At 40.9% G+C, this 122,751-nt stretch overlaps 3 protein-coding genes across 4 annotated transcripts; all 3 read right to left on the bottom strand.

Moving 5' to 3' along the window:
• Window positions 1-10,181: 10,181 nt before the first annotated feature.
• LOC122672783 (histone deacetylase 5) lies at window positions 10,182-84,228 on the bottom strand. Of its 2 annotated transcripts, XM_043870274.1 has the most exons (14): window positions 84,005-84,228; window positions 78,296-78,497; window positions 77,614-77,760; window positions 77,290-77,402; window positions 65,885-66,096; window positions 65,297-65,361; window positions 19,808-19,978; window positions 19,626-19,712; window positions 13,563-13,698; window positions 13,353-13,474; window positions 11,968-12,161; window positions 11,467-11,596; window positions 10,655-10,719; window positions 10,182-10,542 (listed from the first exon to the last, which is right to left on the bottom strand). In XM_043870274.1, the coding sequence occupies exons 1-14, from the start codon at window positions 84,166-84,168 to the stop codon at window positions 10,374-10,376; spliced, it is 1,977 nt and encodes a 658-aa protein (XP_043726209.1). In that variant the 5' UTR covers window positions 84,169-84,228; the 3' UTR covers window positions 10,182-10,373. The 2 variants fall into 2 exon arrangements, with proteins under 2 accessions (XP_043726209.1, XP_043726210.1); XM_043870275.1 differs by lacking the exons at window positions 10,182-10,542; window positions 10,655-10,719 and adding an exon at window positions 11,220-11,252 and having other exon boundaries at window positions 11,419-11,596.
• A 16,036-nt stretch (window positions 84,229-100,264) lies between these two features.
• Window positions 100,265-103,612, bottom strand: LOC122670773 (protein JINGUBANG-like). The gene is made up of 2 exons (XM_043867753.1): window positions 102,852-103,612; window positions 100,265-101,016 (listed from the first exon to the last, which is right to left on the bottom strand). The coding sequence occupies exons 1-2, from the start codon at window positions 103,602-103,604 to the stop codon at window positions 100,270-100,272; spliced, it is 1,500 nt and encodes a 499-aa protein (XP_043723688.1). The 5' UTR covers window positions 103,605-103,612; the 3' UTR covers window positions 100,265-100,269.
• A 15,283-nt stretch (window positions 103,613-118,895) lies between these two features.
• On the bottom strand, window positions 118,896-122,014 carry LOC122672113 (aldehyde oxidase GLOX1-like). The gene is made up of 2 exons (XM_043869610.1): window positions 121,583-122,014; window positions 118,896-120,237 (listed from the first exon to the last, which is right to left on the bottom strand). The coding sequence occupies exons 1-2, from the start codon at window positions 122,012-122,014 to the stop codon at window positions 118,900-118,902; spliced, it is 1,770 nt and encodes a 589-aa protein (XP_043725545.1). The 3' UTR covers window positions 118,896-118,899.
• Window positions 122,015-122,751: the final 737 nt, after the last annotated feature.

Here is a 122,751-nt window from a genome sequence, read left to right as displayed (position 1 = left end):
ACATACTAATATACTCAACATACAATGTTCCTCTCTACAAATGGTCAACAAGGTTTCCACTTCCCGAATAAGAGAACATATTGAGAGTTGTCTGATTGTGATTGGCTGAATTTCGGTATCAATGGAAATTTTTTGGTCATCAGATAGATCAGCTTTTTTGGTTGTGTTCATTTCCATATTCGTAAATCTGTTATGTGATGTTATTAAGTGGAGAGACCAAAACATAATAAAAGATTCAATTGAGAATTGTTGGTATTTTTCAATATACATTAGTAGTAGATTTTCCCTGGAAATATCTTTTCCCAGTATCAACATTTGATTGTTATCTATGTGGCATGGTTTATTAATTATGAGAGAGCGAGAGAATAATTAATAAAAGCTCTTAGTTATTGAGTTTAAATTAATTGATTAGATTAATTGAGCAGATAATTATATAAATATAAAGTGAATAGTGAAGGAGAGGAAGTTTCCTTATTGGTCATCATGTTTGAAAGATTGTATAGGCAACCCATGAGGGGTGAATTGGGTAATGTGGAATCTTATCCCAAATTTATTTATTTTTTTCAAACTAGCTCACAAGTCACAACTCCAACAATTGTTAGTAAGAATAATCATGTCCTAAACGTCTCGTGGCTTAGATCAGTGTTGCACAAACTTTCTCTAGGGGTGTATTTGACTTTGTAGTCAACAAACTTCTTACACAAGTAGTAGAATATTGCTCCCATGGCTGTGTCTGATACAAACAAGTAGACTCACAAGGGTTTGCTTAATATTGGTGATACCAATACTGGTGGGCTCAACAAGTATTATTTGATTTTCTCAAAGGCCTTTTGACAATGATCATTCCATTCCTTCGGTTTGTTTTTCTTGATCAATTTGAATATCGGCTCACACATCATTTTTAATCGAGCAATGAACCAATTGATGTACGGGGTCCTAAGTAGGAATCCTCTGATGTCTTTCTCAGTTTTTGGTGGCGTCATCTCCATGACCACCTTTATCTTTGTGGGGTTTATTTCTATTCCCCGATGACTGACTATGAACCCTAAGAGCTTTCCCGTAATTGTTCCAAATATACACTTTTGGGGATTCAATCTCAACTTGTTCTCTTTTATCCTTTCAAAGAATTTCCTTAAAGCTTTGACATGACCCAAATAGAGACTTCCAAACCCCTATTTGCCAGAGGTTTTCATCCCCAAAGGAACTGGTAATTGTTGACCCTAACCTTTTTTAAACACGATTAGAATCAAATGGTTCTACTTGAAAGCAATTTCTCTTCCAATATCTATAGAATGGAATTAAAAGTAAGACAATGTTTTTTTGGTTTCTTGGTTGAAAACCATTGTCATACTAAGTTTGGGGTTATAAAGGATAGCATTGAAACTGACGCGACAACAGTTCATTACACTACTAAATAAGATTTGATAAAGACATGATAATGAATTCCATTTTATTTCCAACATTTGTATAATGGAATTAAATGTAAAAGTGAAAAAAAAGAATTATGGTTTCTTAGTTGAAAGCCATTGTCACACAATTTGGGATCATAAAGGATGGACTTGATGTTGGAAGTGAGTCCATCAAATATATATTTTATATCTTCTAATTCAAATTAATTTGCATAATACAATGGGTCTTGGTTGTTCTTAAGTTTTAACCTAAAAAAAGTACATGACTAGGGATGGGACTGGGCACTCTGTTCATATGGTTGTCGCACTATGTGTTCTTAGGAATGGAGATTCTATGACGCAAGTATGAGTGTATATATTATGCGTACATTAAATCGGATCATACGAGAAATTTGCATGTGTTATGTTGGTCGTCATAGTCGACTTAGGACGAAATTGTTGTTAGTAGTATACATTTAGTCCCTTCACCTAAGGAGTCCTAATCCATGCAGCCACGCATTGTGAACTTAGGGGCACCAATAGTTGATGTCAATGACTAAATGTTGGTGTGCTGATTGGCAAAGTTTGACCATAGTCAAATGATATGCCCTTAAATGGAATCCGTTACCTTATGGGATAATATCAAGTAGAGAGAGAATGTCTTTCGTTGATTGGACACAAATTCGGATCCGATGACATTCTCACAAATTGTGTACAAAGGTTTTTTTTAATTAAAATTATTTATTGATAATTTTTTTATTAAATATTTTTTGAAAATATTTTATTGGTCCAGTCATAATTACAGAATCTCTGAACTAGTAATTTCAGTAGATTGGGTCTGACAGTAATTAATTACATGGGCTATAGTCTATTATGTGATATTAGAATATGAAGGAACTATTTTGTAATAACTGCTACTTTGGGAATTATTTGTTATAATTATGTAGAAGTGTTTGTTTTGATAAAATTATTCTATTAGGACCCTACCTCTTCCCATAATTTTTGTTAGCTGAGGAATATTGTTTTTGATTCACAAATTTATTTGGTATGATTTCAATGTGATTGAAATCACACTATAATGAGATAAGATTTCATTGACCTAATTGGTATATTCAATGTGATTAAAATCATATCCAATTATAAATGTGAAGAAGTTGTTTCATGGAACAAATATTGTAAAAAACACAGCTTCCTTCTCCACATTATTTATTTTTAATTGTTGCTTTGTATTTATTTTCTTTTCACTTTCGAATAAATGTGTCTATATGTTTCTCTTGTTAGGTCAATGTACATTGCTGCAGAGTTATATGAGACGAGAGAGAGGAAGGTCAGAGAAGGAAAATAGAAAAACAACGAGCATTTTCAGCCAAGGGAGTAGTAGTTTTCTGGGTTCTTTGACTTTATTATCTCTTTCTAATTCAGGTAGGGACCCTACTCCATTTGGTTTAGGATTTCTTTTGTTCTCTTTTCAAACTTGGGAATTTTCGGAACTCTATTTTCAACCTTAAAGATTTAGTTGTTAGCATTATTTTTTTCATGGTAGTTTAGGCATGTTCTTTGGTTGAAATTGGAAATAGATGAAATACTAAAAATCTGACCATGCTTCTTAGTTGAAAGTTAGCAGAAGTGTGTCTGCAGTAGTTCTTTTTTAGTTTGTTCTTTTGGGGATATCATCATAAGATATGATTGAACTATACAGTGACATAGAGATGGTGTATCAATCATTGTAAATTCTTCTTCTTTGTTCTCTATGATACTTTATGCCGATATGAGCTGATAAAATTGGTATATGGTTATATTGCTACAGGTATTGCCTATTGCGAAGTTTGATTTCAAATCAGACACTTTTTTTATATGATCGAGCTAATAAAGATTGGTACATAGTTATATTGCTGCAGGTAATGTCCATTTGAATACTAATGTTAATGAGCTATTGCTAAATTTTGTGTGTTTACTGGAGTTGCTTGGTGATTTTCAACACTCCTTGTCTAAGGTGTTCATTGATTGAAGACAAAGAGAGCAAAGTACATACATTGTTTATTTTGTTTTTGAATTTTATTAATTTGTCATAGGTTGTAAGTGTCCTTTGGGGTAAGGTAGACTAAATGTAATTAAGTTTCAAACGGTCATTTGTACATGTAAACTTAAACTATTTTGGATCTCGTCATTATTTCATTGTTTTTAGGGATGAATCCTCTCTTTTTTTTTGGTGAAAATTTTATGTCTCTTCACATCAATAGGTTAAAGGATAAGATAACATAACAGGTTAAAGGATTTGCACCACAAAAATAACAGGTTAAAGGATTAGGTAAATAAATTTTTTTTAAAAAAAAAATACTATATGTAGCGGCGTTTCTTACTAAATGCCGCTAATTATACCTTTTACCGACGTTTATACACAAGTGTCACTAAATAAATACCTCTAATTATCCTTTTGTTGGACTACACATTTTTCCGGCGTTTATATATAAACGCCGCTAAATCCAAAACTTATCCCGGCGTTTTCACACAAACGCTTTTAAAAGCGGAGTTACACGGGCATATGTAAAAAATGCCGTGACAAATTCCCTGCGGTACATTTCACGGCATTTGTGCGGTACAAACAAAAACGCCGTTATAACCTTTTGGCGGCGTTTCCTTAAGTTTTAGCATAAACGCCGCCATAGACCCTTTTTCTTGTAGTGCGTAAGAGCATCAAGAGTATACCACCCAGCAATAAATAACTAACAAGAGCATCATAAATTAAACCATATATTTTTGTCCATCCCATTGGCAGTAATATGTTTCACATATGACATCGTCTGATGCCTATACTTCAGTACTCTCCTCCAACCCAACTTGATTTTGCTTAATGAACTTTACCTTGATTACTAGTGTGATGCTCTAGACATTACTTAATGAACATGTTAGTGCCATACCACATTATCAAAACACATCTATAAAATTGCACAAAACATAGTTTGTCATAACACTATATAGTAACCAGAATGTTCATGAACAACATTCTTAGGTCTTTTGGGTAAATGCATCACCTTTGCAATCATGACAATACTTTCGAGATAATATTCCAACAATTTAGAGATCGCAAGAAGATCCACAGCAGAAGCTATTTATTTACTTAGTAGACTCGTGGAAAGATTTAGAGATTGCAAGAAGGATCTCCATATAGTCTTTATTGACCTAGAAAAAGCTTATGACAAAGTCCCTAAAGAGTTGATCTTGCAAGTGCTAAAGAGGATAAGTGTTTCAAGTAAATATGTAAACACAATTAAAGATAGGGAAATTTACAAAACACCCCCTAAAAATGGGTCGAAACTCAGATCACCCCCTGAAATTTAAAAATATTCAGATCACCCCCTGTAATAGAGCCCAATACTGAGATTACACCCTACCGTTAGTTAACTGATGAAGTCAAATAGTTAAATTTATTTAAAACCCTAAACTACCCTTGACCAATATATAATTACTATTTTACCCTTTAATCTAAAAACCCCAAAATTTATCTTCTTCCTCACACTCTCTTCCTCACATGACCTGCAACTCAATCTCAAGTAGACGAGTCGCCGTCGTCTTCTTCCTCGCAATCCAAAAATGGCTTGTAGTTGCACCCAAAAACTGGGTCTTGGGGCTGTTGACCTCCACCAGCTCTCTCTGGCCACGGCCATAGAATGGAACCAGCAGCGAAACTGTTCTCCGTCTCATCGTCACTCAGGAAATCAGAGGAGACCCCTTCCGATCTCTGTAATGGAGAAAAAGCCTGGGTTTTTCAAGAAATTTAATAAGCGTCCATGGCCATTGTGATTCAGAATCTACCCTTTCCAATGGAGACGCTTAGGTTTTCAGCTCTCTCATTGACGACATTCTCTTTAGGATCATTTCACTATTTGAAGCCATCTACCTCGTTTCCACTCTCTGCTGCGGTTGCCACTTTTAATTCCATTCTTGATCAGTTTCTAGGAACATTCTCAGTTTTGTTTCTGCAATTCTTTGTTTTTTTTTCTTTGTTATTTAACAATCGAAGAGAATGATCACTGAGATCAATCGAAATTTCTACAGATCTACCCGATTCTAGGTATGATCCCAACCCAACCCCCCCCCCCCAAAAAAAAGGGGGAAAATGTAAAAAAATAAAAAGAAGAAACCCTTTAATGAAATCGTAGGAAACGATGATTTCGGTGACCCAGAGGCTCAAATCACCGACCTGCTCAATCCCTGCCAAATGAGAGAGAGAAATCGCAATGTCAGCAGGGGATCGGTGAATCGCCATTTCTGGTAAATCCAATTGTGCGGGTTGATGTTAGGGTTTATATTAACATTAAAACCCGCGAGAATCACATTCCGTGGGTTTTGTAGGTGTCCCATTGACATACCCTCTCAGCTCCATTTCGATTTGCAGACATATGGATCAAAAAGACCTTTTTCCGCTCTCTCCCTCTGATTTGAAACTACAGTTGGTCGTTCCTCTCTCTCTTCACTTTTTTTTTAAAGCAACTTTATTATATATGAAAGGCCATAAGTCATATCCCTCGATTGATTGAGTTGAGTATATTTGGCTTGATGCCCCAAATCTATGAGATTCAGATTTTTGCGACTGTGAGATGCAGTTCCGTGAGGTACTGAGGTGGGATGCTTTGCAAAGTCGATGGGATGCTGATCCAGGCTTGAGTGAGAAGCTCAAGTCATATCTTTGATGTGGATCAAAGGTTCCAGCAGAAGTATTTCCACAAGAATAAGAAGGGCCAGCCTAGCCAGCCCCGGGCAAGTTGCAGAAATGGAAACCCCCTCTCTCGCTTCCCTCTTTCAACCTCTACACAGAACGAAAACCAGAGGAGAACGGAGGAGCCCCGGGCAAGTTGCAGAGCAGAGGAGGGGTGGGGGGCTACTAGCTGGCGAGGTAGAAGAGAGGAGAGAGAGGAAAGGGTGGGGTATTTTAGGTTGAAGATGAAGGAAAGGGTAGTATTGTAAATTTGATTCTAAAGTTTTAGTACAAGGCTAAAATAGTCCTTTTACAACAATAATTAACAGCAGACTAACATTGTTAGTATAGAAGGGGAAATCTGAGTATTTTCAAATTTCAGGGGTGATCTGAGTTTTGACCCATTTTCAAGGGGTGTTTTGTAAATTTCCCTTAAAGATATGTATAATGGTGTGGTGACAAAACACTTTCAACTTATTTTGAAAACCCATTTTTACCCATGATTAAAATAACTTTCATGAATAAAACAACAGACAAAAAAATGTGACGTTACAATCTTGTTGTAACCAACTTTGGTGACAACACAATTTTCCCATCTACATCTACTATGACCGAGGATATTGTTTGAGTTTAAAAATTACCGCAAGCGTACGGGTCAATTGTAGCTACGGGTCGAACACGAGGAGATATACGCCACTCTATTTAACTAATTTAAAAGTAATGCAAAGTGAACCAAATTAAAGTGTTAAATTAAACTAATGAAAATTAATGCATCCTAACTCATAAGCATCTAACAAAATTAAGGGATTAAATTAGCGTCCTAACACATGAACATCTAACCTATCAAACAAACGTAAATTGGAAGGAATAACAAAAACGCAGCCACACTTCATAATCACATAAAAAGAAATAAAGGAATAAAAGTGCATCCACATACCAAAGCCATATAAAAAAAATGAAAGAAATAGAGGGAGAAGAAGAAGAAGATAGAGAGAGATAGAGGAGAGGGAGAATGAGATTGAGAGTTTAGATAGTAAAACCTGGATGTGCTTGCATAAATGTAATTGAAAAGCTTAAATACTTGCATAAACTTATCATGGCCTTCTCTTCTAAATCTTCAAGTCTTGTCATCAACTTAAGAACTTAGATTAGAAGGCTTAAAACCTAAACTAGAATTAAGAAATTACAACCCAATTGAAGACTTAAATTGAAATTAAAGCATAAACTAAACCTATTACAACCATTAAATGAAAATCAAAAAGCAAACTAGAACTTAGAAAGGCCAAAAATCACAACTTAGAAGGAGAAGAAGAAAAGAAATTTTACTAAGTGAATGAACTAAAAATTACACAAAAAACTGAATTAAAATTGAATTAGAAACTAACTAAAAACTAAACTAAAAAAACTGACTTGTTACAAGCCAAAGGGCAAGGGGTATTTATAGGGGGAAGAGAGGAGAAGAGAGAAGAGGGAAGTGTAGGAGAAATATTCCCTAAGAAAAGAGAATATTCTCTTATCCTTCCTCTTTTACAATGCATTGAATCTTAAGAAAAAAGAAAAAAATAGAAAGAAGAAGAAGAGAAGATTGTTTACATAGACCTTTTATTTCTAGAAAAATAAACTTCCCATTCTAACAAGTGCTTCATTTTCTTTGTAGATATCTTCTCCAAGCAATAAAATCAAAGCATCTTTGATTTTTCAACTTTCCATAGGTGAGAGAATATCTTTCAAAATAAATTTATCCCAAGTAGAATTTCAGAAGTGCCTTGAGAAGTTGGAGGAGAGAGAGAGTAAGGGTGATGACTAGGATTCCTTCAAGAATAAATAAAATATACCCATTCTGTCCTTCAAAAAATTTGGAACATGGGGTGCTTATATAGGCCTCACCATTGTGTTCCTTGCAAAAAATTACCCAAAATAGACCCAAATTTCGTCCAATTTGGAGTTCGGGAGCCCAAGATATCTCAAGTTGAAGTTGGACTGTCTAGAGCCTTCCAAATGGAATCTTTCGGGTACAGGAAATATAACTTCTGATAATTCGTTAAGACCCCTAGAATACGAACTTTCGCTTCACTTTATCCCCAGCCGACTATCAATAATTACAAATAAACCCTTATAGACCATTTTCGTGCTTCGTTACGGAAACGACCGTAACTTCTTCGTTTCAACTCGGAATCAAGTGCCGTTTGAACCGTTGCGAAGCTGACTCGATGGGCTACGCATCCAAGCCATTAACACCTTTAAACAACTTAAAAACATTTCCTTAGCATCATCTCCTCCATTTTCACAAGAATTCACCTAAAACCTAAAAAGCACAAGAAAGCACCGAGTAACTCTGTCCAATGTGGTAAAATGTATGCTTTATGCCCTAAGATTTCACACATAAATGTGCTCATCAGATACATAGTAAAATTCAAAGATCATTTTTTGGCCTTTAGACTTGCTTTGGCGACTTCACTCAATAGGGGAGCTAAGGAGTAGTATCAAAGTGGCTCGGTCATCAATAGGTCTCTCCTTATTCATTACGAAAGATTGGGTTGATAATTTGATAAACTGTTTAAGCAGTAGATGGAAGATTCTCTTCAAAGCTTGCTGCTCAATTCCTACTTTCACCTAGAATCTCCTATTTCCAGAGAAAGATCTTGGTAGCGTTATTTTTGGAAAATTCCTATACATCGTAAATTTAAAATTTTCTTTCGGCGTATCTTAAATGCAAGAATCCCGGTTAAAGCAATTACCTTCAAATGGATACCGATTGATTCTCTATGTGTTTTTTGTGGATCCTGTGTGGAATTCTACTGGCATTTTTCTTGTCATGTGAATGAGCAAAGCGAATATGGGTTGTGGGTCCATTGGGACTAAGAACAAAATTCTTATCTTCTTCTTTGGAAAATCTTTGCACTCTTACTTTAGCTATTAGGCAGCTGGACAAACACTCTCTTTGTTTGTTCTTCTCTGAGGTTATTATTACATGTTATTTTATTTGGCGTCTTCGGAACAATGTGGTTCATGGCTTAGCTAAGCTAGACCCCCATTGGGTTTTTCAGAAAACTAAGTGCCTATCGAACTTAAATATTTATCCCCTTACCTTTCCTCCTCCCAATGAAGTATATATTCAGTTACGATTCCAACACTTGTCCTTTACAAAATGCTACATTACTTGTATTACACTTCCCTATTTTGATCTGTGCAGGACAACTGATCCAACCTAGAATATATCAGGATGGAGTTATTGTTTTTTGCTAGAAGGGCGCATAACTTTGGTGGGTGCAGGCTTTCTTGATACATGACAGATTTTGGAAGCTAATATCTCATGCATTGCTAAGGCTTCGTTTGCTTGCAAGGGGAATTAAAGGGAAGGGAAGTGAAATTTTCATACTTAAAAAAAGAATTTTTTTAATCATTACCCCATGTGACACCATGTGACAATATATCCAACTCCAAATCATTCCATATTTGGTTATTAAATTTCACTTTACTTTGCATCCATTTTCCTTTGGTTTAAAATGTAAAATGTGTCTTTATTAAATATGGAAAGAAATTTAAGTAGTTTATACAATCACATGGGGTAATGATTACAAAAATATTTTTTTTAGGTTTGAAAAATTTCCCTTCCCTTCCCTTTATTTCCCCTTGCAACCAAACTGAGCCTAAGGGATTGAAGCATGCCCTCCAGTTGAATTTCAAGATTTCAGATATTTGGAGTAGCAGCAAAGATGTCCCTCATCTTCCCTCACCAAATGGGACCCCTTGGCCTTGGCTTCTTACCCCCAAGCTTTTATTCATATCTTCTAATTCCATTGGAATTTAATTCAGAGAGCTGACGGATACTAACATTTTATCCTTTTTGCAACATTTTGCTTATGTAGCCATGAAAGACAAATGTTCTGTTTATCACGAGGACGATGTATTTATGAACCTTTAATCAATTTGGTCTTTATTACCCAAAAAAAAAATTTGATAAACTGTAACTCAGTTTTAGGTAATCATCCAAGTTTTCAAGGAAAGATGAACATGACTTAAAAGCCAAATAGCAAGCAATAAGCCATTGCCATTGTCAATCCAATTACAGAAGTCGCAACAAAAAGCAACATCTCTGACGGTCACAAAGCATATAGAGTTACCTTTCTTTGACTAGCAAATGGAAAGATATTAGATGGACGGTTCTTCTAATGACTCAGTCCAGAATATTTGTGTAGCATTAAAAATGGTGTCTAGAAGACTAGAAGGGATTAATAATTTTGGGGAAATTTGTTTCTAGGATATACAAAACGGAGCAGTTGAATCAATCACATTGGTCTAGCAGAAGCATCATCAATGTAAGCCATGGCTTCTGCTTCTGAGAGTTGTTTCCCTTCTACAAGACCTTTAACCAAGGTGTTTGCATATTCTTTAGATGGAGTATCATGCATTGGAAACTTTCCAGATTTGAAGTTCTCAATATGCGAAATCGGACACCTGTAGTTGAGGAATAAAAAAGTTGAGAATCATGATTTGTAAACTATGAAATGCCAATTGGTATAGGATAAATTGATTAAGGAAAAAAATGAAAATTCAGTGAGGAGAATACGTCAGAGTCAGTATGGGAAGATCACCCTCCTTTCCCACACAAACAACATTTGAATACCAGCTACCCTGCACCAAAATCAGGAAGAGCAGTCAGAATTAGTGAGAAGCAGTTGAGGCATGCACTGAAGTGTCTGTCAATTTAGGGACAAAAAGTGTCAAACACTGAAAATATGTGAAATTCTTTTTCGACACTCAACAGGCTTACATAAAATCATAGTGGCTTCAATTTTGTCATATAAACCAGAAGACTGGGAAATCAGAAAGGATGTACAGTCATCTAGCCAAGTCAGATGTTTACTAGAGGATAAAAGAGTGGGGGGGGGGGGGCAGGGGCTCAAGAGTGAGAGAGAGTGAGAATTATATATTAGTTCTTGCGACCTTTTTTACTGGAAAGAAAAATGATGTCAGTCTATTCAAGTGCACTCTATTAGCTAGTTGATGCTTTGACCAACTCCTTGCAGCGTACAAACAAATTTATGAACTGTGCTCTTATAAGAAGTTTGATTGTTTAGTTTATTTTTTATGGGGTGGGGGAGATCGATTTTTTCTTCACTAGGCGAAGTTTTCGAGCACACTGCTTACTATCTGCAAAATTTCATGAGTATCAGATATAAATATAGAGCAACCCAGTGCACGAGGCTCCCATTACTGTAGGGTCGGGGGGGGGGCAAATGTACCCAGCCCTACCCCCTGCTGCTTCGCAGGAGAGGCTGTTTCCAAGTTTTAAACTTGCAACCAACAGGTTGCAATAGCCAAGGCTCGCCCACTAGTATCAGATATAAATATAACCAAGATAAAAGTTGCACAACATACCTTAAGAACCTCCAGAAGAACAGACTTGTTGGTCACAACAGATTGTAAAGCAATTAAGTCAAACAAGGGAGATATCATGTGCCGACTGGGACCGTTCTCCTGAAGCAATAAATCATTGAACTGCTCCAGTCTGTGAAAGAAAACCCAGAGGCGTATACGATATATTAGAAGATTTGAATTGATATACAAAAATTAATTCAAAAGCAACAAATTCAAGCAGTAGGTCTCATTTTTCTTATGCAGATAAGCTTAAAGTTAATGTCTGAGGGATCACGGTCCTAATTACCTGTGCCAGGTATTTAAGGTTAGAGGATCGGAACCTACAGTCGGTTGGTTCTGATCTTATAATCATGAAAGCATGTTCCAAGTTCTTTGCTCTTTAGACAATACTACTGGTCTTATAGCCTTGGAACCCAAGATATTTACAGTTCGAACCACAGCTTACCCACAGAAAAAGAATGTAAAAATAAAAACAGCATCAGAATAACAAAGAACACATACGTTATTTTATACAAGCACATGTAAGCTCTCTCATGAATATTGCTTTCAGGATGAAGGAAAGCAACCCCTCCCGCACCCCAAGTACTTGTATGAGAGTGCCCAAAGAATAAACGATGAGGTACAGTCTTCCATAAAGTTTCTTTTGGTGGGCTTTTATCCATTGAACCTGAGCATTGCATCTGCATACCTTCCACCTGGATCACATTTAGCCCCATATTAGTAAACAATGTTCTATAATGTTATTCAACAATATAAATAACAGGCCATGCAAAAAATAAACCTAAGCATTTAATACAACAAGGAATCCAAGTCACAGCCTGGTGAATATGCAAAGAATAACAAAGAAATTACTCTTAGAGGCTCCATGCTAGTTGCATCGATTGTCCTATTAGATGACAGGATATGGATTTTGTCGAGGACAATGATTCCATTGCCCAAAGGAATCTACAATTGCCTTATGATGAGGAAATCTATCCCACAACCTGGTAGCCATTATTAACATTTGAACATTATGTGGTCCACAGGGCCTGGATTTCACACTTTCAGTCCTCTAGGATGAAATTCTTTGTATTCCTCTGATCTTGTTCAACCACTTGCAAGGATATACGATAACTGGCTTTGCTTGAAGAATAAAATAAAAATATCAATTGAAAATTCCAAACCAATTGGAGACCACCTTTATATTCATACTTTAATATAGTACCCTCTTTTAAAAACAAATTAACATATTTTTCTACCCATGCAAAAAAGAGATAATAGAAAATCTGGCTCACAGACTACCATAATATTGCCATATGCAGATATATGTATATGGACACATGGCAACAATACCACATCAGACATTGATTTGTACAGCAAACATCCTAACAGGACCTGCTCATGTATTATAAGTTGAAAACATCATATAATATCACAACACTAGATATAAGCAATGATGGGGGAAAAATGATAGATAAGCTCATTCAGAAATATCAGATAATGCTATCAATACATAGAGATTAAAAAAAATGGATGACAGAAAAAAACCATTTAACCAACAAAAAATCAAAATGTTTCCCCCCCCCCCTTTCATCTAAGTTGTTTGTCATGTTAAATATTTTACTGGAAAAGAGTGAGTTTACTAAACATGCAACTATGGATAAACTTTAAATTAACCTAAAGACGTTCCATGATATTCAATCCTAAGTAACTTTAAATTAACCTAAAGACATTCCATGATATTCAATCCAAAGGCATAAAACATGTTCTACTTGGCTTTATATGGGGGCTATGGTATGTGAAAATTGAGACATATTGTCAGCACAATTGTCCAAAAAACATCTTACAAAACCAACTTTTGAACTCCTTCTGTATTGCACGCAATTAATGCAAAATGAGCATCTTACCTGACCACCTTCAATATAGCATAGAAACCTTTTTCTCCACATATTTGATCCATAGCTTGCATACCAAATATCAATTTTCGAAAAGACAGGTCTCCATGGAACAGAGCCATCGACTAGTTGATCTGGAAACAACAGCACTTCTGTTTGGCATCCTCTACATGAGGAGGAAAAATATCATCAACAAGGAATGACTTAAAAGTATCTCTTTACCTTGACCATCTTGGTCAACTTTGAGCATTGACAAGGGTTGCATAACATCCTGAACAGTCTCCACAAGATTTACAGACTGAATGTTTGGTACCGCATCATCCTCAGCATCAGAATCAGAACTTGATATCAAAATAGTCTGTAATCATATGACAATTTAGCAGGAAAATATAACTGCATGGGATATCAGCTTTGTAGATAATTAAAAAATAAATGATTAAAGAAAAACCCAACTTCATTTTGTCCAGAAATCTCTTTGTTCGCAAAGAAAATTCCCTGTTTGTGGAATCAGAAAATATTCCTCAACCACATAATCTCATATTTCAAGAAAATCCTGACTTCATTTTGCCTTGCAATCTCTTTCATTGGCAAATAAAATCCCCTGTTTGTGGAATCAGAAAATATTCCTCAAACAAACAACCCCATTTTATGCATCCCATTTACAAGTGAAAAGGTAAGATCTGATTCACTATTTCCCATCTCCATCTGTAAACTTATTTCTTTTTATATTAGGCTCTGCTTGTTTCCAGATAAATGCACATAAAAGAGGAAATTGGGGTATGTTTAGGGATGCCAGAGGACTAGACAGAGCGGGCTCCTCAAGAATCAAAGAGGACTCCTGAAGGGTGCCAGAGGTCAAGCCAGAGGGAAGTGGAGGATCCATCAGCGATCTCGTAGGAGGTAGCTCTAAGAGCTAAGGGGCGAAGGAGGAAGATTTTGCGCTAGACCCAAGAGGTGTCCGCAGGATGAGGGGCAGTCATGTTTGGAGGAGATTCTCCAAATTAACTTGAGGATGCCGACGGTGTTAAAATCACGGATCCTACGAAGACCTAGACCTCCTTCAGATTTAGGGAGACAGATGGAAGCCCACCTGACCAGGTGGATGAATTTGGAGCATTCTTTACCTTTCCAAAGGAAGGCGTAGAAGAGGGATTCCATTGCTTTAATTGTGGATTTGGGGAGCCCATAGATGCCACACCAGTAAATGTAGGAAGATTGGAGGACAGATCTAATCAACTCAACCCTGCCTGCGAAGGAGAGGAGTTTAGAGTTGAAGCCGTTTGCGGATGAGGTCAAGCATAGGGGTGCAGTGGTGACCAGTCAGCCAGGCAGAGATGAGGAAAAGGCCAAGATATTTGACTAGGAGGGAACTGAGGGAAAATCTCGTCAAGCGAAGGAGATACTCCTTGTCGAAATCTGAAACGCCTGAGAGGAAGATGTTGGACTTCAAAAGAATGATCCTAAGCCCGGAAAGGCTCTCGAAGAGTTGAGGGGAGGACATAATGGAAGAGATGGAAGAGGGGTCAGCCTTGGAGAAGATCATGAGGTCGTCCGCAAAGGCAAGGTGGGAGAGATTGAAAGCCTTGCATTTAGGAATGGGGGAGATGAGGAGCTGGTCAGTTTTAGACTGGATACTCCTAGAGAGGATCTCAAGAGCAAGGGAGAAGTGACAGGGGGAGAGAGGGCATCCTTGACGAATTCCCACTTTGGAGGGGAAGAACCCAACAGGGGAACCGTTAATGATGACCAAGAAGAAGGGGGAGAAGATGCAGAAGTGGATCCAAAGCACAAAGTTAGGGGGAAAGACATATGAGTCATGACATTGCAAATGAAATCCCACCGAAGGAAATCAAAGGCTTTGTGGATGTCAATTTTCATAAGGGCCGTAGGATAATGGGATTTGCGGCCGAAACCCCTGACAATTTCTGAGCAAAGGAGGATGCTATCCGCTATGCTTCTCCAAGAAATGAAGGTCGATTGGTTAGGGCTGACTAAGGAAGGAACCACCAGCTGAAGACAATTAGCAAGAATTTTGGCGATGAATTTATAAAGGAGATTGCATAGAGAGATGGGTTTGAAATCAGACAAGGACGAGGCCCCCTCTTTTTTGGAGATAAGACAGAGAAAGGTCTGATTGATCCGAGGGAGCTGGCTGGGATTGAAGAAGAAACTACAGATGGCTTTGATGAGATCATCTTTTATAATGTCCCAGCTAGCCAGGAAGAACCTCATACTGAATCCATTTGGGCCAGGGGCCCAATTAGACTTGTGAGAGTGGACCGCTTTAAGGATTTTATCCTCAGAGGGGATAGATTGAAGGGAATCGAAGAGAGAAGGGGGGACAAATATATTGATTAAACCAGGGGGGAGAGCGGAAGGGGGAGGAAGGGGGCAAAAGAGGGGGGGGGGGAAAAGAAAGAGATGGCTTTTGTCTTAATGTCATGGACAAAGGAGAGAGGGGTGCCATCTCGACTGAGAAGCAGGGAAATGGAAATTAGAGTTTGAGCGGCATTTGAGAGATCTATGGAAGAAAGCTGAGTTGAAATCTCCAAGCTCAAGCCAATTGATCTGGGATTTTTGCCGGAGGAAGCTCTCTTCTTGGGAGGAAAGAGAAGAAAGCTCTAAGGAAAGCCTTTCTTCTTTCTCCACCATGGAAGGGTTAAGCAAATCCGATTAAATCAGGGATTGGACTTGAGTAAGACTAGCATGGAAAGAGGATACCCATGACGAGATATTACCAAAAATGGACAAGTTCCAAGCTTTAAGGGCAATTTGGAATTGCGAAGCTTTTTAGCAAAAGCAAGGAGGGGGAGAGAGTGACAGAGGACCGGCTTGTCCTAAGAATCATAGACTAAGGGGAGAAAGAGGGGATGAGATGTCCACATGTCGAAGAATTTGAAAGGCTTTGGCCCAAAGGAGATGAAGGGCTGGATTAGGAGGTGGCAGGGACTATGGTCAGAGATACCAAGGAGGAAGTTGGCATGAGGGTTGGGATAGAGGATAACCAGGCATCATTGATCAGGACACGGTCAATTTCGCAGGCAACCCGATCAGAGCCCCCTCTTCTATTGTGCCAAGTGAGAGGGGACCCGACCATCTCAGATCGTTGATGCCTAGGTCATCGATACAATCATTAAAAGCATTTGAGGGAAAAATGGGCCTACCTCTAGCTTTCTCGTGACTAAACCGAACAACATTGAAATCTCCACCAACACCCTAAGGGAGGGCTCCCACCCAGGACTTGAGGAGGGAGAGGTCAGCCTACAAAGGGATCCGATCAGTAGCACAGTTGTGAGCATAAACAACCGAGAGAAAGGAGAAGGAATTAGGGAGGGAGAGATGAAGGTGGAGAAGCTGAGGGGAGGAGAAGGATACAGAGATATGGAGTTTAAAAGGGTCCCTGAGGATCCAAATTCGACCATTTGGGAAGTGGTCGTAGTTGGCAGGGAAGGACCAGGTTGGGGCATTCTCTGAGGACACTAGTTTCTAAGTTCTAACAGAGCATATAAGGAAGAATGGTGGATTTGATGAGAGCCCTGAAGTCGGCATGCTTGGCCAAGGAATTGAGACCCCTGACATTCCAAATAAATCCTGAAGACAGAGAAAACTAAAAGGGGGTAGGTAACGATCCCCTAGGGAGGAGGCTATTGTAACGCTTGTGGGCGTAGGCAATGGTAGGGCACAAACATAGGACCCGGGGAGAGGAGTGGGCAGTAGGGGGAACGCTTGAAGCCAGGGGAGAGGGAACTAGAGTGAGCTCACCAAGGGTGCCACAAGGGGGGCATGGGCCTCACAAGGGGTGGGGATGGGGAACACCCAACGGACAAGACCAAAGAAGACCGTAAAAGGGGGAGGGGTAGCAAGGGACCCGTTGGTTCAGGAGGGAAAGGGAGGGGTTGGTAAGGTGACCGGTTTAAAGGTGGGTTAAGAGGGCAGTGGTTCAGGGGGTTTAAACTGAGTTTAAGAATTGATTAGGGTGGGACGGGTTTAGCGGGTCAGTGGATGGATTAGAGGGGTGTGACGAGTTTGGGTCAAGGTTAGAAAAAGGAGGCCGAAAAGGTAAAAGGGTAAGGTAGGACCAATGTCAGGGGGCACGAAAGAGGGTTAAAGGTTAAGGGCGGATATGGAGGAGAGGGGGAAGTAGTGAGGATGTTGAGGTGATGGTGACGAGGGTAGGACGAGGGTGAAGGTTGGCGGCATCAGGTGGGGGTGTAGCGGTAAAGGTTGACAAGGCCAGAAGGGGGGCATCATCGTAGGTTGCCGGAGTGGTGAAACCCTTGCGAGACAGACTGTTACGACCAGCAGGTGCAGTGGTGCCAGGGACCTGAGGAGCCAAAGAAGCCAAAAGGGCAGTTGATGAAGACATCTGTGAATCCTTTGTGTTTGAGCGAACATTTGAGCAAGAAGAACCAGTGGATCGAGCAAAAGTAGATGGTCCAACGGGTTCAGGGGCAAGGACTAGGGAATCGATCATTGACCTAGGTGGCATCTGCATTTGCTGCAAGACCACTCTAGGGGGTTGCGACGAATCTAGAGTAGCAGATAGGGCTGTAGCAGATCCAACCTGGGAAGTTGAACTGATGCCGATGTTGGGAAGCGAACCCACCACGGGGACAGGGAAGGAAGGTTGCAGATGTCTAGGAGTAGAACCAGAGGCCAGTTGTTGCCGGAGACGGTGCTTTCGATGGCGACTCTTCTGCCGACCACGACTGGGCTCCCTGGAGGAGGAAGGAGGTCGTTGTGGAGGAAGGTAAAGAGCGAGATCCTTCAAAATTTCAGATTGGTGATTAATACATGTTTAGTAGTAGGTAATTGCTATTATAATATTAAGACTACATGTAGTTACTAATTTGGGGAGTCTCCACAAGACTTCTATTTTTGTAATAGAGGTTAAAGCTTTTAATAAGAGGAGAGGACAGCAGTAGCCCACGATTTTTTGTCCAAACAACTCTATAAGTTTTGTGCTATTCTTCCACGTGTGATGCAAAATCTGTGAAAGACAGAAGAACCCTAGTGTGATGTTAGTGGTGCTGGTGTGAAGCTACCGTTGCGAAGGTGGGAAGCTCTTGCTGTATGTTATCCTGTTCTGATTTCTTATTCTCTTCTACCTTCAGTTCAGCACAACAGCCTCAACCTTTGCTGTGGTGTTTCTCTTGACTTGGATTTGTTGCTGTTTAGAAGCTATTGATGATCTAAACTGTTGGTTGCATGCTGTTCTTACATCTGAAACTCCTGCAAAAAGGATAGTGTTTGCAGTTTCTATTTCTGAGTTTTATGGCTTGCAGTGGTAAAGGTACTGTTGTTGATTCATCCAGCCCTCAGATCATGGTGAGGTTTTGATGTGTTGTTCCATCAGACATGGCCTTCCTTTGACTGCAATATTGGGAATGTTCGGACTTGCGGAGTGGTTGTTCCTGCAAGTTACTAATTCTGATCCTAAGTTACTATTTTGGTGTACTGGTGTTCTGGAAAATCTAGCCATTGGATTGGATTAATCTTTAAGTAATATGTTCCATCTGTCGGGTAATGAATCTGGCTCTGTTGATATGTTGTTCTGCCATGGGGGTCCTGCACCTTCAGAGAAAGAAAGCATCAACCAGAACCATATTCCTTTAGCGTGCAGATGTAGTTAAGTGTCTGACTCTATTGGTCATAGTTCCCTGCTATTGCAGCCGGTGCTCTTTTTGAAGATATACTGCTGTTTCTAATTATGAGATCAGTTTCTAGTTTCATTCCTTTGTCAATAGCTTTGAATCCACAGCCGCTGGATCTTCATCGTACTTTGAGGGATTGAAGTCCTATTAGGTGACTACATCAGATTGGAATATGTATGAACCCTGGATATGTGGTAACTTCTGGTATATAATCTGTTACTTGTGTGAGTCCTACGATTCTGTTGTGGGTGGGATACTGAACCTAGCTGTTGTTGGACCTTATCCTGCAATTTTCTCCTTATGGTAGAATGATATTATCCTTACTTCAACCATTCGCTTGCATTACTTCCCTGGAGCATACAGGAGCATCCCACATATTGCCATTTTTTCCTCGTACATACTTTTCTAACTTTAAATGAAAACCAATCCCATAAAAAAGATTCACTCATTCAATGACTGAGATTTGAACTTGGATCTCAACCTTTGGCAAACCAAAATTATACACAATCATGTCTACTTCCTTTTTCAGTTCTCACCTTAAAACTTCTTCACCAACAATGAGACTTCGGTCAAAACAAGTACATATATAATTAAAATTCAAAGTTCCAAAATGAGAAAGCAGCAACTCAACTGGTGATGTTTTGTTACTGGCGAGTAATAACTTCTTTGGTAATTCATCAGCAAGTGTGGGCCAGAATGTGTTTAATTCTTGACGAACCTGAAAGCAGGATAATTTAGCAAAACTAGTACAACTGCAGCTAAATAAAGTATAAGTCAAAGATTTGAAATGAAACCTAAAAAGTGCAACATTACCGCTTGTATTACACGCCATGTAGACTCAAATGGGTAGGCCTCTGAACTTCCAACAATGGGCATGTCTCCCAGCAAAGTTTTAACACATGCAAGTACTGAATTTGCTAAAGAGTCAAGATTGTATCCTCCTTCTAAGGCCATCACAATCTTTCCATTGGCAAACTCCATCAGCTGTATGTATATACAAAAGGAATAAGAAATAAAGTCAATATAAACAGTAAAGAATGTTATTACGCACCCGATTCCAAATATAGAGCCAAAAGAGGGAATATACAGGAACTCTGGTGGAGATGATGTAACGTCCCAAACTCGGTCAGGATTATACGCACTACTCTTGCAAGTGCCGACCCATTAGGTTACAATCTTACATTAATAGTAATAAATAAATCCCAGTCTCGTTTACAACGTAGCGGAAGCATTATATATTGGATAACAGTTCAAGTCAAATGTATACACTAGTGGCAGTTATCTACAATGTTGTACAACTAAAATCTTGTTCATTCATTCATTAACATTAAATATTCTGAAATAACTTTGTTCTCAAAATATTTCTCTCTAATCTTCTAACATTACCCAAAGCTCAAATACTCTGGAGCTGTATAAGACTCCACACCTGACTCGTCATTTGAAAAACATCAACATATATAGGGATGAGCTAATGCCCAGTGAGGTACACATGATCTTATACACACAAGCATTCAAAAGAACAATAAATGGAACGGAGACATACATAGCACCTTATGAAACTTCACTTTTTATTTAATTAGGTCAGGTCTTGGCCACTTAGTGAACTACCATAGTGGACAAACAATTGAGGGTGGTAGTCGACTACATACATTCCTAGGCACTGTAGCCCAGCATTATAGATGCGCTCTACTCCCATGTGTCCAGGCACCGTAGCCCTGGGGGAGGACCCCTCATCTATATAAACATCATATTAGACGCGCTCTACTCCCATGTGTCCAGGCACCATTGCCCTGGGGGAGGACCCCTCATCTATATAAACATCATATTAGATGCGCTCTACTCCCATGTGTCCAGGCACCGTAGCCCTGGGGGAGGAACCCTCGTCTAATCAAACATCATAATAGACGTGTTCTACTCCCATGTATCCAGGCACCGTTGCCCTGGGAGATGACCCCTCATCTATTCTCTTTCTTTTTCAAGACCCTCATCCAATACATAACCTGTTAGATATGGGCCAGAATACCGTGGGGGGTATTCTGGACTTTTTTCCTCTTTATTTATTTAGTTGTTTGTATGTGGTTTAGTCCCACATTGCTCATGTACATATGTTTATTCTTTTATTACTCTTATAAATAAAGGAGTGCTTGGGGTGACTCAAATCATCCAAGCCTTTCCCTAATTTTAAATCTCTCTACATGGTATCAGAGCTGATTTCGAATTAGGGACCAACCCCATCGATTTTTTTTTCTCCTTCTCTCCTCCATCGTTTTTCCCTTCTTCCCCTCCTTGTTTCTCCTTGGTTCTCCCTTTTTCCTAAGGGCAGTACTACAAGAGGTGGTCGTTTGACCTAGTTGCTGCCCCTCCCAACCTCTTTTCAGTTTTTTATGACTTAATTACTGCTCGATAGCTGCTGGACCCTCCCTGCCGCATTGAAGTCTTCAAGGTTTTTTCTCTAGATCAGCCCCTACCATTATTAAAGGCTGTTCTTCACTTATTGAGGCTTCTTCAGCACCTTTTCCAGCACCTATTCAGCATCTCTTCTCCTTCATTGAAGACCTCCACTCCCAATTGATCTCCATCTTCAGGGTTTTTTCCAAAACCCTGACAATTGTCGACTTTGGGTGTGGGGCTGCTTGTTGCTGCTGCACTTTGGTTCTTCTTCTGCCAGGCTGATTCTATACTTATCAGGAGACACTCGGCTGCCATTTTTGGGCTTCTACAATCCAGTTTTGAAGACCTCTCTGAGATCGATACACACTTACAGGGTTTTTTCAAAACCCTGACATCTATCGATCTTGGGGCTGCTGCTGCCCATTGGACCTGAGTTTCTACAGGTTGTTTTCTTCATTATAAAGCACCAATCGACTTCAGTTGCAGCCTTTTATCTGCAGTTCTGTGCCTCACTTGTCCCTTTATCGATTTCCACAATTCAGGGTTTTCTTCAAAACCCAGACACTATCGATATAGAGGTCTCCTTGTGCTGCTGGTTCTGTTTTTTGGAGAGGTGATTCAGCCTTTATTTTGAAGTTAATATTGGACTTATTTGCTGCCAAGTATGGGTGATTCGATCAATTCTTCAGCTACTTCAGATCAGTCACTCAATGATGGTCACAAGACAGAGTACCACAACTTCCCACCAAATCCTATTAAACTTGATGGCTCGAATTATCTTCTCTGGTCCAGATCTGCCTCGTTTGCCATTGCAGGCTGTGGTCTCACCAGTCATATTAATGGCACTTGTGTTATGCCTACTGAACAAGGGCCTGCTCAAGAAAAGTGGCTTGCCAATAATGGTGTTCTGATGTCTTATCTGATAGGCTCTATGACTTCTGATCTACAACATAACTTTCTTCTTCTGGACACTGCCTCCCAGATTTGGGCCTCCTGCAAGGAAACATATGGGCAGCTTGGCAATGATGCCCAAGTATATGAACTCCGGAAGAAGGTCCTTCACACCACTCAGGGTGAACTTTCAGTGTCCAAATACTATGCTACTCTCCGTAGTCTGTGGCAACAGTTGGACCATTTCTCAGACTTTCACCCTACTTCAGTGGCTGATATTGCTTCCTATAAGAAGCACGTGGACAAGATCAGAGTATATGATTTTTTGGCTGGTTTGAATGTGGAGTATGATCAGATCCGTGTTCAGGTGTTGGGCCATAAGCCGTTTCCCACACTTGAACAATCATATGCATTGGTGTCTTCTGAGGAGAACCGGAGGGCTGCTATGTTGTACCCTCCTATTACAGACAGATCAGCTCTCAAGGCTGCTGCCCCGGCCACTTCTGCTCCTAGTGGCACTGCTACTCTTGGTGATTCTGCTACAGCGACTGTTGTTTGTGAGCACTGTCACAAACCCTATCACACCAAAGAGAAGTGCTGGAAACTTCATGGGAAACCAGCTGATTTTGAAGCTAAAAGGGCTGCCAAGAACAAGAATAAGCCAAAGACCAAGGCCCATCAGACTGAGACTGTTACTGCAGCCCCTGCTACTGACCCTGGTCTATCCCAGGATGATCTACAGGTACTCCTACGTATGCTAAGGTCTTCCGCTGCTGCTGCCTCTACTACATCAACTACTGCCAATTCATTTGCTCCTTCAGGTTCACACTTTGCTCGGTCAGGTATTCCATTTGGAGGTCATTGTGCTTCTGTAGCTTCCCATCCTTGAATCATAGATTCTGGAGCTACAGATCATATGACCGGTTCCTCTAGGTTGTTTCACAGATATTCTCCCACTTCTGGGAAAGATAAGGTCAAAGTGGCTGATGGTTCTCTTTCTTCCATGTCTGGAAAGGGAATCATCAACTGCACTTCCTCTCTTCCTTTGACTTCTATTTTGCACATTCCTAATTTTACTACTAACCTTCTTTCCATTAGTAGTATTACTCGTGATCTTAACTGCAAAGTCACTTTTTTTCCTTCTCATTGTGTGTTTCAGGATCTGGAGTCTGGGAAGACGATTGGATTGGGTAAAGTGCCGGTGGGCTGTATTTGCTTGATGACGGTCGCTTCTCTCCACCACCATTACATTCTCCGCTACACCAGAACTCCATGGTCTCTTCTGAACTCTACCAGTGGCACTCTAGGTTAGGTCACCCCCCTTTAGGAATTTTAACTCATTTATTTCCTAGTTTGGTCACCCTTCATACTAGGGATGACTTTTTTTGTGAGGCTTGTGTTCTGGCCAAACAGACACGTTCAAATTATCCCATTTCAAATAAAAAGGAGTTCTTTTTGTTTTAATTTGGTGCATTCTGATGTTTGGGGCCCCAGTCGTAAACCATCTATTTCTGGCCATCGTTGGTTTGTCTCTTTCATTGATTGTCATTCTAGGCATACTTGGGTATATCTTCTCCACACAAAAATCAAGTTTTATCATGTTTTCAACATTTTCATCATAAAATGGTCCAAACTCAGTTCCAGGCTACTCTCAAAGTATTAAAAAGTGATAATGGAACAGAGTATACAGAATCCCAATTTCAAAATTATTTAGCTGATCATGGCATCCTTCATCAAACTAGTTGTGTTGATACCCCTGCCCAGAATGGTGTGGCCGAAAGGAAAAATCACCATTTGTTAGAGATGGCCAGGGCTTTGATGTTTGCAAGGAATGTTCCATCTCAATATTGGGGGGATGCGGTTCTCATTGCGGCCTATCTCATCAATAGGCTACCTTCTAGGGTTCTTGACTCTCGTAGCCCCTCTGATATTTTAATTGGGAATTCCTCCTTTATTGTGCCTCCCAAGGTGTTTGGTTGTGTCTGTTATGCTAGGGATACTCGATCTCCTGGCAAACTTGAACCTCGGGGCCTCTGTTGTATTTTCTTGGGTTATTCTCCCACCCAGAAAGGTTATAAGTGTTACCATCCCCCTTCCCGCCGTACCATGGTTAGTATGGATGTTATTTTCCATGAGTCCCTTTCTTACTATTCTTTGCCACATCTTCAGGGGGAGAGTTCTAGTAAAGATGTGCCTTTTGAGATTCCTCTTTTTGTTTTTGCCATTTTTGGGGGGTTGTTGGGATTGGGGAGGATTTTTTTTTGGGGGGGTTTTTGGGGGAGGGAAAAAAAAAAGATTTTTTTTTTTTTTGGGGGGGGGGTTGGGGGGGAAGAGATGTGGGGGGGTGAAGAAGGAGGAGAAAAGATTTGAAGGGAGAGAAATTAGGAGGAAATTTTTACCTAAAATGCTAGGAAAAGGGGGGGAAGGTTTTTTTTTTTTTACATTTTTTTTTTTTTCTTTTTTTTGTAAATTTTTAAGATTTTTTTTTTTTTTTTTTTTTTTTTTTTTTTTTTTTTTTTTTTTTTTTTTTTTTTTTTTTTTTTTTTTTTTTTTTTTTTTTTTTTTTTTTTTAATTTGGGGGGATTTGGGAGAGGGGAGAGGGGAGGTGGGGGGGGGAAAAAAAAAAATAAAAGAGGGGTGGGGTTTTTTGGGGGGGGGGGGGAGAGGGGGGGGTTGGGGTGGGGGGGGGGGGGGGGGGGGGGGGGGGGGGTTGGGGTGGGTTTGGGGGGTGGTTGGGGGAATTAAAATGGGTTTTTTTTTTTTTTTTTTTTTTTGTTTGGGTTGTTTGTTTGAGAAAGTCTTTTTTGGGGGGGGGGGGGGGGGGGTGTTTTAGGGTTTGGGGGGGGGGGGGGGGATTGGGGGGGGTTAGGATTTTGGGGGTGGGGGGTGGGGGTTTTGTGGAGTTGTGGGGATATAAGGACGGTGGGGGGGGGGGGGTTTTTTTTTTGTTTTTTGGGGGGGGGGGGGGGGGGGGGGGGGGGGGGGGGGGGGTTTTTTTGGGGGGGGGGGGGGGGGGACGAATTTTTGGGGGGGGGTTGATTTTTTTTTTGGTTTTTGGGGGGGGGGGGGTTTTTTTTTTTAGTCTTCGGGGTAAAATTTTTGGAAAGGGGGGGGGGGGGGGGGGGGGGGGGGGGGGGGGGGGGGGGGGGGAAATTTCGGGGGTTTGGTGGGAAATTATTCCGTGTTTTCGGGGGGAGAATGGAAAAATTAGGTGGGAAAATTTAAAAAGTTTTTTGTTTGGGGGGTTTGGGGGTTGGTTATTTTGAAGGAATATTTATTAATAAAAAAAAAAATAAACCATGAAGGTTCCTCAGTGTTGCTACTATCCAGCCTTCTTTGGAATACCCGAATGGCCGCTGCCAAATTACAAGTGCTGCTAATAGAGCTTCTTTACCACCACCCATGCGGTGCTGTTGGGCGGCCTACTTTGGATGGTCTGCGCCGTTCCTCCCTCTTGATAGGGAATCCTTTACAAGGGGAGACCATAGAAAATAGTGTTGTTAATGTTCCTATCCAGGGGAGCCGACTCCGGTCCAAAGAACTATTGGTGAATTTCGGCAAAAGAGAGAATTGACAACTCCAACATCATCACCATAGCAGTTCAATGGGCAAATCCATCGAACCGGGGTTGGGGGGGGGGCTCCAGTTGTAATCCACTTTTAGCAACGACTGCACCCATCCAATGCGGCTCACCATCACCACCGATCTAGGCATTTCATCTCTTGGTAACCCCTCTTCTTCACTCAACACTACTATCCTGCTCATCGCAAATACCGAAGTGTCGGCTCAGGACTTGCGCTTTACATCCCATATCTCGCTTTGTTTCTTATAGCTCTCTTTCTTCGTCTTTTGAGTGCTTTAATTGCTATTCTTCTTTTCGCTTCCCTCACCCGCCTTACCGTTACAACAAAAAGATTGGTAGGAAGCATACTCCGTAAAAAACTGGAAAGTGGAAGGTTCCGAATGTCCTAAAACTGATATACCACGAAAATAGGCCACTACTGAAAGACGATAAGTGAGTTCCAAATATACTGTTGGGATCTTGTGGCTCTTCCTCCAGCAAAAGTGATACCCAAGCTGGGTTAAGGATGTAAATGGGTCTTTGTGGTTTGTCAAACAGAATAGGTAACTTTATGATTGGTAAATTCACCAGAGTGGATCGAAGTTGATTCGGCAGCATTAGATTTTAGGTTTGCAAAGGGACCACACTTAGCACTCGATGACTTATGGAGTTGACTAAGTCGGGGAGACCTTTGTTGTGCTTTCCCATTTGCTGCCTGAACCCTTCCATCGCCAAAACATGCTCGAACACTTTTGTCTCTGTGGTAGTGTGGCAAATCATGTGGTGTTATTATCTTGATGCCGGTTGTATACAAAGTCTTGGGTGGGATCTTCACTAACTCCATTTTTAGATAAGTAAAGAATGCCTTCCTCCATGGGGTAGCTTCTCAGGAGGAGGTACTATATGGACATTCCACCTTCTACGAATATCTTTCTCTTTGGATGCATCCAATTTTGAGGAATGCCCTATACGATAAACGTGGAATGGATGGCTTCTTTAGAAACGTGCTCATCCATGGGCATTAAGTACCCCTGCCCCTTTTTAAGGGAAACAACCTGGGGTGGGGCCCTGAATCTGGGCCGCCTCCGTATCTTTCATAGGGGCCTGTGCTAAGGATGGTATGGTATAGATTTCAAAGCAGGTTATAAGGTAAGCAATCCCCCCCTCCCTTGCGGGGGGGGGGGGGGGGGGGGTTGTTTTGGTTGGGGGGTTTTTGTTGGGGTTTGGATTTTTTAGGGGTGTGGGGGTTGCACTTCCTCGGCTGATCTATGTAAGTAACACAAATAATTAAAAAACTTAATGTAGATGCACTTCAATGACACTTTTAGATTACTAATACACTTGTATAGTTATTTAATATTTTTCCCCTAACCCTTATATTTTTCACAAAATTAAAACCAATTTTTATATATAATGTTAATATAAGTGCATTGACCTAACACAACAAAACTATGAATTAGTAAACATAATATACATGTAATGCATCTCAAAACATATAGAAATAACTTTCATATTTTTTCATTATTTTTTAAACTTAAAACTCATATTTTTCCTTATTTATTTCTGTTTTTTTAATTTTTTATATATTTTTCTTAATTTTCGAAAATTAAAAGAATTATTTAAGAGCAGAAAAATAAATCCGACACTGTGAAGCCGTAGATCGGCCATTGGTGTCTAACATATATTTAATTCATTACCATCTAAGTCATATTACCCCTAATTATTTCCTATTTTAGTTGTAGGAAAATGAATTTTTAAAACCAGAAAAAAATAAAAAAATACATATGGGAAAAAATTTCACACCGTGAGGCTGTAGATCGGCCTCCGGTGTCTAACATATATTAATATCATCAACATCCAACAACATTTGTACAAAGTTTTTTTTAAAAAAATAGTTTTAGAGAAATATAATTTACCTTAAATAATGAAATTAGGCTTGGATGATGAGCTTAGATGACCCTCCGACGTCTTCCCGCGACAAGGAGCTTCAATGAGGCTTGGAAGGGAGGAAGAAGAGAGAAAATTTCATTTTCAGCAGCTCTCGGTCGAAATATCGACCAAGAGCTGCGAAATATGAAATTTATAAGGATTTTGAATGTGACACTATTGTCACTTTACAATATCTCGCGATATATCGTGATATCTCGCGATATATCGTGAGTTCCACGATACATCGTGAAATATCTCGATATATCGACGCAGTTATTGTACTTTTTTATTTCGACCTTGTTTCGTATCTCGGTCATGTCGAGATTCACGAAATATCGCGATATATCGCCGATATTTCGCGAGATTTTATACCATGGCTGTAAGTATGGTGAGCCAATTCATGCATGATCCCTATTCCTCTCATATGGATGCAGTCCGTCGTATTTTGAGGTATTTGAAGTCTGCTCCAGGAAAGGGAATCCTCTTATCTCCCAATGGTCACCTCAAGATTGAAGCTTAGAACTTCAGACCCTCATTGCTCATCTCCACAAACTCGGCAACACTTCAATTCCACTCTCCATACTTCCATTCTCTTCAGTTCTGAACTTCAATAGTCTCAACTCTTGAATTCCTCATTTCTATCTTATTATTCTCAGAATCTCTCTCTCCATACTCTTTCTTTCTTCTTCTTTTTCTTTCTAAGTTCCAGAATTCTCAGCAATTCCAAGAGGCCCAATGTCACATAATTTGCTCACCAAATCAGCAATTCCGCCTCATTCCAACCTCCTTCCTTCCTCTTCTCAATCCTCCTGAAATTCTTCTTCAATCCATGGTTCCAGCAGCCCAACTCACAAATCCTCAACTTCAGTTGTTCCAACCTTAGTAAACAGAACTCCTTCTCAGTTGGAATCCAGCTCCTATATTAATTCTTGCTTTCCTCTATCTTTTCCTTTCAATTTCATAACAGTTCCAGCAGCACTATTCTTTCCTTCTCTCAATTTTAGGTAATTCTTTCATTCTAAAATCCCAGCAACACAAATCCATCACATAGCATTTACAGATTCAGCTACCATTTCCCCATTCTTTCTAATCCTTGATAAGTTCACTTGAACCCTTCTTGAATCATAGTGACCTCCTGAAATTCAATGATTCCAAGGAACCCATAAAATCATTGACCTCTCTTAATCATGCTGTCCAGCAGTCCCTATTCTTTTTTTTTTCTTTCTTTTATCTTCCCATTCTTCTTCTTTTCTTCTTTTCTTTCAATCCCTCCTTTCAAATCAGAACTCTAGCAACATAAAGCCTAGTTCTCCTTTCAATTTAGGATTCCAGCAACACAACCCCCTTAAAATCTGAACTCCAACTTCCTCTACTTCCTCCTTATTCCTGTTCTTCTTTTTCCTTTTTCTTCTCCTTCTTCTCCTTCCTAATCATTGAACTCATATGCAACCCTCTTCCAGATTCAAATTCTCTTTAGATCTCAGTAGTCCAGCACCCCTAGAACCCACATTCCCACTTGTTAAATTATGTAGTACCCGATAGGGGGTATATTTGGTATTTTCCCCCTTTTCCCCTGTTAAAACACTGTTCACTTGAAGTACTGTTCATGTGACACTGTTCACATGAACAGTGTTTTAACATCCCCAGTCGATCTATTTAGTATTCCTAATTAGAATCAGCTGGGGGATCTTTCCTAGTTCTAGTCTAAATCATTGTAATTCCTAGTTCTAGTCTGAATCATTGTAATTCTCTTCCTATAAATAAAAGGGATTGGTGATCTCTATGGATCACTTAAGCATTCAGTTCTACAGGGCATCTAACATGGTATCAGAGCAGAATCTGATCTAAGAAGAAGTTCTCAAGTTTTTCTGGTTTTTTTTTCTCCCCCCTCCCACAGTTTCTGGTTTCTCCCTTCTCCACCACTCTCGGCTCCTCTCTCTCATTCAGGGCAGCACCTATGAGGTGATCTAATGAAGATTTAGATGCTGCCCTCGCATTCACCTCATTGAAGATTGAAGACTACTGGTGTTGCCTACTGCCGACAGGTTCCCTCCACCATTGGAGATCGAGTTCTTCCCACAAAGCTGAAGATCGATTTCTGTTTTTTCTGGAGATTGGTTCCTGTTATCCTTGGCACACACCTCTTCCTTTTTGAAGACTGCAGTATTGAATCAAGCCACAAGACAGATTCAGCTCTGCAATTTCTCTCCAAACAGCCTTTTTGCCCTAATTTTTTGCTAAAATTAGGGCTTCTTATTGGCTGGTCAGAATCAGCTCTTTTATTGAGGACTTGTTCTCCACTACAAGAGGGAAACTCAACCTCAGTTTCAGCCTAGTCTGACGGCTGGAATTTCTGCAAAATCAAAACCCAGATCTTTGCTCCATTCTGGTAACTGCTCTGCTAGGGTTTTTTATTTTCTCGTCAGAAGTTGCTGATTTTTTGCAGACTTGTTGTTCACTACCAGCAGGACTTTCGATCCAAATTTGAGCTTTTTCTGACGGCTAAATTTTTGGGAATTTCAAAACCCGTTTGCTATACACTCTTGACATCATGTCTGATCTTACTTCAGCTGACTTAGATGGATCCACTCGTTCGGAGTATCTTCCTTTTGCTTCCCCCACTAAATTAAATGGGACTAATTACCTGATGTGGTCTAAATCCATTGCTGGCCGTGGTTATACAGGCCACCTTATAGGCAGCCTCGTGAAACCTGATGAAGAGGGGCCTGCACAGAATCGATGGTTATCTTATGACTCTATGGTAATGTCATATCTTATCCATTCTATGCATTCTTCCATTGCACCTGGTTATCTTCTCCTTGACACTGCTGCTTAGATATGGAAAGCTGCCAAGGAAACCTATTCCCAGGTAGGGAATGATGCACAGGTATATGACTTACGGAAGAAAATTCATGAGACTAAACAGAATGAGTTGACTCTCTCTCAATACTATGCTGAACTTCGTAAGTATTGGCAAGAACTTGATCATTACTCGGATTATCAACCCACCTCTGCTACTGATATCGCTGCCTATAGAAAACATGTTGACAAAATCCAAGTTTATGATTTTTTGGCTGGTCTCAATGTCGAATATGACCCAATAAGAATACAAATTCTCGGTAAGGATCCTTTTCCTACACTGGAATAATCATATGCACTGGTTAACATTGAAGACCGACGTCGTTCAGCTATGCTCCATTCTGCACCTACTGATCGATCAACTTTACAAACTGGAGCTGGTTCGAACTCTACTACTTCTGACACATCCAAAGCTGAAAAAGCGGCTGTTAAATGTGAACATTGTGGCAAGTTGTGGCATACTAAAGCCACCTGTTGGAAGATACATGGGAAGCCGGCTGATTTTGAAGAAAAAAGGAAAAAGAGTAGTGGCAACAAGGGTCGTGATCAACCTACTGCCAAGGCAAATCAGGCCGAAACTACTACCACACCTACTACAGACATTGGCCTTTCCAAGGAGGAACTCCAAGCTTTCCGTCGACTGTTAAAGGCCTCTTCTGCCTCTGCTGCCCAGACTTCTACAGCTGCTGCTCCTTTTGGTTCACTCTCTAACTTTGCTTCAGGTACTTCTGTTGGTAGTCAGTGTGCATCGGCAGTCTCCAGCCCATGGATCATTGACTCCGGTGCAACTGACCACATGACAGGTTCTCCTACTTTTTTCCATCAGTACATTCCTTCTTCTGGAAAGCATACAGTCCGTGTTGCAAATGGATCTCTTTCTTCCATCTCTGGGAAGGGATCTATTTGTTGTTCTCCTAGTCTTACCTTAAAAAATGTTTTACATGTTCCTTCCTTTTCTACTAATTTATTATCCAGTAGTAGTTTTACAAAGGATCTCAATTGTAAAGTAACATTTTTTCCTTCTCATTGTGTCTTACAGGATCTAGTGACAGGGAAGACGATTGGGGTTGGTAAAGTGCATGGTGGTCTTTACTTGCTGGATGGTGATTCGCAGCCCTCTGATTTTGTTCCATCTCACACCCATCAATTAAATTCTGCCTCTTTTGACCTATATCAATGGCACTGTAGATTAGGGCACCCTTCCATTAGGATTTTATCTCGTTTGTTTCCCAATTTAGTTAAAAATTGTAATTCGGATGAGTTTTTTTGCGAAGCCTGTATTCTGGCTAAACAAACTCGATTCGTTTATCCTTCACTAAATAAAAGAAGTGATTCTCTTTTTCATATTGTTCACTCTCATGTATGGGGTCCTGCTCGAAACACTTCTATTTCTGGCCACCGATGGTTTGTCACTTTTATTGACTGCCATAGTCGTACCACTTGGGTGTATCTGATGAAACAAAAAAATGAGGTGTTTTACTGTTTTCAGCTCTTCCATAACCTAGTCAAAACTCAGTTTAAAGCCACTCTCAAGATTCTCCGCAGTGATAATGGCAGAGAATATATGGACGGGCACTTTCAAAACTATTTGGCTGATCATGGTATTTCACCAAATCAGCTATGTTGATACACCACCCCAAAATGGTGTGGCTGAAAGAAAAAATCGCCATCTCCTCGAAATGGCTTGTGCCTTGATGTTTGACCGCCATGTCCCCTCTCAGTACTGGAGTGATGCCGTGCTTACTGCTGCCTAGGTAATCAATCGGCTCCCTACTCGGGTTCTGTCCTCCCGTGCTCCGGTTGATATCTTCCAAGGTGCTTCCTCCTTTGTCACTTCCCCCAAGGTATTCGGTTGTGTGTTATGCTCACAACCATCATCCGCATGGGAAGTTGGATCCACGTGGTCTCTGGTGTATTTTTTTTGGGTTACTCTGCAACTCAAAAGGGGTACAAGTGCTATCATCCTCCTACTCGCCGTACACTTGTCTCCATGGATGTAGTTTTTCATGAGTCTTCTCCCTACTATTTGTCGTCACCTCTTCAGGGGGAGTTCCGAGCTTGTGAAGATGTGTCGAATACCTTACCCTTACTACTTGCTGCCCCTACATTACCTCCACCTGCTGTCCATACATTACCCGCTGCCAATACTCCACCTGCTGCCCATATTCCACCTGCTGCCCAATCTGTTCCTACTCAAGAAAGACCTTCTTCGGGTGAAGTTTAGGGGGAGCAGCCTAGCCCTGGCTCTGTTCGAAGACAAGTTGAAAAAATTCAGGGAAAACTTAATTGACCAGACCTTCGTGTTTCCACTTGAACTCCTAAAAAGCAAAAATGGCACCACCAACACCACGGCAACTTTACCTATCCCATCGGCATCTCTTGAACCAAAGCCTCCTAGTCCGACTGGTAAGTCTCCTTCCTCTCTTGATTTACCTATTGCTGCCTGTAAAGGTATTAGATCATGCACCCAACATCCTATATCACATGTTGTCTCTTATGATTCTCTTTCTCCTGCCTATCATACTTTTGTGTCTTCTCTTTCCTCTATTTCTATTCCTCAGAAGTGGCAGGAAGCATTTGCTGATACACAGTGGAAGGCTGCTATGGTGGAAGAGATGAATGCCCTAAAGAAAAACAATACATGGGACCTCATTGTTCTTCCTTCAGGAAAGAAACCAGTTGGATGTAAGTGGGTATTTGTAGTCAAGCAGAGGATGGATGGCACCGTTGACCGATACAAAGCTAGACTGGTGGTCAAGGGTTTCACACAGACATATGGGATTGATTGTCAGGAGACCTTTTCTCATGCTGCCAAATTGAGCACTGTTCGTATCCTCCTATCCTGTGCTGTAAATTTTGGGTGGGAATTGAAGCAACTTGATGTCAAAAATGCCTTCCTCCATGGAGAGCTTGAGGAGGAAGTATACATGGAGATCCCTCCCGGTTTCTCTTCCGAAAAAACTCATGGGAAAGGTCTGCAAACTAAAGCGTGCACTCTATGGGCTAAAACAATCCCCTCGAGCTTGGTTTGGCAGATCTCACAGGGCCATGATTTCAGTGGGATACAAACAGAGTAATGCTGATCATACTCTGTTCATTAAACGATCTGGAGATAAGGTTACTATTCTTATTGTTTATGTTGATGATATTGTGGTCACAGGGAGTGATAGTGCAGAGATATCTCGTCTGAAGAGCTTCCTCGGTCGAGAGTTTGAAATAAAGGATCTAGGGACATTAAAGTACTTTTTTGGGATTGAAGTTGCTCATTCCTCCAAGGCATCTTTCTATCTCAAAGGAAGTATGTCTTAGATCTTCTATCGGAGACTGGTTTATTAGGCTGCCATCCCTGTGATACTCCAATGGAAGCTGGGGTTCGGTTAAAGGAGAACGATGGTGAACCAGTTGATAAAGGTCGTTATCAGAGATTAGTGGGCAAATTAATCTACTTATCACATACTAGACCAGACATTGCATTTGCCGTGAATCTGGTTAGTCAATTTATGCATAATCCTTATTCCTCCCACATGGCTGCTGTACTTCGCATCCTCCATTACTTGAAGTCAGCTCCAGGAAAAGGAGTTCTTGTCTCCTCATGATCATCTTCGTACTGAGGCATATACTGATGCAGATTTGGGGTGGTTCTTCTGATCGGAAGTCTACTTCAGGGTATTGCTCTTTTGTAGGAGGAAACCTTAGTGTAGCAAGAAACAAAATGTTGTGGCAAGGTCCAGTGCTGAAGCAGAATTCCGGTCCATGGCATAAGGAATTTGTGATCTATTATGGATACAAGGCTTACTCCGAGACCTTGGTGTTACTGTTCGACTCCCGATGATGTTGTATTGTGATAATAAAGCTGCCATCAGCATTGCTCATAATCCAGTACAGCATGACCGCACAAAGCACGTGGAGATCGATAGACACTTCATCAAAGAAAAATTGGAGAGTGGGTAGATTTGTATGCCTTGTGTGAAAACTGGTGATCAATTGGCTGATGTTTTCACTAAAGGCTTGTGTGGGAAATTATTTCACCCTATCTTGTGCAAGTTGGACATGATCAATATCTATGCTCCAACTTGAGGGGGAAGTCTTAAATTATGTAGTTATACCCAATAGGGGTATATTTGGTATTTTCCCCTGTTGAAACACTGTTCACTTGAAGTACTGGGATTTTAACATCCCCCTTCTAGTCGATCTATTTAGTATTCCTAATTAGAATCAGCTAGGGGGCTCTTTCCTAGTTCTAGTTTAAATCATTGTAATTCCTAGTTCTAGTCTAAATCATTGTAATTCCTAGTTCTAGTCTGAATCATTGTAATTCTCTTTCCTATAAATAAAAGAGCTTGGTGATCTCTATGGATCACTTAAGCATTCAGTTCTACAAGGCATCTAACACCACTTGATTTCACCAATTTCACCACCTGACAGCACTCCACCTTCTCTTATCCTTCCTTTTTTCTTCCTTTCTTTCTTCCAATTTCTTCTTCTTCTTTTCCTCTTTCTTCTTTCTTCTCTTTTCTCTAACTCAATAAAACTAGAAATGAAAGAACCGATTCCTCTTAGTCTAGCTTAGGAAAATGGCTGACTTTTAATTCAATCTACTAACTAACTAAGTACTATCTCAAATCACTAATCTAACTTTGGTCTAATTACTTCAACTAATCCCTTTACTAACTTAGATTAATTAGACTAGTAACACACTATTTACCTAGTTAACTTAGCTTATCAAAGTATTTGACAGCTCCTAGTCAAGCACATGACAACTCAATGCCATCTCCTACTTCCCCTGCTAGGTGGCTGGGCTGACTTTGCCACCACCTCCTTTTGACTTTACCATGTGGCCACTGGCCACCACTAACTTCAAAGGCAGCAACAGCTTAGGCCACCACCTCCTTTTGACTTCCATGTGGCTGTTCCTTTTTGAATCTCCATAATCCAAATAAACCAATAGCTATCCATATTTGAAACACTTGGTTCAGCCAAGCCAAGCCAAGCCAAACCAAACCAAACCAGACTAAGGCAAGCCAAGCCACCTCCTACTTGACTATTCCCACCTACTTCACTATTCACTTAGTGTATTATACAATTAGATACTATATGTTATATCAATCATATATATACACATACCTACGCCAGTGTATTATATAATATAAAACTCATATAATTCATATTAAAATTAATAAAATAATTCTCTTCACATTATAATAATATAAAACATCATACAATCCATTAATATAATACTAAAACAGAATATCAAACAGTAACATACTCACAATTATTCAAATATTATTAAAATATTCATAAAAGCATTAGAATATTCCAGACCACCTAATATAATAAAAAAATATTCATGACCTGCATTCTGGGTGTTACAGATGATATACGACGACAAACATAAGTATGAATAATTGAATGCTGTTAACTACTGTTGAGATAGGCTACTTACCCGATTGGGGTAATTAGTCCTAGTTATATTAGGTTTTGTCTTTCCTTTATTTTTTCTCTTTTTAATGCTGTTAACCACTGTTGAGATAGGCTACTTACCCGATTGGGGTAATTAGTCCTAGTTATATTAGGTTTTGTCTTTCCTTTATTTTTTCTCTTTTTATTGTTTTTTCCCTCAGCCGATCTCTATTTTGGAATTCCTAGTTGGATTAGGAATTCCTAATAGGATTAGGCTGAGGTAGCATTCCTATTCCTACTTTGATTATTTGTAATTCAGTTTATTATAAATAAAGGGCCTGTGTGATCGATTTTGATCACTCAAGCATTCAGATTTCACAGCTGTTTACATGGTATCAGAGCCTGTTCTGATCTAATAAACAGCCTTCTCAGTTTTTTTGGTTTTTTCTTCCCTCCCCTCCATGGTTTCTAGCTCTCTCTTCTCTATCACTCTCAGCTCTTCTCTCTCATTCAGGGCAGCATCTATGAGGTGAATCTGCTAAGGATTTAGATGCTGCTCTCCATATCACCTCATTGAAGACTTCAGATCATTGGTGTGCCCTAATTCTGCCGGCAGAACTTCTCCAACCTTGAAGATCGATTTCTGAATACAATTGCAGATCGATTCTTCCCTTTGTTTTGGGTTTTTTTCTGCTAATACTTGGTGCACACCTCCTTTGTTTGAAGACTGCAGGAGTAGATCACAATCAATTCAGATCCAGCCCTGCAATTTCCCCTAACCCAGGTTCTCCTAATTTTTTTCAAATTAGGGTTTCTCATTGGCTCATCCAACAGTGCTGTTTTTTGGAGGATATATTCCCCACTTCCAGAGGAGTACTCGACCTGTTTTTCAGCCTATTCTGACGGCTGAAAGTGCTGCAATTTCAAAACCCTAATTGGAGTCGACCTGTTGAAGGTTGATCTTCTGTTTGCTGACTGATTTAAGATAACCTTCTTCATCTCCATTGCATATCAAGCACCATGCCTGATTCTGATGTATCTCCTGGTTCAGATGATCAAGTCACTTCTGGACCTGATGCACAAACTCGACAAGAGTATCTTCCCTTTGCTGCCTCCATCAAACTTGATGGAATTAACTATCTCATGTGGTCCAGATCAACCTATCTCATCATTGCTGGCCGTGGTCTCACTGGCCACATTACTGGTACTTCAGTAAAACCTTCTACTGCAGGTCCTCTACAGACTTGATGGATCTCTAATGACTCTCAGGTCATGGCCTTTCTTCTGAATTCTATGCAACAAGATCTTGCCAATGGCTATTTACTTCTAGAGACTGCTGCCCAGATATGGATGGCTGCCAAAGAAACTTATGGACAGATTGGTAACGATGCTCAGGTTTATGAATTACGGAAAAAAAATTCATGAAACCACTCAGACGGACCTCTCTATTTCCAAGTCTTATGCTCTCCTACGAATTCTATGGCAACAACTGGATCATTACACTGATTACCAGCCCACTAATCGTACTGATATTGCTGCCTATCACAAGCATGTTGACAAAATCAGAGTATATGATTTCCTCGTTGGATTAATGTGGAATATGATCAGATTCGGGTCCAGGTATTCAGCAGGATCCCTTTTCCTACTTTGGAACAGTCCTATGCCTTAGTACATACTGAAGAAAGCAGGCGGACTGCTATGTTGCACACTCCCACAAGTGATCGATCAGCTCTAAAAACTGCTGCCACTGCTGTTCCTACATCTGATGGGCTTTCTACTACTAGTGACTCTTCTAAAGTAACCGTGAAGTGTGAACATTGTAATAGGCCATATCATACCAAGGCCACTTGTTGGAAACTCCATGGTAAACCGCCTGACTTTGAAGCTAAACGTGCTGGCCGGAAGTCGAAAAACAAAGCCAATCATACTGAGGCTGTCACTACTACTCCTACTACTGACACTGGTCTATCCAAGGAAGAACTTCAAGCGTTCCGTCGTATGTTACAGGCTTCCGCTGCTTCTACTACATCGACTCCTGCTAGTTCTACCACCAATCCAGGTTCAAATTTTGTTCATTCAGGTATTTCCTTTGCTGGTCATTGTGCATCGGTAGTCTCCTCTCCCTGGATCATAGACTCCGGTGCCACTGATCATATGACTGGATCCTCCAGCCTCTTTACTCGTTACTCTCCTACATCTGGTAAAGATAAAGTACGGGTGGCTGATGGTTCTCTCTCTTCTATCTCTGGGAAGGGCTCTATCAGTTGCTCTCCTTCCTTAACTTTATCCTCTGTTTTACATATTCCTAAATTTAGCACTAATCTTCTTTTCATCAGTAGTCTTACCCGTCATTTAAATTGCAAAGTAACTTTTTTTCCTTCTCACTGTGTGTTTCAGGATCTGGCAACGGGGGCGACGATTGGATGTGGTAAGATGCATGGTGGATTATACCTGCTTGATAATGGGAGTCCTACTTCACTACCATCTTTGGCTTCTCCTATACATCAAAGCTCGTTAGTTTCTTCTGAACTTCAACAATGGCATAACAGACTAGGTCACCCCCCTTTAGGAATATTATCCCTTTTATTTCCAGCATTAGCTAAAGCATGTCATAGAAACGAATTTTTTTGTGAAGCATGTGTTTTGGCTAAACAACATCGTTCTACTTATTCCATTTCTAATAAAAGAAGTTCTTCTCCTTTTAATCTTATTCATTCTGATGTTTGGGGTCCTAGCCGAAAACCATCTCTCAAAGGCCATCGTTGGTTTGTTTCCTTTATTGATTGTTATTCTAGGAGTACGTGGGTCTATTTAATGCATAATCAAAGTGATGTTTTTTCTTGTTTTCAAAGTTTTCATAAGATGATTCAGACCCAATACAATGCCACTCTCAAGATATTGAGGAGTGACAATGGTAAAGAATACATGGATGGTCAATTCCAACACTACCTTGCTGCCCATGGTATACTCCATCAAACCAGTTGTGTCGATACCTCAACTCAAAATGGTGTGGCTGAAAGGAAAAATCACCACCTCCTTGAGGTGACTCGGGCTATTATGTTTGCCCATTCTGTCCCTTCCCAATATTGGGGAGATGCTGTCCTGACTGCTACCTAGCTCATCAATAGGCTCCCTACCCGAGTCCTTGACTCTGATACCCCTGCCTCTTTACTGTTGGGTTCTTCCTCCTTTGTCGTCCCACCAAAGGTTTTTTATTGTGTCTGTTATGTTCGGGATACCCGCTCCCCTGGCAAGCTTGAACCCCGTGGGGTCCGTTGTATTTTCTTGGGATATTCTCCATCCCAAAAGGGATATAAGTGTTACCATCCTCCTACACGTCGTACCTTCACTAGTATGGATGTTGTCTTTCATGAAACTCTCTCCTATTATCAATCCACACCTCTTCAGGGGGAGACTTTCAGTGAAGATGTGATGGTTGACCTTCCGGTACAGACCCAGACCCGGGTCCAACTACCTGTTGATCCCACCCCTCAACCGACTATTGCTTCCTCTCCTCTTCCCTCTGATGGTCCCCCACCGGATTTTCCCCAGGGGGAGAACTTAGAAGATGCTGAAAATTCTATTGGTGACAATTCCCTTCAGGGGGAAATGACTCCAGTCCAACAAACCATTAGGAAATTTCAGAAGAAAATTAACGACTCTAATCTCAAAACCTATCACACGGGACATTCCAAATACAAGCAGCTCCCATCCACTGTAGCACCAGCACCACCACAGTTGTCGGCCCTGGAACCAAATCAATCTCCAGATAACATATCTTCTCCTTCGTCTCCTGATTTACCTATTGCTCATCGTAAAGGTATTCAGGCTTGTACCCAGCACCCCATTTCTCATGTTGTCTCTTATGACTCTCTTTCTCCATCATTTCGTACATTTGTCTCTTCTCTTTCTTCTGTTCATATTCCCCAAAATTGGCAGGAAGCTTTTACAGATGGAAAGTGGAAAGCAGCAATGATGGAAGAAATGGAAGCCTTAAAAAAGAATGATACATGGGAACTTGTGGTTCTTCCTCCAGGAAAGAAACCAGTTGGATGTAAGTGGGCGTTTGTGGTGAAACAGAAGGTAGATGGCACTGTGGATCAATACAAAGCACGTTTGGTTGCAAAGGGATTTACTCAGACTTATGGGATCGATTATCAGGAGACTTTTGCACTAGTTGCGAAATTAAACACCGTCAGAGTGCTACTTTCTTATGCAGTGAATCTTGGCTGGGAGTTACAACAATTAGATGTGAAGAATGCCTTCCTCCATGGAGAATTTGATGAGGAAGTGTAAATGGACATTCCACCTGGTTTCTCTTGTGATAAAACCAGCGGGAAAGTTTATAAATTGAAGCGTGCTTTATATGGGCTGAAACAGTCCCCCTGTGCTTGGTTTGGATGATTTTACAAGGCAATAGTCTCTGCAGGTTATAAGTAGAGCAATGCTGATCATACCTTGTTTATCAAGAAAAATGGTGAAAAGGTAACCCTCCTAATAGTTTATGTGGATGATATTGTGGTGACTGGGAATGACGATCATGAAATCACCCAGTTGAAGACTTACCTTGGGCGAGAATTTGAAATAAAGGATCTAGGAAAACTAAAGTACTTTCTAGGGATAGAAGTTGCTCGGTCTTCTAAAGGCATCTTTCTTTCTCAAAGAAAGTACATCCTAGATTTATTGACCGAGACTGGGATGCTAGGGTGTCATCCTTCTGATACACCTATGGATGCTACTACCAGACTTAAAGAAAAAGAGGGAACTCCTGTCGACAAAGGTCATTATCAGAGATTGGTTGGTAAGCTCATTTATCTATCTCATACAAGACCTGACATAGCAGTATCTGTGAGTATGGTTAGTCAGTTCATGCATGATCCGCATTCCTCTCACATGGATGCTATTATCCGGATCCTTCGATATTTAAAATCAGCACCAGGTAAAGGTATTCTTTTGTCTCCGAATGGTCATCTGCGTGTCGAAGCATATACTGATGCAAATTGGGCTGGTTCCTTTGACAGAAAGTCCATTTCTGGATATTACTCATTTGTTGGTGGCAATCTTGTTACATGGCGTAGTAAAAAGCAGAACGTAGTAGCAAGGTCTAGTGCTGAAGCCGAGTTTTGTGCTATGGCACAAGCATGGTACTAAATCTCGTTTCGTTTCGGTGTTTCAGTCTGACCGAAATTTGGTCGAAATATGAAATATGGTATTTTTCTGTGGGTGTAAAATGCCAAAAATGACCGAGATTTCCGAAATTTTCGAAATGAGATGACCGAAATTATCGAGATTTCCGAAATTTCCGAAACGAGATGACCGAAATATTCGAAATATTGCATTTTTTCATATCGGACTTGCGTTTCGTTTCTGACAGGTCGAGATACTCGAAATATTCGATATCTCGACCGAAATTTCGCGAGTTTTAGTACTATGGGCACAAGGTATTTGTGAGATGTTATGGCTCAAAGGTTTATTGCAAGATATTGGTACTCCGGTTCATCTTCCCATGATGTTATATTGTGAAAACAAGGCTGCTATTAGCATTGCTCACAACCCTGTTCAGCATGATCGTACCAAGCATGTGGAGGTTGATAGGCATTTTATTAAAGAAGAGTTGGAAGGAGGGCTGGTGTGTGTTCCTTTTGTGCAATCTGCTGACCAGCTTGCTGATGTGTTCACTAAAGGTTTAAGTGGAAAGGTTATTCATCCTATTCTGGTCAAGTTGGGCATGGTTGATATTTATGCTCCAACTTGAGGGCGAGTCTTGAGATAGGCTACTTACCTGATTGGGGTAATTAGTCCTAGTTATATTAGGTTTTGTCTTTCCTTTATTTTTTCTCTTTTTATTGTTTTTCCCCTCAGCCGATCTCTATTTTGGTATTCCTAGTTGGATTAGGAATTCCTAATAGGATTAGGCTGAGGTAGCATTCCTATTCCTACTTTGATTACTTGTAATTCAGTTTATTATAAATAAAGGGCCTGTGTGATCGATTTTGATCACTCAAGCATTCAGATTTCACAGCTGTTTACAACTACCAATCCCCTATTGATCAAAGGATCCATGCCTCCATGTTTTTTGATGAAACAACTAGGATGATGATAGTGATGGATTACTAACATGTGCGTTGAATGTGAAAGGTTTATAGAATCTCATAATAACAAGACATCAAAAAAGAGTTTATGTTGAAGAAGCATTCAAGCATTGTGGAGCAAAAGAAGAATTGTTGTTTCATGCAAGAACTGTAGAGTCTTCAATACACCACCAGCATAGGTTTTTGTGTTCATTGCATATTCATGTCACCAATATGTATTGCCTCTCACTTAACTATGAATCCCTCTAAAAGTCATTAAGGACCTAAACTGGAATTAACCTTAACTTAGAATGGCTTAGAAAATCTGTGTTAAATCTGCTCAAGCAGATGTCTGCTTCCCAATGCAAAAGTTTGCTGACAATAGGCATGCAAAAAAATAAATGAGAAATCTCAAATTCCTTGTTTGTGGTTGTCTGGTGATAGAAGAGTTTGTCCACAAGACCAGGCAGATGTCTGTATGATTTAAGTGGATGCTCAAGGCCTGAAGCAGTGTATGTTGTACTTGAATGTGGTCTTTGAATCAGGTGACATCAACTCACTATAGCAGATGTCCACATCTTAAGAAGACATCTGGCAAATCCAGCGGACAAGAAATCAGAGACCTTGACTCTCAGACATGTCTTTTAGTTCCTTAGCCTGTCAAACGTGAAGACATCCACTAGGCTAACCAGACGTCCACTCAACTTTACAGAAGCCTAAGTAGCTTGAATCTCATTGGTACGACATATGACTATTGGAGCATCAACAGCAAGATTTTTTTATCGTTGAAGTTCAGCAGACGTCGACTACATTACAGTTCCCCTTGGCTTTTTGGTTTACACTTGATTTATTCTCTCACCAACAACTAGAAGCCTATAAAAAGGGAAACTCTTAGAGCTTAAACAATGTTGACATACACTACATTTTAAGTGATCTTGTGATTCCAATAAGTATCTTTTTACCACCTTGGTCTTCATTGTTTGAGTGAAATTTGTGCTTCAATTTGAAATGTACCTTTCCAAGAAGGTTATCTTTTCTTCTCTCATTTGAGAAAGTGTTGTAACTGTTCCTTATGAAGAGGTCCCACAAGGAGAGTCGCAAAGGTGACGTCAGGTTTAGCGTGAGCCTAGGAATACATCATCGGGTTGTTGTGAGCCATTGAAAAACTACATCGTAAGGGTTAAATTGCTACCTGGAAAAGCAATCGAGCAGTGGAAATCCAAGAGCTCGTGGAGCCTTGGTAGTAGACATGCGGAATTGCGCGAACCACTCTAAAATCATCGCGTACACTCTCTTACTTTTATATCTTTTCCCCTTGCATTTTCTTGAGTATGGGTGAGTGTTCAAAAACTCCTTTGCTTTTGTGCTTACATTTGTGCAAATGTTTTGAACCTTTGTGTTTATTCTTTGGGGGGGGGGGGGGGGGGGGGGGGGGGGGGGGGGGGGGGGGGGGGGGGGGGGGGGGGGGGGGGGGGGGGGGGGGGGGGGGGGGGGGGGGGGGGGGGGGGGGGGGGGGGGGGGGGGGGGGGGGGGGGGGGGGGGTGGGGGGGGGGGGGGGTGGGGGGGGGGGGGGGGGGGGGGGGGGGGGGGGGGGGGGGGGGGGGGGGGGGGGGGGGGGGGGGGGGGGGGGGGGGGGGGGGGGGGGGGGGGGGGGGGGGGGGGGGGGGGGGGGGGGGGGGGGGGGGGGGGGGGGGGGGGGGGGGGGGGGGGGGTGGGGGGGGGTGGGGGGGGGTGGGGGGGGGTTTGGGGGGGGGGGGGGGGGGGGGGGGGGGGGGGGGGGGGGGGGGGGGGGGGGGGGGGGGGGGGGGTTGGGGGGGGGGGGGGGGGGGGGGGGGGGGTTGGGGGGGGGGGGGGGGGGGGGGGGGGGTGGGGGGGGGGGGGGGGGGGGGGGGGGGGGGGGGGGGGGGGGGGGGGGGGGGGGGGGGGGGGGGGGGGGGGGGGGGGGGGGGGGGGGGGGGGGGGGGGGGGGGGGGTAAGGGGGGGGGGGGGGGGGGTTGGGGGGGGGGGGGGGGGGGTGGGGGGGGGTGGGGGGTTTTTTTTTTTTGGGGGGGGGGGGGTTTTTGGGGGGGGGGGGGGGGGGGGGGGGGGGGGGGGGGGGGGGGGGGGGGGGGGGGGGGTTTTTGTTTTTTTGGGGGGGGGGGGGGGGGGGGGGTGGGGGGGGGGGGGGGGGGGGTTTGGGGGGGGGGGGGGGGGTGGGGGGGGGTTGGGGGGGGGGGGGGGGGGGGTGGGGGGGGGTGGGGGGGGGGGGGGGGGGGTGGGGGGGGGGGGGGGGGGGGGGGGGGGGGGGGGGGTGGGGGGGGGGGGGGGGGGGGGGGGGGGGGGGGGGGGGGGGGGGGGGGGGGGGGGGGGGGGGGGGGGGGGGGGGGTTGGGGGGGGGGGGGGGTTTTGTGTTGGGGGGGGGGGGGGGGGGGGGGGGGTTTTTTTTTTTTGGGTTTTTTTAAAATATTTTTGAATCCCAATTCAACCCCTTTTGAGAGATCTCTTGATCATAACAAGTAGTATCAGAGCTAAGTCCTCTTCACAAAGGATCTAATCAATCCAAAGAGAGAGAACTTCAAATTGAATGATTTTTCACTACTTTACTCTAATCAATCCAAAGAGTGTACATGATGATTTTCCTACAATCTCTTGACTATGGGTGGGACTCCATAGAAATTCACTCTAAAGTGTATACGATGATTTTAGAGTCTACTTGGACTGTCGATCAATCTATAGAGTGAGAACGATGGATTTTAAAGTGTACATGATTTTGAGCAAGAGAGTGTACACGATGATTTCAAAATCAATCCAAAGAGTTGGAACGTCAACTACTAGAAAATGAGGATGATGGTTTTCATACAATCTCTTGACAATGATTGGTTGGACTCCATCGAAATTAGGTATCAAGTAGCCACCACAACAGTTCAAGGAGCTCTAGTACCAAAGGCTAAGTCCACTTGAACTGCCAAAGAGAGGAAGGTTGTTGCTCTGAACTCAAATGCACTCAATTCGCTCTTCTGTGCTGTCAGCCCTGAAGTATCATAGTACAAGATTTCATAAAATTTCGGCGAAATCCAGACATTTATTTCCAATTTTGCATGGTACCAAAACGAAACCACGTGTGATCTAATTTTTATACCAGGTTTTGGTCAAAATTTCGGCGTTTCACCAAAAATTTTGGAAACATATTTTGTGTTGACGAAATATCAACCAAAATGCTATAGAGCCTTAAGAATTTATACCAAGTTTCAAACGAAATGGGTTGAAATTTCGATCTGGTTTCGAGAGAAAAACCCTCATATCTCCTATATTCATACACTTTTGGCCAAATCTCTCCCATACAAGCTTGGATCTAGAACTTGGGCACTAGAGGAACTCATTGAAAGTACAGATTTCCTGCCCAACAACAAGATTTGTGCAAGATCCAAACTTGGAGGTAACTCACTTTTCCCAAAAACAGTTTTTTACAAGAAATAAGATCAATACTCAGTTGTCATTCACTTTTTTATATGTTAAACATTGTAGCCCCGTCTATCACTTTACGGAGCCAGATTTCATTTTTGTTTTTAAATTTTTTTTTTTATTGCCCGAAAATTTATTATTTTAAAATAATTTACAAAAAAGGGTAAATTACACGTCACCCCCTGGTTTTTGAAAATACTCAAATCACCACCTATATTAGACCCCAATATGACAAATTAGTCCCTACTGTTAGTTTTATGTTGTTAAGTGATGATGTCAGCCAGTTAAATAAATTTAAATCCCTAAACTACCCTTAACATCCAAACATAGATTTTGAAGGGTAGTATTGTAAATTTAATTCTAATGTTTTAATACAAGGGTAAAATAGTCCGTTCACACCAATAACTAACACCGTTACTGTAGAGGGGGGCAGATGAGTATTTTCAAAAACCAGGGGTGATTTGAGTTTTGTTTGAAAACCAGGGGGTGACGTGTAATTTACCCTTTAAAAAATTACCGCGATCAAGGTGATCTCTTAAACTTGTTCCCCCTCCAGATGCGAGCGCAACTGGAGTACATTCTCGCTCATCCACAACAAGAGGCAGAACAGATTGGATTACAAACGACTGAAACAATTGGTGTATGTGCATTATAACATGAGACTGATGCAACACATACGCCAAGGCATGGACAATGATAACGAGCAAATTGAGCTTGCCAACATTTTCTATGTTGATGCAAGTAACGAGGATCCCTATACCAGTGGGTGAAGGATCAAGGTGACCCTGTCATAAATCAGGCTAGGGGTAGGCACGACCCCCAAATAGCTAGCCAGATGGGTGCTGATGTGGAACAGTATATGTCGTCTCGTGAGGGTCATGTTCATTCACAAACACCACGACCTTTCGAGTCTCAGGTTGGCAGGGATGATGAGGAGGAGCCCAATTGGTCGCATTCCAATGATGGTGGTGGTGGTAGGGTGATGGGGGGATGCACGAGAAGGACCACTACTAGGAGCCGTAGCCGATGCGCTTCACAAGCAAGATTATAACGACCCCAAACCCGGATAGGGTAAAAAGTCTGCCCTCACGGGCATTGATAAAAAATCACCTTTCACATTTTTATAAATAACCCAACTCCCATAGAATTCATACATACACAGCAAAAGACTTAACACTACTGGAGTTGGGATTAAGACTAATACATGACATGTATATCACTGGTGGCAATTGAACAAGTATTACAAAGCTCTGTGAATTTAAACCTTATTGCAAAACATGTTCTTTGTCTTTCTCACATCATAACTCTTATTGTTCACAAACACTTCTCTCAATCATGTTCCCTAGGTTGGTGTACCATGTACACTCACAACCCAAAGAGTCTGGAGTTGTATACACCTCTCCTCTGAACTCATCATCTGAAAAGAATATTTATAACAGGGATGAGCCAACAACTCAGTGAGGAAATCATGTTACAATACATTCAAGTATTTATGTGCTTTCATATCAGTGTACAAATATGCATACAACATTTTATTGTTTGGTTAAGTCTTAGTCAATATTTTGAAATATCGATTGTGCACATAACAGTTGAGATTAGCCTAGTCTCGCATCACCTATTCTACTCAAGTATCCCAGTCAATGCAGTTTGGGGAGAAATGATGTGGCTTTTCTTGGATAGACCACATGACCATGAGGGCATGCTCTATCTATAACTTTTTTTACTAAACCACATGTCCGTGAAGACCATGCTCTAGAATTATTTGGTTTGCACTAGACCACATGTCCAGAAGGATCATGCTCTAGAATTACCAACGTATAACATTTTGTACTAGATCACATGTCCCAGAAGGAACGTGCTCTAGAATTATCATCGTATAATGATCGGCACTAGACCATATGTCCAGGAGGAACATGCTCTAGAATTACCACCATATAATGGTCTGCACTAAACCACATGTCCAGAAGGAACATGCTCTAGATTACCATCGTATAATGGTTTGCACTAGACTACATGTCCAGGACGAACATGCTCTAGAATTACCATCATATAATGGTCTACTCTAGACCACATGTTCAGAAGGAACATGCTCTAGAATTACCATTGTATAATACCTCATCCAATACATAACCCCTTGCTAGAAAGGGACGGCAGTCACAAGGAATTGTGTTCTCATTTACTTTCATTACATTCATTTCTTGCTCCTTTCTTTCTCATAAGTAACTCATAATACTTTCCTTTCATTCATTGCATCTCTTATGCATTGTCTCACATCTATAACATGCTTGAACATCATCATTATCATATAACAATTCATACTAGCTCAAACATTACATTGCATTTAAACAACATTTAAGAATATCTCATCTCATCTCATCATTAAAAACACATTGTTTTCATAATCTTTAAGTATGTAACATATCCATCTGCGATACTTGTATTCTTTACATTCTTTACATACATACTTCTATACATATCAGGTAACATTCTAATAACATATCACTTCATATATATATATTACTATACAACCATCATTCAATAACCATGTTTCCCTCACTTAATCATTAAGAAAATGATATCATACATATTCTCCTCATATCATTCATTGATTCATTCAAGTTCACATCATATAATACACATCCATATTCATCTATATTCATCTTCGTAACTCTTTCATTCAATTATAAAACAGTACTTAGATATCCCCCTCACATTATTCTACTCATACATGTATAGCTATATAAATAAGCAGTAACCAGTCATACCAATATACAAATACATACAGCCATATACATGAGTCCCTAACAATACTCATATACATATCCAATCAATGATACAAACATATAACAATGCATAATGAATCCCTCACATTCTCAATATAAAGCTATTAAATCATATGAAACTAAATTAAATATAAAGATTCTTATAACAATTCTTCATAAATATAAACACACATTCGTACAAATATAGTACATTACAGTATATAATCCCTCATCTTTGCAATCACTTGGGTAATATTTCTACACTTGGTGAACTTCTTGAGTATATGTAAACATTCCTTTGAGAAACTGATGAAGCCCTTCTTCAATTTCCTGCTCCAAATTCCTTTCAATCTACCTTTAATTCATGGCTTCAGTAACACAACATCTAGATCTCCTAAGTTCTCTTCTTTTCTCCTTCAATTTCTTCTTTAACTTCTTTTTCCTATGGTTTAGAAAACCAGAACTGAACTACCTTTAATTTCCTCTTCCTTCTTCTTCTTCTTTTCCTCTTCTGTCTTTCTTCCTTTAATCTAAGTCCAGAACTCAGCAGCCTTAGGAATTTCTAGCAACTATATGACTGTCCCAGCCTTGCCACCACCTACTTAAGCATGCACATGGTGGCTGCCTCTAAGACCACCATGTGATGCACTAGTGTGCTTAGTCAAATCAGGTCCTGCTAAATCCTTTTTTCTGTTTGCCTTTTCGTTGTGCATACCCTCATCTCATCTTTAATTTCTACATATTTTTCTTTTGTGTCCCCTAACAACCACTATGTCCAGTTGTTATTTGTGTTTTCTCTTTTAGCCAATCTTGTGGTTGGTTGTCTCTTGTGTCTTTATATTTTGTATGTGTGTTCTTCTTGTGTCTATTGACAAGCTCTGTGTCCGATTGTCACTTTCTTTGTGTCATTATTTTTTAGTCAACCTCTGTGTCTGGTTTTTTGTCTCCACTATCTCCGTGTTCTCTTACTTTGCTCTTTTGTCTTCCTTCGCTATTTCACCTTCGTCCTCTTCTGTCTTTTTCTCTTTTTATTGGGGGGGGGGGGGGGAGGGCATTAGATTCTCTTTGAGGATCCATGCAAGTCCAGCTGCGGCCTTAGAGTTCCATTTGCTTAAGTGGCATATCTTTCGAGCTCATTTTAGGCATTAGTTCCTCTGAACCTCAATGAAATATCTCTATGGTTCTTTGTAAGTCCTTATCGGCAGTAGATTCTGTTAAGAATCTATGTAAATCCATTTATGGATCTAGTTTCTTGCACTTAATTGGTATATCTTTTTTATCCTCTGTAAGTCCATAGTTTGGGCAGAAGTGTTCCTCTTTTTTTTTGTGAATAAAAACTTTATTAACAAAGAAGAGGAAAACAGGGACTCCCCAAGAAAAGAAGGGGGGGGGGTAAAAGAACAATACAACTAACAAAGCCCTATCCTTATAACGGGAGGAGGCAGTAGTGTTCTTATTTTACCTTGTTTCAACAATGTGGATTATCCACAATATCTTCTAACGGTATATCCAAGTAATCCAACAGAGACTGGCATCCAAGGTTAAATTAATTGGTGTACTTGTAGTATTTGTCCTAAAATCTGTTGTAAATGATTTGTGAATGCTATGTAAGGCCAGCAGTAAGCATTTTCATTCCTATGTGTGCTCATCTTCCATTGTACTTAATCGGTATCATATATATTTTATTTTACAAGGGTTGGAATGTGTGTGAATCTATACTTTTAATTGGAATAATTCTTTTTCATTCACCCCTCCTCTTTCTCCTTTTTGTCGATGACAAAAGGGGAGAAATATAGGCATGATGATGCTTATATTATTACACTTTTTGTTGTGCTTAATGTGGCATGGATGACAAATTGGAAAGCATGTTGATCATGGGATCCATGTGTTAGAGTTACTAGTAGTTATGTTCTAAGGGTAGTTTGGGAACTAGCCTGTTAACTAGTTGCCCTGTTTTGTAATTTCTATCTTTTTTCCCTTTTTTACTGTTTACCTCCTTAGGGAGGTGTATGTAATTCCTTTACTTCTACTAATGAATCAATATAGCTGTGGAGAGATATCTCTCACACACACAAGTTACAACCGAAATATTATTCCTCCATTCTCTTGTTCTCTTCTTCTTCTTCATCTTCTTCTCCTTCACTTACCTATAATCCCAACCTAGAAACCAACTTGGTATCAGAGCCAAAAGGTTTGAGAGTCGTATCACCACTCTTTTCCACATTTTTTCCCTCTCTTTGAAATCCTTTGAGTTCTAGGATTTCAAAGAAGAGGTTCATATGTAAATCCTTTGCTGAAGTAATATGACATAGGTTTTCTACAACCTATTTGGTGATTGAAGATGGTCCTTGAGATAGTGTGGAGCTCCTTTGAAGTTATTTTCAAGTAAACCAATCAGCAGCCTAGGGTTCCGCCAGTTCAAGGTTGCAGACCATCTCAGTCCTTCTTTCGATATCTTTTTGGAGCTTGGAATAGCTCAATAGAATCGTACAAGGGTCCCTTCTATGCTCCAAGTGTGCCTCCTTGATGAATGAAGGTATTGTTCAAGCATAGCTCAGTTTCGTTGGAACTGTTCTGCTGCCCAGATTTCCGCCAGTTCAAGGTTGAATCAATGGCTCAGCTTCATTTCAGCATGGGTTTGACTGTTGGACCAGCCCATTAGGATCGTACAGGGGTCCTATTTATTGTGCTTGTGGTCCTCTTTGATGGATGAGAGCATCTTTTGAGTCCACCTCAGTTTCGTGGTGACAGATTTTCTGCCCAGGTAAGCCCGATAATGCTGTATTGTCCTTGTTCTTGCATTTAGGGTATGTTGGGCTTCTTGTCTGGTTGAGAAGTGATTATGAATATCTGTATGTGAGTATTGGAGCTTGTTTAAGCTGCTTTTTCTTATTGGGGAGTGTGGGAGTGAAGCTTTTTTCTTGCTGGAATCTCTGTTTTGTGTGTTGGGATAATTTCTGTGGGTTGAGTGTGCACTCCCCCTTGCTGGCTGTTATCTGTTTATGGTCAAGTGCTATTTCCCATACACTATGGTTGATACACCTACATCTGAACTTGGTTCGGCTACCTCACAGCCTCTCCCCACAGCTCCTCCCGTTGTCTATGAGAATGTGCCTACACAGATTTCCTTTGTGAAACTTGATGGCACTAACTATTTGGATTGGTCACACTCCGTAAGGCTTTCACTAAGAAGCAAACGGAAACTTGGCTATATTACCGGTACCATTACCGCTCCTGAGCCTACCTCACCTACTTATGAACAATGGGAAGCCGACAATTCTACAGTCATGACATGGCTGATTTTCTCTATGACCCCTGAGATTGGACGGAGGTTTATAAGAAAGGAGACTGCCAAGGCCATCTGGGACAGCGTTTCACAAACTTATGATCGGGTGGGTGACTCTGCCAAGGTCTACCAGCTTCACCAAAAGATCAACTCCATGCGACAAGGTGATAGGACCATTTCTGAGTACTATAATGCCTTTCTTGGCCTCTTGGAGGAATATGATCATTATAGAGATCTTCACTTGAAGGACCCAGAGGATGAGGCTAAGGTCTATCAGACTCTTGAAAAAGAGCGTGTCTTTATCTTACTTGGTGGTCTGAATCCTGACTATGAGCCTATCAAACTTCAGATCTTAGGCCGGTCTCCCTTCCCATCTCTTAGTGAGGTCTGTAGTTACTTACAGAGTGAGGAGACTAGACGTGTTGCAATGGAGCCAGCTTCTGTATCTTCTCTTGAGAGGTCAGCCCTCAACTCCAGTTCTTCCCGCGACACCCGTGGAGGTGGTCGTGGCCCGGGGCCTGGCCGAGAGGTAGCTAACACAGTAGAGACAGTGGGTGCCAATAGTGTTGGTAGGGACCGTTTTAAATGTGACCATTGTGGGAGAACTGGACACACCAAGGATCGGTGTTGGTCTCTTCATGGTCGTCCTCCTAGCACACGTAGTCGTGGTGGCCATAGAGGGGGAGCCCGAGCTCACTCTGTGATGACTGAGGCAGATACTATACCGGATGACCCCACCTTTATGGAGACAGTGGTTCGATGGGTCATGTCACGACTTAGCACATCTTCTACACCTTCTGTAGCCGGCTCCTCATCATCCTCGGCCTTACAGGTCTCTACTTCAGCCTCTCTCGCAGCCCGGTCTTGGGTCGTTGACTCTGGTGCTACGACCATATGACCAGTGCGTCCCATAATTATGATTCCTATACCATTTGCTCTGGTAAGGATAAGGTTAGAATAGCTGATGGCTCCCTATCCTCCATCTCTGGTAAGGGTAGTATTCCTGTAACCTCGTCTATTTCTCTTTCTTCTGTTCTTCATGTTCCTAACCTTACAGTTAATCTCTTATCTGTGAGTCACTTGACAAAATCTTTGAATTGCTCCGTCACATTTTTCCCTTCTCACTGTCTTTTTCAGGATTTGGTGACGAAGAGGATTATTGGTAGTGGACGTGAAGAGCAAGGCCTTTATTTTTTTGACCCTTTTCGCTTACTCGATCTTATGTGTGTGGTCATACCGAGAGTAGTTCGTGGAGTCTCGTTATGTTATGGAATAGGCGTCTTGGCCATCCATCTTTTGTTGTAATGAGGAAACAATTGCCTCACTTATTTTCTTCTGTTGTTTCTTCTCATGTTTTTCAATGTGAACCATGCATGTTTGCCAAACATTGTCGTTCCTCTTATCCATATCATGGTAATAGAACTGTTGCTCCTTTTCATCTTGTGCACACCGATGTTTGGGGACCTTCTCCTACTACCTCTTTATTTGGTTATCGTTATTTTGTGTCCTTTATTGATGATTTCTCTCGTGCTACTTGACTATTTTGATGAAACATAAAAGTGATGTTTGTGAATGCGTTTAAAACCTTCTATCGATGATTCTTACTCGTTTGACACCGAATCAAAGTTGTTCGATCCGATAAAGGGGGAATACATGTTTAGTGGTCTCCAAAACTTCTTTACTGATAATGGCATTCTCCATCAGCTAGCGTGTGTTGACACTCCCCAACAAAATGGGGTTGCTGAGAGGAAGAATCGCCATTTATTGGAGGTCACCCGTAGTCTCTTGTTTGGTATGCATGTCCCCAAAACCTTTTGGTCCGCTGCTCTTCTCACTGCTTCTTTCCTCATCAATCGCATGCCTACCAAACTTCTTGACTACAAATCTCCCTTGGACATTTTATCTCCCAAAGTTTCAGCTTTCTCTCTTCCCCCTAAGGTCTTTGGTTGTGTTTGTTATGTGCATGTAAACAAATCTGCCCGCACTAAACTTGATCCCAAAGCTCTCAAGTGTCTCTTCCTTGGGTACTCTTCTACTACCAAGGGCTACAAGTGCTATCACCCTTCTTCTCGCCGGTGTCTTATCTCAAAGGATGTCACCTTTCTTGAATCCCTTCCTTTCTTTGCCCCTTCTCAGCATCCTCTTCAGGGGGAGAAGTGTGGAAGTGAACAGGCTGCTGATTTTCTTCATTCTCCTCTTCCTATCTCTCCTTTTATGTTTGACATTGGTACACACAGGACTGTGGATGTGGTTAATACTAGTGATCAATCTCAATCAGATGTGAAAACAGAATTGGTGGTTGAAAGTGGTCTTAGTAAGGAGAAGGATTACCACATTACATACAGAAAGGGTGAAGGCGTACATAATCAAAGAAAGCAAACCTACCAAGAGTCCTCTTTGGATCCAGATCCACATTTTGAGCTTCATCACTCTCGTCGGGTGACATCCCTTCTCCTCCTTGTGATTTAGACCTTCCTATTCTTTGTTAGAAAAGGGAAAAGAGCTTGTACTAATCCTATAGCCCATTTATTTCCTATGATGCTCTTTCTCCCACAAGTATGGCCTTTATTATCGCTCTTTCTACGACTTCTATTCCCGTGAATGTCATCGATGCTATGTCGACCCAAAGTGGAGACAAGCTATGTCCGAGGAAATGATGGCCCTTGAGAAGAATGATACTTGGCAATTGGTGGACCTTCCTAAGGGACGTGTCCCAGTTGGCTGCAGATGGGTCTATACAATCAAATATAAATCTGATGGCAGTGTCGAAAGATACAAAGCAAGGTTGGTTGCCAAGGGATACAGTCAAGTCTATGGGATCGACTATCAGGAGACGTTTGCTCCTGTGGCCAAGCACAATTCTATAAGAGTCCTCTTATCCTTGGCTGCCAATAATGATTGGCCTTTATACCAGTTAGATGTGAAGAATGCTTTCCTTCACGGTGACTTGGAAGAAGAGGTGTACATGCAAACCCCTCCTGGCTTCAAAATGCCTTCAGCTGAAGGGAAAGTGTGCCTTCTCAAGAAAGCACTATATGGTCTCAAACAATCTCCCAAGGCATGGTTTGAGCGCTTCCGACAGGCTATTCTGAGAAATGGGTATTCCCAGTCAAGCTGATCACACTCTCTTTACCAAGCGGGGCAATGGAACTATCACAACCCTCATTGTTTATGTTGACGATATTGTGGTCACGAGGGGATGATATAATCAAATAAGTAAACGAAAGACTACCGCACATGCAGTTTGAAATCAAAGATCTGGGTCCCTCGGTACTTCTTAGGGATTGAAGTATCAAGAACCAAGAAAGGAATCAACATATGTCAACGGAAGTTTGTCCTTGATTTGTTGACAGAGACAGGGATGTCGTGTCAGAAACCGCAAATTCTCCCATTGAGCGTAATCATAAACTCGAGAAGATTGTGGTTCTCCTTTGGTTGATGCGGGAAAGTACCAACGGCTAGTGGGGAAGCTTATCTATCTTGCTATGACTCGCCCAGATATCTCCTATGCAGTGGGAGTGGTGAGCCAATTCATGCATGCTCCCAAGAGTGGCCACTTAGATGCTGTGTACCGCATTATTAGGTATTTGAAGTCTTCTCCAGGGAAAGGACTATTATATGCCAAACACAATCACTCGAGAGTGGAAGACTTCACTGATGCTGATTGGGCTGGCTCCATTACAGACAGAAGATCTACCTCTGGCTATTGTACCTTTGTGGGAGGTAATTTGGTTACTTAGAGAAGCAAAAAACAGCATGTTGTAGCCAGATCTAGTGCAGAAGCAGAATTTTGAGCCATGGCTCATGGTGTTTGTGAACTCATATGGTTGAAAAGGCTTGTTCAGGAACTGGGATTTGCTACTGAAGGCCCTATGAGACTCTACTGTGACAACAAGGCTGCCATCAGTATTGCCCATAATCCGGTTCAACATGACCGAACCAAGCACATTGAGGTTGATAGGCACTTCATCAAGGAGAAGATTGATTCTGGCCACATTTGTACTCCGTTTGTGCAGACTGGTGATCAGCTGGCAGACATCTTCACTAAAGCTCTTGGTTTTCCTCAGTTTAGTACACTCTTAAGCAAGCTGGGAATGCATGATATATATTCTCCAGCTTGAGGGGGAGTGTTAGAGTTACTAGTAGTTATGTTCTAAGGGTAGTTTGGGAACTAGCCTGTTAACTAGTTGCCCTGTTTTGTAATTTCTATCTTTTTTCCCTTTTTCCCTTTTTTACTATTTACCTCCTTAGGGAGGTGTATGTAATTCCTTTACTTCTACTAATGAATCAATATAGCTGTGGAGAGATATCTCTCACACACACAAGTTACAACCGAAATATTATTCCTCCATTCTCTTGTTCTCTTCTTCTTCTTCATCTTCTTCTCCTTCACTTACCTATAATCCCAACCTAGAAACCAACTCCATGCATATCCTTACTGTTGAATCCATTGAATTTATAACAAGTATGATGATATTTATCTTTAAGTGGTTGATGACTGTGCATAATGTTTAGTTACTTTAGTAAGATGACTCTGCTGTACTTTTGCTAATTAGTGCATGTTAATGCTAAATTTAAATGGAAGTCTTATCTTTGATGATGCAACTATTGAGGGAGGCTTCTTGTAAAGCTTCCATCATCATCATGGCATTGTCATCACCAAAAAGGGGGAGATTGTTGATCAAAGGATCCATGCCTCTATGTTTTGGTGATAAACTAGGATAATGATATTGTGATTACTAGCATGTGTGTTAAAAGTAAAAGGTTTAAACAATCTCATATTAGTAAAACATAAAAAAAAAAGGGACAAGGCAGTGGAGGAAGAACTTGATCATGGAGCATCATGAGGAAAAGTCACCATTAGCATAGGCTTCAATCTTTATTGCACTTTCTTGTAACCTATGTGCATTGTCTCACACTTAACTTTGAAGCCCTCTGAAAGCCATTAAGGACCTAAACTAGAATTATCCTTAACTTAGAATGGCTTAAAAAATCTAGGTTAAATCTCTCCAAGCAGACGTCTGCTGACAAGAGGACGTTTGAAAATCCATGAAAAATCTCTTAGGTCTTGTCAGTGGTTGTCCGGTGATGGAAGAGTGCGTCCGCTAGACAAGGCAGACGTCCGAATGATTAAGTGAACGCCCAAAGCAATGTATGATGTGCTTCAATGCGGTCTTCAAGTTAGGTGACATCTGCTCACCGTAGCAGACGTACGCATCTCAAGGAGACGTCCGCCAAATCCAGCGGACAAGAAATCATAGACCTTGACTCTCAAACATGTCTTTTAGTTCCTCAGTTGTCAGACATGAAGATATCCACAAAACTGCACGGACGCCTACATGGCTTGAACCTCAATCGTAAGAAATATGACTGTTGGAGCATCAACAGCTAGATTTGACTAGTGTTGGAGTTCAGCAGACATCCACTACCTTACAGAGGTCATCTACTTGGTGTTTTGACTTACAGTTAATTTATTTTCTCACCAACACCTTGAAGCCTATAAAAAGGGGAACTCTCAGATCTTAAAACAACTTTGACATACACTACATTTTAAGTGTCAACGGAGGGTTTTTTTACCACCTTGGGTTTCATTGTTTTGAGTGAGAGTCTGTGCTTCAATTTAAATCTACCTTTCTAAGAAGGTTTGTCTTTTATTCTCTCAATTGAGAAAGTGTTGTAATTGTTCCTAATGAGGAGTTGTCCAACACGAAGAGTTACAAAGGTGACATCGTCGGGTTTTGGTGTGAGCCTAGGAAAACACCACTGGGTTTGTAGTGAGCCATTGAAAAACTACATTGTAAGGGTTTAATTGCTACCTGGAAAAGCAAAACAACTCTAAAATCATCTTGTAAACTCTCTTGTTTTTATTTATTTTCCTCCTTGCAATTTCTTAGGTGTGGATGGTGGGAGTAGGTAGGATGAACCCTAGGTTCAGACTAAACAACCCTCTGCCTCCCAAGCCACCCAAAACAGAAGAGTCAACATTCTCAGATGAAGGTCATTAACAATCACTCACAAACAATTAGGATAGATGATTCCCAGAATACAGCAGTGATCCAAGGGCTGTATTAATCACAATCAGATTAACAATATCTGAAACACAAATTCAATAAAGGGAAGAAATTCAATTGCACAAGATCAGAAACTCAGATCAATCTCTGAGTCTGGTCGAGTATCAATCTAGGTAGGTAATTTCAACCCCCAAAAATAACTCAGGTTCAATGGTTAGAATTAGAGTAATTAAAAAATCTTCAGGTCTGAACTCAAAACAGTGCAGAACTATGGGAAAATTAATATCGGCAGTTCAGAAGATCTGATCTTCCCCAAACACTGGTCGAAGGCCTCTTTGGGTAAGACCTTGAATACCCCAAAAGAACGGCTAGAGCTGATGGTCAGATCTTACCAGGTGAGAACTCGTTTTGGACAGAAAATTAGCTCTAAAACAGAGCATCTGCAGGGTTTAAACAGTAATACCTTTGATGCAAATCAGCACTAACAGAATACTTAGGAATATCAACTGATTATCAATGGTTGAATCACTTCAATCAGAGAATAATCAAAGAACAGCAAGATAGATTAATAGGAGATTCAAAACAGTAATGTGATAGCAGGAAAACAGAGTATAAGAAAGAAGGATAGATAGATAATGGCTTCCCACCCAATCTGGACCAGAATCTCACTGTCCAAAGGATCTCCCACCCTATACTGAATCGCACAGAACCTTCATTGAATAAGACATCAAATTCTATTGCCTAAAATCATGGGGAGTCAATGGCTCTTACAAGCTATTTATAGAAAAGTAAAAGAAAACGATCCTAATTTGACTAGGAAACTAAAACCCTATTAGCTATTAGCAAATATAGCTAAAAGCACTAGTTTATTAAGTTGGTTTTCTAATGGGACTCTTACACATGCCCATACGACCCCAAAACAAAGAAGACAATAGAGGTTCCCTCTCTCTCTTTGGCACAAGATGACTAACCTTCCCTCCGGCAGATGTTAGCGCCACCTTCTCCGACCACCCCTCCTCCCTCCACCACCTCTACCACCACCACCTTTCAACCTTCCCTCACCTCCACTGTCACTGCACCCCCCCCCCTCACCTCTTCTCCCTCCACTACCACCGCCCCCTTACCTTCTACCACTCCTGCCCCTGCAAACAACTGGACCAACCACCTCTTCCACCGAGACTCATCATCCTCTGCTACTACCCTCCATTTTGTCAAACCTTCATCCGAGAATGGCGCCACGTACGCTCACTGCCCAAACAATCTGCTTGCTCCAGAAATCTCCAAATGGAATGACTGTCTCGTGGGCTATTTCCTTGGGGCCAGACCCTCCTTCAATGTTGTCAAAGCCTCCCTCTCCAAACAATGGAAAGCTCTCGGAGCTTTGGACCTCTTCCTCCTTGATAATGGAGTTTTCATCTTCAAATTTTATTCCTTCGATGTCAAAGCTCAAGCTCGAGCCCTTGCTAGCGCCCCTTGGATGGTTGGTTCTAAACCAATTTTCCTTCACCAATGGACTCCTTTCATCCAGCTCCACAAGGTCGACCTCAGCACCATTCCCTTGTGGATTACCCTCCCTGGCCTGCCGCAACACTACTGGAGCCAAGAGTGCCTCAGCTAGCTTGGCTCGGTCATTGGTGTCCCACTTTATTCAGACGATCGCACATCCAAGATGCTCAGACTCTCCTACGCCCGTATCTGCGTCGACATCTCTGTTGCTTGCCCCCCTCCCTCCTCCATAACCATCGTTGAAGACGATGGTTTCAATATGGAACAGCCAGTGAAATATGACTGCTTGCCGCCTCACTGCATCCACTGCAAGGTTTTCGGCCACCATTCCTTGACCTGCTCAGGGAAAGCCCCTGCAGTCTCTGTCTCGCCTGAAGTCGGCCCAGAAGCTCCATCTGTCGCTTCGCCCACTCCTGAAGACCTCGCACTTCTGCAACAAACCCTCTCCGATGACTTCTCTTCTCGAGGACGATCCTCCTCTCGCCGCTGCAAAACTTCTCGCTTGGCCAACAACCATCGTCGCTTTGGCACTTGCCTCAAAGCCTCTTTGGAAAGGCTGCCGATCTGGAAAGGCTGCCCAAACGCACTGCTTCTGCAAGCCTACTAGAACCCTAACCTCTGCGACGCCTATTGCTACATCTTGTGGAAACGTACCTCTGCAGCCTGCTCCCCTGTCCTCTCTGATGCCCTGCAAGCTCTCTAGTCTGGCTGAAACAAGCTCACCAACTACTCTCGTTAGCTCCTCGGCTGACGCGATTTCCCCTTTGGCCTCTCTTAAGCCTGGCCTAAGGAGCTCCTTGGAGCGCGAGGACTTTGTTGCTGATCAAGGAAGATCTTCGTCAAGACCTGTCTCCCTCACTGGACACTTGAACCACGACTTGCCTCTTCTTGCCTCCTTTGTCGCTGACGAGGTCTCTGTCCATGAAGCTTTGGTCAATGGTGCTCTCTTTGGAGATGAAAGCCTGCCTCTAATGCTTTCGTCAGGTATGCCTACCCCCCCCCCCCCTCAACCCCTTTCCCCCTTTTGCAGTACCCCTCCTTTTCCACCTTTTCCATATTCTCAACTACCCCCTTGCTTCCTAACCCTCATACTTTCACCTCCCCTGGCCCCATTATCTCTTCACCACCCACGTGTCCTCTCAACTTACCATCCAGCCATCCCACCCCTCCTCTTCTTAAACCCTCATCCACTTATCTCCTAGGCCCACCTACTACCGAGCCCATAAAACCGTTAATATCCCCTTCTATACCCTCCAGGCCCATCCCCCCTCAAGCCCATAAATCCTCTTCCAGCCACCTTTCTCCTAGGCCCACCAGCTCCCGAGCCCTTAAAACCCTCACTAAATCCACTCCCCTTAAGCCCACCCACTCCAACCTCCTTTCTATCTTTCCCTCTCAACGGAATCTTCCTTCCCCCACCTATTCTTATTTCTCTTACAACCTCCCCATCATTACCCCCCCAACCCACCTCCTCCAAGCCCATCTCCCAGATCCTCCCCCCCGACCTCTCCTAACCCGATCCACTTCAAACTCCCTCTTCACCACCCCTCCAGTGGACCCCCCTCTTGCTCCCCTCGTCATCCCGGAGCCTTTGCCTTTACCCGCGGTTCACCCCCCCAGCCCTTTGGTCTTACTAGACCCTCCCCCCCTGGCGCCCCTTTGTTCGCAATCCGGCTATTGTCTTCTCTCATCGACGATACCGGAGTGTCCCTCCTAGGACCTTCCTGCTCTCTACCCTCTAGCCATGTCCGCTGGTTTCATTTGGAATGTTAGGGGCCTCAATTCCCTAGCAAAGCACCATGAAATTAGATCGTTCATCAACTCCTCTCACTCCTCCTTTTGTGCTTTACTTGAGACCCGAGTCCTCCAAGAGAACTCCTCCCGTATTGCTGCTTCTATAGCTCCTTCTTGGTCCTTGCTCTCTAACTAAAACCATGTTGGAAGTGACCCAAAATACCCTGCCCAGAGCCCGGCTCGGGCGAGGGAGCGATGCGCGCTGGCTGGTGTACAATAAGGAATTAAAGTTGCACCTTCCCTCACAAGGCGTCTTTTGGGGGATTGGCAAGCGCTTGATCCAACAATTGGTATCAAAGCAGGTGGTCGCGAGTTCGAGTCTCTCCGGTGCCATGGGTGCTCTGTTATTGGGCGTGCATTTGGGGGGGGATTGTTGGGAGTGACCCAAAATGCCCTGCCCAGATCCCAGCTCGGGCGAGGGAGCGATGCGCGCTGGCTGGTGTGCAATAAGGAATTAAAGTTGCACCTTCCCTCACAAGGCGTCTTTTGGGGGATTGGCAAGCACTTGATCCGACAAACCATTCTCCAAACGGCCGCATTTGGATTCTTTGGAATCCCTCCAAAATCCATGTTTCCATTTCCCACTCCACCCCCCAACTCCTTCACCTTCATCTCTCCTTCCCAAACTCCCCCTCTTCTATCTTCCTCACTGTGGTTTACGCCCACAACTTGGCAGCTGACCACTTAGCCCTTTGGAGTGATCTCTCTCTTCTCAAACCTGGGATGAATTCCCTTCCTTGGGGTGTGGGGGTTGACTTCAATGTGGTTAGATTCCAATCTGAAAAATTTGGAGGTCGTCCCATTGACCTTCCCTTTGTCAACTCCTTCAATGATTGTATTGAAGATCTCGGTCTTGACGACCTTCGGTGGTCAGGGTCTCCTCTTACTTGGCATAACAGAAGGGTTGGTCCTGATCGGGTTACTTGTAAGCTTGACCGCCTCCTTATTAATGATTCTTGGCTCTCTACCATTCCCCATTCCCATGCTACCTTCCATCCCCAGGGCTTATCTGATCACTGCCCTTGCCATCTCCTCATCCTGCCCTATTCGTCTTTTGGCCTAAGCCATTCAAATTCTTCGACATGTGGACCTCCCATGCTGACTTCCTCCCCACCTTCCTCCAAGCTTGGCGCCCGCCTATCCATTATCCCTCTTTCCCCCTCCTCGCCTTTGCCTCCAAGCTCCGTCGCACCAAAGCGGCCCTCAAGCAATGGAATCTCTCCACTTTTGGCAACATTCCTTCCCGCCTATCCTCCTGCCGTTTTGATTTAGACCGTGTCCAATCTTCCCTCCAACAGGATCCCTCCCTCCAGGATCTTGCTTTGGAGGAGAAAAAGCTCTCTGAGGAGCTCTCTTCTCTTTCCCTCCTCGAAGAAAGCTTTCTGCGCCAAAAATCCAGAATCAAGTGGCTCGAGTTGGGAGATTGGAACACCGCTTTTTTCCATCGCTCTTTGCGTGCCAGGCTTTGTTCTAACTCCATCACCCAACTCATCTCCACGGATGGGACCCCTATATCCTCCGTCTCGGGGATCAAGGCCGAAGCCGCCTCCTTCTTTTCTTCTCTTTTCAACCCCCCTCCCCACCCCTCCTCCTCGCTCCCCTCTAATCTCATCAACAAACTTGTCCCCCCCTCTCTATCTGACTTCCTTCTGTCTATTCCCTCGGATGATGAAATCTCTAAAGCCATTCTCTCCCATAAATCCAACAAAGCCCCTGGACCCGATGGTTTAGTATGGGCTTCTTCCTCGGTTGCTGGGACTCGATCAAAGGAGAGCTCTTCAAAGTTATCCGTAGCTTCTTCTTCAAACCCAGTCAACTTGCCTAGATCAACCAAACCTTCCTCTGTCTCATTCCCAAATTGGATGGAGCCTCCTCCTTGTCCGATTTCAGACCCACCTCGCTTTGCAATCTACTCTACAAGTTCATTGCAAAGATTCTTGCCAATAGGATCCAGCGAGTCATCCCTGATCTGGTCAGCCCTAATCAATCCGCCTTCATCTCGGGCCGTAGCATTGCAGACGACATCATCCTCTGCTCTGAGATAGTACGTGGCTTTAACCGTAAATCCCATTCCCCTGCTGCTCTCATGAAGATCGATCTACACAAAGCGTTTGATTCTCTCCGTTGGGACTTCATCTGCAACGTGCTCACCCAAATGGGTTTCCCTAATGCTTTTGTGCATTGGATTCATGCTTGCATCTCCTCCCCCTCCTACTCTGTTCTTATCAACGGCTCCCCTACCAGGTACATCAACTCCAAAGTTGGTATCCGCCAAGGATGCCCCCTCTCCCCCTTTCTCTTTTCCCTAGCCTTGGAAGTCCTCTCTAGGAGCCTTCAATCCAAAACTGATCTTCACCTCATCTCCCCCATCCCCAAATGCAAGCACATCAACCTTACCCATCTGGCCTTCGTTGATGATCTGATGATTTTCTCAAAGGCCTCCCCCTCCTCCATTTCTGCCATCATGTCCTCCCTCCGCCTCTTTGAAGACATTTCTAGTCTCCGTATCAACCTCCTCAAATCCAAAATCTTCCTTGCGGGGATCTCTGAGTCAGATAAAGATACCCTCCTGCATCTCACTGGCTTCTCTCTTGGCTCCCTCCCTGCCAAATATCTTGGCCTGCCTCTCATCCCTGCCAGGCTTTCCAGCCATCATTGCATCCCCATGCTTGATAATATCTGCAAGCGCCTCCAGCTTTGAAAAGGCAGACTTTTATCCTATGCGGGTAGGCTTGAATGTATTAGATCATTCTCCAATCTTCTTACATTTATTGGTGTGGCATCTTCACCATCCCTAAAGCCACCATCAAAGCTTTGGAGAACCTCTTCTGTGCTTTCCTTTGGAAAGGGAAAGAAACCTCCAAATTCCTACATCCAATTAGCTAGAAATCTGTCTGCCTCCCTAAGGCAGAAGAAGGCTTAGGCATTCGCCGCATTCAGGATTCTAACACTGCTGGAATCCTCAAGCTTATCTGGAAAATCTCTTCCAAGCACGATTCCATCTGGGTCAACTGGGTCTACTCCCATCTTCTTAAGAATGATTCCATTTGGACTGCTCCTTTCCACCCTGATGCGTCTTGGGTTTGGCGTAAGATCCTCCTTCTTCGGCCTCTTGCCCTTACGGCCACCTCCACTGCCGTTGTTAATGGCTCATCTACCTCTCTTTGGCTTGACCCCTGGCACCCCTTAGGCATCCTTTACAATGTCTTCAGACCTAGAGCTGTCTACTCCTCTGGCATCCCCAAATCTGCCCCCCTGTCCCTCATCATCTCTCTTGGTTCCTGGTCCCCCCTTCTCCCCTCCCCTCTGTACTTTCCCAGATTTGGCCTACCCTTCCCCCCATCCACCTCTCCCCCTCTACTCTTGCGGATAAGGCAATCTGGCTCCCCTCCCCCTCTGGCCATTTTACCACTAGATCAGCTTAGAACTTTGTCCGCAGCCCCATCCCCCCCGTTCCCTGGCACAACCTAGTCTGGTTCAAAGGCTCCATCCCTCGCCATAGCCTCACAGCCTGGAGATCGCTTCACCTGTGCCTCCCTTCAAGCCTTTCTCCTGCACCGCCACATCCCTGTCCATTCCTCTTGTACCTTTTGCTGGAACGGTTTTGAGGACACTGCCCATCTCTTCTTTGCTTGCCATTTTTCTTCAATCATTTGGAAAAAAGCTCTCTCTTCCATCTGGCACCGCAACAGGAGACACCTTCCATTCGACAGAGAATGCATCTGGTTGACCAAACCTTTTAATGGCAGCACCATCTGTGACACTATTGGCAAGCTTGTTTTTGGCTCTGTTGTTCATCACATTTGGATGGAGAGGAATCTTAGGAGATGGACTTCCAAATCTAGATCTTTCGACTTGATTTGGAAAGACATCTCCTTCGAAGTTTCCTCCAAGATCAGTACTATCCCTCACCGTTCCTTCATGGATTCCCCAAGGAACAGGCATATTGTTGTTACCTGGGGTCTTGATAGCAGTCTGTTGCAGTCCCCTTCCTCTTTAAGGAGGACTTGATTTTGGTCTTTTCTCTCCCTCTCTTCCCTCCCCTTGTACATTCCCCCCCCCCCTTCTTTTCTCCTCCGGTCCCCTCCTGGGGTTTGGTAATATATTTATTCACCAAAAAAAAAATAGCTAAAATAGGAAACATAATATTAAAAGGACACAACTCATGCATAAGTGAGACAGTTCAAAACTGACTAGACAACTTAAAGACAACTCAAAAACTACTTTGCTTCCATGCTTACATTTGTTAAACAATGTTGTAGGGATAAGGTTGCAAAGTACAAAAAATAATAAATCAAAATTAAACAAGTTCATCTTAGATGTTAGTGTCTCAACACAGAGAGGAGAACAAAAGATGGGAAATTAACAAAATTTACAAAGAACTTTGTTAACTGCTAACCTTTTTCATCATAACAGAATATCCATATGGCGTGACACGACAGCCCCCTAAAGGATCACCAATGGCTGTTCCAAGGAGAGGACTACAGAAGTTCAGAATACAAGGTAATCACCAGTACACCACAAAGAAACCATCATATGAACTGACCATTTAGCATGTAAGGAAATCAACAGAGAAAAGTTTCACACCAAAAGGGACATCATTAACGCATAATAGTGCAGTACACATAAGAATGCCAAGATCAAACACAGAAATCAATACAGAGAAAAAATACTTGTCACTAAAAGTATTCACTTGAGGAAGTAGGAAGGGACATTGTCTTGAAGGTTTGGCTTTTATTACATTTTTGCAGTCAAGTATTTTAGTTCTAGAAGAATGTATAATGATCTCCACTTGTGAGCATAATAAATGAACAGGCCAAGACTTTGTCTAAACTGGCTTATAATAAATTTATTGAAATCTGTAGAGGCCACCAGTGTGCAGTGAAAAGCTCCGATGCTAATGAATCTAGTGGGAATCCTTGACATAAGCATTTCTGGACAACATCAAATCCTCCTTACATTAGCAGTTAGAATCACTTGATCTAACCTGCATCAAATCCTCCTGAGATCAGAATCATGTCTGGATTGAAAGCCCTGGCCACAGGAATGAGGACATGGTCCCAGACTGCGAAATAATCAGCATCACCACATCGACCATGCTCCCAAGGAACATTTATATTAAATCCTGCACCTGATCCTTCTCCAACCATAGTGTAAGTGCCATCATCTCCAGCTGGATAAAAGGTTCCAAAGTCAAACCTGCGCAAGTAGGACGAAAAAACAATTAAAATGGTTCTCATTTTATTTTTATTTTCATTTTCCCTTTTGTTTGGTCTCAATGAACTCTATCATATAACATATGGGCCAAAGCCCATCAGATACTTTGGCCCTTGTATCAGAAAAGTGCAACAGACACCAAGTTGCAGCACTAAAAATGCAAATGCTTCATAACAACCTTCAAATACATTGTTAAGAAATATTTAGAGCTTGAATGTTGTTTCCTAAAATTATCAAGAATTATTTAGGGTTCGAAAAATAAGATCAAAGAGCTCAACCCATCTTAACCAAGAGTAACCTTAACAAACTGGAATAGGCAACACAATTCCTGATTCCTTATTACAATCTATTAGGGATGTATCTTTCGTTGAGTAACTAATAAGCAGTAATATCTTTTCTCACCAGTTCAACCCGTCATTTCTAATCTTCCCCTCTTGATACTTTTGCACCACTTAACTCCTCATCGAAGCATTACTTAATCCTTTTTGCACATTATTTGACAATTTAAATCATCTTCCACTCCTCTTGTCATTCGTAGGATCTACTCCCAAGTTCTATCAAAATTCAATCTTCAGATTCCAACCTTCTTAATCTCGCCACCCATCCATCTAAGGTTGTCAAGGTGTTGCCCAGGCAACAAGGTGCGCCTTGATGCTCAAAGTCTCCAGATGCCTTGTGTTCCAAGTAAGGGTGTCAACAGTGACCCGAAACTGACCGATTAACTTAAAAGAAACATATCGATTGGGATTTAGTTGTGAACAAAAATCATCAGTTCTAAACCGATCAAAATCGATAGACCGAATACAACCAAATAAACTTTAAACTGATAAAACCAAAAAGAAACCAAACCAAACCTTAGTTGGACCGATCCAAAACCATTACATCCTAAAACAGTGAAAACTCTTTGATTTTGAGAGTGACCCTCCTCCACTCTTCCGTCTCTTCCTTCCTCAATCATGAGTTAAGAGTTGAGATGGTTATGGTGTTTCTGAACTTTCGGATGTAATGGATTAATACAGAATGGATATGTTTAATAGATTAGAATGTTTTGAAGTTTATACTTTATACCTATAGACACTGAATTTTGCCACCCCAAGGATTGTATCAACAGTGATGACTGTAGTCTCCTAGAATCCCATCGGAAATCTCAGTCAAGGTTTAAAGTATCGGTATCAGGTATCGTATCGGTCGGGTGATTTTAAGAGACGTATCGTATCGTTTCAGAGATACATATCGAACAATACAAATACGCATAGAAATGGTCAAGATACACATGGAAATACACTTTTGGAATAAAAAACAATATAAATAAGAAATATATAATAAGTGTCATGCATAAAACCTAAAATGGTGAATAATGTATAACCAAACAAGTGCATTAAATTGAAATTGTTATAAAAGATGAAGTTTCTCACATGTTGTAATCGTCTATAGTCCTGAAGAGTATTGGATGATGCAAAGGATGATGTTGTAGCACTCCTTGATTCGTTTTCAGTTTAGAAGTGTGAAAAACCAAGATTAAATGCAAGATTTTAGACTATTTGGTTGAGAGTTTTCCTTCATTTTTTCATTAGATTAGGAATTGTATCGAGTCTGTGAGTGAAAATGGCTTTTTTATGGAATGTATCGATGGTATCGGTACGTATCGGAATGTATCGGTACGTATCGGTATGTATCGATATGTATCGAGCCGTATCGGTCGATACGTATCGATATGTATTAAACCATCCACTGAACCCTTTACTGGACGTATCGATACCATCGGTCGTATCGTATCGTATCGGCCCGTATCGGTCGATACATTTCGATACAATTCGAGATAGTTAATTAAAAAAAAAAAAAAAGGAGCCATATCGGTATGTATCGTATCGGTAGCGACCGATACCGATACGAATCGGTTCCTATCGTATCGTACCGGTCGATACTTTAAACCATGATCTCAGTCATGAAAAATGTACAGGGTTTGGGAAATGACCAAAATGCCCTTGTAATGGATTTAACCAACAAATCTTTCCAGAATGGTCCAAAACTTTGCATACCAACGTGTTTAATCATCATGGGCCATGTCCTAAAAAATGGTGCAAAGACGATACTATTTGGCCATTATTTCATCAAGACATTTAGTTTGTGAGTACTCTACTTTGAGAGCAGTTTTGACTATGTTCCTGGCCAAACCACTGCCCAATTCTTACATCACTGGATAGTACTTGTCGAAACCTTTCCAACGACACCTGACTCACAAAAACTAGATTCACAGTTAGGGAGATGTAAATTTTTTAAGTTTGAGGATAAAAGACAAAAGAAAAGAATGGGGAGAATAATAAATAAACAAATGTAATAATATCCTCGGACCCGGTCACCAAGGTTAGACCCATGGAACGACGTCTCGCCGAGATCTAGCCGAGATCTCCAAGATATCTCGGTTTTTCTAAGGTCCGAGACGAGACAGAGGACGAGTTAAGGAAACAGCATCGACTCGAGATCTTGGTATTATCTTAGTATTATCTCGACAAGATCTCAGTGTTTTACATTAGTTGTATGCTTTCTACTACTAAATTATGTGTAGAATAGGGTCTATCAATACGTTGTAGCCTACCAACTTAGAGTCCGAAGTCAAACTCCTATTTGGACTTTGATATTTCAAAATCTGATAATGCCATTATATTTAAATGGCCCAAAATAGGCCGTATACCAAGTTTCATGACCTAACTAGGTGAAAAACACATTGAAACCTGGCTTTGAGTCAAAATGCAACTAGCCAAGATCTCGGCCCAACTCGGGTTTCTACCTGGCCGAAACCAGGTCCAAAACCGAGACCTTGAACCATGGTTAGACCAACCCAAACCAACCCATAACCTACCTAGACTTAAACCCAGCTCATACCTAAGCCCAGGCAAGGCCCGCACATGCCCATGCTCCCCCCCCCTTCCATGTTACATCTATGCCACCTCACCTCTTTTAGATTTTGTCCCTAAGCCAATAACCAAATACCCTTGTTTTGGTCCTTGAGACACCCTTCCACCAATCACATGATGCCATCACCTTACCCCTTTGTCTTTGTCTTTAAAGAAACCCCTCCACTAATCACATAATGCCACATCACTTTTTTTTTCTTTGTCTTGGTTCCCAAGCTATTAGGAAATATCACTCTACCCCCTTTCTTCACCATTGTGCCATCCCCTTTGGTGGACTAAGCAAACCCCTCCCTTTTTACCAACCAATCACACCTCGCTTTTGGATAGCCAATCAAACCCTTCCTTTTTATTTTAACCACATGGACCCCCTTTTTTAGCCTAAAATGCCCCTCCCCTTTCTCCCTTATTCCCATAATACCCTTGTGAAACCCACCTCTAATTTGAACTTTTTGAACTTGTGTGATTACAGGTTCTAGGTCTGTGTCTATGCTTGCCTCTATGTTGTGGGCTACATCGGTGGTGAATTCAGAGCAATCCTTTGACACACCTATGGAGGATTCCGAGGAGCCAGGACAGCTAGCTATCCTTGAGTTTGAAAATCCTGTCGGGTTCCTGCATATCAGTTTCCTATGCCAGACATGCTGGATCGAGCATATGCGGAACCTCACCATATCCTAGGCCGGTATATAGGTAAGAATCTCATTCTATGTATATATATACTATTCTTGTTTAATTATTGTACTAGGGGCAGAATAGTAATTTTTACCTAGTGGGACCCACACCCCTTTGTAGATCTAGACTGCTTAGGTGCCAACATACCCGGGCCCACTTCCATGACCTTTAAAATCCTAAGTTACAACTTAAAAACTTGAATTAAGTAATTAAATTACTTTAAAAACAGATTAGGAAATTACATTTTTAAAACTGATTTCAATTAATAAGTGACAAACAGCCCTTTGTAGACTTTATATATAAGAAATCCTTAGCTTAGGATTTCATTTTTACACCAAATAGAAATCGATTCCAGCCTTGGGAGCTTAGAAGAAAACTAAGGAAAAGAGAAGGAAAGCTGGGATTGCTCTCTTCTAACCTTGAGATTCAATTGGAACTTGGGAATTGGAGCTGCCATCATCAAGAACACTCTCAATTCAGGTAAAGCTTCTAAACTTTGAACCTGTTTTTCCCAAATTACTCTCTTCTCTCTTCTATAATGGATGAACCCTAGATTGGGTTGTTCAAAACCCTAAATTGAAAACCTAATTAACCAATCTATTGTTCTAGGAATATCCTCCAACCCTAAATCCCCAATTTCTCAACCTTTTCTCTATTTGTCATGCTGATTTCTTCTTGAAATTAAGACCTAATTCAGCCTAGACCTAAGAGATTAGATGGCTTTTGACAAAAATCCCAATCAGGACTTAGATATAGCTGGTAGGTTACTAAAACTAGGCTGTAATATCAATTCCTTATCTCCTTCTTTGATTTCAGCCATTTTCCACAAAAGTTGCAGAATTTATAATTATTTAAAATTTTATTTGAAAACCTAATTAGATCCTACATGCAAATGGGTCAAAATCTTCCATTTGCTCTAATCTATCAAAGCCCTAAACTAATTTTGGGAAGGTAGGCCCATAATTGAATGATCCATGGATTTTGGATCCCAAAAACAGTCACTGGTAGGTGAACCGGATTCACACACCTGAGTAATAAAGTGAACCGGATTCAGAACTACCTACCAGGATTCACACACCTGAGTAATAAAGTGAACCGGATTCAGCCAGTTCTGAATCCGGTTCTACCTATTGGCTTGGTTTGGGTTCTTGGGTACCTTAGGCTTTTACCTAGGACTATATTAGACCTAATATTTGTTATATATTGGTTATTTAGGGACTAACAATCATCAAGTGGTGGGGTAATAGGTGTGTATTGGAGCTTCATTTGTCTAGGGATAATCTCCAGTACGGGTAAGGGAATTCTGACTTTTCTTTGGAATGTTTCTTCTTTAATTGCTATTTATGCTGGTTGCTACTTACATCCATCATTTTAGTAGTAATATCATGTAGTTTTATAGCTTTTGCTTTGCATTAAATGTATGCATGTTATAGTTATCATTCATTTATACATTTACATACTTTTACTATGATTTACTGTGATGTATTGAGGAATGATGTTGGACTTTTAAATTACTATCTATTACTGCCTCATATGACATCATGTTTAGAAATGCAGTTAGGCTATCATTAACCCAAATGTTACGACCCTTGCCAACAGAGGTAAAGGTGTTGGATAACCCGTGGCATGTCTGAAGGGTTAATACCGGAATGTCATTCACTGTCCCAGGTCTGATGAGTACAAACCGGAATGGGAACAACAGTAGGGTTATCACTGGGGGTTCGTCGGGGTCTGATGTGTATATTCCGGAACTGGCGGGTCCCCACCGTAGTAGAGTGGTATTCTTGGGAAGACCGATGAGTTCATTCCATGACTGAGAATATCATACCTACCACAGTAGCATTTATACCTCATGAAACCTAGACAATGATGTTAATAACATTCTTAGATATAGGTCATGCATCATGGACTATATGCTTGTGTTTGCATGTTTCCCTTACTGGGTTTAGTGGAGCTCACCCCTGTGGTACCTCTTCTTTTTCAAATAGTGTTGCTGGTTTTGAGAAACCAGATGATGTTGTTATTACTGCTTCTGACTTCCACACCGAGGAGGATCATACGGTGTAGAAGTTTGAAGTTCATGAAGCTTTCTGCGGATGTGATGCATGCGCGTTTACTTGATCAAGCCTGATGGAGCAGGCTAATCTTTTTGTGTTTATAAACTTTTTGTGAAATATAATATGTAGTTACTGTTCTACTTTTGTACTTGTGGTGCCTTTAGAGAACCATACGTTGTATCACAGGTTTCACTTAATATAAATACTCAGTTATCATCTGATCCCTTTATTATTATTGTTATTATTACTGTTCATTCTCTTCCGCTACAATGATTTACTGTGTTTATGAACTGTGATATGGAGTACTGCACTATTTGATCCTGGGGGATCGATTGAATGCCAGTTGGCATTCAACCGGGCAGGGGTGTGACAACCCTCCCTTTTCCTTTTTCTATATAAACACCAACACCCACCCCCCTTTCTCTTCTCGCAGCTTGGAGACACACCCGAGACCCCCTCTCTCTCCCTCTATTTCCCCTTTCTCGCCACCTCCTTCCCTTCCTAGCCCCATTACCGAGACACCCATCCTTCTGTTAGTCCAACCAATGCAGAGAATGACACAACCTATGTATCCAGTATTTACAAACTCTACCCCAAGGTGTGAATCACTTAAACTGTTATTAAGAGCCTATCACTTTGATGATTGACTCGGTTCCTTAAACTGTGGTCTCCTTCAAGACTTGCTACTTTTCTCTCATTTTAGTGTTTGTAGCAGGTCTGATTGACCCTTTTCTAGGTTTTCTCAAATCTGACTGTAGTCTCTCTCTGGTCAGAGCATTGACCTAGTCTATCTGGCCATGATGAGTTGATCGGGCTGTGGGGACTACATGGACCACTGATGGGTGCCAAACAACATGCATTGAATTTGAGGAGAGAGTTTAACCTAAAGTTGGCAGCCAAACAAATTAACCCTTGCAATGCTTTTTCATTCATTTTATATTAGCATGCTTACTGGGCTCAGCCTGCTAGAGTGAAGATGTAAATTCGAGTCTGAGGCTGCCATGCAAAATTGCCAAAGACTTGTTTATAGCTTTTTCCTTAACAATTTGAATTGTACTCAGGGAGTTTGTATAATTTTGGCTTCCTGGTCCAGATTTAAATCAAGGGGTTATTTTGACCTATGTTTCGGTTGGTTTAAATTAATTCAAGCTTAATTTATAGTGGGAGAACCTAGTCTAAAATTATGGGACTAGTTTAACTTTCAAACCCAAGCCCAAAATCTAAGAAGGAAATGGACAACAAATACAAACATGAAGAGATAGAAAGTTACCCTTCCTTAGTATATATGAATCCAATATAGAAGAGTTTTAAAGTTGGGATTTGCTTCATGTGTATGATGGTGTCTGTGACATGAGATACCGTTCAGTTCAACTAGCAAGTGTAGCTAATCGTCCCAGTGAAACATCATCCTCTATATCGCCTTCCTTACTTACAATAGAACCCAGATATCTGAAATACTCACTTTGACGTATCTCCTTATCATCAATGTTGTTCATCTCTGTCCATTTCTAGGTCAATAAAGACCATATGGAGATCTTTCTTGCCTTCTCTATACCTTTCCATGAGTCTCCTAAAAACGAAAATAGCTTCCATCGTGGATCTTCCTGGCATAAAACAAAATTGGTTCTTCGAAATAGTGGTTTCCTTCCTTAGTTGAGTTGCAATAATCCTCTCCCACAACTTCATCTTATGACTCAAAAGCTTTATGCCTCTATAATTATAGCAGCTCTGAATAACCACTTTATTTTTGTAAATCGGGACTACAATACTTTGCCTCCATTCGTCTAACATTTTCTTGGTACTCATAATCTTGTTAAACAACTTAGTTGGCCAGGCTAAACAACAAAATTCAATGCTCTTCCACACTTCTATAGGGACTCCGTCTGGGCGTAATGTCTTGCCCAACTTTCATATTTCTTAGGGATTCTTTTACATCAGACACCTTAATCCTGTGTATATATTTGCGGCATGTGGTGTCTCGACAAGTAATGCAACCCACTAGAGCCCTATTACTCAGGGAGCATTCATTTAGTAGGCCGCAAAACTACTCATCCCAACGCTTCTTAATATCCTCATCTGTTATTACAACTCTACCATATTCACTTTAATACATCTACCAAGGTCGAAATCTCAACTCATCATTTCTCTTACATTAGCTATTTCAAAGATAGCTTTTTCCCCTTTCCTTTGTGTTCAGAGTGTTATACAGATCATCATATTTCTTTGCCCTTGCTTTCCCCACAATCTTCTTAGCTTCATTTCTAGCCAAAAAGGTATTACAACTCCCGTAATTCCACCTGAGTCAAAAGTTATGGCTCTAGAAGTTGGGCTGGCAACTTAGTACTTTCGACCTGATCGATTAGACTTTTGTTGGTCCACAGATCTGAGAAGAACTTTGTGAGATTCCTCTTTAGATCTTCCACCTTCCCACGTGGAACCCATGCAGAAATTCCCCAAGAGACTTGAGTATCTGAGATTACTATTGACTCCAGATTTGTGCCAGGAGATACCTGAGCAGTCGAAATACTGCTGAAAGGGCTCCGCGCCTGTGAGTTGATATCTTTCCCGGGCAAGCCAGAAGTTAAATAGAAAGCACTCTTCGCTTCATTCTATATATATGTGTGTGTGTGTGTGTGAGGCTATGTCCACCAATGACGTTGGTCATTACTGCTTTCTAAAATAATGGTCTGGTTACTCCAGAACTTTACTGCTTTATTTATTATTCTGATCTTTCTAGAATTTTAGTCATTTTTCCCCTTTTTATTTAACATTCTGGTATTACCAAAATTTCAGCCATTTTTTCCTTTTTTATTTAACATTCTGGCATTACCAAAATTTCAATCATTTTTCCTTTTTTTTATTTAACATTCTGGTATTACCAGAATTTCAGTCAAATACAGTTATTGTACATACATGTATTTCGGCCCTTACACTGTTACGCTCCCCTTTTTTACAAAACCATTTTTCCCTAATGCACCCTTGTGCTTAGGGCTGTAAACGGATCGGATTCGGCTCGGATAGTGCTATATCCGCATCCGCATCCGATTAGCTATCGGACGGATTCGGATAGTGCTAAACGGATACGGATACGGATACGGATCGGATATTTTATCCGTTTACATGTAAATATAGCTTTGGATAGCTATAGACTATCCGTATCCGCATCCGTTTAGCTTTGGACGGATTCGGATAGTGCTAAACGGATACGGACACAAATACGAAACGGATTTTGACTATTCATTTACACCCCTACTTGTGCTGTCGATTTTACCACTATTCTGGTCCTTCGTAGAACTCCTTTTTCCCTAATGCGTTGATATGCTGCCAAAAAGAATTCCTTTTAGTTGTTTAGTTAAATTTGTTTATTTCCCTTAAAAATACATAATACCTCTGTCTTTTTAATTATTCTTCGGAGATTCATCACTGCAAGGATGGATGAGATACTGCTGCTCTTGCTGCATGCTTGCAGAATTTTAACCGAAAATAAAAGGTGAGATATTGGGTTTCACTTCAATTTTCACTCATTGCTGACTTACCAACATGTACGATCAGCAGCCCAAACCACCCTATATCTCTCTCTCTAGACAAATGTTAAAGCCATAAAGATCCTCCTTGGTTTGAGCTTGAAAACAGGGGCTCCACCCAGTGAGTTGATTTTCTTTTGTCTTGTTTTTCGCAAATTAATTTTTTTTCTTATGCCTACAGAGGAAACACCACCTTCCTCGGTTTTCTGTGATTGATTGTTCGGTACTAAAGCAATTTGGTCTCCCACTTCCATGATTTGATTTCTCTTTGAAAATCAAGATGCAGTATGGGGTGTTAAGATTTTCTATGCTTTTCCATTTTCTCTCATTGAGATTTCAGTTCTAAATATCACCTGAATTTCCTGCCACTGTGAGCTCACTCTGTTTCCATTCCTATTATTCTGTTTTTAACCTTATTCTGGGATGGAGATTTCAGTTTCAATTTACAACTCGTCTCCTAATTTCCTCCTCTTTTCACAAAAACTGAACACAGAAAGACTAAACATGAATTCATAGATCTAATCCTTGATTCTCTTTCCACACCCATAGAAAACTCGAAGATCTGGTCATTCTCCCATTCCCTTAGTCCCGCTTTCTCTTCCCTTCAAAATTCAGAAGACCAAAGTTTCAACTGCGAGCGTGAGCATCGCTTCCTTCTTCCAAAGAAATCCTATACAAACTAATTGCCTTTTAGTGAGAGTTATCCGCAGAATTTCTACACGAACTAATTGCTGCTCTTAGGTTTAACAATAATGCCATAATGGAGACACTTAGTTTTTCTGTTTCCCATCACATGTGGGTTCAACACTAAAGCACCTCAAGTTTTCTCTTCTTGGTGGGTTCAACTAATTGCTCGCATCAACTTGGGTGTGATGGAACTAGCACTCGCGTTGGTTTCTTGTAGTCAGCAATGTCTCCTCTTTCTGCAACTCTCCCAACAGGTCACGCTGAAGAAGAAAGAGGGTACAGAAAACTCAAGAAAGAAATTTTGTTGTGAAGTTTACTCGATTACCCCTGGCAATAGCCAAAGGTAGCATACGTTGGCAATCTAATGTTTTAACTTAAATGACATACTTACCTCTATTTTGAGCTGCAATCATATAAGGAATTATAAATTAGGTTACAATCAGACAGATCCATTACAGAACTAATGGAAGCAAATTCAAACCAGATAACTGAACCGCAGTCAAAACGGATAATTGAAACTGAAATCAAACAGGTAACTGAAACTGAATAAAAAACAGATAACTGAAACCAAATAGTAATTGGTTTTGGTTTGCAAACCAAATAGTATTCAAATTGGTTATGGTTTATACTTGTTATATCATGAACTGAACCGAAACCGAACCGATAAATACTCTTAGTTTCAAGGAGCCCACACCGAAAGGAAATATACCAAGAATACGGAAGACACCTGGAAATGGCAAAAATAACTTGAATATGGAGCTCGCTTTGGCGACATACCAGCTACATATTTGTATAAACATCCTCATCTCTGTTACATATTTATATACAGATGGTATCTTTACTTTCCAACATAAAAACTCTTAGGCATTACTCGTCTCATAACTGTCTTATAAAACTTAACACATGTTTTGATAATGCAACACTCCAAAAGCTCCTCTCCACTTCATACACCTAAGTATAAATTTATGGGCAACATCCTCTTTGATCTCTTTGAGGGCTGGCTTTGGGGCAAGGTAAGGTTGCTCCAATGTGATCAAGTGGTTACGGGTTCGAGTCTGGAAACAGCCTCTCTGCGAAAGCAGGGGTAAGGCTGCGTACATTATGACCTTCCCCAGACGGCCAGACACCGCAGTGGCTGGAGCCTCTTGCACTGGGTACTCCCCTTTTTTATCCTCTTTGATCTCTTTGTAATTGCTGATTGAATAAAAACAAGCATATATTTCAATCAAGGGTCCTTTTCACATTGCACAAGAAAATCAGGGGGGGGGGGGGGGGAAAGACTGGAGATAGGAAGGTCAAGAGCTTAAAATTCTTACATACCTATGAACAGAGAAGAACAGCACCCGAGGGTCCTTCCAAAACATTTTCTGAGTGCCATTTCCATGATGGACATCCCAATCCACAATAAGGATTTTACGAATACCTAATTCAGGCTGCAATAGAAAGAAGGAGAAAAGGTAAAGATAAGACAAGAAAGGATAAGATACCAAAAAGAAGAGAGATTTTGTTGAATGGGAAACAAAAATAAACTTAAAAATGTGTATTATGCCTTCATAAAAAGAAAACAAAATACATACATAATTGGCAATAATAATGTCATTTTGAAAAACAGATATTTAAATTTTAGAAAAATAGACTCCATACTCTTTCATTCAGGATATAACTCGCTGCGATTGCAACATTGTTGTACAGACAAAACCCCATAGCTTCATCTGGCTCTGCATGATGTCCAGGAGGTCTTACAATGGCAACAGCGGAACTCAGTTCTCCTTTAGCGACCCTTTCTGACACCTAAAAAGAGCAGTGGAAGTTGGGATTTAGAAGACTATCGAGAGTTTGAACCAACCTCCAAAACAAAGTTGAAGTGATGATACATTAGTTTCAGTAACTACAAAACATTTATTGTAATCAACTTTGCAAGATACTTAGGAATCATTAAGCAGTGAATTGAGTGAAGAGGAGTGAACAACAGAATAAATAGACTCATATAAGTACCATAAGTATATACATAACACATAGACATAAATTTGCAACCATATAGGTTTGTTTCAGTAACTTTAAAAACATTCATGTTAACCAATTCTCAAATACATTGAGCATATCAAGTGTTATATAAAGTAGTATTCTTATTCCTAGAAATAACTCAGGTACTTTTTATGAAAGGATTGAAAAAGGAATACTAATAAAATATCTGTTACTAATATTCAGCTCACACACACATTCACTTACATACATGGAAGAGTAACCTCCAGAAATAACAATAATTTTCTATGGGACTTAGACAAACCCCATTAATGATTATATCTTAGTACCATTTAATGATTACCTCTGTAACTGAGCCAGCAGCAAGGTAAGCAGATTCGGATGAACCCTCATTTAGATAGATGGAATTTAGTTTTGAAGCAATCCTCTTCCTTCGTGAATCAAAATCTTTTGAGCTGACATTCCTTATCAAATTGATATGGTTCTGCGTGTGAACTGATGCTATATACCTGTCCTCTGCTTCTTTAGCACACAAAACTACACATCTGGAAAACAAATATACATTCACTAGTTAGAGAACCATTAAAATTCAAGCAAAGAAATCTCCAAAAAAAAATGAAAAGAGTCAATCTTTATCAAGTGGTCTTGCTTCAAAACTTAATCACTAAGCACTTCTTGGAGAAATCAAACCTCAGATGAACTTAAAAAATATAAGAATATTGTACTCTCTTTCCATAGACCTGAATATGTTTGAACTAATACAAGATATAATATACTCATATGATTCCACACTTCAGGAGTGCAATTGGCAGTATAGAATTTGACATCCACTAGGAATTTTAACTTAAATAACAGTGAATTTCGCTTCACGTTGGTTGCAGCTTGAATCACAATAATATTTCTAGAATATGTAGTATAAGAATCTAAGTAGTTTGGAGGTCAGGTCCAACTGAGATGGATGTTTCATAGTTGATTTTTGTATAATGGTTAACCCACCTTCCACATTTTCCATTCAGAAAACATGGGTACAAAGTTTGCCACAAGAGACAATGACCAAGATCCTGTGGTTTACAGGAAAGATTGAAAATTTTCAATTGCTCAAAGCAAGTCAAAAAAGGAAAAGAAAAATGCTAATGATAAAGAAGGAGAAAAATCTCCCGTATCATCTCAAGGAAAGAGGATTATACATCAACAACAAAATCTCAGCCTTATCCCAACTTAATGGGGTCAGCTACTTGGATCCAGAAGAGACAGAAAAATAATATAGAAGTAAAGGTAAGGGACACATAACATCGACAACTCTAGGGCATCAACTCTTCCTAGCTACGTACTGCTTCTTAACTGCCCAACATACAGCTCTAGGCCATGAAAATGGAGTAAAATTACAACAACAGCATCCCAAAATCAACGTCCAACTAGTCAGGGTAATGATACACTAACCTGCTAGTTCTTTTTGATGGGGTTGGTCACATGGATCTTTGCTCTCCACTCAGCATTATTTGAAGTCATCCCAAAATCAAAGTCTAACAAGATGGGGTTGGCCACATGGATCTTCGCTCTCCACTCAGCTCTATTTGATGTCATGCCAGGAACAAGGCCTAAGCTAAGCATGTCTTTCTTCACCACTTCTCCTATGGTTATTTTAGGCCTGCCCCTGGCTCTCTTGGTTCCCTCAATCTGGATAAGGTCACTCCTCCGGACTGGGGCTTCTGAAGGCCTCCGTTGAACATGTTCATGCCACCTCAAAAAACTCTCCCTAAGTTTGTGGATCAAAGCTACTCCCAACTCAGCTCTGATATGGTCATTCCTTACTTTATCCTTCCTGGTTTTCCCACACATCCATCTCAGCATCCTCATCTCTGCAACACCAAGTTTACTTATATGATACTTCTTCACAGCCCAACATTCCGCACCATACATCATAGCAGGTCTAACCACGGTCCTATAAAATTTTCCTTGTTAAAGGGATACGCCGATCGCACCTCTCCACTTCATCCACCCTATTTTAATCCTCTGGGCGACGTCGTCTTCAATGTCGCCCTCCTTATTTACGATTGATTCCAAATATCTAGGAGTGATCACTTTGCGGGATCTCCCTCTCACCAATATTCACCACCTCATTATCCGACTCGGAGTTGCTAAAGTTACACACCATATATTTGGTCTTATTTCTACTTATCTTCAAACCTTTGATTCCAAGGTTGATCTCCATAGTTCCAATTTGGTATTAATCTCTGCTTTTATCTCATCTACCAAAACAATATCTTGCAAAGATCATACACTATGGGACCTCATCTTGTATGCCTCTGGTTAAGTCGTCCATTATAAGCGCAAACAAATAAGGGCTTAAGGCTGATCCTTGGTGTAGCCCAATTGAGATTGGGAATTCATTGCCTTGTCCCCCCACCATTCTAACGTTAGTCACCACATCAGCATACATATCTTTAATTATTTCTACGTATTTACATGACACCATTCTCTTTCCAAGGATATTCCAGATTAGCTCTCTAGGGACTCTGTCGTAGGCTTCTTCTACATCTATAAAAACCATATGGAGATCCTTCTTGCCCTCTCTATATCTTTCCATGAGTCTCCTAAGTAAGAAAATTGCCTCCATCAAGGATCTTCCTAGTACAAATCCGAATTGGTTTTCCAAAATAATAGTTCTCCTTTCTCAGGTATGTTTCAACATCCCTCTCCCATAGCTTCATTGTATGACTCATTACCTTTATGCCTCTATAGTTATTACAATTCTGACTATCTCCTTTGTTTATGTAAATTGGTACCACAATGCTTCTCCATTCATCTGGCATTTTCCTAGTGGTCATAATCTTATTAAACAACTTGGTTAGCCAAGATAGACCACAAAAACCTACATTCTTCCCTAGTTCAATTGGGATCTTGTCCGGGCCTGGAGCTTTGCCGACTTTCATCTTTCTTATAGCTTCTTTTACTTCAAACAACCTAATTCTGCATATATATCTACGTGAAGAGGTGTCCTTATGCAAAATGTCACTCTCCACAACTCTATCACTCAAGGAGTCTTCATTAAAAAGCCCGCAGAAGTACTCCTTCCACCTCTCTTTAATGTCTTCTATTATTTTTTTTAATTTTTTTTTTTACACCGAATATTATCTGGGACCCGGGCTGGCCCCTGCGAATTCTATTAGGCATATTTTATACCTCATTTTAATGCATTATTTACTTTCATTTTATTCTAAGAACAGTGCTACTCGGGTATTTACTGTCATTTTTGAAGTTTAGGGACATTTTGGTCAAAGTGGAGAATACATGTCTAATTAGACCGCCAAGCGCCAAGTTACAAGGTTGAAGAATTCAGCCGGGTTATCTTTCCAATGCGTAGCGTCGAAAGTCACTTGATTACGAGCCGATTCGAGTTTAGAGAAGAAGAGAGAGAAACATCAAGCATAGGGGAATAATGGTAATTTTGGCAAATTAGGAATCTTTCGGGAAATATTGGATATTGGGCTCATATCGTCTAGAATTTAAAATGGTGCAACTTTAATTCTCGGGCTGGGTCCATCCGGGCCCAGGATAGAAAGATATAGCCCAAAAATGATTTTTAGTGAGGTTGACATTTATGATGAAAGAATAGAATACAAAAAAAAAGGGGGGAAATCTCTCACTCTCTTTCTCATGTGATAACACTAGGTCAAGGTGGTGTATGCGACGATTTGTGCAAGACTCCTACTCTAAGTTGAAGATCAAGAATTGATTTGAAGTCCCATTCTCACATGTTAACTCGGCTTTATTAGGAAACCTGGTTTGGGTAGTTAAGTAGTTCTTTATTTGTTTTTCTCGGATCCGAGATTTTAAGGAGTTGTAATTGGGTAGGGAGTTAACCACGGTTCTGGTGGTTGTTTCTAATTGGGAGTTTTATTCCCTTTGTAAAGATAGAACCGTGAAGATAAGAGAGAGGGCATGAACGGTTTTAGGAGAGAAGGGAGGACGAACTACAAGAGAACAGCAAAAGCCCTTCTCCCTGAGAGTTTTGGTTTTTATATTTCTTCTTTTGGTCTTTGTTTTTTTTTAGTTCTTTTTCATGTGACGAACAACAAGCTTCTAGTTTCGGTTTTTTTTCTCTTCAGTTTGTTGGTTTTAATTGAAGTTTTAGACAACTCTCTCTTCCCATTCCCGATTGTTAATTTTATATTCTTAGTTCTCTTTAACAGCAGCAGCACCTCCTCTCAATTCGTTGGATTTAGTTTAGGTTTTAGTTCTTTTTCTTATAGAACAGCAGAATTCTATCTTCCCATACCCGATTCTCTCATCTTCCTCTTATTTTGATTTTTAGTTTAGATCTCTTATGTAACTAGGTTTATCATATGTAATTTTAATTTTTAGAATCATTGTTAGGATAATTTTTATTTCCCCATCCCTAAGATCATGTGTAATTTTTATTTAACACTTTTGTAATTTGGTTCTTCGTTATCGGATGCGGCGAATTTGAGTGATGGGATTCAAGTGATAGAATCATCTTCATTGGGGTTGTGCAACTTCGTTAACCAACTAAGTGCTTCTATTTTATTTAATTTTATTAGTTCTTCGTTAATCGTAGTTTTCTGTTTTTGATTTTTTAATTAGTTTTAGTTCATTTAATTAGTTTAGATCACTAAACCATTAATTGGGGTGCTCTGCCTAAGTGGAAATTGGATTAATCACCGCCTTGTGTTCAACCCGTAACCATGATTGATCCGTACGCTTGCGGTATTATTTTAAACTCAAACATCTTCATCCTTTATTATTCTGCCATCTTCACTTTTGATACATCTAACATGGTCTAAATCTCTGGTCATCTTTTCTCACTTTGGCTATCTTATAAATAGTTTTTTTCCCCATACTTCAAATTCAGATTATTATAGAGGAGGAAAGAGGATTATAATCACAACCCCCCCCCCCCAAAAAAAAAAAAATTAAGGAAGAGGAAATCACATCGCATCATTGACATTTATCAAGAACAAAGCTGCTACAGTTGTCTGTGTCTGTCTGTACCCATTTGTTGCACATTGCCTTTGATCTCAAAGGTCATATTCTTGGAAGATGCTTTTATGAGGTCTTCAAGGGAATTTGGAGATATGTAAAATGGAGAATCTTTAGCATTTCCAAGGTTGTGATTGGGTATCTAATATGGATTCAGCTGCTGCGTGCAATAAAGGAATTTTTGGGCGTAAACAAATCCAGATTAATTTGATTTGCAATTATTAATATTTGTTAAAACTTAGTTTATATTAAGTTTGCTATTTTTTAGTATTTCTCTTTTTAAATATTTCCTTCTTTAATTTATGAAGCAAAAAAAAAAATGTTCAAAATATGATTTCATATAAATGCCCCATATATATCAATGTATTATCTTCTTCTTTTTTTTCCTTCTTTTTTTTTTTTTTTTTTTTTTGGGGGGGGGGGAGGTCTTTGGATTCTCAAAGGCATAGCCTATTGCTAAAAAACGAGAAAATAAATGGAAGAAAGAACAAAATTAATCGAGGAAAAAATCTTGTAAACGATTTCAAATTAAAACAAGAAAGAGAAATAAACGGAAGAAATAAGAAAAAACCATCGATGAAAAAAAAATTGTAAACGATTTCAAATTAAAACCAGTATCTAAAAATTCCAGTTTGGTTCTTGTTACATGAACTTTTGACTTTCCACAACATAAATTAGACAAAGAGTTCCAAGTGAACGCATTAAAACATCATAACTTCAAACGAATTTAAACAAGTAATTTTATCCTACTTTCATCATCTGCAAGATCCCAGAATACTTTCCCCCAAGAACTGACAGCAATTTAATACCCACAAACTAGGAATTAACTCGTGAGTCCATCACAATCCACGACTGTCAATTTTCAAAGCTATAACAATCGGTATTAAAAAAAAGAAAAAGAAGAAGAGGAATGACAATACAAAGATTATTACAAGAACATCTCCCGTGAAGACATTTATCTCAGCACAACAGAGAAGAAAAAACTGAACTAGGGTTTTGTTTGAAGGAGAAGCAAAATCGTAGCTCAAAGGAGCATAAGCAGAATTAGTACCTCTGAGGAATTCCGGCAAATTGAAGCTTTTCCCATATCGCCTTGATTCGAAGAGGATTTTCAGGATGATCTTCTCCGTCTGGGGTTGAATGCGTACACATTCTCTCATCGTAGACAAGACCCACTCGAGGCTGGTGATGGTTCTTCTCAGATTCCTCCTCCATAGCTAAGAGTTGCAGAGAACTAAGACCTCGAAGGAGAGGAGAAGACGAACGAGCTAATTAGTCCCTAATTTTAATTATATCATCAAATGGTAAAAAGTCATTTTCTGTGACTAGATATTTGGGATTATTTGGGATTTATAGTCTATAGATCCACTTTTCCTTTCTTAATTTTTTTTTTCTTTTTCAATCATCTTTTGGAGGGAAATATTTTGGAATCCGATTTACTATGTTTCCGAAATGCTATTTTTAAATATATGACAGCGCACCATGATTTGGAATCTAAGTGGGGGGCAAATGATGAGCCCAAATTCTCACCAACCAATCAGGGGTCGCCACGTGTCCAAATCCAATAAGGAAGACCGGTTCAGGACAAGAACCCAAAAATGAAGAACCAAGTAAGGATTTGACCCAACCCAGCATGGGCACCTCGGGCGCGGATTGTGGGCACGGACCCAGACTTTGGCATGACGTCCACGGCACACGTCGTGCCCACACACGTCAACTCCAAGCACAAGCTCCCTCGGATCACCATCAACAAGACAACGTCGCCAAGGACTCTAGGCCACCGCCTATCGAGTCACGTGGAGTGAACAGACTCATACACCATGAACTCCATCTACCACGTAGATGAGTCTATCCATCAAGATTACTAAGGCCACTCGGACACTACGTCCCACAGGAAGGCAATTTCCAAAGACACCACGTCTCTAGGAAGGCAACAACCTAGGAAGGCACTACAGACACCAGTCTCTAAGGAAGGCACACCTAGTCTACAGGACACTACATCTCCCGGGAAGACAACTACCTAGTCTATCAAGGACACTATATCTCTCGGGAAGACAACCAATCAGGATAAGCCCTGCTACTCTGGGACTTTATCACCTACGGCAAACACTCTACATCAACTGGGACTCTCCACACCGCTAGACACTACTATAAAATGCAAGGTACACAGCCCCATCAGGGGACATCTTAACTCATATTGAATACTATTATTCATCTGTTTGCTCAGAGAGATCTAACTTAGGCATAGGAGAGTCCTAGGCCGGAGCCACACCGGTTCTCCTTTGTCACACCAGGGTCTTTTGCAAGTTATGGCACTCGAAGGACTGCTGAGCGATTTCTTGACGCAACAAGGGCTATTCTCAAAAGAGTGGAGCAAAGTAACAAACAACAACAATGAAGTTCAGTGTAAAGGAAATTCAAGTTTCTACTAAAGTTGTGCTCATTTTTCTTCCTAAACCAGATAAGGTGACCTGGTTGTGGCATATTCTCCCTTTATGATTTCACATAAATACCCTTGTACAGGAAGTTACTACCTAGAACTGGATTGTGGATAAATCTGTAATCTTTTGGTTATCTGGTTTAGCTTTTCAGGCGATTTTAGACCATAGGATTATATATCATCCGGACGATGATGTACAATTTTAATCCTTGTTTAATATATTTCTTTTTCACATAAAAATTAAAAAAAAAAAAAGAAAAAAAAAAAGAAGAAGCTCCTTTACCCCTTATGATATAACATCTTTGCCTTCTTTTCCTTTTATTGGAAGAGGTGTGAGAAAGACCTGCGTAGGCCACACTCGTGGACAAAAAACAACTTCCCTTACTATATTTAACTTACCCTAAATTTCTTTTATAATTCTAAAAAAAAAAAAATCTTATTTTGACAAAGTTTCTCTATTTTTGTCCTATTAATTTAAAACTCCTAAATTTCCGTTGATCTTGTCACGCCCCAAATCCGAATAAAATGTATGGCGTTGACCTTCACGGGTCACAGATTGATATTGGTTGGTTTCTTGCCTCTCACTTACATACTATTGTGGATAACTAAGTTTAAAAACATGTGATGGCATCTAATAATTTATAGGATCGAATTGTTACAACACATTCTATCTTTCTATTTACACAAAATGTAGATGTTCAGTTCATTGTATCACCTCCAAAGTATTTACATAACTCTACGTATTCAAAGTCACTGTATCACTGTATTACAACTTCAAAGTACTGACATATAACACATGATGATCAAATATTACCGACTTTGGATTGATGTTGCTTTCATTCTAAGGTGCAAAAGCCGCTTGGCAATCACTCAATGTGCGTTGCGAATGGACTCATAGCAGTCAATTCTAAGGATCGTATCCACATCTTACTAACACTAACAGAAAGCGATCGTTCATGTTAGGCTCCGCAGGACTTGTTGATTTTGTTGCTTGAAAGGTCTATTTCGTCTTCAATCCACATACTCTTACTTGGAGGCGCTATAAAGCTTCTTCTACCTCCAAATTTGCACACCACACTTCGATACTGTACATGATCGGGCTTTGTAAAGAATCATAAATAGTGAAGGGTGAGCTCAACTAGCCCAGTGAGAAGAATAATGTCACATCAATAAAGCAAATCATGTATACATGAGGAAATCATACCATAAACATGCTTCATTCAAGAATAATTAAATCTAAAATATAATATATCTATGGACATATATAAATTGCCATGCATGGCATTTTAAATTAACAATGAAAACATGCTCAATGAAAAATATCATTCATCTTTTAAGTCTTGAGGCCAATCAACACAGTTGCCTATCCTAAGTCCTTCAACGAGCTTGGCCGGCATCTCTTGTCACTTTCAAGTTGCAATTTCTCAAATTTTAACTCTAAAATTTTGATGTTTTATAGGAGACAAAGAAGTTTAAAGATTACTCTTTTGCGATGGTCATATGAGATTTGAGGGGTCTTGGATGTCAAGGTAGGATATGCTATATATTATAACTGAAGTTCATGCATATCTTAATATATTGTGGAAGTCTTTTTTTGATAGATAATATCAATTTATAAAAGGAAGAGAAAAGAGGGAATATACAAGAAATAAGCTGAAGCCAAAAACCCAAAGGAGGGCCTCCTCAACCCAAGCATACAGGGAGCTGAGACCACACCAACAACAAACAAAGCCAAAAAAAATCAAGATATCTGCATACCACACATATCAGCTAACAAAGGGAATTGATAGACGCTCGCCTATGAAAAAGGGATAGTACAACATCGGGAACCTGTCTACCAATAAGACCGTTGAGATCATTATTCTTGAATTATTTAGAAACCCAAGTAGCCTCTGAAATTACGTTATTGGTAAATCGACGAAGGAATGAGCAAAGCTGGAAAATGTCACTCCATACCTGGGATGTGAAGCCACACTCAAAGAAAATCTTATTTCTATTCTCAAGACCCACCCAACAAAGACTGTTAGCAGAGACTACATGAATATGTCACCTTTGAAACTGATTTGCATTTGGCAGCGCATCCATGAGGCATCTCCATGTGGAAGTCTTAATAATATTTGTTCCTTACTGATTGTATACAATGTTTTATCTCCTTTTTTGTTTATGCTTATAGTATTATTTTAATAAGGGCATATTCTTAATTTTAAGTATGTTCATATAAAATGGGTATAAAAACATGTGGAATATTAATTTATTGTTTGTGACATAGGTCCTATTATTTATAAGATTTAATGATAATAATATATACTATGATCATGATGTAAGATATTTTTAAATATTTGTGGGCTTAATTAATTATACCCTAGCTATTGGTATGGGTCCATGGGCATAAACCCGGCCTGAGACTACTTTAAGGTTAATGGGGGTATACTGGTCTTTTTCATTGTGGGGGGGGGGTGGATTGGATTAAGATTTTGTATTTATTATAAATATAAGGTTAGGGTCCCTGCAGTTACTTGATCTCATTCTCTGTTCTTCCCACTAAGAATATGAGGGGTGTGTGAGGCAAGGAGACTGGAGAAGATCCAAACCGAGGGAGGCACTCCTAAAGGAGATTGCTATCATTATTGATTGAGGGTGAATCAAGGTTTGGAGCTTTTCTTAGTATTGTTCTTCGACAACATACATGGGTGCAAGGTACTTATTATTTCCCTGTTCTTTTATTCAATCGTGTTTTGGATCTCTGTATGGGGATGGATTCGGGTTTGACAAAACCCAAGGATTTTCTAACAAGTGGTATCAGAGCCATCCATACAGACCTAGAATTGATTGGTTGTTTGTTTAAGAACATGAATTGATTTTTCAAAGACAAAGAACGGATTTTTGGTCGGATTTACGGCGAACCCGTACTGTTTTTGGGCGTTGCCAGAATTTTTCACCGGAGAAAAGTTAATATTTTTATACTGGGTTGAAGGGCTTGGAGAGACGAGCGTTTTAGTGGATGTATCGCCACCGCCGACGGTCGGACATACCGCCACGCACCGGCCAAAGTGGCGAATGAGATCCACTCTGTCACGCCCCCATCCCAATAAAGGATATATTACAAGAAAAAAGGGTGACTGGGACGACAAGTGTCATCCCAATACTACTAGGCTCACAGATACAGTGTCCCGATCCACAACCTATACCCAATATAAAAAACATGATAGTGTCAGAGAGCGTAAACTAATGGAATAATTTATTCCAAAAAGAGATTGAAGTCAGCGGAAGCGTAAATCATTTTAAAATTTAATATTACATGGTGTCCGTCCTCTAATGATAGCATATACTGTAGCTACTACTTTTCGTAATCACCAAATAAATTCCATCAATTTATACATGGAGTTCGTATAAGACTAAAGATGATTATGAAAGTAAAGATTTAAATCACGCCCCAGGGGCATCGTTCTTGAGTGTACATCGACATCCAAGTCCAAGTCACTGGCTCCACTCGATTCACATCAAAAGGAGCACATCAAGAGATTGCCTGCATAACAACTAAAAAGAGGTTGTGTAACGGGGTTAGATCCACAAGCTAGTGAGAGAACAAAGGAGAATGCACATACACACAAATACACAATATCAAACAGTTCGTGATGCATGCACATGTTAAATTCATTTTCCACCTAGCACACAATTCTAAGTCAGGTATATGCTACTATGATAATTCAGGAGACACTGTGGGTCACTTAACTTATCGCCATAATGAAACTCCAGTTATCACAAGGGAGCTTACGTCGGTCGAAGCCACCAAGACCACCCATTGGCAGACCCCGATAGCCATTACTACCCCTAACCTAGCCTCTCTCCCCCACAGGCAATAGGTGCTTTGACTACCCAACACATAAACCCCTGTTGGTAAGGGTCGTAGCATAAGGGAACAAAATTCTAACCACAGATATACTATATGCAAGTCCTATCGTCCCGAGAGGTATTCCAGGTGCATCAACGTCCCATTCCATCTAGTACCCGGGTACCAGCACGACATAGCACATACAGAGCAGGATGAGAATCAATAAATTTCATAAACATTCTTGGGGTTCCGGTACCGGTATACCCGACATCGTAACCCAATACAATAATGAAACAATCCAAAGATCCACAATCAATCTATTCACAATCAAGATAACAGATGCAATGATGCGACATGCTTATTTATCATATAATGGCATGATAATAAATATTTAGTAAATAGCAAACCCAAACAGTCACCCAGAACCCGCTCACCTAATTCAGGTATCACCCGACATGGTTGACATGAATCTCACCGATGCGCATTCTTTCCAACAAGTTGGGTAGCCTAAAGACGCGAGAGCAAGTGTTAAAATATGTATAGAGGGTCCTATGTTATGCTCCCAAGGTTAAAGTTGGGTTTCAAACAAGACAGCATAGACAGACTCACGGACGGAAGCAACAGAGTGAGTTCGTCCCTGGCCCTATTTAGGCCAAAAGGTCAAAATAAGGGGGACGGATTCACGGATGGAACCTCCACATAAATCTGTTCCTGCATCCGTTCGATCCCTAAGACATTCTCGAGAGGGAACGGAACCACGGAGGGAACCAGTAGGTGAATCCGTTCCTAGCTCCGCTCAAACCATTCACCAAAATACACTATACGAATTTACGGACAAAACCATGATGCTGGATCCGTTCGTGCATCCGTCGAGGTTCTTTTCGAGATTTATTAGGATTTTCTTTCCCATCTTGGAACCTAGGGTTCACATGGCCCTCATGGTCATAGAGGGGAGTCATAAGCCTTCCTAGGGTCACTAGAACCTAGTCCCACCTCATGGGTCTAAGATCACACAAGGATCTAACTCCTTTTGGTCCAATATAGGGTTTAGGGTTTGGAAAACCATAGAACAACAACAATGACTGTATATTAACTAGGTGGAGCTAACATTAGGGATTGATCTTCATTAATGGAATCCCATTAAAGGCTAAGCTCCACCTTGAGTCCCAAATGGAACCCTAGGTCAATTCTTCCTTAGTAAAACCTACCTAAACCCAAGAATAAATGGAGAAGGGAGAGATACCAGAAGATGGAAACATACCTAGGTGAGTGGAGCTCAAACCCCAACTTCAGCTAGCCTTGAAGATCCACCCTCTCCTCTCTCCTTCTTCCCTTTTTCTTCTTTTCTTCAATCCTTGTCCGGACAACAAGACTCCTCTTGCTTCCCCTTCCTTTTTCTTCCTTCCCCTCTCATTCCTCTTCCTTGCTTCTTCTTCTCCTTACACAGTTTGGCTTGGAGGGGGAGAAATGGGAGAGTTTAGAGCTGAACCCTCCTTTTATAAAAAGAAATGGGCCTTAGGTCTTGTTTGCCTAGGTCCCCCAAAGCCAAGAATCTCTTATATTCATGTTGGGCCTTAAGGCCTGTTTGGCTAAGGTTACAAACCCTATTAGGTCCAATTAGTTAGGGCACGTTTGGCTTAGCCTAAGATCTTAAAAAGGTAATTTAGTTTTAGGGCTTGTTTGGCCCAAGCTAAGTAAGAGAAATCATTATTTATTTTAATTATGTCTTATGGGCCCACTTTTATGGCCCAACAATCCAAGAGAAGGTAAGAGTGGGGGTTCATCTTGTTCGATGACTTAATCATGTGTTTGGAACACAGGGATGTAGGTCCCATATGAAAAGACAACAAAGGGACAGAAACAGCACGGACGAATCCACGAACGGAACCAGTCTTATGAGTTCGTTCATGACTCCGTTGCTGCGGTAAGGGCCCAAAATCACAAGGGAAGTGGCGGGGCTTTGACCCACACTTTCAGGACTCCAAAGGGGATATGTATACTTAAAATTTAGGGTTCAAGTTTTACCCATGGTGTGGTCCAATCGCCCCTCAAGGGGTAGATACAAGTCTCGGGTTTGAGCTTTCCTCCTTGACTATTGCAATCCAAGGTCTCAGGTGTTGACCATTGGCATCGTGGCATCACCCGGCTGTAAAAGTTCAATTTGACCCGGGATATTAGGGTGTATTTTGGGTACAGGTGTAACACACTCACCGGCAAGGTTTAAAAAAAAAAAAAAAAAAAGGAAACGATTCTGACGTCATCATGAAGTCGTAGGTCTAACGTCACGATGACGTCAGTGGACTTACTTGTGGGTCACGTTTGACCCGATCAGAGAGGGACCCGACCCGGGTCAAAGAAACCCGGACCCAGTCAAAGTGACCAGGTCAAAGATTCCTTGACCATTGACCCTGTCAAAGTTAACCGACCCGGAGGCACAAAATTTTGACTCGTTTGCCAGACCCGGCGGCCCAATTTCCTGACCTAGATTGGACCGGACTGATTGCAGTTTGGTTTGAACCAAAGACTTTAGTTTGAACCGGTTTTGGTTTTGTTTATGAACCAGAAACTTCCAATGGCCTGTGTGGGTTCGTTTGGATGAATTTTGAGGTGCGGTTTTTTTCTGATATGTCTGTTTTTTCGTACTATTCGTTTTGATATGCAATTCAACATATCTTAGGTAATCAGAGACCATTGTTTTGGCATTTTTTATGTTTTCCAATAATCTTGAGTGCATGGTATAATGGGCGTGGAGCATCAGATTGAGCTCCGGTTTGGATCGATGTGTCCGATTTTCAAAGAAGTATTTTTGGGTACCTTGTTTGGGTACTGTTGACACCTTTAAGGATATGTTTTGGTGATTTTGTCTTTATTTGACTCAGTTTTCTCAAATTTTGTTTTTAATAACGATAGGCAGCGGGTGTCCCAGTTTTGGGGTTTGAGGTACTTGAGTGTATCAAGGTGACTTTAATGTCAAAGCTAATTTTGTGAATGGATTTTGGAATCCCCAATTTGGCTGCAGAGGTTAGGATTACAATGTGTCATGAAAGAGTTAGGCAGGACCCACAAAAGTAGCATGCCTGGTTTTATTGTGATATTTTTGTAATTCAATGATACACAATTATATTAACAGCAAAGTTGATAATGATCACCCAAAGGTGGCATTGTCCAAGTTTAGAAATTTTTATGCACAAGAAATGGAGAAGCATGGCCTAGGGGTTTCTTATCACCCAAAGGCGGAGGAGATTTCCGAACGTCATTGCTTTCTCACAGTAGTTGCATTGAGAGGACCAATGCATTTTTTGACCCAAAGGTTGAAAAATGTAGTACGGTCGAAACTCTTGTTTGCTAGTTAAGATTGCTGGCGTGTTTTATTAGGTGTGGGTATATCACACCAAAGTGTTAGTGACATTTGCTTAAAGGTGATGTCACCTAAGTTAAGGTACACATATTGGAAAGGACGGTAATCTAGGGGTCTCTTCTGCCCAAAGGTGATGGAATTTCAGGGAGTTGTTGTTCCTTTCGCGGTAAATACGGGTGAATAAGAGAACCAGTGTACTCCTAGCCCAAAGAATAGGGGAGTAGTAACAGTTGCAACTCTAATTCGATTTTATTGGTAAGTGCACTGATTGTGTTATTGACTGGCCTAGTTATTCATGTCTAATATCTTGTTAATTGCTTCTTCTTCCATGCAAAATGTTATATTTGGGAATATTTTTTGCTATTCTTACTCGTATTGGAATAACTATAAGGAAAAATAAATTATGGACCTAGAAGAGAATTTAGGGTTGTTGTCCAAACTTGATATGTTTAGAAACACCCTGGGAGATAAGATCAAGATAAAAAAAATAGGAACATGGGAGAAGGTAGTTATGTTCAAAAGGCACTTGTGTTGAAACTAAAAGGTTTTGTGATACTGGGTCACACAGAAATTCAAGCAGTTGTTTCAAGAATTTGGTACAGTTTTCTTGTTGGTTTGTTATATGTTTTCGTTTAATTAGTGAGGGTTCAATGGGAGCTTGTTTATTATGCTTAACAGTTATGTTGCATACTTGGTTTGTGAAGCATGGAAATTATGAATATATATGTTTATGTTGGATTTGTTGAGCATGGATGTTTATGAGTATGCATGGTTTGCTTGATTTAGTAGTTGTATGCGTATGTTTATTGATATGTGAATGTTTTAAGGTAGTAATGCCACAGTTTCATGGTGGTAATAGCCAAAGGCGGTATTTAGCCAAAGTTAGGTATTAACCAGTTTTGTGACGTTTTGCCCAAGGGAAGGTGGTTAATATCAAAGTAAAGGACCCATAAGGGCTTGACAACAAGGAATATGTGATCACAGGTTGGTTGTCACGGTTAATTTCCCATTACGATTCTAGTTAGTGAGTAGTTTTGTGTTTGTAACTGACAGAAAGTTGAATGCCTTATGTTGAGGTGTATCTTCTGCTGTTATTCGACATGAGTCTATTTGTTAGCCGTTTCAAGATTTTAAAGTAATAGTTTGCAATGTGACTCACAAGCCAAGCCAGTAGGGAGATGTGTATAATTAATGTAGCCCAAGTGGGAGATTGTAAGATATTTGTAAATATTTGTGGGCTTAATTAGTTATACCCTAGCTATTGGTGTGGGTCCATGGGCATAAACCCAGTCTAGGACTACTTTAAGGTTAATGGGGGTATACTAGTCTTTTTCATTGTGAGGGTGGATTGGATTAGGGTTTTGTATTTATTATAAATACAAGGTTAGGGTCCCTACAGTCACTTGATCTCATTCTTTGTTCTTCCCACTAAGAATGTAAGGGGTGTGTGAGGCAAGGAGACTAGAGAAGATCCAAACCAAGGGAGACACTCCTAAAGGAGATTGCAATCATTATTGATCGAGGGTGAATCAAGCTTTGGAGCTTTTCTTAGTATTGTTCTTCGACAACATACGTGGGTGTAAGGTACTTATTGTTTCCCTGTTCTTTTATTCAATCGTGTTCTAGATCTCTGTATGGGGATGGATTCAGGTTTGACAAAACCCAAGGATTTTCTAACACTTGAGTGAGAATTAAGGTATCTATTTATATAGGCTTTTATGCACTATGTGAATAGTAAAAGTTATCAAAGGGTCATAAGCTATAAGGTTGTTGGGTTCAGGTTAATTTATGGGTTGAACCATGTGCTGAACCAACATATTCAATTGAGAGTTCAATTTAAATGAAATTGTAAGTGGTGGTTAGTCCAATTAAAGGGGGTTCATTAGTATCTTAACATGGGGCTAGAGAGGACCCATATAAAAGAGTTGAATGATGGCTTAGCTGAGAAATACTCAACTCATGATTTGAGAAGAAAATAAAGGGATAAAAATGGGGAGAAGAAGAGAAGGATTTGGCTTGTTTGCGGCCTTGCTTCAAGTGGCCATCGTGTTGCGCACAAAGGTGAGCCCACCACGTGGATAACTTTGGATCTAACAACTAAATTCAAATTAGAAGAGAAGTTAATGAGGGGATGACCCTAGACCGTGACCAACCAAACAACCCACCCACCCGGTTTTGTTTCACTAGCGTAAACCATCCCCCAAAATCGAGTCTACCCGTAAATCCCCAAAACCCAGGCGATGTTGCCAACAAAAGCCCCAAATCGAACTGAAGCTTCTTCTTCTTCGTCGCTCTGCAACCAATCCCCAAATCGAACTGAAGTCTTCTTCTTCTCCGTCGATTTGCAACCAAATCTCCAAATTGAACTGAAGGTTCTTCTTCTCCGTCGGTCTCCACCTCTTCTTCCTCTGAACCCACGATGAAGGTTTCGAATTTCGTCACTAGTGTTTGCAATAGGCATGCAAGACAAAGGGAAACCCTTACTTTTCTTCACAATTTCTTCTCCAACAATCTGGATTTCATTGGTTCTTTTTCTCTGTACCGTATTGTGCTTCGAGCTCCATGTGTTATTATGCTGGTTTAGTGATCATTTTGGATCTTTAAATGCTTGATATACATCTATTAGGAATATTTTCTTATTTAGAGTTACAAGTTTATCTCCTTGTATCTACTTCTCTATTGTAACTCAGCTTTTCTAATCTTTTATCATCATACCATAAAATCTAATGAGTTGGGAGTTTGATTCATTTATAATGTTATACTTGTCTAACTATTCTATCATGGTTATTTGCATAATGTTAGCCTCTTGTCCCTTTCCAGTTGTAGAAAATTTTGATTCTTCAATATATCATTTTGGGTGGAAACAAGAACAATTCAGCTATGGACAACATTTTAGGAAAAACTATCTTTGTGGGTCGATTTAGGGATTTGGTTGCAGAGTGACGGATAAGAAGAAGCTTTAGTTTGATTTGGGGCTTTTGTGCGTAGCATCGCCTGGGATTTGGGGATTTAGGGGTAGACTAGATTTTGGGGGTTGGTTTATGCTAGTGAACCAAAACCAGGTGGGTGGGTTGTTTGGTTGGACATGGTTTACGGTCATCCCCTCATTAACTTCTCTTCTAATTTGAATTTAACTGTTAGATCCAAAGTTATCCAAGTGGCGGGCTCACCTTTGTGTGCAACACGATGACCCCTCAAAGCAAGGCTGCAGACGAGCCAAATCCAGAAGAGAAAAGGGAAAAGATATACTTGTAAGGTAAAGGATCCATGAAGAATTGAAGATTTAGCTAGGACTTGAAGGAGGAAAACGAAATCTAAGCCTTGGTGAATGATTTGAGCAATACATCTTCACCCATTTGGAGTTTGGCAGAGATTTGGAGGTAAAATCACCATGGAAATGATTTGGTTTTCGACCTAGATTTTAGATGATGAGATTGACATATGAATAGAGTAACTTAATTAGCAATGTGTCTTGTTTCAGCATTGCTTTTGAAAAAGAAAAAAGAAAATGAGTGTGGGATTCTCGACCAGGGTTTGGTGGTGAGAGCAAACCAAGGTGAGATTTATTGATTTGAAGGTTAGATTAGGTTTCCTTGTATGATTTAAGCTTTAAAACATGTTTTATATGGTGGATTTTGTGCTAATCTATATTTGGTTTGGAGTGAAAACCCCATGAAAATCCCCAAAACCCTAGGCTGAACTGCTCTCTTGAGCAGGTTCTAGGCCGCATCCGACTCGTTGGCAGCAACCCGACAAAGGAACCGGAGGGCTCTGGTTGCCTCTAGAACCAAAGTCTGCACAAGATTGCTTGGCAGATGCTTCTAGATTGAGGGTCGGCAAGGCCAGTAGTGAAACTAGTTGGAAACCGACGAGATCGGTATGGAATTAGGCGAGTTTGAATCACCCTTGTTTGGTTAGTTTGCCTGTTTTGACATGCTAAACCCAATGAGAATGGAATCATTGGCTTCTTTAGGTGTTATAACCTATGTTTGTAATTATTTGGCAACAGGTGACGAGTGGTTTGAAAACCTCGAATGTTCAAGTATGGGCAATCAATCTTCGATTGCGTAATTTTGTGAGTTGGATTTACGTTAAGACTTCTCCCCAAATTGTATGATGATATGTACGTTTATTTGGATGTTGTATTGAAATTATTGAAACTACAATTATGTGTAGTAGAATACATGCGTGATTATTAATGCATGAAATGGTATGAAATGGAACGTAAGTATGGCTACTAATGCCTGAAATGATGTGACAAAGGGAAAATTGAGAAATGACGATTTACGATTTATTATGCATGAACTATAATTACTGAGCTTTATACATCGTATGCATTTGTCTGTGTGAACTAGTGCTTGTGGTGTACCTCACTTAGCGGGGGAAGAAGGAGTGAGTGTACGTATAGGAATTGTGGTGTACCTCACTTAGCGAGGGGAGAAGGAGTGAGTGTACGTAATTGGTTATGGTGTACCTCATTTAGCGGTTCCAATTGAGGTCCTTGTTGGTGATTCCCATGAGGAGGGTAGTATATTCCACTGAAGGGTCCAAGTCTTCTATCTCTAGTTTTACTTGGTTAAAGTGGGTTAGGTAATCCTTGAAGGACTCGTTGCTTCTTTGCTTCAGAGTTGTCAGATTGATTGGAGTTTCCTTATGTTCGGCTGCTTGTGAAAGCCGCAACGAAGGACGTGTTGAGGTATCGGAAGACCTTGATCATTTTCGGTTCAAGATGGGTGAACCAGGTTCTAGCCATTCCCTCTAGAGTGGTAGGGAAAGCTTGACACATGATAGGGTCGGAGGTTCCACAACAACCCATTAGCGAGTTGAATACCTCCAAATGCTGCACGGGGTCAATAGTGCCGTCATAGTACTCGAACGCCGGCATCTTGAATCCCTTGGGGAATGACACACTCATTATTTTGTTAGAAAGTGACGTTTTACTAGAGAAGACTAACTTCTCGGCCTCGACTTGGTTTTGCATCACTTTTTGGAATTGCTCCTGGAGATCCTTGATCTGTTTATTAAGGTCTCCATTGTCAAACTCCCCTTTACGAGGTTCTTTTGGTTCTCATTTGGAGAGTGCCTCATCAGGGTTCCCGTTATGCTTTGACTGCTCGTCAGTGATGCAGTTTATAGGGTTACGACCTAATTAGTCGGTCGACCCAGCGTTGTTGTGTTTGCTGCCATAGTTGACCCGAGATTTAGGGGGTGGAGCTTCGTGCAAATGAGCTTGAGATGTTGGGGGTGGAATCCTGTGCAAATGAGCCTGGGCCAAAGCTTTGGAGTTTTGGCAGTGGGCCTGAGTCAACTCATGAAACTGCTGTTGCAGGGCCAGAAACTGCCCTTGGGTTACTGGAGCCTGTAGATCGGCTTGTTGCAAATTTTGGGCCTCTTGGCCACATCGTCTGTACGTTCGATGTGTGCCTCGGCTTGGGCCCCGCCACCATGGTTGGCATTGTGTGGAGCAGGTATAGGGACTTGTGATGGATTTGGGGGATTTCCTCCAAAGCGTTGGTTGCCTTGATTGTGTTCAGGGTTGGCTTGGTGTCCTTCACCCCATGTTGAAGCTACTCACATACTTCTTGTGATCATCATGATTGGTGGTTCTTACTCTCTCTGTCTCCCTTTTTGTTCCCATAGACAACACCAATCTGTTTCCATTGGAATCTAAGTTGATGATATGGAGACCTGCAATTGGAAAGGAGCACAAGAGAGGCTCGGGGTAGAATTTGAGGGGGGGACTCTCTGATGCTTAAGTCAGTCCAACACAACAGAAAAAAATGTAGAGGGAGTGTAGAGATAGAAATAAGTCAGAGTGACTGTGTTGTACCTGGGTTCCCCCTTTACTATTTAAAGGGGGGAGGAACAATTGTCGTAATAGTGGCAGGGACGGTTGTTGTGTCGTGGTAGTTGGTGTCCCTTTTTGGTTGAGTATCTCTACGTGCATGGCGGAGTTGGAGTTCAGTTTCCCTTGATTCAAGGAATATTCATTGTAATGGTGCAGAATTTTTATCCTCGCCTGTTACAGCACAATGCAGTACTGCATCGTGCGGCGCTGCAAAGGCCATGTGGCACAGTACGCCCCACATGGTGCACATGGCCTCTGCAGCCGCCGCACAATGTATTACTGCACCGTATAGTAACGGGAGAGGATAACAATTCAATGGTGCGATAGTTGGGGAGTTAGTTGTTGGATGAGGTTTGGGTTGGTTTGAAGTCGTGATGCCAAAGGAACTACCTATTAGTTCCAATCGTGTCCTATCCCTTGTGCTGACTAGCCTTCATCCACGTGTCGCCTATCCACCTAGTGGGTAGTTTTATGTACATCAATACCCAAGTGCTATACAAATTGAGGATGTGAAGAGGGTTCCATGTTTTGTCCTTAAAAAGAAGCTGGTTCAGTCAGGGTTATGAAAATCAAAATCAAAAGTCAAATCGGTCATTGGTAATGATTTTGATCTCAATCAATGAAAATCAATTAGAATCAGCTGAAATCGATCAGAATCTGATTAAAATAGACTACAATCGGTTAGAATTGGCCGAATTGGTCGCAATAACCGATTCCAATCCAAATCAACCAATTCAATCTATTCGACTCCAATTTTTTAAAACATCGGATTTAGTGATTACTTGGGAACTATAGTTAGCTACTTATATACAACAGATTGCTGAGCTGGTGTTCCGAGCTCCGTTTGTTTCATCGTAAGATTTTATACGGTAAATTTTATTTCATAAATGTGAAATGTTACACGTTGAAAAGTTTTCTAATGTTTATTTTCATTAAAAAACAAGCATTGAAAAACTTTTATACGTGTAAAATTTTGTAAGTCAAAATCTTTAAAGTAAAAATTTTCATGTAAAATTTTACACCGAAACAAATAGAGCCAATAATTGAAAACCGAGATATCCGATATCCCATTCTCTTTTATTTATTTTTGATAAGTAAGGCATCTTAACCTCATTCTCTTTATTTTTCTTTTTTGGGTCGGTGTTCTTTGTGGGGGATCGCACGTGCAGGGGCCAATGAGAACACATGTATTGACATCATCGAAGATGTGATTTCCACTTTTAATGGGGGTGGGGCGATCATTTTGTCCCACTGTTTAATGGTGGGTGGTACACTCCCTCATGGAGAACTTTCTTCCATTATAGTATCCCATCTTCTTTAAAGTTATTGCCTTAATTGGGTTTGTATGGATAGACCATATCAAGTCTCAATTATAGCATGCGCACAGCAAGACTTCTCGCACGGTTGGGAGTGGGCAGAAAACCAGAAACCCACCAACTTCAACCACGAGAATGCAACATTTGAATTTGAATACAAACTCGAAAGATTAGAATTATTAGATACCAGATGAAATAGGTTCGGGTCGGTCCAAATCCTTTCCACTTGATTTATGGTACAATTCAGTTTCCAAAACTATTCCACCAACCTACCTTGAATTTTTCATTAAAAAACACCTAACTTGAATCCCTATTGTATTTAGGAAACCTACCGCTTAACGTACTTTAATGCTATGTTTGGAAGTCAGAGGCCAAAAAAAAAATAAAAAAATAAAAAAATTTGAAAAAAATGAGAAAAATATAGGAGAAAGTTTTCATACACGACACATATGACAGGGTCTCTCACAAAGAATTGAAAAAATCATAAATCCCCACCCATAATTCCTTTTACTTGGAGATAAGCTAGAGATCAAAGTAATCTTGACTACATCCATCTCCACCTGTAGAATTCCGACTCTTATTGCTGGAAATCTTGACTTGCCACACCTTAAGAACCCCATCAAGGCTCCCCGTACACACCGTGCAATGATCTTCACCATCTTCAGCCAAACCTTTGTTGTTCTTTAGAAAGGCCGTCACGCACCTCACAGGTCCCCTGTGACCTTGCAACACTGCTAGACAAACGTGCTGTCCATCTCGTTCCCTCACCCAAACTCTACTAGTCAGATCAGCTGACCCACTCACCACGTAATTAGCCACGTTGGCAAGGCACATGACAGCATGGCTATGTCCGCTGAGGGCCCCACCATACTGCAATTGACCCGTAAACCAACCCCTGAACCAGTAATGTATGTACCCATCGGTGCAACCTCCATATAGGATCCCACCATCAGTGGCTAGGGTCAGAGCTTTTACCGGTGAGTACTTAGCGGAAAGGCTAACCGTCAAGGCATGTTGTTGCCGATCACCACCGCCACAGAAATTCCTCCGCCAAACCCTAACGGTGGCGTCGTCGGAGGCCGTGTAGAGGATACCGTCGTCGTCGCCCACCACGATGGCATTGATTGGCTCAGGATGGGCTTGGATGGTCTGAATGCATTTGAAATCTGAGATCCGCCATACCTTCACAGTTTTGTCTACCGAAGCCGAGTAGAGGAGGTCATCTGCCTTATGAATTGCTAACGACGTTATGGGCCCCAAATGCTTTATCTGTTAATTGGATTCACAAACAAATTATTTTGAATTTACTCCTTTACAAACTACTAATATTTCTATCTTTATTAAATCCAGAGAAAACCCCGTTTAACTAGGAAAAAAAAAAAAAAAAGAGAATAAATTTTCCAATCTCTCTTATACTGGAAAAAAAAAAAAATTCCTTTGCAGTGTTCTAATCTTGTGGTGCATTAAAGTGCAGGTCTAAGAGCTTGACATGTGAAAGTTGCAACATCCAACGTGGCCGAACTCAAGAAGAAAGAAAAAAAAAACTGTTGAACTCCCAGGCCTGCACTGCGATGCACCGCAAGATGCCCATATCCCTCCTATTAATTATAGTCAATAGGCCTGAGTTTACAACAATTACACTCTGCTCCCCGATATCACTTGCTTAGTAATTATTGAAGTAAAGAAGATACAAGGGAACTTATTGAAAATAGGGCAAAATTTAACGAGATCAGAGTAATTTAATCACCTAGATTGAGGGATAAATTTGCACCCTTAAGTTCACAATAATTATAATTATTATCCATTTTAGGTGATATTACTTTGACCTCCCTTGAACTTTGCTTTATTTCCAATCACCTCCTTTTATCTTCAACAATTATACAAAAAAATAAGAAGTGATTCATATTTAGGGAAAGAGAGTGTAATTGTTGTAAACTCAGGATTGTTGACTATAATTATGCATAGTACAAGAGAGGTCTAAGTAATTTATTTGAAAAAAAAAAGGGTGGGTGGGGTCATACAATCTCTTATGGGAAATAAACGTACTTGTATTGTTTTTTATTTCGCATTCCTGAACAAGAGAAACATTACATGTCTACACGACAGTTGCTTCTTCCCATGCATCTCTTTGGAGTCTAACTCACGTTCACGTACGTGAGTGTACGAGAACAGCTCCTAGCTGTTCAGATGGAATCCATTTTATGAGACCCAAATAGATAGATTCCATCTGAATAGCTGGGAGTTGTTCTTGTACGTGAACGTGAGCCCAACTCTCTCCTTGGACATATTCAATGCTGAGTGCCCGAGTGAGGCTCACGTCCTCATCCGAGGACAGCCCAGCCTTGGGATCCCAGTGCCCACCCACCTGGAATCTCAAAGACCGTCCTTGTACGAGTACATGGCCAGACTCTTCAATGTCGGGGGTGGAGAGCATGGAATGAGGTATTAGTACCAGATCGACGATATTTGTTAGATCATACTGGTATCAGTCGAGGATGATCCTAAATCCTTGGCCAATCTTGGATCAGTATCAGACTATCAGTATCAGATAAAGGGTAAAATCGTAAAAAACCCCAATTTTTAATAAACCTAAGAGCAAAACCGACTGATATGAACCAATACGGACTAATTTGGGTCGTTTTGGACTGAACCGGATCAGTATCACGAAGATCGATATCGTCTCCAATATCGATGTCTCAGTCACTAGAGAGAGGGAAAATTATTTTTAAAAGAAAGATACTAGCTAGAAGATATTAGTTTTTTGTTTTTTTAGTAGAAGCTAGAAGAAATTAGTTATATGCTGGTTACCATCACAAGCTTTAATGTGAGAAATTTAAGCCAGTAGCTGATTCATGATTGATTAATGAACTGCCATAAATATATGAACAACCTCTCTGGTCTGAAACTAATTGAGGTATGGACTTCCGAGGGGAAAACCAATGGTAGCAGTAGTAGACCAGTAGTATATCTAAGAAGTAATATACCTCAGGGCGGTCATTTAACCCTTGCCTGTGTGAGACTGTACACCAGTTGCACGAGCAGGCAGGCGGCAACAGTGGATCCAAATTGACTAAATTAACACTAAAGAATCAATAATTTCGTACCGTTTTCTTGTCCTTGCCGGCGATATAGTTCCGAATATAGCTTCCGATCTGAGGAATAGAACCAAGACGAACATGGGTTGGTATACCATCCCAACATCGTTTCCAAACCCTAATCTTGCAATCGGCATAGGCTGCGAAAACACGATCTTTAGAAATCGCCATTGCACAAACCATGTGAGCTTTGGTCTTAAGCTGACCATATTCGGTGTAATCAGGCAGTTTCCATATCCGAATACAGTTGTTCTCCGATCCGGTATATACTACGCCGTTAAATTCACCCATGGATAGTAACCGTCCATCCTTTTTCAGTGTGGAAGAGATGCATTTGTGGGAAACTTGGAAGTTGTCTAGCTTTGGTATAGTTGGTGTAGGTGAAGGAGGAAGGGAGGGTGTGAGGAGACGTTGTGGGTAAGTTCCAGAGAAACTGAATCGAGCAGGGGATAAGGAGAGGTTTGATAAAGAAGGTTCCTTGGTGGAAATGCTTCTAAACAAGGATGGATTTGAGTTTGATTCTTGTTCTCCTCTCCCTCTGGTCCCTGTCATTGTACAAGATTCAGCTATGGAGTCTAGTGGTGGTGATGAGGAAGGTGGAGCAGTTCCGGCGAAGCTGAATCGAGCTGGAGATATTGGTAGTTCTGAGAAGGAAGGTACTTTGGTCGGAATGATTCTTCCACTGGTGTTGGTTGTTGTTTCCAGTTCCGGCGGTGGCTCATCTGGGTTTGAGTCCATGGACATGGAGTCCATTGTTTCCATCTCTCTCTCTCTCTGAGGGGGAAGTACAGTACTGGAGGAGGGACAGATCACAAAATAAAGTGTTTCGTCATATATATTGCGAGGGAAAGGGTTGTGGTCCTTGTGGACGTTACGCGTTTCAATAGTTTTTATTCATGGGGCGGGATGGTCATTTTGCCTCTTTTGTGTCTAGGTGCACGTATCACATACCACGTACGTAGGGTTATTTTTCATTTCATTTATTTAAGATGAGAGAAGCAAATAATTAAAAGAGAAAAATAATGCTATCTGGGAGAGCCTCATAAAGTCATACCCCCTTTCTCACATAAGGCACTGGCACCTGTGTTAGTGCTGGGGCCATGCAGCCTGACAAAAAATCCGTTTCCTAATAAAAAATAGGGAAATAGTTTTCTATCCAGGAGTGTGGCGCATGTGTCTATCTCTCTCCTCCTCAAAACAAGGGGGCAGATGTGTCTTTTCATATGAAGAGGAGAGATATAGACTCATGGGAGTGCTTGTGTAGGCCACACTCCCGGATAGAGTACTTTAGGTTCAAAGAGACTTTCTAAGGAGGGGATTTTTGGTTGGAAGAGGATTTCCCACACCCACACTGTTGGAGTGTTGGGAATCTGGACGACAGATCAATTATGGCATAGTATCGTTAATGGACCCGTATGGTAGAGAGAATGTGAATGCACGCCCATATGGTCATGATGTGAGAGGCATGGTAAAGCATCCCCACATGGGCTTTTTCTTTTGAGAAAATTGTTGTGTGGTTTCTTTGCCTAGACATACGAGTGTGCAAAATTAACATCCAGTCCTAGTGAAACAAAAATTTTCATCTAAGTAGATGCGCTTGCATGTATTCTCATTGACCGCCATACTGGTGTAGGGCCTGCACGACCAAGCGACGTCTTGCCCTTTTTGTTTTGAAATTTAAGGAAAAGGGAGGTCTAAATGTTTAATTGTGTGAATCACAGGCTGGGAGCACAGGTCAGGGCAAAGAAGTCAGAAACAATGAATGAAGCACTGAATACATTCCTATCGAGCTAAAAGAGAAGGATAGTAGGTAGCGTCTAATCAATGGTCGGAACAGAACATCTCTACGAAATTTATGTCAATATTCAATATGGTCTTTATCTGTTTGGTTTACACTTTATACCCAATTCTGTTGCACTTTCTTTAAGCCTCTAAAGATTTCATGAAATGAAACCTCTCACCCTTGGTCATTGAATTGATGCAAATACCCAAGTGAGTGAGAATAAGCCTAATATGGTGGAGAATGGCAAAACCTGAGAGAGAGAGACCCATATTATTATTGTGCCACTTGATTAATAGGATGAACAAATTTTAACCATTTAATCAAATTTTGACAATTTCGTGGACAAGCTCTCAAGTTAGAAAGAAAGAAGTTTTAAAAGATATGAGGAAGCGCGGCCTAGAGAAGAGGAGTTTTGGCATAAGAAGTGTACCTCCTAGTTATAATGCGGCGATCGGAATACAAGTAATTTTTTTTTTAAAGCGAGCACAATACAAGTGCAAGGAACAGAATTTTGAACCTGAAACTTCCATTTGTAGCATGGACAGACTCCGAGCAAGAATTGTATGCAAAAGTAATTTCCTATTAACGCTCATTGTTTCAATCAGAAGGAGTAGATGAGGATGTAAGGAAGTAGGATAATCCTTGAGACCGTACTAGATGCGGAAAAATAAACTTTGTGGTCTACCTCCTCGTGGATCGTAGTAACATGCCATCATGTACTCGATGTTGAGAATAATCCTCTAAGATTCTCTTGGAGTCTCCCACTCTTAGTTTATCTCTTTCTTAATTTCTTTCAAGCCTTGCCTGCTCAATGGGGCAAAACAAAGTGTTATATAAAAAGAGGGACTTAAGGCTTCACCTCAAGTATAACTCCCTTAACTCCTTAACAAGTAGGGATAGTCGCCGGATGTACTATGTTTTTCATTTATTTTCTTAATATATACCTTGTTGATCTTTAGCAAAAAAAACTCCCATAACTCCTCCCATTGAGGAAGCGGAGATAGTTACATGACTTCATTACATATCTAATCAAAATATTAAGTAAGTGGAAGTTTACATGACTTCATTACTTGTTTAATTAAAACATTAAGATCAAGATTAATTATGCCAATATGGTAATTATATGCCACATTAGTCAACATTCTCCCACTTGCTTAAATTGTCGCATGCCAAATAGATGATTAAGTTCTAAACTTGATGTATGGTCATACTGATCTTAATCTAGTGAAGAATTCTACATTCAAGATGAAAATTCTAACTTAACAAATCATGGCAGTTCAAGTTCTTAATACTTAACTTTTCCCTTCCATGTATCACGATGAGTTATCATTCTCAACTTAAACCATCATATAATGAAGTTTAAGCTTTATAGAATTAATCCCATGAATAATTATGAATTGACTCAATAGTTAATTTAATTAATTCCAAACTTTATTACTTAACGATTTTATAGGCGTATGTTTTTCTAGACAAATGTGCACTACTATAATAAATAACAAGGAAATCAAATTGGCAACAACTTTATTGAAATTTTAACTGGAATCAAACTTTATATTGTAATATCTGAAACTACATTTAAACCAATGTAACCTCTGATAGGCTACTAAAACCAACGGATCGGGAGAGTGAGTTGCACAAGTTCAAACACAAATATAAGATGTGCAGAAATTTTTTGTCCTGCGCACCTTATTAAAATGAGCATTACTTTCTCAATATAGGTCGTATTGACCTGATTCCAAATCCTATATATCAAGGACTCACGGGTCTACAATGTTTATGAAGAATGTTTTCTAATAATAGCACTGTAGGATATTTGAAATTTCACATGAAGTTAATGCACGAATTCTGAAAAATAAAATAAAAACAAAAAAAGAAGGATAGAGATAGATTTGTTATGGGCTGAAAACAAAACTTCTTGGATGTGTTTGCAGCTCTAATGTTTTTGCAAATCTTCTAGGATACAAAGAGAATAGAGAAAGCTTCTACTCTTCAAGGAATGAGTGAAACTCTTCAAGGTTTCAAAGAATGAACTCTTCAAGGTTCACAAGGGCCGAGAACTCATCATGATTCTAGCACAATGCTCAAGGAAATTTTCATTCAAAACTCAAGCTCTATTACAAATAAGATAAGTAGGCCTTTTATAGGCAAAGGAAAAGGAAACCTAAAAGTTCCTACAACATCTCAACTGTTGATTTCCATTGAGATTCTATGGTTGAGATTAAACCATTGCATTACATAATAAAGACTAAGAAATGTTAGTCATGGGCTTGATTTGCATTATGGGTCAAGCTTAAGTGCTAGGACTTGAGCTGAACTTGAACTTTTGAGCTTGAATACAGGCTGATCTTTTTATAATTATTCGATGGTCCAAGTGGCCTTGGTCCGGGCCTGCATCATAAACACACAATGATTTGCGTAAGCCCATGTTCCTTACATGATCTACAAAAACTTTAGGTGCAAACTCTTTGGTAAATGTGTCAACAATCATATCATTGGTACCTATATGTTCGATCAAAACTTTGTGATCCCGAACATCTTCCTTTATAATAAAATGCTTGATCTCGATGTGTCTGCATCGACTAACTGAGCAAGTATTGTTAGAAAATCTAACTGCTGCTATATTATCACAGTAGACATAAATTAGTTTCTTAATAGAGGGTACCAATTAATGTTTATGATAAATTACCTCAACCATGATGCTTGAGAGATAGACTCATAATATGCCACCACTTCAGCTTTCATAATAGATGAAGCGGTCTTCGGTTGCTTTATGCTTTTCCAAGATACTGCTCCTCTATCCAGTAGAAAAATAAAGCCTGATGTAGATCGTCTTTTTTTTTTTTTTTGCTAGAAGTAAGCAAGTATATATTAATAAAGAAAAATATTTTATAGGCTAGGCCTACCTAGATAGACAAAGATACACGAAAGAAATCTGCCTCAAATCCCCCACCTTCGGCAATGCCATCAGTAGGGAGTGAGAGAAAATCGTAGCCTTGTTAGAGACCCACCTTTGACATTGCCATCAACAAGAGCTCTAACCAAAGCCTTATGTAAACTTGTACCTAGGTCTATTTTGGGCATCCCAACTAACGTATGGGGAGACGATACGCGGGTAAAACAACCAATTAGCAGGGCCTTGCATTCTTGCACCATGTTTTGATGTAGATCGTCTTGTATCATAACATCCAACATATCCAACATAGTCTGAATTTGAGTATCCCTTCAACTCCAATTCTTCAACACACTTGTAGGTGAGCATGTAGTCTAACCAAAACATCACTTGCAACACATCTAAAAAGGTTGCGTAAAGAGGGGTAAGCTCCACTAAGCCCAGTGAGGGGATGAGGAACACACAAACAATAACACATAGTCCATGATGCATGAATTAATTAACAATATTAGCCACTTAGCAAACATGTCTAAGTCACTAGGTATATGCTACTGCAACAACTCGGGATACACCGTGGATCACTTAGATTATCACCACAGTGAAACTTCAATTGTTACCTTAGGACCCGCGCCAGTCGAAGTCACTCGCCACCCAGAGATAGACCCCGATTTCTAATGATCATCCCTGATCTGGCCTCGTATCATCCCCAGGCACACAAGGAGCCTTGGTTACCTAACACCTAAACCCCTGTTGGTAAGGGTCGTAGCAAGGGGAACATAACCCTGACCGCAATACTATATGAACTATCGTATAGAGAGGTATTCCAGATGCATCAACGTCCCAAACCATCTAGTATCCAATATAGTTGTCACGGCATCACAGCGATCCGAGTCGGTGGAGGGGTGTCTGATCGATATATTGACACGTCGCCTGCCATGGCGATCATGTCGACCATGGCAGAATTTTAATTAAATCCAAAGTTGAATGGCAAAGTTGAATGGCAAACTATTAGATAAATCAAGATTTATAAGAGCAATGGCAGAATTGAAATTAATCTAAAGTTGTAAAGAAGGAGTGGCAGAACTGTAATTAATGGAAATCAATTTAATAAAGAAAATAAACCAAGAAGTGGGATAGCACGTTTGATGGATAAAGGGTATACTTCGAACAAAATGGAAAATAATAGATGGTGGGAATAAAAGTAAAAGAAAAGGGAAATGTTGGGAACCAAGGAAAATGGGTTTAATAGATAAGAAATCGAGAAACAAAAAACAAAGGAATTCAGTCTTCTTCAACCTCACGACTCCTCAGCCAAAGAAGGAACCATAACCCAGTGGCAGAATGGAAGTTATTTCGAAGGTAGGCCTTCCTCGTAAGAACCCAATCGATACGAAGCTTTAGGCAAGAGTCGCCACAACCTGTTCTCTCAAGGGCACCAAGAATCTAATTGAAACTTGAAAGAACCTGCAACCAAGAGATCGATGGAACTGAACCAAATCTGAAGGTAATAATGGAGGTGCAGGTCTGATGTGCGATGGAGCCTCAATGTTGAAAGGGGTTGAGCCAAAGGTTTGGAAGGATGAATCACCCAGACCTACGAGAAATAGCCCCCCAAAATTCTGTTGGCAACCGAATGGTGAGAGCAAGGCTAAAATAGGAGATTTAGGGAAACAGGGACGCCATGGCGTTGGTCGATATGGCCATTTCTCCAGCGCCAGGACGCCATAATAACTATGGTACCCGGGTACCAGCACGACGCAACACATGACAGCCCACATGATAGTACTAACCACATGAGGCTATATGATACTATCATATCGAGAGATATTCTAAGTGCATCAACGTCTCATAACATCTATCACCTGAGTACCAACACGACACAGCGCATGACAAACCAATTATAAAGCATTAACAAGCCTTCATAACACAGACATTCACAATTTTCACAAATATGTTTATAATAATGCAAGAATGAGTATGTATGAGAAATGTCATACAAGCATAAAATAGTGCAAAACACTCCAAAATAAGTCAAATCCACACCCACTCGATCACCTATTGGTTTGCGAATAAAAGGTTAAGTCTCATCATCCAATCGTCGCCCCACACACCTCACCGTAGTTGTTTCAGATGCCTAAGAAGGTGCGAAAAGGTGTTAAAAACAAGAAGGGGAAGTTCCCCCAAGGTTCCCCAAATGCTACCCCTAGGATTAGGCCTTGAGGGCAGGGGTGGATTCTCCTAGGAGAGAATCCAGGTGAAAATCCACCCAAAGGAGATTTTAAAGTGCAATATTGCCCATATCAGATTCTTGAGTGGATTCTCTTAGGAGAGAATCCAACCTATGTTAAGCCTGGATTCCAAAGGTATTCACCTCCAAATTTCATTGTCTAGAATCCAAAGGCTCCAAGGGCTAGGGGGAAATATCCTAGGGTCTTTTGAGGTTCCAAGAACCTATAAAGGCCAAGCATCTGGGGATTTGAGGGTGGAACCAACAATGAATCCAAAACTAGGGTTCTTGTGAAATAAACCCTAAGTTGCTATAGGGGATTTTAATGGAGATTAAGTGCATTGCCTAGATGGGCCTTAGCACCACATTAGCTCACCTAAAGAGAAAATCTTAGAAGGCATTAATGGTTGTAGGTAAACCCCATTAAAACCTTCAAAATCCAATAAAAACACCCACAAAGGAGCAAGCTCATTGGGGTAAATAATTTCAGTTCTAACATTGCTGTCAAAATATAACAGTCAGGTTTGGGCCCCGTTTTGAGGGCTTTATACTCTAAGTTGGTCAAAGGTTACTTCATAATAAGTGTATCCCTTTAAGTCTAGTTTACAACGCAATTTGAATCGCATCGATATGATATGTATAGACAAAATTATGACCAAAACAATGGACAGAGATTGAGTGGATAACAGTTCTGGGGATGGGCGGATTCTCATAGGGGAGAATCTGTCTGAGAATCCGTGCACCTGCCGGTCTGAGAATCCAAAGCTTGAGCTCCCCAAATCCATTCCTCTTGGATTTTAATGCCCCAAGGGCTTGGGGGAAGTGTCCTAGGGTCTCCTAGGGTCAAGGAAACCTATCTAAACTGAGGTATTGGTGGGTTCAATGGATTGAATCCACCGTGAACCAGAATCTAGGGTTTGGATGAAAAAAACCCCTAAGTTTTTAAAATGGCTTTAATGGAGGCCTAAAAGCATTCAACAGGTGGGCTTTAGCACCACACAAGGTCACCTAGTGGTCCTACAACAGTAGCTTGGGTTCCAAGTAAAACCCAAGGCCAAACCTTCCCTAGGTCAAACCCAAAACCCAAAACCAAAGAGGGGGAAGAGGGGATGAAGATTCTACCTGAAGAATGAAGATCTTCCAATGGATAGCCTCCAAGACAACAACGTCCACTAGCCTCCACCTCCTCCTCCTCCTTGTGGCTTGAAGAATCAAATGGGCCAAAGAATGGCCCAAAGTTATATTTATAGCAAGTTAAGCCCTAGGGCCTATTTGCCTTAGCTCTTAAAACCCAAAACTCATTATTCCTACGTCAAAAACCCAAAAATCCATTTTAGCATTAGTTGGGCCTTGTGGACCCACCCACATGATTCAACCTAGAAGGGTAGGTTGTAGATGGGGTCCACAATGCATGGGACCTCCCACACTTGTACGGATCATGAGGCAAGTGGGTCCCATCAACAAAAGTCGAATTAAGTGTAGTTCAATAAGGGTGGATTCTCGGGTAGATTCTCCTGGGAGAGAATCCGGGTGAGAATCCGACCTTGCTGTAAGGCCTTTTTCAAACTCAAACAGCCCCAGGCTTTGGACCGCACTTTAAGGCTTCAAAGGGAACATGTATAAATGACATATAAATGTTAAATGCTCACCTTTGAGTGGTCTCATCGCTCATCTAGGCAAAGTTCCCATCCTTTTGTTCAAACCTTCCCCTTGACTGCCACGGCTCAAGGTCACATGTGTCGACAGTTGGCAATGTCGCAACACCTATCAATGAGAATTCAAATTTGCCCGGAAATTAGGGTGTATTTTGGGCGGGGGTATAACATTACCCCAACCTTACAAGAAATTTTGTTCTCAAAATTTGGCATGCTTGGGGATTTGAATAAGTGAGAATACATCGACCACCCTTCATCTTCTTATTGTCCAGTCGCTCCTTTGGTTGGTGACACCCGAAGAAATACCGCAGCGTTCATGGTGAACCCCGGTTTACTCCGTCTTATAACAGCATAGCTAGATTTGTGTTGACTGAGTTGTCATGACTAGGTACCCTAACAACATCCTCGTCCAAACAAGTTATCAAAACAATCCCAGCTCAATTGCATCAATGATCAACGTATATAAGAGCCCAGGAAGGATTGATCTTCGGACATAAACCCCAAGAAATAAAAAGGTTCAACAAACCCTCTGTATCTCGCCCATTATCTATACTCCTATGGCTTTGGGTTGTAAGACATAGGTCTGTACTACTTTTCTTACAAGGCTTTTACTCTGAAGACTTTCACTTATGATTCTCCAATACCTAACTCAACTTTAGAATGAATTGGAATATTGATGGAATCTCTGCTATTCACTGCCAATAACAGAGGGGACATTCGGTCACCCATTACTCCACTTATAACTGTTGTTGAGAAAAGTTTTGTCAAATCCTTCAATTTAAGTCTCATATTCTATTGGCTGCACCAGGTTACAATAACACTCGATACAATGCTTCTCAACCACTAGGCCTCCCAAAATCAACACTAACTCCCCAAAGATGCGTGGGACCATAGGCCCACCCAAGAGTACTCGGGATCAAAACGTAAAATCCCCAGGTAGTCCTCAAAGAAACTTGAGATTACAAACACAGAGACCAAAAGAAATGAGAAAGATATAATTCCCCACCCCTCAAAATGTTACTACAAGAAAGCCCTTTGGTGAGTCCCTCACCGATAGTTAGATTATGTAAAAGGGATTAGGGAAAATTACACTGCCACCCCCTGAGGTTTATACTAAATACAGTGTGACCCCCTTTAAGTGGACGGTGTTAAATATAGAATATAAATGGCAATTTTGCCCTTCAATTAAAATAACCCTATTCTAATTTTTTATTTATTTTTCTAACATAAAAAAGTGGGACCCACCACTATTTCTTCCTCTTCTTTCTTCTTCTTCTTCAACCACCGCCCTACCACCACTTCAACCTTCATCCCTCTCTCTCTCTACTTCCAAACCCTAGAATCTTTTTTTTCTTTTTTCACAAGTTCTGTTAGTTTGAGGACTCGTAGTGCATCTCATTAACCCAGCCTTAGGGCAGGTTTAATTTCCCTCTCTTCTTCGATCGTCGTTAGATTCAGTATAGAATTTGTGTTTCATGCAAGTTGTGTTCAAGTGGGGTGACTGGTTACAGTGTTATCTCTATTCTCTTTTTATCTCTTCTTCTCTTCCTTCTTCTATTAGATCTTTCTTTTATTTCTCAGATTACTTCTTATCTCTATTCTTAATCTTATACTTTTCTTCTTCTCTTCCACTAAATTCTGTTCTTACTCTATTATTATGCAAATTCTGATCTTTGGGAACATATGGTTAAAAAAGTAGCGTCAATTCTTCAATCATACAGGTTAGAAGCCGATTCCCGTTCAGTCTCAGTTTTGAAAGTCCAGATTAGTTCTTTCTATCCAATTGATTTTCTTTGGGATATTATTGACCTTAAACAGTGTGTTGGTTCCTTTATCTAAATATTGTCCCATTTTTTCTCTCGATCTTCACTGTGTATGCCCACTTTTGATCAGCCATCAATCTGATAGAAGAGAACTTGATATTGAGTTCTAGACCAATAGACAAGCAACTTGTTACGACTTGGCATATTATGATCCGAACCCTAACCCGAATCCGAATGTAGGTCCGGAACCCGAGGTCATAGCACCGTGTACGATATGGAGTATTGATTTGATGTTTGAACGGGTAGAAGATAAAGAAGGAATCCCAGTGGTAACCCGCCGCTTGTCAGCAAAAAGACAGATACCTCCCTTGTGCGATTGCGGGATCCACATATAGATGTACAACTCGTGGTAAGAGATCCTAACCTCGTATATATTAGGTGTTTTTAGTATCATAACTATGTCCGTGTGGGTTCGCTTGCGGAACAAATTGAATTTTAGATGTTCCAACACGAAGATAACAAAGATAGAAATCTCAGGTTGATGTACTAGTCGATTGTTGCATCGACCAGAGAATTGTACCACCGTGAATTTTGTTCTAGAGGCGCAGGGCCCAGTGTTTTGGGTCAGAGATCTCATCGCCACATCCCGATTAATAGCTTGGGATGTTTTTCCCAACATTCTGGGACCCATGAGACCCACAAAATCCAAATACTTGTGCAGGGGTCGGCTTATTTCATAAACAAACAAAATCCTACAAAAAAAGACAAAATTAGGAAATAGTTTTGAGATTGGGTTATGTAAGATATTAAATCACTGATACCTAAACAAAATCACAACCCATCTTATATGACACCTATCCAATGCACAAACCGCCTTATAATTAGCTTAATATAAAAATCAATCAAACCTATCTATACTACATTCTATACTATTCCAATCAATTAAAAAAAAAAAACTAAATTCTATCTACACCCCACCAAACCGACTCACGATTAAACTTAGTAAAGCAATTAAAATCTATTCTAATAACTAACTTACTCACTTACACTATTCCCACCTGTATGAATTAAAACAGAGAAGGAGAGAGAAGAAGAAGAAGAAGAAAGGGAGAAGAAGGGTGTTGAACTAAAGTGGTTTGCTAACCTAAGGTAATAATCTTCACCTCCTCATCTTCTCTTCGACCTAGTTATAGTAGCCTCTATGGAACCCATGCTGATCTTTAAAATTTTGGAATGAACCATGTTCTGTTCAGTTCGTGTTTCTTATGAAATTGAGTTTTTAATTTATAGAATTAGAACCTAAAACCCACATACATGTCTGAATCTTAAACCTTAACCCTATGTTAGCCTTATTATTAACTTATTCATATCTCGGAGATTTGAATTAAAGTGATTGATTCATGTTTCAGCCATACAGAACTATTTTAATCAAAGTTGATTCATGAAATTACATTCATAGCTGTAACCACCTTCAAAACCCCAATTTCCTATGCTAATTGGTCATAGCATGATTCCAATTCAAGGTAATGATCATGCGAACTATACCCCTGATCAATTGGATGAAGATTCGGCCCAAAACCCTAGTAAAAATTCTATTTTCTACGATTTTTAGGCTGTTGTGCATCTCTAGTCGATGTTCTAATCGACTGGGTCATCAACCAGAGAATAATACCTTAATTTTTACACCTGCTATATCTCAGGTTGGTGTCCCAGTTGACTGGTTCATCAACCAAAGAATAACTATTTCAGTTTTTAAAACACTGCCATCTCAGGTTGATGTCCCGGTTGACTGCCTCATCAACCTCAGATGCTGTTTCACTTGTAAACACATCCTAGACCTTGTCCAACCTTACCACGAGGTAACCTTAGGACTCCACACTGGTTTTGACGCTTCCTAACACTGTGTGTAATTAAACATTCATAGGACTCCACCTTTCGCCCATCAAATCGTACCGACAACTAATACGAGGCATAACCCGACTTCTTAACCGCAAGTATAACAAGGTGAGTGGAGATAGACAATTGATTTCTTTTTGGGAATGTTTATTTCATTTAGTTGTTTTGTTAGGTGTCATGCATATGTATGAGAAATTGTTCTTATGTATCGTTTGAAACTGTTCTATTGATTTATTTTTGTTTATAACATATGGATTATGGAATTGTGAATGGATATGGATGTGATGGTGGAATGTGTTGAAATGTAAATCTCTGCCATGTTAGAATAGATGCCGTAGTCGGCTTGGAAACGAGAGGTATGGTGTGCCGTAGTATGGGATGCGGGAGCACTGTACACCTTGTACTATGCCATGTAGATTGCACATGGCTAGGAATGTCATTCCCTGGTGCTACAACCCTTACCAACAGGGGTCTACGTGTTGGATAGTCCTCCCTGGGGAAACTAGCGTTACCAACGGAGGTACTGGGACCGGTGATGTCCGATTGAGGATAAAAAAACCAACGTTACCAATGGAGGTACTGGGAACGATGATTTCCGATTGAGGATCGGAACTGTGGTAGAGGACTAAATCTCGGGGGTTTGCTGGTAAACCAGCGTTACCAACGGAGGGACTGGAACCGATGATGTCCGATTGAGGACCAGGAAGCTAGCGTTACCAATGGAGGTACTGGGACCGGTGATGTCCGATTGAGGATCTAGACCGGTAGGCTCCCAGCGCAACTCGGGTTTGACATCGCCAACGGAGGGGATGCTACCTAAGGTGTTGTTGTAGCACAAGCTTAGAGACGTAGGCATTATTGTTAGGTGGAATTAAGATTAAAATTGAATCTCATGCACATAGGATTTTGCTTGTGAATGCTTTCGTGGTTTATCTTTACTTGCTGGGCTCAGTGGAGCTCATCCCCGTGGATATATATATATATATATATATATTTTTTTCAGATGATCATGTAGGTGGAGGTGACTATGTCGGGGAGGATTTCTTTGAGCCGAGAGATGAGGAAAGAGATGACTATGCTGATTTGGACACGGAGGGGCATGGCCCTAGTTGTGCGTGTGATTACTGTGTCCTTTCTTAAATGATGCAATAGACTGAGAACTCATACTTTTGTGACCTTCTAACTATTCCTTTGGTGGGTGAAACCGTTGTATATATTTGAATAGTTAGTTTTGGGCCTTGTGGGTTAGTTTCGTGATAACTGAGGGAGTGAACGACTTAACTATGAATGATGTAAATATAACTTTTGTAAATCGTAACTCTTTGTGCACTCTGATCGATATATTATGCTTTCCTTTAATATTGTCTATGCTTGTGGTGTGTTTATACTGCATCTAGATCCTGGTGGTCACCGAATACATCGGGTATTCGGGTCAGCCATCGAATACTCCAAGGGGGGGTTTCGGGGTGTGACATAACTGACCATCTTCTTTCCTTAATCAGAAGGATTAAGATAGGACTAGAGAGGTGAGAATCGAAATCGAGAGATAATGAAAGAGAACCTAAGGGTGAGAGAAAGGAGAGAGAGTGAAAGGTAAGAGAGAAGATTTCCTCGATGAGAACGGCCACCTCAAGATCTCCGAATTTGGCCTGAGCGCACTTTGCGAGTCTTGCCGAAATGATGGGCTCCTCCACACAACATGTGGAACGCCGACATCGGATTCAAGTAGCAGGGGAAGGGGGTGTGAAATTTGGGCTGCCCTATGGGCAAAATGGTAAACTCACACCCTATTAAGGATATATTTGTCATTTTAAGGCACAATGGCCAACACGTCAGCAACTAACGAGAATGCTCTAACAGAGTGGGGCTGAGTGTAACAAGTACCTTAAACTCAGGTGGTCGGGGTGTATATTTTGAAAACACAAGGGGTCGCACTATATTTAGTACAAACCTCAAGGGGTGGCAATGTAATTTTCCCAAGGGATTACTATTAACGACAATGAGTAACTAAGTTGGGTGCTAAACCCCAAGAGTCGACAATGTAAGCGCAGGTCAAAGGTTAATGCTTATGATACTTAACAAAGTAAGATTTATACTAATGTCATGCTAGTAACGTAAGGGAAACAATTCATGTTCTAAGTACAAAGGAATTCTTAGCAACATCGGTGGATTACTTAAGGAGTATAACACAAGAAAGCAACAAAGCATGCACAACCATAACATGGTTAAGGTACCTGTCACGACACTCTATGTGACTCTGCCTTCTCAATTCATGATGAAGCACTACTGTGGAACCTACTGTCCTGTTGTGGCTTCTTGGGATACAAGACATTTAGATATGACACGTACTTGGTTCCATTATATAGAAAAATCTTGGCTGTATACCCCAACTGGTTGTAGTTTTAGCAGCGGAAGTTCGGCCTAGACGGTTGAGGTGTAGTTGTGAACTGTGCCGTTTGGCCAGGTTGATTTGCATCCTATCCCTTAAAGCGTATCATGGTCGAATCAGGATAGGGTCCTCACATATATACACATATATGACAACTCATAAAGGTGAGGAAAGTCATAAAGGGGGAATACTATGTGTTAGAAAAGAGTTGGCCTAGAAGGAACTAGGCTTGCCCTACGGGAGGTTACTAACCATCATCCTCCAGCATTCCAAGTTGACTTGGGTGACGAGGATTCTCGAAAGGATCAGAGTTGGACCATTCAATCGGGGCACGATCAGAAGGGTGTAGGTTAGGACTGACACTTGCAGCGATGGGAAACCATTTCCCCCAGTAGAGGCTATGGAATAGAGGTTCCACCCCAACAGGAAATGTTGCATCTTCCTCTGCTACCCCTCTAGTTGGTACTGATATGGACATGGTCTTAGCTGCTATTGGTCAGTTGGGTACTGACATGACCTAGCTGACCAACAAAATGGCCCAACCGAACATTAACATGGTTCAAGGTTCTGCCAACATACGAGGTTAGCTCAAGAGTGTATCGAGTAGCTGGAGAAGTAGATGCACGACCACAACACTTACATCTACTACGACGGCCCCAAGGATAGCGGTATCGATGACGGGACAGAGTCTTAGACTGAGGGCCCATGACCCACTGTAGATCTTCTTATGTTTTATTCTCTTTATATTACTTTTGTTCAAGTCATATTAGTTTTAATCCCTCTTTTATGTAAGAACTCGAAAGTCTAGCTGAATTTTGAGGAATCCAACCTTTGTGAATGCCTCTAGGGGAGGTCTATGTAATCATGGTTGGAACGCTATCTCTTCACTACTATGTCTTATTATTCTTATTTATTATTGATGTTATCGACTTTCATGCCTATCTAGTCTTCTGCCTGAGGTGTGCACCATACATTAATTGTCTTGAAGCTAAAAACCTAGTTGTGTAGAGTAAATCGATATCCCGCTAGACTGTGATTCAAAGTGTAGAGCATCACTCTCTGACACCATGTTGTCACACCCCAACCCCCACCCTAGGGTTTTGGTATGACTGAGATGCTTACCAACATCCTAACAACAACAACATCTCATTATCAAAAGATGTTATTGTCATGCACATTTTTCGAATACATATGTGAAATGACGTTATTACCCTGGTTTGGAAAAAAAAAAGTATGTCATACTAAAATGACAAAAAAGTAATGCTACAAATCGTTTATTGACACATTAAGAGGGGTGCTAATAAGAAAATCCCATGATAGAAAATCTGATAAACTTGAACCAAAAAAAAAATAATAATAACAAAATAAGGGAGTCGATGTTTTATATATATTTTTCAAATTAGGGTTTGTGATAATGGTGTTACAAGAAGAAAGGAAAAAAATTAATTAATTTTCTACTTGATATGGATCCACTGTCCAGGACTGGGCACTCCACGATGAACTAAAAATAGAAGATAATAACCTGGAGGAGCAAGCACGCCACTCGGTGGAGCCAGAGCTGTCATCTCATGCTGCCCAAACCCAATTGGGAAAACCCTTGTGATAGCCAAGACCAACATTCTCTGGTTCATTGAGAAACCATGAGTTGTGAATGGTGGGTAATACATTGTCACCTCCAATTCATTAGGATTCACCAAAGGCTGTCTTACTGAGAACTGGAATCGAATTTTCTCGCCATATTTAATCTTTTTCTGCAATGAATCCTCTACGATTTCTGGCCGGATTGGGGCTAGCATTGGGTCCAAGTAAGGTGGCGAGAACTTCTCAACCCTAAATTCTGTAGGGTACTTGACCTTGGTATAGGAATATCGATCGTTTGTGTTGCTTCCAGCCACTAAAATCTTGCCATCTGGAAGAACAGCAGATGTGGAATGATACATACGGGGAATTGTGGTTCCCTCGAGTACAGTGAAGCGTTCTTCTTCTTGAGCATCAGGAGAATAAAGTACAGGATTTAAGGCTGGAACGTCAGCAAATTGCCAACCAGAAGCTCCTTTCTCTGCACCGTTGATCATGAGAAGATCTCCGGTTGGAAGGATAAGCATATCACTCATAACCCTACCCATTGGCATGTCTTCCATAACCCATTGAGCTTTAGGGTTTGTGATTTCAAGTCTCCCACAGCTTTTCAAGGCATCTAACATTAATTTCTGTGTATCAGCAAGATAGAATGCGTTTGGAGTAGTACCTCCACAGACAATGACTTCAGCTTTGACAATTTCGGGATTGTTTTCTTCTAGTCTTATCGGAAGAAGTGCAGACATGCCGGATGCTGGGTAGTTCCGGGAACCGCCGGGCATGACGGGGAATTCGCGAACAATGGTGTTGGTTTTGGTATTGATGAGAATGGAACGGTTGTTGGCGAAAAGGAAGATGTTATTATCTGTGGAGAGATAAACGAAAGGATAAAGGTTGTTCTCATCTTTATCGGTGGTTTCACGGAGGAACGGGAGAAGATGATCTTTAGCAGCGTTGTTATTTCCTTCCTTGGACAAGTATTCATAGCTGAACTTCCGGCGACCGCCGACAATGATGAAGCTGCCGTCTGCTAGGATTTGTTGGGTAGCATACCATCTTATGCCGGAAAGAACGGTGGCATAATCCCTCCAATCACAATCTTTGCAATTAGACAACCACCTTGTGGCTTTTCCTCCGTCATTCCATCCTCCTGTGTTTACTATTGTACCATCCACATCGTGCCCTCCGGATGAGCACCACGAGTCTGTTAAAATCTGTAGAAAATCGAAATTAGTAATTAGATGAATGGTGTGGCCTATTTTCGATCCATGGTTGCGTGATTTGTATAATGCGGTAATGTCCAATCATGAGTTTCTCACGTTGTTATCCTTAAAATGGTTTTGCTGAGGAAATCATATATCAAACTAACAAAAAAAAAGAAAAGAATAAAGATTACTATATTGCCCTTGTGCAGATTCCTTTATACCCAACTCATATATTAAACACTAATACTCCCTTTCCTATTTTGACCATGTGGATCCAATCTAGATGATACCTTTCCAATACCTCATTGAGGTAGCATGCAGATTCCTTATTAGAAGTAGAATAGAAGTCAAAATTTTCAAACCTAAAAAGGAAAATTTTATAATTAATATTGAACATAATTGTATAAATTAATTTTTAGATTTTTTTTTTCAAATTTAAGGGATTTAGATGCAAAGTAAGCTGAAATTTAATAAATGATTTGGAGGTACTGACATACTCATATTGGGTAATGATTATAAAATTTTTTGGGCAAGAGATCTCTACTTGATCGCATAGTATCTACAAAAGCATCTGGGCCAATGGGTGAGCATGCCTAGGTATCTTCCTAGGGGCCAAACGCGTCATCTCACGGTGCCATGTGAGAGGGTGTAGGAAACACCATCAAGTAGAGATTTTTTTTTCCCAAATTTTTATATTAGATTTGAAAATTTTCACTTCTCTTCTTCTCATTTTCCCTTGCAAACAAATGTGATTAATATTAATATGGATCAAGATCCTCTCCAATGAGAAGATCTCCCAATGAGCGCTCAATGAGGCATCCAACAGCCTGGGCTGCCTATCCTGGAATGTGCCCAGTCAACACGCCCAGGGTGATGCCCTCATTGGAGAGGATCCAGATCCTTAAATTATTATTATTATTATTTTATGACAAACAACCTATCTCGTCCGTAAAATGTATGCATAGGCGTTTCACCCCCCACAGTGAAAAAATGAATTGGAGATTGTGGGGCCAAACATTTGATTTAATTTTCTTCGAGTTGGGATCACGTTCACATAGTGAATGGAATCCACTCCATGCGGGTTCTACAGAGTGGATTCCATCTGAATGGCTGTTCACGTTCGTTTACGTGATCCCACCTCTTTTCTACCCCTTTCTTTTTCTAGACGTTGAAAAAGGAAAAGGGGGGGGGGGGGGATGTGAGATGAGTGAGAATGGTTAGAGGCAACCACCTATCCCTTTTGTTTCCATAAATACCCAACCTTACCTTGTAAATGGTAATAATAGGACAGGTGGTTGCCTCTCACATGTACGTGCAGAGGAATTGAACTCGAGATTAAAGATTTGATTTGAACCTTTAGAGGACGAACATCGGCAGTGTCGATATCATATTCGACGGCATGAACCCAGCAATCCATCTCATTGGGTTTTCCTGGAACGGGGCGGCATTTGCCTTTTGGCAACTCCATCTTAGCAGGAGTGAAGATGGTAGAATCGAACATGATGGCCTTGTTGTTCGGGGGTGACAAAATGAGGTGCATCGCCGATACACCCGAGTTTTCCGATGCCAACTCCCAACTTCCCTTGAATCCCCTGCCGGTAATCTCTATAGGTTTGAAGGTGACAACCTCATTGTTTCCTCCTCCTCCTCCTCTATCTCCTGGGTTAAAACCAGATTGAAAAGGGTCAAGCCCCCAGAATGGCAGCTCTTCAAAGAATGCATTGGCTGCCACGAAGAAGAGGAGAGGAAGGAGATAGAGGGATCTGATGAAGAGCAAGATCGCCATCATCAAAACCCTTACTTTTCCAAACCTTTTAGAGAATGGGTCTCTTTCTCTTGTTAGAGTTTTATTTATTTATGTTTCTATGCTTGGCCCATTCTCTTGGTTGGCTTTCTATCCCTCTCTCTCACTCTCCACGTACTAGGTGTGTGGTAGATCGTTCTTTATAATGAGAGATGGGTTAGGAGCCTTTGTTAATTCTTCTCCAACAGAACTCCCCAGCTACCACCAAATTTAGAGTGTTTGTTGCTTCGCCAGTTTTACGGATACTTGGGTCAAACATTGCTATTCAATGGGACTGACAGATGTTCCTCTCAGTTCCCACCGTTTGAATGAAAACAAATAAAGATTTTCTATTCTTCTTTCATGGAAATTTATCGTCTGAATACGTAAATGATAAAAAGACGACACTGCCCATGTTTTTACGATTGAATTCTTAAGAGAGGATGAAAATACCCTTTATAATCAAACACGAATTTGGATCAAGTTTTCATACGAGAATCATTCTTGTACAGGTGGATGCCCGCCCAAATAGAACATTCCCTCAGAATAAATTACATCTTAACCGTTGTGAGTTGTTTACGTACGCTTACGTATGTTAACATTCCCTTCATTCCGCAAGATAGATGAAATTCACTGGATCTGGCTCTCCTCCGACTATGGCAGGAGCTGGAGGGTCTAGCGCTCGGAAACCACCCAAAAAACCAAGGGGGTTGGATATTTTAATATTATATATGTATGTC

Source organism: Telopea speciosissima, chromosome 8, assembly GCF_018873765.1.
Source record: "Telopea speciosissima isolate NSW1024214 ecotype Mountain lineage chromosome 8, Tspe_v1, whole genome shotgun sequence".
Lineage (NCBI taxonomy): Eukaryota > Viridiplantae > Streptophyta > Magnoliopsida > Proteales > Proteaceae > Telopea > Telopea speciosissima.
The sequence above is the reverse complement of the archived record's forward strand: the minus strand, read 5'-3'. Positions and strand labels throughout refer to the sequence as shown.

Coding starts and splice junctions, on each gene's coding strand:
- LOC122670773 (XM_043867753.1), bottom strand. CDS start 103,604: ATGGAAACAATGGACTCCATGTCCATGGACTCAAACCCAGATGAGCCA. Junction 101,017..102,851: donor CCGGCAAGGACAAGAAAACG/GTACGAAATTAT, acceptor TCCAATTAACAG/ATAAAGCATTTGGGGCCCAT.
- LOC122672113 (XM_043869610.1), bottom strand. CDS start 122,014: ATGGCGATCTTGCTCTTCATCAGATCCCTCTATCTCCTTCCTCTCCTC. Junction 120,238..121,582: donor CCGATGTTCGTCCTCTAAAG/GTTCAAATCAAA, acceptor GATTTTCTACAG/ATTTTAACAGACTCGTGGTG.
- LOC122672783 (XM_043870274.1), bottom strand. CDS start 84,168: ATGGAGGAGGAATCTGAGAAGAACCATCACCAGCCTCGAGTGGGTCTT. Junction 13,475..13,562: donor AGTTGACCAAGATGGTCAAG/GTAAAGAGATAC, acceptor TGTTGTTTCCAG/ATCAACTAGTCGATGGCTCT. Junction 10,543..10,654: donor CTTCCCATACTGACTCTGAC/GTATTCTCCTCA, acceptor CCTCAACTACAG/GTGTCCGATTTCGCATATTG.